Source organism: Mustelus asterias, chromosome 6 (assembly GCF_964213995.1).
Source record: "Mustelus asterias chromosome 6, sMusAst1.hap1.1, whole genome shotgun sequence".
NCBI classification, from domain to species: domain Eukaryota; kingdom Metazoa; phylum Chordata; class Chondrichthyes; order Carcharhiniformes; family Triakidae; genus Mustelus; species Mustelus asterias.
In genome coordinates this window covers 25,976,595-26,120,773 of record NC_135806.1, presented here as the reverse complement: position 1 = coordinate 26,120,773, position 144,179 = coordinate 25,976,595, and the positions used below count along the sequence as shown (strand labels likewise).

Sequence of the window (144,179 nt, the reverse complement as noted above, 5' to 3'; positions counted from 1 at the left end):
CCTTGCCTCCCAAAGAATCCTAGGATACATTTCATCAGGCCCAGGGGACTTATCGACCTTCAGTTTATTCAAAACTGCCAGGACATCCTCCCTCCGAACATCTATTTCCTCCAGCCTATTAGCCTGTAACACCTTCTCTTCCTCAAAAACATGGCCCCTCTCCTTGGTGAACACTGAAGAAAAGTATTCATTCATCACCTCGCCTATCTCTACTGACTCCATACACAAGTTCCCACTACTGTCCTTGACCGGCCCTAACCTCACCCTTGTCATTCTTTTATTCCTCACATAAGAGTAAAAAGCCTTGGGGTTTTCCTTGATCCGACCCGCCAAGGACTTCTCGTGTCCCCTCCTAGCTCTCCTAAGCCCCTTTTTCAGCTCATTCCTTGCTAACTTGTAACCCTCAATCGAGCCATCTGAACCTTGTTTCCTCATCCCTACATAAGCTTCCCTCTTCCTTTTCACAAGACATTCCACCTCTTTCGTGAACCATGGTTCCCTCACTCGGCCATTTCCTCCCTGCCTGACAGGGACATACCTATCAAGGACATCCAGTATTTGTTCCTTGAAAAAGTTCCACTTTTCATTAGTTCCTTTCTCTGACAGTTTCTGTTCCCAACTTATGCCCCATAATTCTTGCCTAATCGCATCATAATTACCTCTCCTCCAATTGTAAACCTTGCCTTGCCGTACGGCCCTATCCCTCTCCATTGCAATAACAAAAGACACCGAATTGTGGTCGCTATCTCCAAAGTGCTCTCCCACAACCAAATCTAACACTTGGCCCGGTTCATTTCCCAGTACCAAATCCAATGTGGCCTCACCTCTTGTCAGCCTATCCACATATTGTGTCAGGAAACCCTCCTGCACACACTGCACAAAAACTGCCCCATCCGAACTATTTGACCTACAAAGGTTCCAATCAATATTTGGAAAGTTAAAGTCCCCCATGACAACTACCCTGTGACCCCCACACGTATCCATAATCTGCTTCGCAATTTCTTCCTCCACATCTCTATTACTATTTGGGGGCCTATAGTAAACTCCTAACAACGTGACCGCTCCTTTCCTATTTCTAACCTCAGCCCATATTACCTCAGTGTGCAGATCCCCCTCGAAGTGCCTTTCCGCAGCCGTTAAACTATCCTTGATTAACAATGCCACTCCTCCACCTCTTTTACCAGCTTCCCTACGCTTAGTGAATCATCTATACCCCGGAACGTCCAACAACCATTCCTGTCCTTGTTCTACCCACGTCTCCGTAATGGCCACAACATCGTAGTCCCAAGTACCAATCCACGCCCCAAGTTCATCTACCTTGTTCCGGATGCTCCTTGCATTGAAGTAGACACACTTCAACCCACCTTCCTGTCTACCGGTACTCACCCTTGACCCTGATACCTTCCCCAATACCTCACCACCCTCACTGACTTCTGGACTACAACTCCTTTTCCCACTCCCCTGACTTATTAGTTTAAACCCCCCTGAAGAGCCGTAACAAATTTCCCTCCTAGGATATTAGTGCCCCTCTGGTTCAGGTGCACCCCGTCCTGTTTGTACAGGTCCCACCTTCCCCAGAATGTGTTCCAATTATCCACGTATCTGAAACCCTCCCTCCTACACCATCCCTGCAACCACGTGTTTAATTGCACTCTCTCCCTGTTCCTCAACTTGCTATCACGTGGCACCGGCAACGTACCAGAGATGACCACATGAGCAAACATTAGCAAACCTTTAAAAGCTGCTGACCAAAGAAATCCCCTCCCCTGACTGTGGCCTATTGGCAGCATGTCATTTTCTGAGCATCATCAAAATAATGCATTTAGCTCACCTTGGGTAATGGTGTATCGGCTATATATCCACAATGATTGAAGTATTTACAATGTTAAAAAAGTTTTGACAGGGTAGATACAATGAAACTATTTCCTCTGGTGAAAGAAAGAACAAAGGGGCATAATCCTAAACATTAGAGTCAGGCCATTTCGGAGGTGAATCAGGAAGCACTTTTTAACACAAGCTAACATAATCTTAAAATGAGCTAAATGATGTTCACTGACTCAATAACAATCTAAATCGGCGACATTCCAGTGCCAAAATATGGCTTGTTCCATTTCCATTCTTCCAATGTTGCCTTTGTGTCTGCAATATTCTCATCATTTTGCTGTAATAAATGATTCATTGTGGTCATTAAAGTTTCACTAAATCTCATTGTTAATTTTTAAATTTCATAATCTGATGTGCAAAGTGCAGATTAAGCCCAACGTCAGAATTTTTTAAAAATCGTTTTGGGGATATGAGCATTATTGGTAGAGCTGGAATGAATTGCCCACTTCAATTTGCCCATGAGAAGATGATAATAGACTTTTATGAACAATGCAGAACAGGTGGTGAAGACTCTTTCATAATGCTGATGAACAGATTGTTGCTCTTAGTTCTTTGGCCGAAGGTCATCCATTTCTAGTTCAATTCTGGTCTCGGGTCACTGTCTTATGTGGAGTTTGCACATTCTCCCCATGTCTGCATGAGTTTCCTCTGGGTGCTCTGTCCAAAGATGTGTGGGTTAGGTTGATTGGCTATGCTAAATTGCCCCTTAGTGTCAGGGGAACTAGCACGGTAAATACATGGGGTTAAGGGGATAGGGCTTAGGTGGGATTGTTGTTGGTGCAGACTCGATGGGCCACATGGCCTCCTTCTGCACAGTAGGGATTCTATGATTCCTCAGCTTCTCCGTCCGTTCTGCTAAATTCTGAACTTATTTTAAAACTCCCCATTTGCTCCACTAGAGGTCATCAAACTATTCTGCACTGCGTCTTGATTCTAGGGCACTTATTTCCTGTTCAACTTGTGCACAATTTGTTGCTGCACATGTTGTACATTAACAGAATAAGAAAGCAAACAAATGACATCTCTCTCCCTCTAGGAAATCAAAAAGTTAAAATTCTATGCCGCAGTTACTTTCCAAAGTTGCCAAAAGCAGCTCTGGGTTTTGCTCCAGCTTTGTAACATAGGACTGCTGGTACTGGTATCCAAGACCTCCCTAATGAGCTGATTTTATTTTAAAATAAATAATTTCTACTTATATGCCACTGATAATTTTTCATAATGACCCAAAATTCATGGGGACGTAATCAGATGAAAAATGAAATTGAAATAAAAACAGAAAATGCTGTTAAAACTCAGTAGGTCTGGCAGCATCTGTGGAGAAAGAAAGAGAAACAGAGTTAATGTTTCAAGTCTGTAGACGCTTCTTCAGCACAGAAGTACTCGTATGGACATGAAACATTAACTGTTTCTCTTTTCACAGATGCTGCCAGACCTGCTGAGTTTTTCTAGCATTTCTTGCTTTTCATAGAATCCCTACAGTGCAGGAGGCGGCCATTCAGCCCATCGAGTCTGCACCGACCACAATCCCACTCAGGCCCTATTCCCGTAACCCCACATATTTACCCTGCTAATCCCCCTGACACTAGGATCAATTTAGCATGGCCAATCAACCTAACCCATACATCTTTGGACTGTGGGAGGAAACCAGAGCACCCAGAGGAAACCCATGCAGACACAGGGAGAACGTGCAAACTCCACACAGACAGTGACCAAGGCCAGAATTGAACCTGGGTCCCTGGCACTGTGCGGCAGCAGTGCTAACCACGGTGCCACCCCTTTTATTTCAGATTTACAGTATTTTGTTTTCATTTTAGTGAAAAATTAAACTGAGCTGATGAAAAAGACATTAGGACAGGGAAAGAAAGTCTGGTCAAAGACATAGGTTTTGCGAAGTGCCTTAAAAAGAGAAACAGGTGGAGAGGCAATGTTTTGAAAATAATTTCAAAGTTTAGAGCCAAAACAGCTGAAGGCATGGCTTTCAAAGGTGTGGTGATGCAAGTCAAAAACACACAAGAGACAGAATTGGAGGAACAAAGCTCTTGGAGGGTTGTATGGTTGGAAGAGGTTATAGAGATAAGATGGGGCGAGGCCAGGGAAGATTTGAACACGTGGGTGAAAATTTTAAATGTTTGCTGAATCAGAAGCCAATGTAAGCCAGTAAGCACATCAATGACAAGTGAACAAGACTTGATGCAAGATTCGTTACAGTTTAAAAAAATTTATTAATGGGACAGGGGCGTCACTGGCTGGCCAGCATGTATTGCCCATCCCTAGTTACCCTTGGGAAGGTGGTGGCGAGCTGCCTTCTTGAAACGCTGCAGTCCACATGCTGTGGGTTGATCCACAATGCTGTAGGGAGTGAATTCCAGGATGTTGACCTAGTGACTGTGAAGGAACAACATTATATTTCCAAGTCAGGGTGGGTGAGTGGCTTAGAGGGGAATCTCCAAGTGGTTGTGTTCCCATGTATCTGCTGCCCTTGTCCTTCTAGATGGTAGTGGTCGTGGGTTTGGAAGGGGCCATGGATCTTTGGTGAATTGCTGCAGTGCATTTTGTAGATAATACACACCGCTGCTGCTGAGCGTTGGTGGTGAAGAGAGCGGATGTGGTGTCAATCAAGCAGGCTGCTTTGTCCTGGATGGCGGCAAGCTTCTTGAGTGTTGTTGGAGCTGCATTCGTACAGGAAAATGGAGAGTATTCTATCATACTCCCGACTTGTGCCTTGTAGATGGTGGACAAGCTTTGGGGAGTCAAGAGGTGAGTTACTCGCTGCAGTATTTCTAGTCTCTGATCTGCTCTTGTAGTCAGATGAGTTTTGGTGAACTTAAGTTTATGGAGGTTGGAGGATCAAAAACCAACCAGGAGAACTTTGGGATAGTTGCATCTTCAGGTGTCCAAGGCATAAAATAAGGATTTCAGCAGCAGATGTGGTCAGGCATGAGCAGGGCCAGGCAATATGAGGCAGCTTCTGTATGTGGTAATCACATAGGCATTGTCACCGCGCTTTAAGAGTAGTTGTATTTTTTGGTTCTAGGTAAACGGTTTTCAAAACCACCTACAATCTCTGTTCCTCTTGGAAACCCAACGAATTGGCGATGAATGGGATTCAAAGTAGATGTATTGCAAATGGAACAAAATGCAGCCACGGGAGTTTCAAATCCAGTGCAAATTCACCTTCTTCGGCAAAAAAAAGGATAAAATAAAGAATGGGATTGTAACATTTAACTACTCGAGTTGATCTCATCACAAATGGCTTGAAGATGCTAAGTGCAAATAATATTGCAAACAACACACAGGAAATTACTATTCTGCCGAATTCAATTGAAGAGAATTACTAGGGAGTAGTGAGAGATTGGTTTTGCTAAACAACCCAGCAACAAATCATATGACCATTATCAGATGGTATCATGGAAACACCTGAAAGAAAACACCAATGACATTGGCAGAGAGACAGAAATGTATTCAAAATCAAGGATAGCCAGAGTCTACCAGTGATTATGTTGTGCAGTCAAAACACTTGTGCTCAATTGCAAGTACAGGGACAAATTGGAGGAAAACCCATAGGATCATTTAATTAATGGTCTATAGAGTGGAAAGAATGAGTGTGAATTTGAGGCTGACATTTTGAAAGACAGTGAGTGGACATGCACTCCCACATGAGATAACAGCCGTTGAGACCCAGGAAATGAGAACAGGAGTTGTGCTCACACAGGGAGGATCAGACACCAAGGTGAATACTATGTATGAAAAGCCACAAAGAAATTTGCAGAACAATTAAAGAGCAGCGGACAAGTAAAAATCATGCTCTCAAATGTGGAACCCTGCTGTTTGTTAAATCAGCTCTTGCAGACACTGGTCAAAAACTGGAAACATTAGGAGAAATTGTCAAAGCCCAACTAAAGATTCACAGGAAAAGCAGAATCACACAAGTAATCAGAGGCAAAGACAACATAAGCATAGACACAGTACAAATAAAGACAGTTACAAATTGAATGAAGGTACAAGTGGCAGTGAGAAAGATGGTACTGATGTATATCAATATACTATGTTGAGGTTATGCTACAATGCAAGTTTTGGCAAAGGAACAATTGTAGATCAGAGATAAAAGGCAACATGGAAACTTATGTCGACCAGGTGAGCATGTTGCTTCAAGATTTAAAAATGAAGTCGAACAAAATGCTTTGATATGCAAAATCCATGGAGGATTAACAACATCAATGATAAAAACAAGTAACAAGTGGTTGTTATCATGGAAGTTGATACTGGGGCCAGTGTAACAATGACCTTCTGTGAAGCCAATGTAGCTCATTAGATCAGAAGTCTTACATCAAGGAAGAAATACATAGACTTAGTGACTTTGTGCTGGATAAGCACTCAAAGTTGTTCAATGGGAAGTTAGGTTAGTTCGTGCATGTCAAGGCAAAGGTGGCTGTGGAACAGGGTGCTTTCCAGTCAGACAAAGCCAGATAAAGTTCCTTGTGCAATGAAAGGGCAAGTGGAACCCGGAGTCAATTATCTTTTAAAAGGTCATGTCTTGATGGTGGTTCCAAAGCTCAGGCATTGTTACAGTCCCCAAAATAGGATGGTACTATTTGAAGATATAGCAATTACAAAAATACCATTAATCCAATGTTGAGCCCACTGACAGCCTGATAATAAATGTTGAAGACATACTGTCAGGTTTGAGTGGATGAGTAGTAGTTTCCAAGTTAGACCTAGAGCATGTTAACAATCAATTAGAACTGCATGAGGAGTCAAAGAAGTGCTTGGTCCTTTCCACCCATAGAGTCTGGGATGAGAAGCTGGAATTGGGCCTGCACTCGGTAGAGTTTAGAAGAATAAGATGTAATCTCATTGAAACTCAAGAGATTCTGAAGGGAAATGACAGGGCAGACACTGAAAAGTTGCTTCCCCTGGTAGGGGAATCTTGCCCTATTGAAGTCGGTTATCCCTCGTTATTCTTATTCTGGATTGCCCATTGTCCTTTTCTATCATCCTAAATCTTACAATACAATCATCACTGTCTCGTAAAAGTCCCCCCATTGACACTTGATCTACTTGGCCCATCTCCTTTCAAGAACCAGGTCCAATAGTACACCTTTTCTTGTTGGACTTGACACAGTGCTGTAGAAATTCTTCCTGAACACAATCTGGGAACGTTTGCTCCTCTGCCCTTTACACTACCACTGTCCCAACATTTGGGTAATTAAATTGCCCATTATAACTACTCTACAATGTTTGCATCTCTCTGCAATTTCCCTACAGATTTGTTCCTCTACATTCTTCCCACTAGTTGGTGGTCCATAGACAATACCTAGCATTGTGATTTTACCCTTCTTTGTTCCTTAGCTCTAACCAAATTGATTCTGTCCTTGAACATCCCCTTTCTTCAGGACCACAATGCTCTCCTTATCCAATACCACCACCCCTCCTAATTTCCTATCTCTACTGAACACCTTGCACCCAGGAATATTTAACATCCAGTCCTACCCTTCCTAGAGTTAGGTATGTGTTATCGCCACAACATATTTCCACATGATAATCTGCACCTGAAAGGGCGGCATGGTAGCACAGTGGTTAGCACTGCTGCTTCACAGCGCTAGGGACCCGGGTCACTGTCTGTGTGGAGTTTGCACGTTCTCCCCATGTCTGCGTGGATTTCCTCCCACATTCTGAAAGACGTGCTGGTTAGGTGCATTGACCCGAACAGGTGCCGGACTGTGGTGACTACGGGAATTTCACTGTAACTTCATTGCAGTGTTAATGTAAGCTTTACTTGTGACTAATAAATAAACTTTTTTTAAAAACTTTGCTTCAGTGTAACTCTCAATCCCATTCACTATACTGCGTGCATTCACAAAAGTGCACAGTAACCCAGATTTATACTTCATTACTTTCTCCTTTACTCTGACTCCATCCATTAACTATTCTCTCTACTTGTGCTATCTATTTCTCCCAGTATTTTCTGCACCCTGGTATTCCTTCACTTGGTTCCCACACCCTTTCCAAGTTAGTTTAAAGCCCTCCCAACAGCACTAGTCCCACAGGGAACTCAGTCCCAGCTCTGTTCGGGTGCAACTTGTCCAGCTTGTACAAGTGCCATTTTCCCCAGAACCAGTATCCAGGAATATAAAGCACCGCACCATCATCTTTCCAACCATTCATTCATCTGCTTCATTCTCCGATTTCTGTACTCACTTGCACTGGGCACCAGGACTAATCCAGAAATTACTACATTTGATTTGACTTATTATTGTCACGTGTATTAGTACACAGTGACTTCCGCATTATATAGACAAAACATTTCGTTCATAGAGTACAAAGGGGAGAAGGAAAGGAGAGGGTGCAGAATATAGTGTTGCACCTGCAGATAGGGTGTAGAGAAAAATCAATCTGATATATAATCGGCCCATTCAAAAGTCTGACGGCAGCAAGGAAAAATTTGTTTTTGAGTCAGTTCGTACGTGTTTTCAGAATTTGTATTGTTTGCCCAACAGAAGAGAGTATGTCCGAAGTGCGTGGGCTCCTTGATTATGCTGGCTGCTTTCCTGAGTGAGCGGGAAGTGTAGACGGAGTCAATGGATGGGAGGTTGGTTTGTGTGATGGACTGGGCTATGTTCACAATCCTTTGTAGTTTCTTGTGATCTTGGTCAGAGCAAGAGCCATACCAAGCTGTGAAACATCTGGAAAGGATGCTATGTGGCATTTGTAAAGGTTGGTGAGAGTCATAGTGGCCTTCCGAGTTTCCTTAGCCTTCTGAGAAAGTAGAGGCATTGGTGGGCTTTCTTAACTATAGCATCAGTGTGGAAAGACCAGGACAGATTGTTGGTGATCTGGACACCTAAAAACTTGAAGTTTTTGACCATCTCCACTTCATCACCGTTGATGTAGACAGGGGCATGTTCTCCACTATGTTTCCTCAAGTTGATGACTATCTCCTTCGTTTTACTGACATTGAGGGAGAGATTATTGTCGTCGCACCAGTTCACCAGGTTCTCTATCTCTTTCCTGTCATTGTTGAGATCCGACCCACTACAGTGGTATCATCAGCAAACTTGAAATTGAGTTGGAGGGGGATTTGACCCCACAGTCATAAATGTAGTAAAGACACAGCCTTGCAGGGCACCAGTGTTGAGGATAATTGTAAAGGAGGTGTCGTCACCTATCCTAACTGATTGCAGTCTGTGGGTTAGGAAGTTGAGGATCCAGTCGCAGAGGGAGGAGGCGAGCCCTTTTCCATGGAGTTTGGAGATGAGTTTTGTTGGGACAGTGGTGTTGAAGGCCGAGCCTGTCTTCACCAGTGGGGACCAGGCACCATGGCCACATCGGCGGCACGGGTGGCACGGTAGCACAGTGGTTAGCACTGCTGCTTCACAGCTCCAGGGACCTGGGTTCGATTCCCGGCTTGGCTCACTGTCTGTGTGGAGTTTGCACATTCTCTTTGTGTCTGCGTGGGCTTCCTCTGGGTGCTCCGGTTTCCTCCCCCAGTCTAAAGATGTGCAGGTTAGGTTGATTGGCCATGCTACAATTGCCCATTAGTGTCCTGAGATGTGTAGATTAGAGGGATGAGTAGGTACAATATGTAGGGATAGGGCCGGGGCGGAATAGTAGTCGGTGCAGACTCCATGGGCCGTAGGGCCTCGTTCTGCACTGTAGGGTACCTGTCTGTCTGTCTGTCTGTCTATCTATCTGGGGGGCGGGGGGGGGGGGGGGGGGGGGTGTTGGGATTGGAGGCCTTTGAAGCCCCTGGGTGGTCAGGGGCCTGGCAGGCAGTGCCCACTGGGCACTAAGTGTGATAGGGGCAGTGCCAAGGGGTGGGACTATGACATGGGGGACATGCACAAAGACAGGGGGGCGAGGCTTATGCAGGGGGTGAACTCTGCAAGGGGGGTGCACCAGGGGATTCATTGGGAGGGTCCTGATGTCTCAATGCTGGTAACCTGTGTTGGGGTCAGGGGATGGGGGGAGGAGAGGGATTGGCAGGAGACTTCCCAGTTTGCTGTCAGATTTAGATGCTTTGCACAATGACATCTCGAGAAGTCTGCGGCCGGCTTCACTGTTTACTTAGACACACTCCTGCCACCCGCAGAGCGCAAATCTCCCAGCTGTCAGAAAACTGATAAGAGTGTGGGTAGATTGCAGTGATTGCCCAAAAGACACTTGTGAAACAATCCCATTTTCAGACTTTTATGGCGCTTAGAATTTTTTTGGGAAGATCATCCCCATAGTTTCAAAGACAGCCAGTGCTTTGACAAAATAGTAAAAGAAGGAGAATAAGGATAAGATAAAACTCACACATTCTTTTATTTTCACTCTGAACAAGGAGTTACGCCATCACATCATCTCATCCAGGTGTGTGATCCAATTACTGGAGCTCCCGATGGAGATAACTCAATTAGTCACAGTGATGACTGGTTTCACACCCTTTTACTGAAAAGTGTGGCTTGTTGTGCATCAGTGTTTTACTTATGATATTCAATTAATTTAACAACCATCACATGAAACGGTGTCTGAGTAATTCATAGAAACAAAGAACTTAGGAGCAGAAGTAACCCCTTGAACCTTCTCCACCATTCAATAAGATCATGGTTGATCTGGTTGTGATCTCAATTCCACTTTTGTCTGCCCCCATAACTCCAGGTTCTATCAAAAATCTGTCTAACCCTGCCTTGAATAAATTCAATGACCTCATCTTTAGGGAAGAGAATTCCACAAATGACCCTCAGAGAGAAAAATATTCTCATCTCCGCCTTAAAAGACATATCTTTGTTCCTAAGCTGTGTCCCCTTGTTCTAGTCTCCCATTTTATCGATGAATATCCATTTACCAAATTAAACAGAAGACATTCTTATGATTCACAACATGTTCAGTACAAAGCAGAGGGAACCCAACTTTTACGTACAAGCTTCAATGGACATCACCTGCTCTCAATTCACTCTGAAGCAAGGCCAGATTGAGTCTTAAAGGAACCTGTCCCTTCATCATCCCCAACAACTGTAAACATCCTCTCAGTATCTCTACACTATCAAATTTCCTCAGGAGCTTATGTATTTTAATAAGATCGCCTCTCATTCTTCTAAACTCTAATGAGTATAGGCTCAACCTGTTCAACCTTTCTTCACAAGATAAGCCTTTCCCTCCAGGAATGAGTTAAATGTCAACGTTATTATATTTTTTTCAAATAAGAAGACCAAACTTACACAGTACACCAGATGTAGTCTTAAAAAGGCCCTGTACAGCTGCAGTAAAACTTTCCGACTTTTATAGTCCATTCCCCTTGCAATACACATCAACATTCCAATTGCCTTCTCAATCACTTGTTGTACCTACATACTAACTTTGTGTGATTCATGTATCAGGCAACTCAGATCCCTTTGTACCACAGTGTTCTGCAATCTCTCTCCATTTAAATAGTATACTACTTTCCTGCTAAAGGGGACAAGTTCACATTTTTCCACATTGTACTCCAATTTTTGCCAACTCACTTAACCTGTCTATATCTCATTGCAGAATCTCTACCTCCTCTTGACTACTTACTTTCCTACCTATCTTGTTGTCACTGGTAAATTTACCCACCAAACGTCTGGCTCCCTCATCCAAGTCATTGATGTAGATTGTAAACAGTTGAGGTCCCAACACTGACCCTTGGGGCATTCCACTAATTATACAGCTTGCCAATCCAAAAAAGACCATTTATCCGTACTCTATGTTTCTTGTCAGCTAAAAGTCTTTCATCCATGCTAATATGTTATCCCTAACCGTGTTCTATCTTCTGTAGTAACCTTTGATGTGTCACTTTATCAAATACTTTTTGGAAATCCAAGTACTCCACTTTCTCAAAAAACACAAATAAATAAATTAAAACATAATTTTCTTTTCAAAAAGCCATGTAGAATCTACCTGATCACATTATAGGCAGGATTTTCCATCTGTTTGTCAGTGTGATGGTGAGCATTTCTGGTGACGCCCTTCCTGCTGGCTGGAATGATGGGAACTTGCACCCAATTCCGCGTTTGGAATCTCATTAATTATGCACAGGTGGGTATCAGGCCAGACACCTTGTGGGTGGGAAGCCGATTCATCTGCCCGCAAACAGCTGCTGGGTTCAAAGATCCAGGCGCCATATTTAAACACCAGTCCGACACATAGATTTCACTCTCTCTAGCCCAGCTGCCTTCAGGAGACCGTGCAGGGTGTCTAGCATGCAGAAGCAAAAGACTAGCAGCCTCAAGAGGAAAGGTGCACCCTGATTCAGCCACTAGACCGTCAAGGCTTTGATCCGAACAGTGCGGGTGCAGAGGCATGTACTCCACCCGAGGGATGGCACCAAGAAGCACCCGAATGTCATATTTCTGGCCTGGGAGGTCATTGCCCAGCTGACAACTGCGCCCGCAGCACCACGCAGTGCAGGAAGTGGATGAATGATCTAATCTGATCCATCGGGATAAGTACTCTTCTCAGCTCCCTCCAGTATCAAATGCTTATCATAGCATCATACATTCAAACGGTTACTCTTTTCTCAGATCTCATGTATCTATTGCGGCGGGACACGAAGCAAAACTCCTTCTCTCATGGACACTTTCACATCACCACTATCCCACCTATCATGTTGCACACACTCCATTCTCTGGCCCTTCTGGGGAAGGCTCACTACACAAAGGGGACATGCATCTCACCCAACTTCTGCTCCATCTCCTCTGACCACATGCTTTTCTTTCATCTTCATACAAACCAAGTTGATCAAAAGTTCACTACCCGCTGAGAGAAAAAGTTTCTCCTCATCTTGATCTTAAAACACCTTATTTTTAAACACAATTACACCAGACATCAAACTTTCTTATTCATAAAGCAAATAACCTCTGACTTTGTTACACATCAAAGTAACTAACATTTGATAAACCCTGTCATACACACAAGTATTCAGAAGGTATCAAAACTTCACAAAATATCCAAATCACAACTTAAACTTAGAAATACTACCCGTGGCAAGGCGAATTGATCAGATTCCCGACTGATGGGTTTTGTTCCGATGCCTCCGAGACTCAGACTCTGGGCCTTAGTTCTACAGTGGTACTGTTTTCTACTCTACACCAGCATCCCCCACGACGACGGCATTGCTGCAACTGCCTCAGTACTCAACGCCGACAACTGCCAATCTCCAGATGCAATTCTACAACTCATCCGCTTCATCCTGGACCACAACATCTTCACTTTCAACAACCAGTTTTTCATCCAGACACATGGACCAGCCATGGGGACCAAATTTGCACCTCAATATGCCAACATCTTCATGCACAGGTTCGAACAGGACCTCTTCACCTCACAAAACCTTCAACCAACGCTATACACTAGATACATCGATGACATTTTCTTCCTTTGGACTCACGGCGAACAATCACTGAAACAGCTATATGATGACATCAACAAGTTCCATCCCACCATCAGACTCACCATGGACTACTCTCCAGAATCAGTCGCATTCTTGGACACACGCATCTCCATTAAGGACGGTCACCTCAGCACCTCACTATACCGCAAGCCCACAAATAACCTCACGATGCTCCACTTCTCCAGCTTCCAACCTAAACACGTTAAAGAGGCCATCCCCTACGGACAAGCCCTCCGTGTACACAGGATCTGCTCGGATGAGAAGGATCACAACAGACACTTACAGATGCTGAAAGATGTCCTTGTAAGAACAGGATATGGCGCTCGACCCATCGATCGACAGTTCCGACATACCAGTGAAAAACCGCACCGACCTCCTCAGAAGACAAACACGGGACACGGCGGACAGAGTACTCTTCGTCGTCCAATACTTCCCCGGAGCAGAGAAGCTATGACATCTTCTCCAGAGCTTCAACATGTCATCGATGAAGACGAACATCTCGCCAAGGCCATCCCCACACCCCACTACTTGCCTTCAAACAACCGCGCAAGCTCAAACAGACCATTGTCAACAGCAAACTACCCAGCCTTCAGGAGAACAGTGACCATGACACCACACAACCCTTCCATAGCAACCTCTGCAAGACGTGCTGGATCATCGACATGGATGCCATCATCTCACGTGAGAACACCATCCACCAGGTACACGGTACATACTCTTGCGACTCGGCCAACGTTGTCTACCTGATACGCTGCAGGAAAGGATGTCCCAAGGCATGGTACATTGGCGAGACCATGCAGATGCTATGGCAACGGATGAATGGACATCGCTCGACAATCACCAGGCAGGAGTGTTCCCTTCAGGGAACATTTCAGCAGTCAAGGACATTCAGCCTCTGATCTTCAGGTAAGCGTTCTCCAAGGCAGCCTTCACAACACACGACAATGCAGAATCGCTGAGCAGAAACTGATAGCCAAGTTCTGCACACATGAGGACGGCCTCAACCAGGATCTTGGGTTCATGTCACACTACCTGTAACCCCTACGACTTGCCTGGGCTTGCAAAATCTCACTAACTGTCCTGGCTTGAGACAATTCACACCTCTTTCACCTGTACTTAGCCCTCTCTCCACTCGCATTGTCTGCACCTGTAAAGACTTGATTACCTGTTAAGACTTGCATTCCAACCATTGTCTTGTAATTGAGTTGTCTATGTATGCCCTGTTTGTGTACCAAATCCTCCACTCACCTGATGAAGGGGCAGCACTCCGAAAGCTCATGCTACCAAATAAGCTGTTGGACTTTAACCTGGTGTTGTGAGACTTCTTACTTCAGTAAAATTAGTTTTCCCAGCATCTTTTCCAGAGTGATAGTGATTATCTTCACTTCCTCTCTCATGTTCATCTCTTAATTTTCAAGTATTCAGCGGGGCATGAATGGCCAGAAAATTCCAACCAACATCTTTGCAGAAACCTGGCTTTTAATATTTAACCTGCTTACCAAGCTACGAGACTGAAGTTTAAAGCCTCCCTGAAACCTGTTTCCAAAAGATACTAAATTCACCTGGAAAAACAAACATGTTCCCTGGCCACAAGTACTATCAAAGCTTTCTCAACTTTCTGCACATCTCTTAATCCAAAGAAAACTCCATGAAATTCTGTCTTCAGCTACCTGGATTTTAATTCCTGAGTGAAAGAACCAACTCACTGGACTCTGATATTCTGTTCAGTTTTAATATTTGTACAAGTGAAACTTCTTTCTCTTATTGTATGTATGCGTGTAACAGCAAAAAAAACTTTCTGGGAAGGTGTGTTTGACTAAATAACACACCTGCTTTGAAAACCCAAAAAGGCTGTTGCTAGTGACTTTATAAAAATACACTGATTACGTCTAAACAAGGTTTGGGAAATACATCAGAGCCTTTTCAAAATGTAACCATTCTGATTATAGACAAAATGTTAGAAGAATTAGGGAGCTCTGTCTGTTTCTTCCCCCCTATTCAAAACAAAGGATTAAACTATGGACTCACAGCAGGCAGCCATTGTTGAACTTTTTCTCTCCTCGGATACCATGCCGTAAGAGAGAGTTGGCGACCATAGATCACCATGTTGATCTTGCTCTAGAGACAAGGATCATCTTCACTCGTGGTACATGTTTCCAATTTGTGAAATTTAAAAAAGATTATTCTTTGCTTGCCTCAGTTTCTTTTACCATTGTTCCCTATCAGCATCAGCCTTTCTAAATTTCTTGTTACATGCCCAAGAAATTGCAACTATCTCCTCCTGATCTTGGTCAGCAGGGTTCTCTTGGTCTCAGATTTTACTAGCACCTCTTCATTGGTAGTGTGACTTGTCCACAATATTAAAATTTTATTTATTAGTTACATTAACACTGCAATGAAGTTACTGTGAAATATCTTCATTATTTGCCTCAAAACCCACAACTCTACAGCCTCAGTTCTTCACTGGCTCCATACATTAAAATTGGTGTCATGTAGCATTCCACTATTCTCAATTTTGTTTTCATGGCTAATTGAGTTGAGCATAATCTCTTCCATTTTTAAAAAATGCATCTTTGGCCATTCCGATTTTTCATCTTATTTCTTGGTTGCACTCTGTTTGATGTTAACATATTTCCTAGGTAACTAAACGTATCTATTTGTGTGGCCTTTTCATTCTTCATTGTGCTCTTATATTCTGGTATGATTTTCTTTTTGGAAGCTATTAGACATTTTGTTTTCTTAGAGTTTATGTTCAGCTCTCTCACTCATGACTCTATCCAAAATCTTTTGCAGTTTTTCTTCAGAGCTACTTTGCTTATGAAAGTTACTGTCGTCCCAGAGGATCAAAGGCTGCTCTCCCCTTTGACAGAGAGAGAGAGAGCTGACTGGTGGTGATTTAACCTGAACGTCACCACATCTCAGACAAGGGGCAAGGTTGAGAACGCATGGATTACCTTAGCTGGTGTGGAAATTGAACCCATGCTGTTGGCATTGCTCCACATCATGAACCAGTTGTCCAGCCAACTGAACTAAACCAAACCCCCCAATTTACTTACACCTCCCCAACAAAGAGGAAAATATAACAAAATACTGAGACCTTGCAATATGCTGTAACCCTTCCGTACTTAAAAAAAAACCAAGTTATACATGGAAATGTAAAATGGTGCAAGTACACAATGTCTCAGCTACAAAATGACTAAACCAATATCAATGATAGCTGAAATTTAACAGGTTGGGTTGCATCCTTTTTACTATAATCTCAATCAAAGCAAATATGACCAATACTGCCAGAGGAACTTACATGTAAAAAGCAACTTAGTTTTTAGTCAATTTAGACTTCCCTTACATGATCAGGAAAAGAACATCCTTGCAGTTTGTAACTATTCCTTCCTGCCATTTCAATACAGCTGTGGCCTAATCACAGGCCTCCTTTCAAATCAGCTTATTGCTTTTGATCAATGCTTGGCCTGGATTTTATTGTTCTTCAGACCTCCTACAAACATGCCTCTAATGTTCTTTCTTATGTCCATGCCATGACGAAAGTTTCTTTAATTTTGAGAATGTAATCTATAAACGGTCTCACTTGGCAACTGCTTCCTGTCACAGATCACAACTCTCAGTACAATTTCAGTTGTGTCATAAGTAGTCCAGAATTTCATTAATTTCAGTATAGTCCTCAGTATTGGAGTCCACAGGCAACATTAGGGAGGCGCCACCTCAGAAACACCTGGCCCCATCATGGTGAGGAAAGCATTTACTTTATTCTCTTATCCTACTTTTATTTGCTTTCAAGTTAAATGTGTAACCATTGTTCATGACTACACCAATCCTCTTTCTTAGGATTGAACTCCTCTACTGTCTTTAAATATGCCATGATGTGGAGATGCCGGCGTTGGACTGGGGTAAGCACAGTAAGAAGTCTCACAACACCAGGTTAAAGTCCAACAGGTTTATTTGGTAGCAAGTACCATAAGCTTTCGGAGCACAGCTCCTTCGTCAGGCCTCTCCAAGGCCTTCTCCAAGGCGGCCTTCACGACACACGACAGCGCAGAGTCGCTGAGCAGAAACTGATAGCCAAGTTCCGCACACATGAGGACGGCCTAAACCGGGATGTTGGATTTATGTCACATTATCAGTAACCCCCACAGCTTGCCTCCTGGACTTGCAGAATTTCACTAGCTGTTCTGTTTGGAGACAATACACATCTCTTTAACCTGTGTTGAATGCTCCCTCCACCCACATTGTCTGTACATTTAAGACCTGGCTGGCTGTAGAGATTTGCATTCTAATCAGTATTCTGTAATTTGATTTCTGTGTCTGTTTGCACTGTTTGAGAACAGATATCCACTCCATCTGACGAAGGAGCTGTGCTCCGAAAGCTTATGGTATTTGCTACCAAATAAACCTGTTGGACTTTAACCTGGTGTTGTGAGACTTCTTACTTTAAATATGCCTTCAGGTGTCAAAAATTACATACTTTATTTACGTCTCTACAACATGTTCCGACCTTGCAATATACTACATGCAGAGAAAGGTGGAAGAGCAAGGTGATGGATAGAAATAGGCAGATGCAGACATTGAGGCATGGCTGCAGCAGAGACCTCTGAAAAGCTGCTTTTTACCATTTTTTCCTACATTTTGTTGCAAATTTGTGCTTGCCAAAAGCAATGAAAAGCAGGAAGTGGAATGTTCACTCAATGCCAGCATCCCTGATCAGGTATAGAGTTATTCCGTGCAAAGTGCCCTGGACTCTGTCAAAAGAATGTGTGTCAGCCCCAATTCCAGAATAACATATTTCATACCAACCAAGGGTCAAGAACCAGAGGAAACCAACATAAGGTGACTGGCAAAAGAACCAATGTGTTGGAAATCGTTTTTATGCAGCAAGTGGCTAGAATCTGGAATGCACTGCCTGAAAGTGTGGGGAAGCCAATCACGGCTTTCAAAAAATTTGCAGGGCTTCAGGAAAGGGCGGGGGAGTGGGATTAACTGAGTATGTCTTGCAGTGAGCTGGCACGACAGGTTAAAGCCTCCTGCCCTGGTACCATTCTGGTATTAATGATTTTATGATGTGAGCCCCTGTCACGTTGAATGGATTGAGGTTATCCAAACTCATTTCACATAGAATCCTTACAACAAATGCAGAGAGGAGATTCTTATCCAATCAACCTGGGTTAACCATGAAGCTGTCTTGCAAAGATGAACGGCAAGTGCCTAAACACGTTGCCTTACTCAGTGTGTAGTGATCTGATTTTAATTACCTATTGTACGAATCAAAAATTTAACTACCAGACTAGATATCTATAATGCAAAAGTAATTTCCTCAAATATATCCAATCTCTCTGCCACTGTGCTATACATTGTGCTGTAATTTTACATTATTCATGTTTGTTTGCATAAATATCTCCATTATAAACAGTGCAACATTTACTGTTCTCACTTCAGCTTAGTTTCAAGATTGGGTTAGGATTTGGTGTGCTTGGCCTGCTTTCAGTATCCATGCAAGCACTTTGAAAGTGGCATTTTGATCTGCTGCACATTGCGAAAGTCTGAACCCAATGCTTTGCCAATATTTGTTTGGAGCCAAAACAGCATATTTTGTACAGAATACTTGAGGGCTATTCCAGGAACTTGGATTAAACCACTACCCAGAACAATATGTGTTTGGTTTATTCAGACTAAATTTGTGATGTTTTAACTTACGAACGGGAGCTTTATTCGACTGGCAGGTGGGTTAGTAGACAGATGTTGCATATCTAAAATAAGTGCCAATAGAACAAGGGCGATGAGGATTTTTAAAAAAAAACAATGCAGTGAGTTAAGAATCCCCTGTCTGAAGGGATGGTGGAAGCAGATTTAGTAGTAATTTTCAAAAGGGAATTGGACAAATACTGGAAAGGATACATTTGGAAGATCCGGAGGAAAGAGCTGGGGAGTGTGGAACTACAGGGAAAGCTCTGTCAGAGAGTGGATATCATATGATAGGTTGAATGGCTTCCTCTACCATATGATTTTACGAATCGAACCAGCTGTTGTTTATCTTTTTTTCTCCTGATTGATATTGGGAGCAAGGTACAAGTCACTTCTTCATTTGCACAGAACTGAAGTTAACAACAGGTTCAGGTCTGTGATATATGTTTCCTTTATTTGGGGAAAGATGCAGTAAATTGTGTTAACTGCTAACGATATTGCAATGTTGAATGTTGTTTGTAGCTGCCAATGGAAAGGAAGGGGATTTTCTTCCATTCTGCCAATAAAAATATTGAGAACTTGATATAAATAAACCTCCAAAAGAGCTTTGTTTGTCCCAAACCTATCCATAGAGACTCTCCATCTAGGTAGAACCACAGTGGAATTTGAAGTGGATCAAAGGTATCACTGGCCTTTCCTTTCAGATCAATTCCTTTTCTCAAACAGGATAAAGGAAAAGAGCATAGAAAAGAAACCGCTTCTGCAACCTCCCATTGGATGCATATCCCAAATCATATGCCACGTGATAGCTTACAGCAGATGAACTTCATGGAGTCTGGTCTGAATGATTTATCTGAAACTGGTAGAAGATTGAGGAAATTTACTGAGCAAATACATTTTTTTCTGATGGTAACCAACCCCCAACACACCTCCGAAAATCTTATGTTATAACTTGGTGCATTAGTGCATTACTTCCACAACCGGATAGGATATTTTAAATTAAATTCAATGGATTGAAGTATTTTTGAAGCAATGCATTAATTGTAATACTTAGGGTCGATATGCTTGCAATGACACCATCTCTGTTCTCCCCTATCCCCATCCCCCCACTCCTGGTTTCCTGTTAATGTGCAGCCTAGGACTTGTATTGGTGTTTCTGAAATTCACCATGAATCTTCTATAGCATACAGCCTATGTAGCTGCAATACAGAAGATTGAAATAACATAGAATCCCTACAGTGCAGAAGGAGGCCATTTGGCCCATCAAGCCTGCACGGACAACAATCCCACCAAGGGCCTATCCCCACAACCACACGTATTTACCCTGCTAATCCTCCTGACACCAAGAGGCAATTTAGCATGGCCAATCCACCTAACCTGCACATCTTTGGACTGTGGGAGGAAACCAGAACACTGAGGTAATCCACGTAGACATGGGGAGAACGTGCAAACTCCACACAATGAGGTGAGGTGACAGTGACTGCCCTTGATGTAGAAGTAAGCTTTGGTACATACAGGGTTAATGTGGTACTGAGTACAGTCCTGCCCACACAATGATGGAAGAAGCTACATGACTCAGAAGGTCAGTCCAGAGATGGACAGAGATGTGCAAGTACCGAGGATGGAGTCAGCTCCCTACCTGTACATGATTAGTTGTTGTTAATAAAAACTTGCGGTTAATGTTCTCAAGACTATGAAGCTGACGTCCTGGTATCCAAAGCAGGATTCTTCACTTGACATCATGGAGCAGTGGTAAAACTGGAGTAATAGGAAAACTCTCCAATGGTTGGAGTCATACCTAGCATAAAGGAAGATAAGTGTGGTTATTGGAGATCAATCTTCTCGATTATGGGACATCGTTGCAGGAGTTCCTCAGGGTAGAATCTCGGTCCAACTATCTTCAGCTACTTCATTAATGGCCTTCTCCCCATCATAAAGTTCAGAAGTGCGGGTGTTCGCTGATGATTGCACAATGTTCAGCACCATTTGAGACTCTTCAGACACTGAAGCAGTCCTGGTCCATATGAAGCAAGACCCAGACAATATTCAGGCTTTGGCTGTCAAGTGGCAAGTAACATTTGCACTACACAGGTGGCAGGCAATGCCCATCTCAAACATAAGAGAATCTAACCATCTGTCCTTAACATTCAATGGCGTGACCATTGCTGAATCCTCCACTGTAAACATCCATGGAATACTCTCCACTAGCTTGGATGAGTGCAGCTCCTACACCACTCAAGAAGCTTCACACCATTTAGGTGTAAAAATCTATTTGTTTGGTACTTCATCCACCAGCTTAAACATTCACTCCCCCCATCACTGATGCACAGTAGCAGCAGTATGTACCATCATGTACATGATGCACTACAGCAGCCCACCAATCCTCCTTTGACAGCATCTTTCAAACCTGTGACCTCTACCACCTAGGACAAAGGCAGCAGATGGGAGCACCACAACCTGCAAGTTTCCTTCCAAGCAACACAGACTTGGAAACATGTCGCTCTTCCTTCACTGTCACAGGATCGAAATCCTGCAACTCCCTTCCTAGCTGTACATGGACTACAAAGGTTCAAGAAGGCAACTCACCATCTTCTCAAGAGCAATTAAGGATGGGCAATAAATGCTGGCCTAGCCTGCGATGCCCACATTTAGTGAAAGAATAAATTAAATCTCATGGGTGGTGGATTGACTCTGCTTTAAAATGTTTATCAGTTGTGATATGCTCACATTTTGATAGCATTAATGGAACTATACCAAGTCACCATTCTTAAATACATCAGAAAATGTTTCGTAGGCACAAAAAAATTAAAATGTTGCACGATTGTACTTGTTCATCATAGCTTGTACATTAAGTGATATGCAAATGAGCTTGAATCATAATTCAAGAAGAACAAATATTCAAAATGCGTACAATTTCTGCTGAAGCTGTCAATTGTACCCAAAGTGGAGACACTTGGTCATAACATACATACTTATTAACCTACTGTTATATAAAAATTACAAAGTTGCAGGTAACCCATGTTTCCTGTCCAGTAAAGCCCAATCAGTTAGCTCAGGGAGCAGGGACTGTCTGCCACTCATGCAAGTCCCATGCAAAGTTTCTTACTAAGCTATTGTCTTTCTTTCTTCCCTTAGTCTCTGCACTGAGTGAATTTTGATTTTCCGTGATTTCAACCTCTAGCTCAATTTATCATGTTTTCGCTCCTCCTAGTTTCCAGCTCTCCTCTCTTAATCTCTCCCTCTAATGTCTCTACCCAGATTCACAGCCACACCCTCAACCTTGTCATCTGATGTGGCCACACTACACCTGTTGTACCCATCACAAATCCTTGTAACCCGTTCCATCCACATCTACCTTCCCCCTTGCAACCTCGCTTCCTTGTGTGCGCGCGTGCCCTGAAAAACGTCTCCCCAAATCAATTGCAAAGGCATTTTCAAAATCTCAACTATCTAACCTTTAATCCTCCATTGACTGTGACATTGCTGTAACTACTGATCTGCTCAATATCACTCTCCTGGTCCCCATTACAATCATTACTCTCTCTCTCTCTGATCCTAGTCAATTCCCGTGATATGGACCTCATCTCATGCTCTTAAATTAACTTGAACATCTATGGCAGACATGGGGCTTAAACATTCATGGCCTAATCATCTGGATCACATAAAGCATTATCAGAACCTGCCCTTCACTGCCGAAACTGTTCCTGTGGTAGCGAACATTCTTCAAATATAACAAAAACTGAAAATACTGGAAAATCTCAACAAGTCTGACAGCATGTGGAGAGAGAATAGAGCTAACATTTCAAGTAATGTGTCAATACTTGAAAGTTAGCTCTGTTCTCTCTCCATAGATGTTATCAGACTTGCTGAGATTTTCCAGCATTTTCTGTTTTTGTTTCAGATTCTAATATCCTGGCTTCTTTTCTCTCTGACAACCCAGCTAATTAGATCCTTTCTGCTACCTTACCTTTATGCAGCTATTAACACCTTTTTTAGTCTTTAACATTACTATTAACAGTCCCTTTGTCTTGTGTCCATGACATTTTTGTCAAATCTCTCAGAGCTCCCTGCTCTCCCTGAATTTCTATTTTTCTCTACATTCTCCACCTCTCTTAAACAGTACAAAATCTATCACATTTCCCCCTCTCTTTAGCTCTGAAGAAGTCAAGACTCAAAATGTTAACTGTTTCTCTCTCCACAGATGCTGCCTGACATTGATTTATTTATTATTGTCACATGTATTAGTATACAGTGAAAAGTATTGTTTCTTGCGCGCTATACAGACAAAGCATACCATTCATAGAGAAGGAAACGAGAGTGCAGAATTTTGTGTCACAGTAAGAGCTAGGATGTACAGAAAGATCAACTTAATGCAAGGTAGTTCCATTCAAAAGTCTGATGGTAGCAGGGGAGATGCTGTGTTTTTCCAGCATTTTCTATTTTTTATTTCAGATTTCCAACATCTGCAGTACTTTACTTAGATCCCTCTCCCTGCTTCCTCTACACACACTTCCACAAAGTACAAAGCCTTGGGCGGCACAGTGGCACGGTAGCAGTGGTACGGTAGCAGTGGTTAGCACTGCTGCTTCACAGCGCCAGGGATCAACCCGGGTTCAATTCCCGGCTTGGTTCACTGTCTGTATGGTGTTCTCTCTGTGTCTGCGTGGGTTTCCTCCCACAATCTGAAAGAATTGCTGGTTAGGTGCATTGACCTGAACAGGCGCCAGAATGTGGCGACTAGGGGAATTTCACAGTAACTTCATTGCAGTGTTAATACAAGCCTTACTTGTGATTAATAAATAAACTTTACTTTTTGTCACAAAAACTGAGACCATCCATTCAGCCACCATTATCACTTCCCTCCCTTCCCCTAGTCCACCAGGCTAAACATCCCTAGTGGCTCTTCCATGCTTTAACCCAGGACTCACATAATTCTCTAATTTAACTCCAGTCTCTCATCTTGCTCTCTATGAGCTCAACTTGTCCATAAGAACCACTTCCTGTTCCTCCAATACTATTACCACCAAACTGCTCATCACCCAGCTTTGCCCTCTTTTTAGGTCAAACCAAATAGACAAACTCAAATTAAGTCAGGACAAAGTAAAAGGGGCAGCTCCCCAAAAAGGAGGGGGAACAGCCCGAACAGAAATCAAAGTACAAAGGAAACTTAAAAACATCAAATTAAAATGTGATTATTAGGGTCGATAACGCACCCCAACCCCTGCGGTGCCCAGCGGGCGCGGAAGGCGTCAACCGCGCCCGTGGACACCGCATGCTCCCTCTCCAGAGACACCTGGCCGCGAACGTAACCGCGGTAGAGGGGAAGACAGTCAGGATGGACGGCCCCCTCGATCGCCCGCTGCCTGGACCGGTAAAGGGCGCGTTTCGCCAGGCCCAGGAGCAGGTTCACGAGGAGGTCGCCATCCTGACCCTCCCCTCTCTGCACCGGGTGTCCATAGATCAGGAGCGTGGGACTGAAGTGCAAACAAAACATCAATAAAAGGTTCTTTAGGAAAACATAAAGGGAGTGCAGCCTAAGACACACAACATAGACATGGTCCACAGATTCCACAAGGCCACAGAAAGGGCAGTCTTTGGAGCCCGTGAATCCTACGGTTGTGCGGAACTGCTGCATGCATCACCCTCCACCCCAGGTCCCCGACGTAATTGGGGGAGATCCCTCCGTAGAGGGACCTCCAGCGGGGACCTCCGCCGCCCGGCGGCAACAAGGCCCGCCAAGGTGTAATCACCCAGCTTTGCTCCCTACTTCCAAGCTGCCTGATAGAACTGTTAACAGTGGCTCCTCAGCTAGAGTCCTGTTTTCTCACAATGGCAGAAACACGAGGCAGGCACAGCACACACTTACCTGTTTCCTTGGCTATTTTTTTCTAGAAGCTTTATGACAGGCACTGCTCCAACATCAGGCAGGTCAGGGAGACTGTCCCACAATTACCATCCGCCAGTGGGGTTTTGGGAAGACTTACAGGCTTTGTTGCTTTGCACCTTCTGTGGCCATCAGGTCCTTGGAGTGGGATTCACACTCAGAGTTTCTGCTCAGAGGCAGCAATGTTGCTCATCTCACCTCAAACCTCCTGTCACCTACAACCATCTTTACATCTGCTGTCTGATAAAACCTAATGAAGGAGCAGCGCTCCGAAAGTTAGTGGCTTTTGCTACCAAATAAACCTGTTGGACTTTAACCTGATGTTGAGAGACTTCTTGCTGTCTGATAAAACGGCATCTTCACATCATGATAAAAGGTCAGCCAGACTCGAAGCGTTGGCTCTATTCTCTCTCCACACATGCTGTCAGATTTGCTGAGATTTTCCAGCATTTTGATTCCACAGTATTTTACTTTTATTTGCTGCCGTCACCTGGGCTAACCTCTGACCTCAGAATGGGCGGGGTTTGTCGATGAATTTGACCTTTGACCCGACAGGGACGGAGTTTGCTGCGAGGGGGCGGAGTTGTCCTGGAGTGGCTGATCTGTGATGCGGCGAGAGGCGGGGCGCGCTGTGGGGAGGCGGAGCTGACCTGTGACCCGGCGGGTGCCGTGCCGTGCCGTGGGGGGCGGGGCTGACCTGTGACCCTCGCGGGGACAGTGCGTGCTATAGCGCGTGTCCTGAGCAGCAAGATGGCGGGCTGTAGAGGGTCGGCGCTGCGCTGGGAGGGAGCGGGCTTCCTGCGGATGAGGATGTCGCTGGCGGCGCTGAGCGGCCGGGCGGTGCGCATCAGCGGGATAAGGAGCCAGGAGCTGAACCCGGGCCTGCGGGGTGAGTGAGGGCGGGGAGGGTGCGGGGTGAGTGAGGGCGGGGAGGGTGCGGGGTGAGTGAGGGCGGGGAGGGTGCGGTGTGAGTGAGGGCGGGGAGGGTGCGGGGTGAGTGAGGGCGGGGAGGGTGCGGGGTGAGTGAGGGCGGGGAGGGTGCGGGGTGAGTGAGGGCGGGGAGGGTGCGGGGTGAGTGAGGGCGGGGAGGGTGCGGGGTGAGTGAGGGCGGGGAGGGTGCGGGGTGAGTGAGGGCGGGGAGGGTGCGGGGTGAGTGAGGGCGGGGAGGGTGCGGGGTGAGTGAGGGCGGGGAGGGTGCGGGGTGAGTGAGGGCGGGGAGGGTGCGGGCTGACTCCCGGCCCGCACTCAGGGTATTGGGAGTTTCCGCTGTTATTGAGGTGACAGCCCCGCTTAGCGAATGGACAGGGCTCATGGATCCCCCAGCTCCATACTGCGGCACGGTGTAAGCAAACATTGGTTTATAAAAATCCCTCATGGTTTGGGGATTGACCCCCTGAATTCCATGACCATTGCCTGCTACCTCGTGATCTTTAATTGGGGAGGGTGAGGGCACATTTGGGATTTTCTCCCCGCTGAACATTGGCAACGGGATCGTTTCGACTTCAATCCATGAGGGAAACGCACACTGACAGGCTGGTGTCGCTATGCTTCTGGGAGACCTCCCATTGATTTCACTCTTGGCCATCTTGTGAGCAGACTGGGGAGGTGCCTTGTTTTTCTTTTCTGAGCCTGTTTTCTTTTTTGGGTCTTCATTTTATTAACTCAGGATCTCGGTTGGACTCCTGGTGCATTGTAGCTGGAGGAGATTGCAGCATCTAATCTGAAATGTGACTCGGACAGCTTTCTAACACCAGCTACACAAACCACCGCAACATATGCTTGTTGTTTGAGGACATTGAAAGGAGGGAGCTTCCCGAGCGCAATTTCAACACTTGGGTTCCTAGAAATCCTCCCAACCCGGCGCACAGTTGAAGGCAAGAGGTGGCTCTAAACTGGGTTCGTGTTGGTAATGTTGAGACCGATTAGGTTTCCCTTTGGATAAGGGGCCAATGCTCGTCTCCTCAAACCCTTTATTTGTATGGTGGGGGTGAAAAGAAGTACTGAACACATTGGTATAAATTTTGATTCTGTTGCATCTCAGTGAGGCTCTTATTCACACCATTACAAATCCAAATAGTAAGAATGTTGAAAACGTGAAGTACAAAAAATGCTAGAAATACTCAGCATCCCAGCCGACACCTGCAGATTGGCAAAGTTAATGTTGCAGACCAATGCCCTTTCATCAGAATTTCAAATACAAGAGCAGGGAAAATTGGGCAGAACAAAAGGGTAATAGAATGGAAGGCAAGAGACATTAAATGACAAAAGGGATGCTATTCAGTGGCTGTGTAAAACGCTGTATAAATGTGAGTAACTCGCCTCCTGACTCCCCAAAGCCTGTCCTATCTGCAAGGCACAAGCCAGGGGTGTGACAGAATACTCCCACTCTCCTGGATGGGTGCAGCTCCAACAACACTCAAGAAGCTTGTCACCATCCAAAGCAGCCTGTTTGATTGGCACCACATTCGCAAACATCCACTCCCTCCACCACTGACGTAGCAGCAGTGTGCATTATCTACAAGATGCTCTGTAGCAAAGATCCTTGGACAGCACCTTCCAAACCCACAACCACTTCCTTCTCGAAGGACAGGGCAGCAGATACATGGAAACACTACCACCTGCAAGTTCCCCTCCAAGCCACTCACCATCCTGACTTGGAAGTATATCGCTGTTCCTTCGCAGTTGCTGGGTCAAAATCCCTCCCTAAAGGTATTGTGCGTCAACCCACAGCACATGGACTGCATTGTTTCAAGAAGGCAGCTCACCACCACCATCTCAAGGGCAACTAGGGATGGGCAATAAATGCTGGCCAGCCAATGACGCCCATGTCCCACGAATGAATTTAAAACATTTCCTAACGTTGCAAGGCAAAAGGATACATTAAGTCCTTGTTTTAAGGTGCCTGGTTTAAGTCCTTTCAATTTAACAAAGTTGTGTAGAATTGCATTAACGTTGTTTCATACTGGGTGTGACGGAAGGCAATGTGCCCAATCAATGCCAATTTGGAGCAGCCTTTTTTGCTGGCTACCCCTCCAGCTTGCAGCTTACCTTTGCAATTCAGCTCCAGGTTGTTTCTTACCTATCACAGCATGTCTCCTCAGCCCTCACTCACAGTGAGGGTTTGGGTGAGGGAAGCAGCTGGCAGGAAGGTTGGGGAACTCATTTGGCAGGGAGCAGGAGAGGCAAGGAATAGAGAAGGCGTTGAGTGGGAGAGGTGGCATGCCAGAGCTAAGTAGAAAAAGCCTATTTCTTTTATATTTTTTAATTTATTTTATTTTAGAAGTTATTTCATTTATAAATGTAGTAATTTAGCAATGTACATGCAGGTTTTAACTTGGAGCATAAAGTTTTTTTACTGGCGGGAGTGGTTCAAAGTTTTTACTTTCCAATGTGATTGGAAAATCTGATTGACTTCGCACTGTTTCACTTTTCAGGAACATAACTACAATGTTAAGTGAGGAAATACTGTATAGCAATGGGACAAATAAAGAATCAAAATGGCTATAGAGGTGTAAAAGGGAATAGCAGAATCATCAACAGCTGCCATCTGATAATTAGAGACTAATGGTTATGATCTGATGTCACTGAACTTAATGTTGAGTCTAAAAGCCCCTATACAATGGATGAGGTGCTGCTTTTTGAGTATGTCAAGTTTCATTCATTTCAGGAGCCTGAAGTCAGAGTGTCATTGGAGCAAAGAATTAAAATGGCAGACAGCTGGAACTGAACAGAGGTGCTCCGTAAAGCAGTCTCCCCAATGTTGAGGAGACAGCATTGTGAGCAGCGAATACAGTATACTAAATTGAAAGAAGTATAATTAAATTGGTGCTTAACCAGGAAATTGCATATGGATCCTGGACAATGGGAAGTGGGGAGGTAATAGGGTAGTGTTGCATCTCCTGTGTTTGTATGGGAAGATATAAGAGAAGAGGGGTGGGTGTTGGAGTAATTGAGGCATGGTCCAGGTGGCAGTGAGAACAGTCCCTTTAGAATGCTGAGAGGGGAAAGGAAGATGTCTATGGGGTGCTGGATGTGGTGAAGGTGGCAAAGGATGAATGTAGAAACTGGTGCGTCGAAAGGTAGAGGAATGTTAAGGGGTGTGAGATATGTTAAATCCTCTAGAACCATAATAGTGCTCCTCGTGTCCTCCAATGGCTTACCCTTACCATTTCTGATGTGGTTGTTCAACCCATTTGTGCCTGTGGTGGTTCTTTTGAAATAGCTGTCAAATCTATCCCACATTCTTGCTCTTTCCTCAAAGCCCATGATTTTATTTCCATTTCTAATTGTTTATCCAATTCCATCTTAAATATTAGTATTGACTTGGTTTCCATCAAGGAGTACGTTCCTGATCACAACATCTGTGTCAAATCTCTCTCTCTCCTGATTACTAAAGAATGGTGTCAGCATAAATATCAGCCATGGCTCAGTGGTAAAACTCTTATTTTGGCGTCAGACGTTCTGGTTTCCGTCTCACTTGAGCACATAATCAAGGCTGATCTTCCAGTGCTTTATTGAGGGGTGCTGCATTGCCAGAGGTACCAACTTTTCGATAATGCATTTAAAGCAAGGTCCCCTCTGCCCCGAAGGTGAAACTAAAAGATACCACTGTACTATTTTGAGGAAGATCAGGGGATGTCTTGGTGGGTCAATTCTAAACCAATATGACAAAAAGATTATCTGGTCATCTCATTGTTTTTTGTGGGACCTGCATGTGAATAAATAGTTGCTGTTTCCATTCTTTAAGAAAAAACTGTTATTGCGCTAAATTCTTCATTTAATATATATACAGCAATGGAAATAATGTAGCAGCAACCCAACAAATAAAGATATCTGATGACCTTGCCTGCTGCCTGAAACTGTTTACAAAGTGTCTGAAGACATTTTGAACTGTATATTGCCAGGCTGAAAAGCTGGTTATGATATTTGGGGAATTTCTTCTGGCATAGTATCACTCAAAGCATTGGTGTAACATTAAAACCTGTTTGCTTAAATGTGTTCTTACAGCATATTGGTGCCAAATAAACCACCTTCAGACAGGTTTTTTTTTTACATGCACTTGACTCGTTGCGCGTCTGTGCAGATCTGAGTGAAAACCTTCTGCACTCATCATTTCAGTAAGAAGTGTCTCAACACCAAGTTAAAGTCCAACAGGTTTATTTGGTAGCAAAAGCCACTAGCTTTCGGAGCACTGCTCCTTCATCAGGTGAGTGGGATTTCAGTTCACAAACAGGGCATATAAAGACGCAAACTCAATTTACAAAATAATGTTTGGAATGCGAGTCTTTACAGGTAATCAAGTCTTCACATCATGGCTCTCATCATTTCAACCAGAATCTAATGTTGGATTCACAATGCATTTTTGTGGCTGGGATGTTGGGAATTTTAACACTGGACCAGCCTGAAAATGTACAGTGTAAGATTTCTGACATTGGATGGTATTGGTATTAGAGAGCTTCCAAGAAATTGTGTTCTAGCTTTGCCAGGTGCCATTGAAAATAGTGGCATCAGGTCTGTTTCTTAAGAAATGACATGATCTGTATTTGAGTTTTTACTGATCAAAGCAGTTGGCTTGTGTAGTCTCCTACCTGGTCAAAATTTCACTGACAGCCAGAAGCTGGTAAATAACAACTTGTGCAAGAGTTTAAACATGCACGTCTTTGTACTGTGTGCATTGGGAGCAGGCCGAGCAAACACAGTTTCCTGCTTACACCGCTATGTACACTGTGTAAAGAGCACCAAAAGTGTGTTACAAACAACTTTTTGGCAAAGAAGGATTCAAATAAAAAACTTCTGGATTTTAAAATTAAATTGCCAACTTGTGTTTTACTGTCTAGATATCTTGGTATAACTTCCTTCCCTTATGTTTATAGATTTTGAAGCAAGCTTCATTCGACTCATGGACAAAGTAACAAATGGTTCTCGGATTGAAATAAATGAAACTGGTGAGTTATTTGTGATTAAACAAAAATGCCCTTTTCAGTTGTCCCCCTGAACTTGGGGCACATGCTAGCATGTGGGAAAATCTTTACACTGAAAATGGGTTGAGTACCTTTAGAAAAGAAAAAAAGAGTTATTTTCTTGCCTTTTTAACACATCATTTATGAAATGCTTAAGGTATTTCTAAATCTGCAGCAAACCTTGAGTGTAAAATAGCTATTTCCATTATTTTTAGCTGGTCGATCCATTTTAGATAAATGGCAGTGTATGGGTACGCACAGATTGTCCAAACCATTAATTTCAATGTCCTTGTGTGTTTAGCTAATTACAGTTTTGAATTTTATTGCTTGTGAAAATATTTTTTTCAATATGACCCATTAATAAGCTTTGACCTTTGCGCCATCTTTCATTCCTACTGTTAGCCTTGGTAGAATTCTTCCACCTTTGAGCCAGAACTCAAAAGTTTAAGCCCACTCTAGAGATTTGAGCACATGACATTGGGTGACACCTCCATTCAGTACTGAGGAAATCCCATTGCTCTGTTCGAAGATCGTGGATGCTCTGCTGGTGTGCTTGCTAATATTTATCTCAACAAACACCAACAAAGAGAGATTAACTAGTCATTGTCTCATTACTGTTTGTGGGATCATACTGCGTTAAACTTGGAAGCCTATGACACTCCAGTAACTGCACTTCAAAATGGAGAAAGTCAAAGGCTTTATATAAATAAAAGTTCTTTCTTGCTCTCTTTCCCTTGCTGTCTACAGTCCTGTGAAGCATTTCAGGAATATTTTTATATATAATGAGTGCTATAAAAAAATAAAATGATGTTGCCATTTCTGATGTCCAGGGAAGGAACAATGTGGTTATAATATTTATAATCCGAATGAGCTAGGTGGTCTTTTATGATATTTCTGTGTTCTGTGTAAAACTTCGGCTCTAGGTTAACTTCACAAATCACCTTGGAGTTTCTGGTCTGGATCCTGACAATACCATAATCTGTACAGAATTTTATTAAATCTTCTCCAACCTTACACACGGGGAGTGAAGACCAAGTCTTTGGGTGAAAAGGGATTTATAGGCAGAGATGTAAGTTACCAAGAGAGATATCAAACTATATAAACATGGCCATGATTTATAGTCACAAGGACAGATTTTGCTCTACTGGCATCTAACAATGTCTGCTGTTAATTAATTGTCCCTGTACTGTCCAGCTCAAAAACTCTTCTTGCATACAATTGTTGAAAGTGTGCTACGGTTACAGGAAGGGGAACAGGCCCTGAGCAAAGACAATGAAGAAAAGGGCAACTCCTTAGCCAGCCAGATTGATGGATTGAGAAATAAACAGAAGGAGAAACAAGGAGGAGGGTGAATAGAGTGTGGATTCGATGTCAAATCATGCACAGAGAGAGAGAGAGAGAGAAGAGGAAAGAAAGATTGGATTGATGTTATTTGCATTACATCTGTTACATTTGGGTTCATTTGTTCCTCACTGCATTAAAACATGATGCAACACAGTGCTGTATAGCTTGGGTGTTAAACTGCAGTCTGTTGTGACAACGGTATACATCAGTAATGCCGTGTAATTAATTATCTGAATAATGATAGTTCTTAAATTGTCCACTTTTGTGTGTGAGCCATTTATGCTGATACTCTTTAGTGTTCTGAGATTTGATACTCTGACAAAAGGTTTGTTAACACATTATTAGAGATAATTGTTATTTTCCCCTTAAACAAGATATGCATTTATATTATGCCTTTCCTAACCTCATGGACTTCCCAAAGCACCTTAGAGCCAATTAAATATCTTTGAAATTGTCATGGTTGTTGGAGACAAGGCAGCCAATTTGCACACAGCAAGGTCCCGCAAACAGTAGTGCAATGTGATAAAGATCAGATAATCCTTTTTTCTCTTGATTTTTGGCTGAGGGACACTGGGAAAACTCCTTGGCTTTTTTTGGAAATAATGCTGTGGGGTTCTTTACCATCTGAGGTTTACCACATGACGCTAAGGTTTAATGTCACATCCTAAAGCTGTGGTGCCGCATACCCTCAATATTGCATCAGCCTAGATTTTGTGCCAATTATTGATCCATAGTCTTCTCACTTAGCCAAGAGTGTTACCATTGAGCCCCCGAAGCCAGCACCTTATTCAGTCTAGATGATCCCTCCGACCTTATAAGTACTTTATTCAAATAATATAGCTTAACAACATCTACATATATTTCTAATAAAGGCATTAACTGTCTACATTTTCAAATTGTCCATTTTTATCATGGGAATTGTCTATGCAAATCTGTCACTGTAATTGCATCCATATGACACTGCAATTTGTGCTTTCCTGCTTATCAACCTGCACTACAATCAATACTATAAACACTCCTAACTTTTGTCAAAATCATACTGCAGTTAGAATATTTTGGGTCAGAATTTGTCAAAACCACAGCTATACTACTTGCTCTCGCCATTGTTTATCCTCCAGTGGCACAGCATTTGAAGTGAGGGCAGATGCACAGTTAAACGCAAATATCCAACAGTTGCTCTGAGTTATACCATTCTGCCAAAAGTCTAGCTGGCTCAATCACCATTGAAGCGTATTAAATGTTAGGAAGTTGTTGTATTTGTGCAGTTGATATGAATCCAATCTGATGCAGATATTTAAGACAAGTAACAAGCAGTATATATGTTTCCTTTTGTCATAAGTGATAATTACTGCCTGTCAACCTCTGGCACCAAAAATAAACTGTTTTAGGCGTGGAACCTCAATGAGTCTCATTCCTTCAGGTTTTGAATTTTTTGGGATGTTTTAAAAATATCAAATCTTAAATTCCTGTTTCTTTTTTCTTCACCCCTCCCATTTCAATCCAATCTTTCTTTTCTCTTTTCTCTCCTCTACCTGATTTGACATTGAATCCACACTCTCTTCACCGTCCTTCTTGTTTCTCCTTCTGTTTATTTCTCAATCCATCAATCTGGCTGGCTAAGGAGTTGCCCTTTTCTTCATTGTCTTTGCTCAGGGCCTGTTCCCCTTCCTGTAACCATAGCACACTTTCAGCAATTGTGTGCAAGAAGAGTTTTTGAGCTGGACAGTACAGGGACAATTAATTAACAGCAGACGTTGTTAGATGCCAGTAGAGCAAAATCTGTCCTTGTGACTATAAATCACGGCCATGTTTATATAGTTTGATATCTCTCTTGGTAACTTACATCTCTGCCTATAAATCCCTTTTCACCCAAAGACTTGGTCCCCGTGTGTAAGGCTGGAGAAGATTTAATAAAATTCTGTACAGATTATGGCATTGTCAAGACCTAGGCCAGAAACTCCAAGGTGATTTGTGAAGTTAACCTAGAGCCGAAGTTTTACATTTACTTTGGCATTGGTGAGCATAAGGTGTTTTACTGCAAGTATGATTCAAGTGACCCAGTAGGAAGCTTTTATCAAACAAAGTTTATTTAAGAACACAGAATATAACAAAAAGAATTAGCATGACTTTTACCAATTATAAGACTTAAGCATGACACCATATAACTCTTAACCAGCTGTCTCTGTTGTTCAAATGTAAAAGCTACCCCTAGGCATAGATCCTTTTACAGAATTAGTTAAAACAAATATGGTCACCTGACACTAGGTTTCCAGCTTTGTAACAGCTATGGACAGAAATCCAAACTGCAGTTTTCAGGGAAGAATATATCCTTAAGGCAGCAAAACATAGAAATAAACCTAGTCTCTAACAGCTTTCAGACTTCAGAGATAGGAAGGGATAAATCTCTCTCTCTCTGCAGCTTCCAAAATAGCAACACCCAGACAACAGAATCTCCAACTCTAGAGAGGTGAAAACAAGAGCGACCACTCTCTGAAAAAACAAGCTGAAATTCTCTGTGAAAATGTAGCTGACCCCAGTCATAAAAGAACATAAGAAATAGGAGCAGGAGTAGGCCATCTAGCCCCTCGAGCCTGCCCCGCCATTCAATAAGATCATGGCTGATCTGACGTGGATCAGTACCACTTACCCGCCTGATCCCCATAACCCTTAATTCCCTTACCGATCAGGAATCCATCCATCCGCGCTTTAAACATATTCAGCGAGGTAGCCTCCACCACCTCAGTGGGCAGAGAATTCCAGAGATTCACCACCCTCTGGGAGAAGAAGTTCCTCCTCAACTCTGTCTTAAACCGACCCCCCTTTATTTTGAGGCTGTGTCCTCTAGTTTTAACTTCCTTACTCAGTGGAAAGAATCTCTCCGCCTCCACCCTATCCAGCCCCCGCATTATCTTATAAGTCTCCATAAGATCCCCCCTCATCCTTCTAAACTCCAACGAGTACAAACCCAATCTCCTCAGCCTCTCCTCATAATCCAAACCCCTCATCTCAGGTATCAACCTGGTGAACCTTCTCTGCACTCCCTCCAATGCCAATATATCCTTCCTCATATAAGGGGACCAATACTGCACACAGTATTCCAGCTGCGGCCTCACCAATGCCCTGTACAGGTGCATCAAGACATCCCTGCTTTTATATTCTATCCCCTTCGCAATATAGGCCAATATCCCATTTGCCTTCTTGATCACCTGTTGTACCTGCAGACTGGGCTTTTGCGTCTCATGCACAAGGACCCCCAGGTCCCTTTGCACGGTAGCATGTTTTAATTTGTTTCCATTGAGATAGTAATCCCATTTGTTATTATTTCCTCCAAAGTGTATAACCTCGCATTTATCAACGTTATACTCCATTTGCCATATCCTCGCCCACTCACTCAGCCTGTCCAAATCTCTCTGCAGATCTTCTCCGTCCTCCACACGATTCACTTTTCCACTTATCTTTGTGTCGTCTGCAAACTTCGTTACCCTACACTCCGTCCCCTCCTCCAGATCATCTATATAAATGGTAAATAGTTGCGGCCCGAGTACCGATCCCTGCGGCACGCCACTAGTTACCTTCCTCCAACCGGAAAAACACCCATTTATTCCGACTCTTTGCTTCCTGTCGGATAGCCAGTCCCCAATCCACTTTAACACACTACCCCCAACTCCGTGTGCCCTAATCTTCTTCAGTAGCCTTTTATGGGGCACCTTATCAAACGCCTTTTGGAAATCCAAAAACACCGCATCCACCGGTTCTCCTCCATCAACCGCCCTAGTCATATGACCTGATCTGTCAATTACCCCAATCAAGCTTTGCTCTGCCATCCCAAGGGATCACTAAAACAACAGAACATTGCATTGCATTCAGATTAAAACAACCATAATGTCAATTATACTGCTTCAATAACAATAGAGGACACCGGCTGCAGACAACACGGCTCCAACAAAATGCCAGGAACTGCTCGAAACATCTGCAGAGAAACATGATTGAAATACATTTATTAAAGTATTGTCACAGTATAAATGTCATCATGTCAACAGCAGTATTCAATGGCAACTGTAAGACTTGGCAACTACAATAGGCATAGTGAAGACTTAGCACCAATCAACTTCAAAAATTACTCTAGTTGCTGACTTAAATTAGTTATTTAAATCATTGACTTTAGAAAGCTGAGGGGTTATGCCTACTTTCTGTGCCCTCTATTCTACAAGTCTTTCATGTTCAAATTATTAAAGACAAAAGAGCAAGTGCACTCTTTTTTTTCAGAGACCAAGTTTTGAATACAGCCCTGATAGAATACCTTCCCTAGGAGGTAGTGGGGATTTAAATTTATTCAAGATCATTTAGATTTTTGTTCAACAAAGTTATGGGATGCAGGCAAGAAACTGGAGTTGAGACCACAACCAGATCAGTCATGATCTTATTGAATGGTGGAGCAGGTTTGAAGAGCCAAACAGCCTACTCCTCCTAAGTCTTGTGTTTCTATGTTCCTTTATAAAAGAAGCAGTAAAAGGAATTCAGCCAAAACCTTTTCCAGCGATGATGCCTACCTTCCCATCTTCTCACCTTATCATCCAATCTTTTATTCTCAAGGAATGCCACAAATTGATTCTGTCCATTTCAGTGTCTTTCCCTGGTAACTAAATCCTGAACTCTGACTCTTTGATCCTTCTTACTTGGAACACCCTATTTGTCCACTTGGTTCACTTAGCAAGGTCCTCATCTGTGAAGTAGTAGATTGTGGGTTCAGGCCTACTCCATAACTGGAGCATATTATCTAAGGTGATTCTTCAGTGCAGAACTCGTGTGAAATTAAGGCCCCCTCCTGCCCATTCAGTAGTTTAGCTGGATGTTAAAAGATTGAAGAGGAGGAACTTTAGGTTGTGGCTAACATTTCAGTGCAGTTGTGGGATCTAGTTGTGGTTTTTACCGACATTATGACCACTGCACTTAAACTACTTTAATTAATTGGATGCTTCTGAGACATGGAGAAATGCAACATGATCTGTCTGAACGTATATCTTTTCCTGTATTTTATCCTGGCAAGTGAACAGAACAAGAATTGTGGCTTTTTTTTTTTGACAGTTCCTTCATTATCTTAAACTTCAGTTTGGTTATCTGAAATAGTCTCTTCCAAAAACAAAATCTCCTTTCGAGCACAATCATTTCATTCTATGATTCTTTTGTAACTGCCTACAATGTATGGGATCTGACCAACGAATTGGTTACATGTAATTGATGTCCCTAATTGTAAACATGCGGAATGAGGGACAGTCTGAATTTCGTTGATAATTAGTGAGAACATAAAGCAAAATATAGCACCTACCACTTAAAATGGGCAGTGACTTATATCGACCAAAAAGTGACAACTATTGTCTCTTTGCATTATTACCAATTTCAAAGTTGTTGGTAAAATCATCTTAACTGTTTTATTTATGTTGGACACCAACAGCTGTGCTTGCTTCACTGATTTGCACTTTGTCAAGTTGCATTGCATGCAATTTAATAATTTTAACAAATCCTTATTAAAGCAGACTTTACACCCCTCTGTCTATCATTTCTTCTAAAATGGTCCTTATGTAAGCCAATTCACTGTGTGAAGCCCTTTGAGACATTCTGTTAATGTGATGAGGGGCTATCTAAATGCAGGAGTCCTTTTTTCTACAGGTGTATTTAAGTAAAAGTAAGATTCGGTTCAAAAGAAGCCAAAGCATCGACTACAGAAATATCAGAGTTCGAACCTTAAAAGATACTAGTTAATTACTAGTCATCTGCACAATTAACATCAGGAAATACTTTACAAAATAGGAATAAAATTTAACTTGCGTTTAATTGAAAGGAAATGTATTGGGTATGCAATTTTAAAAAGTGAACTCAAGCATTGATGTTGCAAATGAACAGCATTTAAAATCAGAAAAATCATGCCAAAACTTGAGCCACTTTTTCAAGTTTCTCTTTCCATTTGTCCTGTGTAGCTATTCATGACTTTGTCTACATATGCTTTTATTTTGCTTAATATGTTTCTTACTAAGGCTTCAGCCACTTTTCCATATTCCATTCACTTCACAAGCCACTCTGACTTGTTTCCTCTATGTGCATTTTTTTCTTTGTCCAGTTCCTTTTCCAATGCTTGTCTTCTGTAATATCTTCTAATCCTGAGCAGTGTCTAAAATTGGATTTTCTGTTTTGCAGCCACTGCTGAGCATTTCCAGCTATTTACATTTTATGTTTTCTACTTGCTGAAAGTTCAGTGTACAAGTTGTCTGTACTTGACAATTTAGCAATCTCATTTGAAGGCTAAGGATAGTGTGGGCAGGTGGACGACCAAGTGGCTTGCTTTTTTGAGTTTGGGCTTAAAGCATATTTTTGGGGCAGAACAAGGGAAACAGAGTTTTGTGCTGCATCATCTTGTAAATTATGCCTGATTTGGGGATGCATGATCCTGAAAAATTGCAGCACAAACAGAGAAAGGAAAGCTCTTTTCCCAAATCTCGCCTCGATTACTGAAAAAATGAAATTGGGTTTTAAAAATTGAATATTTCTCCAATCTGACATCAGCTGGTTCATTAAGTAACTGGGTGATTTTTTAAAAATACATTCGTGAGACATGAGTGTTGCTGGCTGGCCAGCATTTGTTGCCCATCTCTAGTTGCCCTTGAGAAGGTGGTGTCTTCTTGAAACGCTGCAGTCCATAGGTTTCCCACCAATCCTAACTCCTTTATTGAAGGATGGGAAGGAAAGCTGAGGCTGTCTGTCTGTAGTTGGTATTTGAGCCCAGGTTTTATAGCCCATCGTGCTGTAAATAAATTGCATTAAGATGTTCACCAGCATGGCCAGTTGTTGTTGTGGTCTTTTCCTATTATTTTACCTATCAGCACTAACTAGGCCATTAAATCAACTATAGCTGATAAAGTGCATAGTTGCCAGCCTAAATTGGTGGTAAGGTGTGGGCAAGTCAATAACAGCACCCTGATTTCTTTGCTCTTCTTTCATCTTCCCCCGATTTCCATGGGTAAATGCTGACACTCTATGCTTTCTCTTCATAGTATACCTGAATTTGTGAACTTACTGGTATATAAGTGGAGGCATAAATATATGTACTCTGTTGTCATGTATAGGTTCTCGCAGGGAACTAACTTTGCTGATTTGTTTTCCATGTTTGAATGAGAAATTTTGATGGAGCACTTTATTTTTTCAGGTACTACGCTGTATTACCAACCAGGTCTTCTTCTTGGAGGGAAGATTGAACATGACTGCCATCCCCAACGGTCCATTGGCTATTACCTGGAAGCCTTGCTGTATCTAGCTCCTTTTATGAAGAGACCATTAAAAGCCATCCTGAGAGGCGTCACCAATGATCAAATAGATCCTTCTGTAAGATACAGTTAAACTGATAGGGAAATTTGAGGTGTTAAACCTGAGTACTTGACCAAACCTAACCTTGATTATAAAGCTTGGGCATTGTGGACTCTTTAAACTTTGTATTTGACTGATATTGATTAATTATGTATTTTCCCATCCATCTTCACTGACAAGGCTGGCAATTATTGTCCATCCTGAGTTGTCTTGTTGAAGTGGTTTGATACTACTGAACATATTGCTAGACCACTTCAGAGGGTGTTGAGCACTAATCTATTACAGGATGCTTGTAGTTACATTTGGCCAGACTAATTATGATTTTCTTCCATAAAAGACAAGTAAACCAGTTGGGTTGAGAAGACTATCTGACAACTTTAAGGTCATTTCTAATAATATCAGGGTCTTAGTTCCAAGTTTCTAAAACTCAAATAAATTCAGGTTCTTAAACTGCCATGGTAGGATTTGAAGTCATATTACTTGCCATACTGGTCCAGGTCTCGACATTATTTGTTCAGTGAGCTTGCCACTGCATTGCTGTACTCAGGTTTTGCTTTAAAGTGTTGGTACTTTATGATGTAGCCTGAGGTCCATTGTAATCTACTTGCTCCTCATCCACATTAAATTGATCTTCACCCTACCTGTAGCTGCAACATTATACTCTGCACCCTTTCCTTTTCCCCTTATGTACTTCGAGTATGTTTTGCCTGTGTAGCATACAAGAAACAATACTTTTCACTGTATCCCAGTACATGTGATAATAAATCAAATCAATCCTCTGGATGGATACTACACCATCCACAGTCAACTAGCTCAGGGGCTGCCCCTGGAACCCAGATGTATGGTTAAAGGGTTTGAGGCCCTTAGTAAAATCTCACTCCAAAATCCTACCTTGAAATGTAAATGTAGTCAGAAGACTTGCCTTTCCATTTTGATTTTGTTTGATTTGTTAAAAAAAAACTTCTAACATCAGTAGGCTACACTTTCCAAAAATCTTTCAGGAATATTTAAATAAACACTTTTTTTCCCCTTTATCCTTTCCTGGGATCTGGATGCCAGCATTTGTTGCCCATCCCCCCCTAATTGCCCTTGAACTGGCGTCCCATTTCAGAGGGCAGTTAAGAGTCGGCCACGTTGTGGGTCTGGAGTCACGCGTAGGCCGACCTAGGTAAGGATGGCAGATTTCCTCCCCTAAAGAACATTAGTGAACCAGATGGATTTTTGCCACCGTTGACGATAGTTTCTTTGTCACCATCTCTGAGACTAGTTTTATATTCCAGATTTTATTAATTGAACTTAAATCTTATTAGCTGCCAGAGCAGTAGCCAGGGTCTTTGGATCTCAGTTCAATAGCACACTATTTCATCATTCGGAAAATTTAGCAAAGGTACTTCATACAGTGATTGTGAGAATAATTATTTCCCGACCTTTCAAAATCGTATTTAGCCTTTTATTTTTGGGAGTAGTCATAGCTAAAACGGGTAAACTTCTTGGATATATTCAGATGGATTTTCTTTTGTTTTGTGGAAAACATTACAATCTGACCTTTCCATACACACTGATATGAATTCTAGCTTTTATATCAACTTCAATACTTTTATTCTGTGTGTTTTATTAAGGTGGATACTCTTAAGGTGACAGCCCTCCCCTTAATGAAAAGGTTTGGTATAGATGATGATGGGCTTGAACTGAAGGTAAGAAAATCATCATATTGATTTTTACGATATACCTTTCCCTTTCTATGATGATGGTATGGTTAAATGTAATTCTTTGTACAGTCAATGACAGCAGATTAAGTCAAAAGTAAAAATTTACTGAAGGAATTACTTGAATAGTTGTGAATGAACATTGTACTAATTTTGGTCAGTATTTAGCTGGAGGAAATATACAGAGCACCTTTCTGGGAATGTCTGCATGTAAATAATTAGTGTAACCTTAAAGCTGATTAACCCTCAATTTTAATTTGACATCCATGTGAAATGTCTTGGGACATATTACTCAGTTAAAGGTGTTATGTTGTGTCTCAGCCATCAGAAGATGGATGAGTTTGGAGAGAATTTTTCAATTAACCTTCAACTAATTTCAATTATTCTAACAATATTGGCAACAATCATCCCTGGCCTAGTGTTGAAGCAGAGTAGATAAACGTAACTCTGTACCTGGCGGTTTTGAACCTGGCGTAGGTTGCTGTTGCTGTGTTATGATTTCCATAGAGACCAATAACTTTTTTTAAAAAGATGAATTTCCTAGTGACTGACAAAGAAATCGCACAACAGGATTTCAAATTTTAAGACTTTTACTGCAGCAAAACATCAGCCAACATTACTTACTAGGCAACTAATACACTAAATGACAGTAACTTAACCAAGCCTGTGCCTATCATGATGCCCCCAATAAACTTTAAAAAAAACCTTCTGCCCATACTTGGTCCATACCCCTCTATTCCCTCCCTATTCATGTACTCATCCAGATACCCCTTAAATGTTGCTAATATGCCTGTTGCCAGCACCATCTCTGGCAGCGCTTTCCAGGCACCCACCACTGTGTAAAAATACAACCCCTGCACATCTCCCGTAAACTTTACCCCTCTCATCTCGAACCTGTGCCCCCTGGTAATTGACACTTCCACCCTAGGAAAAAGGCTCTGACTATCACCCTGTCTATGCCTCTCAGAATTTTGTAGACCTCTATCAGGTCTCCCCTCAGCCTACGCCTTTCCAGTGAAAACAATCCTGGTTGATTCAACCTCTCCTCATAGTCAACAGACAACATCCTGGTGAACATTCTTTGCACTCTCTCCAAACCTTCCACGTCCTTCTGGTAGTTGGTAGTGTGGTGACCAGAATTGCACGGAATACTCCAAATGCGGCCTAACCAAGGTTTTATTAGGCTGCAAAATAATTTCCCAACTCTTGTACTCAGTGCCCTGCCTGATGAAGGCAAGCATGCCATATGCCTTCATAATCACCTTGGCCACCTGTTGCCACTTTTAGGAACTATGGACCTGCATGCTCAGATCTCTCGGTTTGTTAATGTTCCTAAGGGTTCTGTCATTTACAGTATAATTCACACTTAAATTTGATCCTCCAAAACGCATCACCTCACATTTTTCCAGATTAAGCTCCATCTGCTATTTTTGTGCCCAAGTATCCAATCTATCTATATCCTTCTGTATCCTCTGACAATCCCTGGCACTATCAGCAACTGCATCAATCTTTGTGTCATCGGCAAACTTGCAAATCAGACCACCCACATTTTCCTCCAGATCACTTTGTATATGCTACAAACAACAGAGGTCCCAGCACTGATCCCTGTGAAACACCACTAGCTACAGATCTCCATCCTGAAAAACACCCTTCCACAGCTACTCTCTCTCTTCTATAACCAAGCCAGTTCTGTATACATCTAGTCAGCCCACCCTGAATCCCATGTGATTTTAGTTTTTGTATCAGTCTGCCATGTGGGGCCTTGTCAAATGTCTTACTAAAGTCCATATAAACTACATCCACAGCCCTTCCCTTATCAATTATCTTTGTCACCTCTTCAAAAAACTCAGTCAGGTTGGTGAGACCACCTTCCCTGTACAAAACCATGCTACTTGTCACTAACTAGTCCATTTTCTTCCAAATGTGCATATATCCTGTCCCTCAGTATTTTCTCCAAAAGCTTCCCCACCGCTGACGTCAGGTTCACCGGCCTATGATTTCCTGGATTATCCCTGCTTTCTTTCTTAAACAAGGGAACAGCATTGGCTGTGAGACCACCCCTCATTCTGTGAAATTCTAGAGGATATGGGCCCAGTTTGCCCTCTTAAGACAGTCCTGTCATCCTCGGAACAAGTCTGGCGAACCTTTTGTTGCACTCGCTCTATGGCAATAATATCCTTTCTGAGGATACTACACACCACTCCAGGTGCAGTCTAACCAAGCTTCTATACAATTGAAACAAGACCTGTACTCCAATCATCTTGTGATAAAGATTAACATTCCAATAGCCTTCCTAATAGCTTGCTGAGCCTTCGTGTTAGCCTCAGTGACTCATGGGCAAGGACACCCAGGTCCCTTTGTACATCTACACTTTCTAATTTCTTACTATTTTGGAAATACTCTGCATATTTGTTCCTTCAAGCAAAATGCAATACCTCACATTTTTCAACGTTATAGGGGCAATTCTCCCAGCCTGCTGCCTGCTTTGACAGTGCCAGCCTGGTCCTGGGCATTGCCCAAGAGGCAAAGTGCCAATGCCCAAGGTCCATCAAGGGGGCAGGCCTCTGGGCGGAGAGATCAGTGTGGGTGGGGGGATCCTGCTGCAACTCTGCACTCAGCGGTCATAGAGGAAGGGAGGTCAGCGATTGGGGCTGGCCATCAGGAGTGGGGGGGGGGGATCTGAAGATTGGGATTGCCGGGGGGTTAATGGGTTGGCGGGGGGAGGTGGGGTTTGCTGGAGTGGAAGCAATCTGGCTGTAGGGGTGTCAGACGGGCAGCGATAGGGGGTTGCTGTTCTGGCCAGCCATCAAGCTGCAAGTGTGGGGCTGACAGATTGGTGCATGTGCAGTGGCCCGCTCAGCCTGATGCTGCCGGCCTCTTCAGCGGGAATAGGCACCGCCTCCTGATTTTTAGCGTGATTCATGCTAGTGCACTCTGCAGTCCACAGTTTTGGAGTTTCATTTGAAAAACCTGCTTTAAAAAAATCAGCGGCTTTCACTCCAGTTTTTACATGAATTTGACACTTAGAGTTTTTTTTAGGACAATCGCCCCTATATTCCATCTGCCATGTTCCTGTCATCTCCCTCACAATACATTCCCACCAAGCTTTATATCATCCGCCAACTTTGAAATATTACATTTGGTCCCCAAATCATTGATATATATTGTGAACGACTGGGGCCCAAGTATTGATCCTTGCGGTACCCCACTGGTCACGGTCTGCCAACACAAGAATGACCCTTTTATTACTAATCTGTTTTCTGCTAGCCAATCCTCAATCCATGCCAGTATATTGCCCCCTATTCCATATGCTTTTATTTTGCTAATCAACCTCCTGTGGGGGACTTTATCCTATATATCTACTCTATGTAGCTATAGAAACTGCCTTCTAAAAATTCATGTTCATCATCAACTCTCCTTTGTCAATTATGTTAATAACATCGTCAAACCAGTTCATCAAACATGATTTCCCATTTGTAAATCCATGCTGACTATGTCCAATCAGATCAGATAATGATTGTCCATTTATCACATCTTTTATAATAGATTCTAGCATTTTCCTGCTACTGCTAAGCTAACAGATCTGTCATTCCTGTTTTCTCCTTCCCTCCCTTCTAAAATAATGGGATGACATTTGCTACCTTCTACTCTTCAGGAACCATTCCAAAATCTATAGAATTTTGGAAGATGATTACCAATTCATCCACTATTCCTTTCGCAATCTCTTTCAACACTCTGGAATGCATAATATCAGATCCAGGGGACTTATCAGCTTCCAATCCCATTAATTTTTCCAATACAACTTCCTTACTTATAATTTTTTTCAACACTGCATTCTCCCTAGTCCCTTGTATCTCTACATCTGGGAGATTACCTGTATCTTCCTTAGTGAAACAGACACAAAGTAATCATTTAGCTTTTCTGCCGTTTCTCATTATGAATTCCCTTGACCATCTGCAGTGGACTCACTTTTGTCTTGGCCAAATGCTTCCTTTTTACATACCTGTAGAAGCTTTTACAGTCCGTTCTTATGTTTTTTGCAAGATTGCATTCATATTCTGTTCTTCCTTTCGTGATCAGTTTCATGCCCTTCCTTTACTGTATTCTGAAATCCTCCCACTTTTTCTGGTAACTTTATAAGCCTTTTCTGTTGATCTTCCTCTGCAAAATATAACAGCCCCTTTTTAGAAATAGGTCCGAATATTAATGGGCATAGGGTGTAAATCATAAGATTCTTCGCCTTAAGATAGAAATGGCCCTAAATCAGTAGTGTGTTTACTCCTATCCCACCTCCTCAATCCATGATTCCTATAACTTGAGTTCAAATTTGATAGCTGCCTAAACAATGTACTCTGTTTAGGCAGTACTCCAGTACAGATAGTTCATTAATTACAAATTAAACATTGGTCTCCTTTAACGTGATGACAGCCTTATTTAATTTGTCAGAGACCCAGAATATGGAAATTAAGACTATATTACCATGGTGTTAGCTCGGTTTGTTGCAATTAAAATGCAGGTTTTGTGCTTGCTTTGATAGGTGGTGCGGAGAGGCATGGCCCCTGGGGGTGGCGGTGAGGTGGTCTTCTCATGCCCAGTGCGGAGGTTTTTAAAGCCTATCCAGTTAACCGACCCAGGCAAAATCAAGCGGATCAGAGGTGTAGCGTATCCTTCGGAATGCACATAGTTCTGTACATGCAGTTCATCCTGTTTGTTAAAACTTTATTCTTTCCTCTTTCTTTGTGAGTAGTGCTTTATAGAAGCAGACAATTTGGTAGGGAGGAGGAGAAGAGAAAATTAGTTATTCATAGGTCTTTTCCCGATTCGGGGATTAAATACTCCATTTTGTGACACCTTGGTGCATGAAGTTGTTTTGGACTGTATGAATTATGACATTTTATAAATGTGCAGTGGCAAGATGTTGGGGACCAGATTAGAAACTCCATGTGTTCTGAAGTTAGGCTCGACCCCCAACTATTCTTGATTTTGGCTTTAGTGCGAGGATAAGATGTTTCACTCAGGTGTCTTTCTATTGACCCAATAGAAAGTTTTTATTAAAACAAACTTTATTTAACAATACAGTTTGACTATAGCAAAAAGAATTAGCATAACTTTTACCAATTGAAATGCTTACACATGACAAGGTACAATTCTTAATTGCTAGCTATCTCTTTTCGTTCCAATTTAAGCAATATTCTCCATAGACATAAACTCTTCAGAATCAGTCAGCGAAAACACACGGGCTTACTTGGGTTGCTAGGCCTTTTAACACTCTGGACAGAGGTACAGAACGACACCTGTCTTCTGACACTAAGACAACAGCCTCCAGAAAAAGACCTGTCTTCAAACAGCAGAACTCCAGAGAGAGAAAATGAGCTGCTCCTTTCAAATTCAAACAACAACTTGTCTCTCTGTAGGCCTAGCTCCTCCCATTAGCACATGACACGACACGTCAATTAACCTACTTAAACTCGACTGAAACCCCGGGGACAATCCAAAAAAAAAGTAAAATTACATTAACTCGGATGAAAACAAACACCCCAATAACTAGGAGCAAATATTCTTCTGCATGCTCAGCAGGTTGGCTGCCAACTGCAGACAATCGGCACCGTGATCAGAGCTGCAGTATAAAATGAGAAACATGACACATTTTCTTAAAGGCACAGTATTGTCATACGTGAGAGTAACATTTGGACAGGTGGAGCAGGCACTTTGGGTTGGAAAGAGGAGGGAAGTACTTGCATTTATTCAATGCCTTTCCAAACTTCGCAGAACATAGTTACTGCAGTAATTTAGATAAATACGGCCAACAATTTGTGTATAACAAGCTCTCAGAGACAGCAGTGTAATAAATAAACAAATATTCTTTTAATTATGTTCGTTAAGTCTATAAGCATTGACCAGAACACTCGAGAGAATTCTGCAGTTTGTCATCTATGTTTGATCACCTTAGGGGGGCAGTCGGGGCATTTGTATAAATGTCTGATTTGAAAGATGACGTCTCCAAAAGCGCACAGATCCCACAGTACTGCAGTGGATTATCAGCCTAGATTGTATGCTCAAATCTCTGGAATGCAGCTTAAACTTACAACCTTTGACTCGGGGACGAGGGTTCTGCCATTGAGTAAAAGCTGACGCCATCCAGCACTGAATGGCAGAAGCTGAAATAATTATCAAGTTTCCATGAAATTCTCAAGCTTTTTCTTGGCGACTTGTGTGAAATTTGTGGCACTCTGCAAACAGTTATGTTGAAATTGCCAAAATCATGGTAGAAATTAAAATGTATTAATACCAGATTCTCCTTCCCATATTTTAAAAAAAAAACCTTGTGCATTCCTTGCCTTAGCTGTGTAATCCCTGGTGGAAAAGGAGACTAAAGTTGTGTGCTGTCTCCAGAGTGGGGTAAATTAGCCCCTGAAACCTCTCCATAGTGCGCTGTACAGCAGTATTGGTAGAGTTGTGGTTGCCTGTTTTGTGACAGTCCATGGAACCCAAAGCAGGAAGGAAAGATAAAAAGGGAGGGCTGGGATGAGGAAGCTTGCCATTGTACAACATATTTATATGTGAGATTGTTTACCTACAGCCTAGTGATAAAATTGTGCATTATGTTGCAAGCACTGTTGAAGCTTTATTTGTGCAAAATGGATGAAGACTTGTTTTTTAAAAAAATGTTTTTTTATGGGTTGCTGTTCTGTTATCTATCTGCTGTTCTATGACTTTCCTTCACTGCGAACTGCAGATATTCTGTCAGGGTGTCTCCACAGATAGCCAACAGGATTGTTGATTCAGCTAGAAGTATTTTAAACAAGTTCATACCAGATATCTACATCTATACCGATCACATGAAAGGAGCAAGTTCTGGAAAGTGAGTTTGATTTGGGCAACCGGCAATCCAGTCTTAAATTTAAGTTGGAAAAAGACGGTACAGAATGTTTCAAGATTTCTTGGAAATGTAGTGCATGGTAGAAAGCCAGATAAAATGCTCTGGTTAACAACCACCAGACGTACAGTTGAAACTTCAAGCAAACAATTTTCTAAATAACCTGTTTTGTTTTGATTCACTGTTTCTTCACGTTGCAGCCCTGTGATTGTAGTTTAATACTGTGGGTTGCCAACTGACTCTGCAAAGGGATGTAGATAGGTTAAGTGAGTGGATAAAAATGAAAGATGGAGTATAATATGGAAAAATGCGAACTTGTCCCCTTTGGCAGGAAGAACAGAAAAGCAGCATATTCTTTAAATAGACAGAGATTGCAGAAACGGAGAAATCCTAATGACCTGGCACATAAATCACAAAGTTAGTATGCAGGTACAGCAAGTGATTAGGAAGGTAAATGGATGTTTATTTCACGAGGAATATAAAACGAGGGAAGTTTTGCAACTGTTGGTCAGGGCGTTGGCAGGACTGCATCTAGAATGCAGTGCAGTTTTGGTCTCTTTATTTCAGAAAGGATATAATTGCATTAGAAGTGGCTCGGAAAAGTTTCACCTATCTGATGATTAGGATGAAGAAGCTTTCTTATGAGGAATCCTTGGGCAGGTTGGGCTAGTCTTCATTGCAGTTTAAAAGAAAGAAAGGTGAGCTTATTGAAATGTGAGATCCTGAACAGACTTGACAGGCTGAATGCTGAGGCAATGTTTCTCCTTATGGGATAGACTAGAACTAGGGATCTTCCATTTAAGGTGGAGATTAGGAGAATTTTTTTCTGAGCGTCATTAGTCTTGGAATTCTCTTTCCAGGAGAGCGGTGGAGGCAGGGTCATTGATTATTTTTAAGACTGAGTTAGATAGATTCTTGATTGACATGGGAGGCAAAGGTTCTAAGGGGTGGGCAAGAAAGTTCACTTGAAGCCACAATCACATCAGCATTGATCATCTCAAATGGTGGCGCAGGCTTGAGGGGCTGACCTTACTCCTACTTCATATGTTCATCTGTTCATATATATATTCTCCATTTAAAAGTGATACTTGGGGGCCATAAAGCCTTCTGTCAACTTACTTGGCCCAGAACTCCTGATTCTCTAAAGTGGATGTTTAAATGTTTATGTTGGGATTCAAGCCCTGGAACTGCAGAATGTAAATCACTTGTCAGCCTCCAGTATGATTGGTCTGCAAGGTTTTCATAATCTAATGTAGCTAAAGAGAGTCATAGAGGTCTGCAGTACAGAAAAAGGCATTTTGGCCCATCGAGTCAAAGACAAAAGCCACCTAACTAATCACATTTCCCAGCACTTGGTCCATGGTCTTGAATGCCTTAGTGTTTGATAGAATCTTTGGATTTGAATAAAGCAGAATATACCCCATCATAACTGTATTTATATATAGGAGGTGGTTCAGATTAGAATGGATGTTCCTGATCATTATGAAGTCTGATTAGTGTCTCGGACACTGTGATGCAGTGATGTGCTCACCATTATAGAAACATATAAGATTATGAAGAGAATAGATAAGATAGAAGCAAGGAAGTTGTTTCCAACGGTGGGTGAAATTAGAACAAGGGGGGCATGGCCTCAAAATAAGGGGGAGCAGCAGGTTTACGACTGAGTTGAAGAGGAGCTTCTTCACACAAAGGGTTGTGTATCTGTGGAATTCCCTGTCCAGTGAAGCAGTTGAGGCTACCTCATTGAATGTTTTTAAGGCAAGGATAGATAAATTTTTGAAGAGTAAAGGAATTAAGGGTTATGGTGAGCGCAAGTGGAGCTGAGTCCACAAAAAGATCAGCCATGATCTTATTGAATGGCGGAGCAGGCTCAAGGGGCTAGATGGCCTCCTCCTGCTCCTAGTTCTTATGTTCTTATTGTGCATGTCTCTGAGTTGAGCTGGAGACCGAGTAACAAAGAACAACACACTCTGCAATGCAAGATTAGATACTTCATTCAGTAAGTGACAGTATTAAATCATGTGAGAATAATATCGCCACACTTGTATATGTTTTTTGACTAAATATCAAAATGACAGTATATGAACCATTACCCAGTATAGTGAGAAGTCAAGGGCTCCTCAAAGCTCTCTTTCATTTTTGCGCTGTGACATATTCTGGGAGAAATTCCATAACACTGTAGTGCGGGAGTGAGATTTAAAACCTCTGACTCAGGTGCAAGTTTTTTTTAACTACCTGCGTTTATGTTTTAGGTCTCCAGGCTTTGGCCTGTCTTTAGTTGCAGAAACAACAAATGGAACATTTCTCAGTGCTGAGCTGGCTTCAAACCCTCAAGGTCAAGGGTCACCGGTCCTACCAGAAGACCTTGGCCGGAACTGTGCCAAGCTGCTTTTAGAAGAAGTTTACAGAGTGAGCATTTGCTGAACTATTTTGTGGTCTTGATGGTAGGAAATTCAGAGCTGTTGTTACTGGGCTGTTGGGCTCTGCACAGAAATTATTTGAATTCCCAGTAACCAATTTACATGACAAGATTTTAAGTTTTAAGATGTTTAGCATAAGAAATGAATTTAAAGCAATATTGACTAAATATTTCCCACATGGCAACTAATACTCTAAGCCAGTGGTTCCCCACATTTTCAGTAACATGACACACTTCATTACAACAAACAATTCCATGACTCATCGACTTTTACAGCTGAATCGATTGTTTATAAACGTCACATTTACTGTGGTTATGGTCTTACTAGTGAAGTTTGCAGTATGCAATTGAAATTTTTTCTGTCTCTGTGGTCTCAGGGTGTTTGGGGGGTGGTGGGGGGAGGAGGAGGAGGAGGAGGAGATCGGGGGATGATGTCCAGAAGATCCAGGGCTTCACCACTCCATATTTGATCACTCGCTCCTATTCACGTCAGATGGGTCAGTGGAGGGTAACTGGAGAGATTTTTAAACTGCTGAAGAAAAAGCTTTCCTCCCATTTCTCTTGACTGGTCAGAGCTTGCAGTTAAAAAGGGCTCTCTGTAATCTAGCTGTGATACCTCCGAGTCGCACACTGACTCTGGCACCGTCGCTGCCTCTCAGCCTCCAAAAGACAGGAGACACAGGTTTGTTCCTCAGACACTGTGACTGAGGGTGGGCAGTCGTCCGGTGTTGCATATTATCCTAGTTTGTGGAGCTCTCAAAACACAGCATCCATTATTTCTGCAAGTCTGTGTCTGATTTATTAACAGTTTAATTTAGTCTTGAAGAGCAATATCTTAACAGCTGCATGAATCTCCCATAGAAACTGCTTCACAAACGGTGTTTAAAAAGCCACAGATCATGTGTCAAGGGTAATTAATGAAAATACTTTGAGATCAGGCAAATTTTGGTCAGTGAAATCTTCGTTATCTTTCCTGTGGTCCATAATGTCTGGAACCCTGATCCTGCTTTTCAGTTCATTCCAATTCATGGGTTTATACTTTCTCAGATTAGCAGTGGTGGTGCTGGGTGTTAATCTGTCAGGGGAGGTAAACTCTATAAGGAAAGCTGTTTGGCCATTTCATAGATTCATAGAATCCCTACAGTGCAGAAGGAGACCATTCAGCTCATCGGGCCTGCACCGACAACAATCCCACCCAGGACCTATTGCTGTACCCCCCCCCCCCCCACTTCCTGGTATTTACCCAACAATCTGACACTAAGGGGCAATTTACCATGGGCAGTCAAACGGTTTTTCAAACTAACCTGCACTTCTTTGGACTGTGGGAGGAAACTGGAGAAACATGCTCTCTGCAGGATCACAATCTTTATAGGAAACAGTCTAGAAACTTCCATCTTCAAATAGCTTTGTGCCTTAAACAAAAACTGTCCAATGTCAGCCCAACTGCTCCAGCTTTTGGTTTCCAGTGTGAACATTTTGCACCTTGCTCCTAGTCTCAACCTGGGCCCTCCTGTCCTCATGGGCTTGTCAGTTACAATTCAAAGCAGATTGCATGATCCTCTTCTTTCCTCCATTTTACCTTTAATTAAAGAAGCAGTCCCTAAACATTTTAGAAAACTATGCATTCATAACGGAGCTATTTATATCAAAGAATTAATTAATTTCCTTTATGAAGAAAACAATATTTCCATTAGAGCAGCAAAATCTCTTGCTTTTGATCAAATATAATTATTTACTTTTGCTTTTCAAATAGAGCATGCTGCTTCCAGGTTGAGGTTGAATTTGTTTTGTTTGGTAGTATAGATTACTGGGTTTTATCTGCTTTTCAAAGAAAGGAATAGTGTGTTGCTTTATTTTTCCATTCGTTCTTGGGATGTGTGGATTGTTGGCAAAATTAGCATTTATTGCTCATCCTCAGTTGCCCTGAGAAGGTGATGGGTCTCTTCAAATCACTGCAGTTTGTGGTGGTTTGAGGGACTTGCTAGATCACTTCAAAGGGCTCATCACATTAGTCTGGGACTGGAGTCGCGCATAGACTAGACTGGGTAATAGCAGATTTCCTGCCTTAAAGGACAGCAGTTGGTTTTTTTATGACAATTCAGTAACTTTGTGATCATTTCTAAATTGAATTCAAATTGTTAAACTTCCATGGCAGGTTTTCAACTTGCATTTTACAGTCCCGGCCACTGAATTACTAGTTCAGTAACATAGCCACTACGTAACATTTCTTTCTACATGCTTGCCATTTTTAGCATGTGACTTTTATTTGTGGCTAAGTCTAAGAGTGATTCCCTCTTATTTGGAAAGAAATCAAGGGACAAATTCATACTTGAATAATGTTAATGTAGGATTACATAAACCAGTTGGTTTCCATACCAACAGCCAAACCTGCAAAAGTGGGGATTTGAGCTCTGTTCAAAATGCCACATTTTGTCTTACCAGAATCAGTTGCTGCAGAAAGGATCAGATGACACAGCATGTTCTGAGTGTCTTAGAGCTGCCTTTTGCTTGTACTCTAATGACCGAGAGATTGGTTGTTGTGTATTATTTTGGTTTTAGAAACATAGAAACCCTACAGTGCAGAAGGAGGCCATTCGGCCCATCGAGTCTGCACCGACCACAATCCCACCCAGGCCCTACCCCCACATATATTTACCCGCTAATCCCTCTAACCAACACATCCCAAGACTCTAAGGGGCAATTTTCTTTAACCTGGCCAATCAACCTAACCCGCACATCTTTGGACTGTGGGAGGAAACCGGAGCACCCGGAGGAAACCCACGCAGACACGAGGAGACTGTGCAAACTCCACACAGACAGTGCCCTGAGCCGGGAATCGAACCCTGGAGCTGTGAAGCAGCAGTGCTAACCACTGTGCTACCGTGCCGTTTTGGCTAGTTTATAGCTAAACTACATATGTGAAGTCCTTTTTTGATTAGTTGAGATATTTCTGGGCTATCTTCTGGTCCTCTTGTGTGATATTTGACCAGCTTCTGTACTAGGTTTCTATCATAAGACGGTGATGAGTCATTCTAGTGTGTCTGACTTATAAATATTTGTTTTATTTAAGAATAATGCAATTTTATGCATTAAATTGACTGGTAACCCTGAAACCTCAGTTAATGCTCTGGAGATGGGTTCAAATCCCACCATGGCCACTGATGGAATGTAAATTCAATAAATAGATCAGCAATATAAGGCTAGTCTCTAATAGTGAAATTGCCAACTATCGTCAATTGTCAAAAAACCCATCTAGTTCACCAATGTCCTTTAGGGAAGGAAATCTGCCATCCTTACGTGGTCTGGCCTATATGTAACACCATTTCCACAGCCATGTTGTCTCCTCTTCCCCCTGAAATGTTCAGGGGGAAGAGGAGACACTCAGTTCAGGAGAAATTCAGGGGTAGCAACAAGTGCTGGCCTTGCCACCGAGGCTCTCATCCCATGACAGAATAAAGAAAAAAATAGAACTGTTTTAAAATATTTACTATGGTATCACTCTCTTGCATTACCTGGTGATTATATACAATTGGAGAGGAGAGTGTTGAATTCACAAGACTAATGAATAGTAAAATAATGGCTACTCCATGGTATGAGGCATTGATTAGCCCTGTGCACTCACTGAATAGTTTTACACCAAGTGCAAGTGGTTTTGATCGAATTTATTTCTGTCAAGGCAAGCTGTTGAAGCACAGACTAAATGGCAATGATCCTCCTAAGTTTTTAACGGAATTTAACCTCAATCTGGATGCCAGATTCTGTTTAGTAAGCTAATTGAGGGATAAATATTGGGTAGGTATCAGGGTGAGCTCTCCCTGTTCTTTTTCGAATAGTCAGCTCTGACAGTGCGATACTCCCTAGCTACTGCACTAGTGTCAGCCTGGATTTTTGCATTAAATAGCTGCGACCACCTATGTAACTATACAGAACCAGGAGGAAAGGCAGTTTCATTGGAAACCACTTCATTTTTACCATGAGCTTGTTATTGTGCGACTCTTATCCTCAGTGCGATGGCTTCCCAAGTGCGTCAGAACTACCACAAGGACTGTGAGGATGCTGTTGGCAAGCAGATCAACCTGGAGCTCTATTCCTCCTATGTTTACCTCTCCATATCTGCTTACTTTGACCGGGATGATGTTGTCCTGCGTCACTTTGCTGAGTTCTTCAAGGAGCAGTCACATGAGGAACGGGAACACGCTGAGAAACTGATGGAATTCCAGAATAAACGTGGAGGCCTGTGTGGAGTTTGCACATTCTCCTCGTGTTTGCGTGGGTTTCCTCTGGGTGCTCCGGTTTCCTCCCACAGTCCAAAGATGTGCGGGTTAGGTTGATTGGCCATGCTAAAGAAAATTGCCCCTTAGTGTCCTGAGATGCGTAGGTTAGCGGGATTAGTGGGTAAATATGTAGGGATATGGGGGTAGGGCCTGGGTGGGATTGTGGTCGGTGCAGACTCGATGGGCCGAATGGCCTCTTTCTGTACTGTAGGGTTTCTATGATTCTATGAAGTGTATTCTCCTAACATTTTTGTGCATCACTTGATTTTGACTTTCTGCCTGAGGCAGTGTTTGTTGGCTTTTTGGAACTCGCTTTGTTTTCTGATTTTGTTTGTACAGGGTGGTTGTGTAGATTCAATAAACCAGAGCTTGGCTCTATTATACATGGCCCTTGGGCAGCAGGATGTTTCGAAAGTTCAGATTGGTCCACTGTCCCCATACACGTAAGTGAAAGTTTTTCATTGTGCAACTGTGATGTGAATTTGCCGCAAAAAGATCAGATGTCTGTTTTTTTTATTGTTGACATATTGGTTTAAAATTGCCGCATTTAATACTTTTCAAAATGTTCCCCTGACTGGAGATCTAAAGGTCCGAGATCTGAACTGTCCTTTTTCAGTTATCACGGTACCGGTGCTGTTTCTTCAAGAGGTACAGTACTGTGATAACTGAAGAGTGGCAGTGCCATCACAAGACTGATGAACTTGGAGTGTTCTTCACCTCGTTGATTTGTGGAGTTTGAAGATAACATTATTTGGCAAGCATCGATTTACCAGACTGCCATGCATTCTCCATTGGACTGGAGTAAAGCAGAGAAAGGGAAATAAAACACTAAATCGGATAAAATTGGAAGAAGGATGAGCCAGATTGATTGCTGTCCATCTAGATCAAGATTGTCATGTTATGGAGTCTCACTGCACACTGTTGTGTACTTGCTTTGTTTTCTGTTTCCCCTTTTGTTTGTTTCTCTCTCTCTCCCCCCCACCCCCATCAATCTGCATGCCTAGACCTGTCTACCAACTGCTACAAATTCTTACTAACTACCCGCCCCCCCCCCCCCCCCCCCACCCCTTCCTGACCACCTGACTAGCTCCTCCTGACCAGATTCACCATGGCTGTCCACCCACCTGGCCATCTGCCACTAATTCATTAAAAGACTGCACCTTAAAAAAACTTACCTGAATATGGCAGCTCGTATCATTAAAAAAAGAGGTGTGTCTTCTCCTTCCCCCAACCCTACTGGACTTAATCATGGGGCCATTGCACTGCCCATTTCTCCATAGCTGGAATTAGAAGATCCAAGAAGAAATGGGCTGTAGCATCAGATTGGTAAGAATGTTGTGGGCAGAACTGATTGGAAGATCTAGGTGAGAGTTTTAGGAGTCCAGCAAAGGCTCGTAAAATAAAAGTTTTGTTGGATATTTATTGCGTGATAAAGGAACTAAAGGGACATGGTTTTTTTTTGCAGCAAGTTGTTGTGATCTTGGATGCATTGCCTGAAAGGGTGGTGGAGGCAGACTTAATGGTAACTTTTAAAAGGGAATTAGGTAAATATTTGAAAAGACAAGATTAGGAAGGACTGCCTGGAAAGAGCAGGGGCAACAGTGACTAATTGGGCAGTTTTTAAGTCAGCAAAGGTCCCATCTGCTGACTAACCGCCTTCTATACTGGAGTACCCTTCGATCCCTCATACTCCAGTGAAATTATGGGAACGTTGTATTTGAGGTTTGATCTTGGGGCAATCTTTTTGTGTGGTAGCATGGAATAAATGATTGAATCTCCCAACAAAGTGAACTGGCTTAATCCCAGGACACATCCAAATTAAATAAAAGCAAAAGTCCATTTGCGTAGAAGCCCTTTTTGTACTTCTGCATTAATCATTGATAGAATTCATACTCATCATTGTGTGTAAATATTGATTTAGCATTCAGACACTGAATAGTTCAGCATTGATGTAATCCTGGATTAGAATAGTGAAGATACATGATATAATTATAAAATAATGAATATTTTAAATGCTATAATTGCTTTGTTTATACCTTTTTAATTTTTTTTTTGTGCATATAAAACTTTAAATCCCTTTCATTGTGAGCCCCATTGGTCATTATGGAGCTGGTGACAGGTTTTTTAATAACTTTTGGATCAGAAGACTGAAGATAGACAGTAATGAAAGGGTTCTTAACCTTTTTCTTTGAGCCTTTCCTCCCATGTTATTACAATCCCCAGGACTCCTATGGGACAACTCTTTTTTTTCTGTATAAAATTTAGTTATACATTTAAACACATTTTTGTGAGTGGGTAAATATGCATTCATCATGCTTTAGTTGGTGGTGAGTGAACCTTGTAAATGGCATTGGATTTAAACAGGACGGAGTTTATCAGGTATCTCCATCTTGAATTAATTCTTCCTCGCAGATATTCCAACACAGTTTGGGTTTACCCAGTCCTCCCTCCGTGAAACAAGTTCCTGTTTTATTTTAAATTCCAAAATCTGTTTCATGACTTGATAAATGGAGAAGAAGTTCTTCCACTGCATATTTCATTCCGATTGCTATGTCTTGACTGAACTGTTGCCATCTTAAGTGACAAATTACACATTAAACATCTACCCGGTGTAATCCCACTCTGAGGGCAGTTGCCACTTCTCAAGGAGAAACATTGAAATTTGGGGTGGCAACCATTGGAGGTATGACCTGGAGTCTGATCCAATGAGAACCAGCCAGTTCTCTGAACTGGTAATAGGCCCTGGTATTTTAACACATTTGAGTGCCGATAATTTTTTGGTTATGTCAACTAGTGTCTAAACTCTCTGTAGCCAGTAGAGTAGAATATATCTGTCAGGGATAGAATTTGGAATCCATACCTGTATCTGCTTCTTGACAGTGATTCACTGGGACTATTTTTTCAGTTGTTCTGCCAAAGCTGATGCAGCATTTCAGTGGGCAGCTTGAAATCAGTCTGTTGGTGTTCTTAAGTGTCACAGTTCCCAGAAGGATCAAATTCTTCCTTTCCCTCAACATGTTCCCTTTCTATGAACTAAAACCAAAAATGTTGAAAATCTCAGCAGGTCTCAGCTAACGTTTCGAGTGTGGATGGCCAGATAGCTCCATTCTCTCTCCTCAGATGCTGTCAGACCTGCTGAGATTTTCCAGCATTTTCTGTGTTTGTTTCAGATTTCTGCATCCGCAGTATTTTGCTTTATCCCTTTCTATGAAGCTGCACTAATTTATCACATTATATTTAACATTGATTCAAAGGGACTCTGGGAGTTGAAGGTTCTTGTCCCTCTTTTGGGAGATTGAACTATTATGTGCAAGACATGACTATAAATTCTGATGTTCCACTGTGGACATTTTTCAGTAGAGGTAGAAATGATATAAATGGTTGATGGTGAATGACAGTTAAATCTGATTATCCTTATTAACCAGACCTAATCATATAGGCTGCTAACTGAATCAATTCTGTATGCTTGTGTTGCTCAGGGCAACGGACACTGGGGGAGTCTTTAAAAAAAATAGAGACACTTTATAGCTGCAGTTCTCAGGAGAGTCACCTGGTGGCAGCAACATTCAAGGTCCAATCATTGATACGGAACATCAACTTTAATTTTTTGGGGACCCCTTGAAAATGCCTTGCAAACCCATAGGGAACTGGACTCTTAGTTGCGAGTTCCTGCAGTAATGGATAGTTCAGGATGCTTTTGTTTAATGGATTGGAGGAGAGAATGGGTTACAATATTTAGTGATTTTTTTTTTGTCCTTTATTTCTGAATTCATTCTGTTTCAATAATAGAGTCCATCCGCATTCCTCAGGAATATTAGATTTGGGCCACTGTCTCATTTTGAGGCCAATACAAAAAGGATCAAATTGACCTTTTTTATTTTTGCACGATATAGCTAATTTACTGCAAAATTTCCTTTGTTCTTACACTGATGATTTGGCTCCAGATTCATCAGTTCAAAGTGGGGAATCTATTCCTTCAGTGTTTTTACGTTTTACTGAAGTATGTGTTTCTGCCTTAACTGTTGCTCTGACGTGTTGTTACTATTGGAACATCGCTGTACTTGTAATTAATGCCTTTCACAAATTAGGCTGATCATTGTGACTTTGTTTTTCCAGGCCACAGAGGCCTAGTTCAGTTCTGTCAGTTGAGGATTGTTTATAGCCAATTGCTATATTTTTAAAAAAACATTAATTATACTTTTTGATAGATGCTTCTCCTGAATCGAAGGAACACAATTTTCAAAAGCAAAGTTAATCATTTACTTGGAAAGCTAATTTTTAAAAACAAGTGGAAAAGTTGAAGGGATTTAACGTGCATACTTTGTTTTGGTGCTGAACTTTGTTCCTCTGTGGATTCTCTTATTTGGTGTGGCAATTTTCGTGCTGTGAGCTTTACATTCCTCTATTGTAGAAAATAGTTGTCCTGTATGTGATTTCTGTTAAATGTTTTGTGAGTACCATAGTGAACGGTAATATGACTGCAGGTCCTGAAAATGTGTAATGTTTTTTTTAAAGGATTGAATTTCTGCGCCATTTGAAAAGCTTCTTCCAGATCATGTTCAAAATTGAAGCCCAGCCCATGGAAGAGCAGAAAGGAGGAGATAAAGTATTAATGACTTGTATAGGTGTTGGCTTTTCTAACATCAGTAAAACCGTCACATAGAAAAATAGGAATTAGGAGCAGAAGTAGGCAATGTTGACCTTCGAGCCGGCTCCATCATTCAACATACAGAACAACTACCATATTGTTGCATCTTGACATGTTTGGCACAGTTCTTTGTATGTTTTAAGCCTTTACCCAGGAAAATTGTGCTGCTGAAATTTGATACATGAAAAATGGTGTTTCACAAGTACATGATGTAATTCACCTGTAAATTACATTATATTGACATTTGCTTGTTAGAAAAGCTTTAATGCTGAATGCCAGTTGATCAGTGTTTCACTGGAATCCAGTGTCCTTTTTTTTTCAAAGCTGGTGTAAGATTTGTAGTTACTCAGCTGAAGCTTTTTTCCACTTAATACTATAGTCACCATGAAGGAATGACTCCACTCTGTTCAGGGTCTATTGGGTTAGTTATTTATATTTCATAATGGCTCAGGTTAAATATATAAAGGCTTCAAATATAGTTCAGTGGGATGACTGGTTTCCAGCACAAATGTGATGAGCGTGGATAATTCAAGTGAATACAGCCTGTTGGTAAGAATTGAAACTATATTCAAGGTAAAATGGGAGTCAACAAAATTGGTTCAGATATGGTAGCTCTACCAGTTCTTCACTCCTATTTCCCATCCTCCCTATATGAGACCACACTGTGGAGATCCCACTAACTGTCCAAAAAGCCATTGCACTTCGGGTACACAAACCTGCTGCTGTGTAAATGTTGGCTTTCACTCAGTGGTAGCATTCTTGCCTCCCAAGCGAGGAGGCTGTAGGTTCAAACCCCACTCCAGATACTTAAGTGCATAATTTAGGCTGACGAGTGCTGTACTGAGTGAGTGCTGCACTGTTGAAGATACCATCTATCGGATAAGATATTGAACTTGAGAACTGCTTCTTCCCCCAAAAGATCCCATGACATTCTTTTGAATAAAAGCCAGGAACCTCCCTATTATCTGGCCATTTTTATACTTTAAGCAAATCACGTGGTCATTATCTCATTGCTGTTTTGGGGACAATTTGCTGCCAGCAAATTGGCTGTTTTATTTCCAAATATTATAATGACGACTAAATTTCAAAAGTAATTCATTGCTATAAAACCCTTTGTGATGTCCTATGGGACATCGTTAGGAACCTGCATAGACCATGCAACAAAGCCTATTCTGCAGTTCAATTAGAGCAAGGCTGACCTTACTTTAACTCAGTTTACTCGCCTTAGTTCTGTATATTTTAATATCCTTACCTAACAAAAATCAATCTCAATTTTTATAATTACTCAACTGATCTAATTTCAACAGTTTTTTGGGTGAATGTTCCAGATTTCCACTTTTTTGTGAAGTGTTAACTGAGATTGCTTAGCGCTATTTTTAAGGTTATGCTCCATTTTGGATCCTCCCACAGAAAATAATTTCTCTATCCTATTGAATCCTTTAATCACTTCAGTTAGCTTACCCCTTAGTTTTCTGTGCTTAACTACGAGTCTATGCAACCCACCCTCATAATTTAACTCTTTTAGCTCCAGAATCATTCTGCTGAACCCTCTCCAAGGCCATCATACCCTTGGAGGTGCACTCACCAGATCTGAACCCTGTATTCCAAATGAGATCTGATCAGAACTTTGTACAAGTGTAGCATAATTTCTAGTCCTCTGGAGAGGGAGAGTGTGAAGGGCACAATATGAATTCAAGTTCTTTATTGTTTATATACTGCCTGATAACAGACCTATTAAAAATGTTTGCTCAAGATTAAGCTGCCACTTTTCAATAGTATCTCTTGGGAAAGGAGGCTGTTTTAGTTTATTCATTTGTATTAATGACCATGTTCTAATGGTTTGTATCTGTATATCATTTTAAAATGCAAATATTACATTGTCATACACTTTCACTCCAATTGAAATACATTGTTGCATTTATACTGTCCATTGTCAAAATGCCTTTTTTGTAATAAAATGCCTTAAATCTTTAGTTGTGAATAGCCTGAATACTTATGCAGCCAAAGTTCTTGAACGGGTGCAAAGTTGTCATTTCTGACATGGGTCACTTAACATAAGGTTGTTAGAAGTTATCTTTTTGAGAATTCCTGACCTGTTACAAAATGTTCATGAGTCAGTGTGAAGCAGGCCACCAACACTGAGTAAAGATGATTGGACAATGAAGCATTTACTTTAAATTGTGTATGCCTCATGGACATTAGCTGACCCAGGAAAAAGGTACGCGCACATCGAAAAGGAGGGTTTGGCAATGGTCTTCGCAGTGAAGAAATTCCATCAATATGTGTATGGCTGACATTTTACCATCATAACAGACCACAGAGCTTCTCTTTCTTTAAATGGAGGGGAGGGGGGTGAGCTCTTGCTAATGTGAAAGCTGTTCACTGAAAGATTTGATGGTCTAATCAAAACAGTATATAAATTGAAATGCGCTGCCTGAAAAGGTGATGAAACCGATTCATAAGAACATAAAGGCCAAAACACGCCATATGGCCCCTCAAGAATACCCTGCCATTCAGAAAAATTGTGGCTGATCTCATTCCATTTTCCTGCTTGATCCTTGTATTCTTGGATTCCAAGAATCTGTCCATCTTAGCTTTGATTAGCTTTGACTATTTAGTAACTCAGCATGCACAGCCCTCTGGATTTTAGAATGTCAAAAATTCACTCCCCTCGAGAAGAGATTTCTCCTCGACTGTGTCCTAAATGGCCATCCCTTACCATGAGACAATGCATCCCCCCACCCCCCAATTCTAGACTGTCCAGCAAGAAAATTCCTTTCAACATTTCAACAATTTATAGGTTTAAATTAGATCACTCCTCATTCTTATAAACGCGAGAGAATGTCGGCCCGTTTTACTCAATCTCTCGACACAGGACAATCCTTGTCACAGGAATTTATATCATGAGATCAAAACTATTCCAGGTGTGCTTTTGCAAGTCCTGTCCAACACGCCAAAACTTCATTGAAATGATCTTTTTCCGTAATGCAAATGTGAATTCTAGTGCCTGGGAAAGTTATTTTAATGTCAGCAGTAAAGTTTAAATGAAAATAAAATCTGGATTCTTAAGTAAACCATTTCAAATTCTTAAATGTTTTATTATTGTGTTGCTAATTCCTAGTCCCTATTTTACATACAGTTCAAGCACTCTTTCTAAATTAAAACTTCTATCCTTCAATGTAAAATTTTGGTTGCTTTGAGCCATCTAGGTAAATTTTACAGTCCATCTAAAAAGTTAACTTTGACTTGCTGTTAACTTCCTGCCTCTGATAAAGACAAAATACTGTGGATGCTGGAATATGGAAAATCTCAGCAGGTCTGACAGCATCTGTGGAGAGAGAATAGAGCCAATGTTTCGAGTCTGGATGTCCTTCATCCTGCCTCTGTCAGCTGATTTGGTATTAGGGAATGAACCTGGGCAGGTGTCAGATCTCTCAGTGGGAGAGCATTTTGGGGATAGTGATCATAACTCTATCTCCTTTACATTAGCATTGGAGAGAGATGGGATCAGTCAAGCTAGGAAAGTTTATTTGGAGTAAGGGCAATTATGAGGCTATTAGGCAGGAAATTAGAGGCATAAATTGGAAGGAGTCTTCTCACAGAAATGTACAGAAGAAATGTGGCAAATTTTCAAGGAAAATTTGTCTGGAGCTCTGCACAGCAACGTTCCAATGAGACGGGAGTTATGGTAGGTTACAGGAACCATGGTGCACGAAAGCTGTAACAAATTTAGTCAGGAAAAAAAGAAAAGCCTACAAAAGGTTCAGGGAACTAGCTAATGTTAGAAATCTAGAAGAGTATACGACTAATAGGGAAATTAGAAGAGCAAGGAGGAGTCATGAGAAGGCCTTGGCAGACAGGATAAAGGAAAACCCCAAGGCATTCTGCATGTTAAGAGCAAGAAGATAGGATGTGAAGGAGTAGGACCTATCAAATGTGATTGTGGGAAAGTCTGTATAGAACCTGTAGAAATAATAGAGGTACTCAATGAATACTTTACTTCAGTATTCACAGTGGAAAAGGATCTTGGTAGTTGCAGTGCAGACTTGCAGTGGACTGAGAAGATTGAGCATGTGGACATTAGGAAAGAGGATGTGTTGGAGCTTTTGAAAAGCATCAAGTTAGATAAATCGCCGGGACAGGATGGGTTGTACCCCAGGTTACTGTGGGAGGTGAGGGAAGAGATTGCTGAGCCTCTGGCGATGATCTTTGCATCCTCAATGGAGACGGGAGAGGTTCCGGAGGATTGCGGATGTGGTTCCGTTATTCAAGAAAGGGAGAAGAGATAGCCCGGGAAATTATAGACCAGTGAGTCTAACCTCAGTGGTTGGTAAGTTGATGGAGAAGGTCCTGAGGCAGGATTTATAAACATCTGGAGAGGAATAGTATGATCAGAAATAGCCAGCACGGCTTTGTCCAAGGCAGATTATGCCTTACGAGCCTAACTGAATTTTTTGAAGTTGTAACTAGACACATAGATGAGGGAAGAGCGGTAGATGTAGTTTATATGGATTTCAGCAAGGTGTTTGATAAGGTGCCCCATGCAAGGCTTATTGAGAAAGTGAAGGGGCATGGGATACAAGGGGACATTGCCTTGTGGATTCAGAACTGGCTTGCCCACAGAAGGCAAAGAGTGGTTGTAGATGGGTCTTTTTCAGCATGGAGGTTGGTCACCAGTGGAGTGCCCCAGGGATCTGTTCTGGGACCCTTGCTCTTTGTGATTTTTATAAATGACCTGGATGAGGAAGTGGAAGGATGGGTTGGCACGTTTGCTGATGACACAAAGGTTGGTGGTGTTGTGGATAGTGTAGAGCGATGTCAGCAGTTGCAACGAGTCATAGATGAGATGTAAGACTGGGCGGAGAAGTAGCAGATGGACTTCAACCCACAGAAATGTGTGGTGGTTCATTTTGGCAGGTCGAATAGGATGAAAGAATATAATAAGGGTAAGACGCTTGGCAGTGTGGAAGGTCAGAAGGATCTTGGGGTCCGGGTTCATAGGACGCTCAAAGCAGCGTCGCAGGTAGAGGCTGTGGTTAAGAAAGCGTATGGAATACTGGCCTTCATCAATAGAGGAATTGAGTTTAGAAATCGGGAGATAATGCTGCAGCTGTATAGGACCCTGGTCAGACCCCACCTGGAGTACTGTGCCCAGTTCTGGTCGCCTCATTACAGAAAGGATGTGGAAGTCATAGAAAGGGTGCAGAGGAGATTTACAAGGATGTTGCGTGGATTAGGTGGCATGCCTTATGAGGATAGGTTGAGAGAGCTAGGTCTTTTCTCCTTGGAGAAGCGAAGGATGAGAGGTGACCTGATAGAGGTGTATAAGATGTTGAGAGGTATTGATAGAGTGGATTCTCAGAGGCTTTTACCCAGGGCTGAAATGGTTGCCACAAGAGGTCACAGGTTTAGGGTGCTGGGGAGTAGGTACAGAGATATTAGGGGTAAGTTTTTCACTCCGAGGGTGGTGGGTGCGTGGAATCGGCTGCCGGTAGGGTGGTGGAGGCGGATTCGATAGGGTCTTTTAAGAGACTTTTGGATAAGTTCATGGAAGTTAGTAAGATAGAGGGTTATAGGTAAGCCTAGTAGGTAGGGACATGTTCGGCACAACTTGTGGGCCGAAGGGCCTGTTTGTGCTGTAGCTTTTCTATGTTCTATGTTCTATGTTCTATGAGCATGATTTCAAATCCCATTCCAGAGTCTTATGTGCAATTTAGATTAACACTTAAGCACAGAGGGAGTGCTGTACTGTCAGAGAAGTGATCATTCAGGTGAATCTTGTATGTAAAATGCAATTTGCAGAAGAGGAGCCAAGGGAGTTCTCCCTGGTATTCTGGCCAACATGTATTCCTCAACCAACACCCATTATCATTATAATGGTCATTATCACATAGCTGTTTTGTGGGTGCTTGTTATGTGAAAATGCGCTACCACATTTTCTACATTACAATATTTCCTTGGCACTAAAATGCAAGTTCATTATTTCAAATTCTAATCTTTAATTTGAGTCTTAATCTCTTTTACTAAATATTCAGCGCTCAGCATTCTACATTAACTTCAACTTTTTCTTCAATTCCTGATCTTTCAATTTGAGCTCAAAGCTGTCCTCAATTTGAACTTAACTATAATCCTTGTATTTAGTATTTTTCCCTCATTCAAATCGCTTTGACTTATCAATATAAATTAGTTTATTTTTCCAATTAAATTGAATTAAATTTCATAATTCAGTCTCTAAGATTTAAGTTCAAAACCATTTTCTAAATCATTCTCTAAATCGATTTCTCTGCTCGAGTTCTGTTTCTCAATGTAGGGTCTTTGTTTTTCTAATTGAATTAATAATATAATTAAATGCATTGCATTTGAATCAGTGTCTTGGATATTGTATGTCCCATCTCTGGTTCAATTTTACACCATTGTCCCTTTCCCCTATTTACTACATAGTCTCATTGGATTTTTAAAATTCAAGGTGTAATTTTGATCCAAATAGTGTATTTTTCACTTAAGTTCTAACAGGTCTAACTAAGAAGAGACACCTCAATTCCATTTTGGAATGGTAGATTTGGAGACGAGCAAGAGTAGATTTAGGAAATAGGTTTAGTTTGAGTTATTTAATAATGTGTCATTAAAGTCTGCTTTCTCTGGGGGTTGGAAAAGATCTGATGATGTTGAAGGGGAGGGGTGGGGGGGGAGGTGGGAAGAGTTCTATTTGTGTCTCATTACCCAACAGAATAACTGGTTATTAATTTGGTAGTTGTGGTACATAAAAGCTGAAAATTTATAGCACAGATGTAGATTGATTTGCCTATAATGTCTGTGCCACGCAAAAATGCTCGGACTCTGATCCCTCTTCCCAGCTCTTGGTCTGTGCTGCTGTAGGCAATCACACTTGAGTGCATTTTCAAGTTTTTTTTAAAACAATGAGGGTTTCTGACTCCACTACCCTTTCAGACAGACAATTCCAGACCCCACCACCCTGAAAACAAATTCTTCTCAAGTCCTACCGATTACCATAGATTTATGCCTCCTGGTTACTGACTTTGAGGTGAATTAAATATTTACACATAGAGCAATAGTAACCGCACTTCTGGGGTTTTTTCCCCCTACAAATGCTGCCAAGACCTGCCGAGTTTTTGATTTGATTTATTATTGTCACATTTGGGATACAGTGAAAAGTATTGTTTCTTGCGTGCTATACAGACAAAACATGCCATTCATAGAGTACATAGGGGAGAAGGGAAGGAGAGAATGCAGAATATAGTGCTGCAGTTACAGATAGGGTGTCAAGAAAGATCAGCTTAATATATGGTAGTCCATTCATAAGTCTTGATGGCAGCAGAGAAGCTGCACTTAAGTTGGTTGGTACATGTTCTCAGACTTCTGCATCTTTTGCCCAACTGAAGAAGGTGGAAGAGTATGTGTGGGGTGCATGAGGTCCTTGATTATGCTTATGAAAGCAAAATACTGTGGATGCTGGAATCTGAAACAAAAACAGAAAATGCTGGAAAATCTCAGCAGGTCTGACAGCATCTGTGGAGAGAGAATAAACATGATGTGGAGATGCCGGCCAATGTTTTGAGTCTGGATGACCCTTCGTCAGATTACGCTGGCTGCTTTTCTGAGCCAGTGGGAAATGTAGATGGAGTCAATGGATGGGAGGCTGGTTTGCGTGATGAACTGGGTTGCGTTCCCAAACCTTTGTAGTTTCTTGCAGTCTTTGTCAGAACAGGAGCCATACCAAGCTGCGTTACATCCGGAAAGGATGCTTTCTATGGTGCATCTGTAAAAATTGGTGAGAGTTGTAGCGGACATGCCAAATTTCCTTAGCCTCCTGAGGAAGTAGAGGTGTTTGTTTTCCAGCATCCTTTTGTTTAAAAAAGCAACGAAAATGGCTGTTGATTAACAAACCAGTCAGCCAGGGTGTAGCTGACTCCCACCGCTAGCTGGCATCGTTAAGGCGCTCTGAGCCCCAAGAGGTGGTTGCAGAGTTTGGCTCACTTTGTTGCCACTTGTGAGTCGGGATGACGCCCAGGTATCTGAATTGTTCGAGTTGCAAAATGACTTTTAAATCCCCGTCTCTGCTTGAAAAACACCGGGAAAAGTTTTGCATCGGGACCGAGATCGGAAGGGGATTAATGACCAAAACCCCAGAAGACATGGTAACGTTGTTTTTAAAAACTAATCGTTTTAATCGCACTGTACCTCCAGCAATAACATCATAAGCAAAGACGCGGTTACACTCCTGTTTGTGTCATGGCTGAGTTTTCACTTACGCTGGCTATCCATAAACCTCTATCACAAGAGCGGTGGAAAAACTTCACTTGTGTTTAAAAAAACAAAGATAAATTGTGGAAATAATTAAATGTGGTTAATGAGCATGTTCCTTCACGGGTTTTAGTTTTAATCGGACGTCCCTTTTATCTATAGTCTCGTTTTTTATTCAAAATATAATTTTCTATTTAAATAGTGTCTCTATCGCTTTAGCTTTTTAACTTAGATCTAGCTCGAGATAACAGAAGGCTCAAAATTAATTTGATTTTGTAAACTGCTCATTTGTCTCCCACGATCCTTTGTATTTTGTTGCATACACCGAAACAAAGTTTGATACATAGTATATTTTTGAAACCCGGAGTAAACTAATTGCAGGCGTTGATTTGGTTGTTGCTTTGGCCACTGCTATCGATTCAAATTGATTATTCCGGTTCTAAAAGCTCAGCAACAGGATCGTGTATAGACTGAAACTCACCGACTTGTGCAGTTTCCCTGTGTGTGTGCGCAGCGTTTGTAAGTAAATGCTTGTTGCTATGGGCTAGACGTACTGAGCCCCACAGAGAGCCGCAGGTTTACTAAGTCGCTGATAGACAAATCACATTGTTGGTGCTCGAGGGATCCTGGTATTTACACCACGCAGATTTTAACTGGAATAGAAATAAACCTGGATGAATGGGTCAGAGACTAGAATCATAGAATCCCTACCGTGCAGAAGGTGCCCATGCGGCCCATCGAGCCTGCAGCGGCAACAAACCCATCCAGGCCCTTTCCCCTTAACTCCACATATTTACCCTGTTAGTCCCCCTGACACTAAGGGGCAATTTAGCACGACCAATCCACCTAACCAGCACATCTTTGGAATGTGGGAGGAAACCGGAGCACCCGGAGGAAACCCGCGCAGACACGGGGAGAATGTGCAAACTCCACACAGATAGTGACCCGAGGCTGGAATTGAACCCAGGTCCTTGGCGCTGTGAGGCAGATTGTTTTGGTCTGGGTAAAATATTTGCATTCATATCAACAAACCACAATCACCAACGGGAAAAGACCCTCCTGTTTCCGTGACCCTTATTCTCCACCCCTTCCCCTCTGCATTAGCTCACCCCCATCGTGCATAACATTTCTTCCCCTTATTCACCAATCAATGACCAATCGCAGAAAGTAAAATTATAACGCCTACTGTTTGAAGCTGGTTGCAAATGTTGTCTGATATGCATGTAGCATTGATCATTAAGAGCAGCAATGATAAAATCCATACAGAACCATAGATTGCCTGCAGTGAAGAGGCCATCTGACCCAAGAAGTCTGCACCCACTCTCTGAAGAATCATCCCACCAAGGTCCTCGCCTCCACCCTATCCCCATAACCTCGCACATTTACCATGGCTAATCCACCTAACATGCACATCTTTGGACTGTGGAAGGAAACCTGAGCACCCAGAGAACAGGCAAACTCGATACAAACAGTCAGCCATGCCGGAATGGAACCTGGGTCCTTGGAGATGTGAGACAGCAGTGTTAATCATTGTTCTACCTATAATGCAGTGTTAGTTTGTGTGCTGCCTAAGGCGATCTCACCACAACACAATCGTCTGGGCGGCACGGTAGCACAGTGGTTAGCACTGCTGCTTCACAGCTCCAGGGTCCCGGGTTCGATTCCCGGCTCGGGTCACTGTCTGTGTGGAGTTTGCACATTCTCCTCGTGTCTGCGTGGGTTTCCTCCGGGTGCTCCGGTTTCCTCCCACAGTCCAAAGATGTGCGGGTTAGGTTGATTGGCCAGGTTAGAAATTGCCCCTTAGAGTCCTGGGATGGGTAGGTTAGAGGGATTAGCGGGTAAATATGTGGGGGTATGGCCTGGGTGGGATTGTGGTCGGTGCAGACTCGATGGGCCGAATGGCCTCCTTCTGCACTGTAGGGTTTCTATCTATGATTGTACAACTATTAAGCAAAAGCAAATCACTGGAAATGCTGGAATTTGAAACAACCAGAAAATGTTGAAAAATCTCAGTAGGCCTGACAGCATCTGTGGAGAGAGAACAGAGCTAAGATTTCGAAATGTCATCCTAACTTGAAATGCTGGCTCTGTTCTCTCTCCTCAGATGCTGCCAGACCTGCTGAGATTTTCTAGCATTTTTTGGTTTTGCAACTATTAAGCAAACTGGAGCTTACAAATTTTATTCGATCAGCATTCATTTGACAGGAAAATATCCATTAGTTATTTCCAACAATGTGCAGATAGTACTGATTTCAATGACTGCCTCAGCCTTCATCAACATGTTCTGCACATTGCACCATATGAACACAGTGACAGTACATTCATATTTGGAAGAAACATTCAAATCCTGCAATCCAGATAAGCTGCACAATATCTTGTCCATTCTATAGAAGTAGTAGTAGACTTTCTCCCGTCTGAGTGCATAATATCATTCAATATAATTTCATGGAAGGATATGTAATTGGATTCTATTTTATCAGTAATGTCACAGGGTAGAAAGAGCAAATAATACCTGAGCAACAAAGTGGAGTGATTGAACAAGTTAGGTTTTCTATGACAGTGAGAAGTTTTGGAATCCTCAGGTGTCTGTATGCGACACAACTTTTAAGAGGTCAGAGGTCAAAGACTGAACGGTTCACAATGTATCTGTGTTTTCTTGATCAGCAAGTCTGAAGAATTTGCTGATTGCTACTTCTCACTGCAATATATGTTTAGTATCTACAATGCAACACAATTGCATCATGATATTTCAATACCCCAAAAACTCATAGAAAGCACCAAAGAGTGGGATAATAGGAAAGTAGACAAAAGGACAAAAATAAAGTAAATGGTAAAGACTCTTGAGAATCACATGCAGTGCAACACAGGTTACTGATTCACTATGAGCCCATTAAGCACTCCCTTCCTGGCAATTTCACCTCATAAAGCCTGCTCACAGTAAACTTCCAAATGAATAGAACTCTAGCCATGATTCCACCCTCTGTTCATAAGATTGTGGATGACAAGGGCTGTTATAACTGAAGTGATACACACATTTAGCAAGGGCAAGTGAAGTGAGGTGCACGCTGACTGCACACAACATTGACTGTAAGGGCTGTGCGATCCCTCTCCATCTAAATTTTACATCTTTATTTTGTTCTTACCATTTGAAATTGATAGTTCTATTAATATATAAATGATTAAGCATTTTCTACAACTCATTCTGAAATATTTGCCAGGCATTAAATGCATTTAATCTTATTCATGGGGATATGGTTAGTAAACAATCCTGATTTCAATCTTGTGGCCCACTGAGATGAAGGAGGGCCAATCATGCAGCCACTCACTAGGCTAGGTTGCCCATCACTGCTCTAAGCGCAATTAATCACAGAGTAATCAACTGGTGTTAGGAAAGTCCTTTGTCCTAATGTTCTTTGGGGAAGGAATCTGCTGTCATTACCTGGTCTGGCCTACATGTGACTCTAGAGCTACAGCAATTTGGTTGACTCTTGGCTGCCCCTTCAAGGGCATCTAGGGATGGGCAATAAATGCTGGCCAGCCACCCTGTCCCACAAATGAAGAAAAAAAGTGGCTACACTGCATTTACAAAGCATTTCTGTAGCTAATACAATCTTAACATTTTGACTTCTCTAGTGCCAACGCACAGTATACCATAAATAGCACCTGCCCCTTTTACGCTACTGACAGTATCCCCAGGATTGTCAATTAGACATCTACTAGTAGCTCAGGAAAAATGTAGATTGAATTGTGCTGAATTAGGGCATTAGTGAACCAGATGAGATTTTAAAATGGTTTCATGGCCCTATTACCGAGACTAGCTTTTTAATTCCACCAGCTGTCATGGTGGGATTTGAACCCACATCACTGGAGCGTTCACCTGGGCCTCTGGATTACTAGTACAGTGAAATTGCCTTTTTTTTGCCTATTCTTTTTAAATGCTAAATAACCTTGAATATTCGGTTCCCAGCCTTGGTCACCCTGCATCCATTAGGTCATACTGTCTACTTTTATTTGTGCTGTCAACTCATCTAAATAATTGTGACTGGTGCATCCATTCAGATAGAGAGCCTTTCATTTTGCCTTTTAACATTATTCCATATTTTGACCATTTTTGATGTTGACCTTTTTCTGCTGCCTCTTCGTTTGCTATTTTTCGTTGTACCATTACCAGCATTGCTTCTCTGTTATCTGAATTCCCTCTAAGGTTCCCATTCCCATTCTAAGGAAGCTTAAACCCTCCCCAACAGCAATAACAAATCTCCTTGCCAGGATATTGTTCCCATTTGGGTCAGGTTGGAGGTGGTGAAGGGGTTTAGCCAGGGGAGGCAGTTGCGCAGCGGTATTGTTACAGGACTAGTAATCCAGAGCAAGATCTGGGGACCGATTTCAAATCCCGCCATGGCAGATGGTGAAATCCAGAATTCAGTAAAAATCTGGAATTAAAGTTGTAAAAACTCATCTGGTTCACTAATGTCCTTTAGTGAAGGAAATCTGCCACCCTTACCTGGTCTGGCCTACATGTGACTCCAGATCCACAGCAATACGGTTGACTCTCAAATGCCCTCTGAAATGAAGGGCAGTTAGGGATGGGCAATAAATGCTGGCCCAGCCCGTGACGCCCATGTTCCTTAAAATGAACATATTAATTTAAAAATGTACAGCAAAGAACACTATGTCTGTGATAGGATGGTGTTGGGATGTTAGTGTACCTTTACGAAGTGTTTTTTTTAAAATCATGCTCTCTGCAGTTGATAGATGTCTGATTGGCAAAGTCCTGGGGATAGTGTCAGGCCTCTATTGTGACCGGGTTGTCTGGTTAGAAGTCCTTTTATTGCTGCTTTAGTGGTTTAAATGTGGTTTTGTTTATTTTTTACTCTGGGCCTCAGGTACTTTCTAGGATCTTTTATGACCCTGAATTGTGAGGGGGAAGATTGAATGACAAGTCAAAGTCAGGTTGTTCTTCCCCAGAAGACTCACTGATCACTCACCTGATGAAGGAGCGGCGCTCCAAAAGCTTGTGATTCCAAATAAACCTGTTGGACTTTAACCTGGTGCTATGAGACTTCTTACTGTGCCCACCTCAGTCCAAAGCCGGCATCTCCACATCATGGCTCTCCAGAAGAATTCAAGGATTTGCATTCAGTTTTGGTTTTAGAGTGAAGCTACGCTAGTTGTCAAGTAGCAGGCAGTTTTTCTCCCTCTCTCTCCCTGGTATTATGGATTCTGCTAGCTGGATGGAAGAAGGTCTCGAGGCCTTCCTGGAGTGGAAAATCTGCTGTTGATGGTTGACTTGCCTAGAGTCACTCTCTCTCTCCCTGGTGTTTTGGGAAGCTGTTCTGACTTCAAGCGGGCCTGTGTGTATGTCAAGAGGGCTGTTAGAAATTACAAGGTTGGGAAGTCAGAGTTTCAATTCTCCACCCAAAGGACTAAGTTCCAGCATCACGCGAGCATTCGTATTTTCTGTGTTAAACCTGTGGCAAGGGTTTTGTTCGGGGAAATTTGTTTGATTGGAACATTTTATATATATTTACTAAGGGTTACACAATATCATGGTTGTTTTTTGTTTGTAATTGGTAAAGGTTGATGCTAATTTTCTTTCTAATACATGTTAACTGTATTCACAAATAAACTTTATTTGATTAAAGCTCCTTAGTGGGTCAGTTCAATCATACCTGAAGTGAAGCATCTCATGCTCACCCTAGCTAAATTCAAGATGCAAAACTTACGATCCAGGTGGACTTCATAAAATACTTTGGAGTTTCTGTCCTGAAATATAACAGTGTGCAGGAATGATTACAATCCTAATTGATATGTTTGTACAGAAGTCTTTGCTTCTGTACATGCAGTACCTTTGACAAGGTACCGCATGGTAGGTTGTTGCATAAGGTTAAATCTCACGGGATCCAGGGTGAGGTAACTAAATGGATACAACGCAAACTGGAGCAACAGCATAGCAATCTGGTCTCAACATCGAATTCAACAACTTCAGATGATTTGCTCTACCCCACCTTGACCCCTTTGTTTTCATTCTATTTTATTAATTTTTTTACTGTTCTCTACCTTTTATTTCTTTATTGTCTTTCTTCATTTTTCTTCCCACTCTTTCCCCCTACTTTACCCCCTTCCCTTATCTTTTCTCCCTCTTTCCTTCTTTTTTAAATCTTACCTCTGTCCCATTCATTTTCCCCACTCCCAACATCTTCATTTTAGCTTCTCTGCCTTTTGGCCATTCACACCCTTTATTCTCTCTGTGGACAGCTATTAACTGGTTTCCCTAGTTTCTGTGGCTATGACTCATCTTTCATTCCCTCACCCTGCAGTGTAAATATCTCCCGCTTTCTATGCCTTTTAGCTTTGACAAAGGGTCATCTGGACTCGAAACGTCAGCTCTTTTCTCTCCTTACAGATGCTGCCAGACCTGCAGCTGAGATTTTCCAGCATTTTCTCTTTTGGTTAAATGGATACAAAATTGGCTTGATGACAGAATCCACTCAGATGGCAGATATCCACTCCATCTGACGAAGGAGCAGCGCTCCGAAAGCTAATGGCATTTGCTACCAAATAAACCTGTTGGACTTTAACCTGGTGTTGTTAAAACTCTTACTGTGTTTACCCCAATCCAACGCCGGCATCTCCACATCTTGATGACAGAAGACAGAGGGTGGTTGTAGAGGGTTGTTTTTCAAATTGGAGGCCTGTAACCAGCAGTGTGTCTCAGGGATCGGTGCTGGGTCCACTGTTATTTGTCATTTATATTAATGATTTGGATGAGAATATAGGAGGCATGGTTAGTAAGTTTGCAGATGACACCAAGATTGGTGGCATAGTGGACAGTGAAGAAGGTTATCTCCAATTGCAACAGGATTTTGATCAATTGGGCCAGTGGGCTGACAAATGGCAGATGGAGTTTAATTTAGATAAATGCGAGGTGATGCATTTTGGTAGATCGAACCAGGGCATGAATTACTCAGTTAATGGTAGGGCATTGGGGAGAGGTACAGAATAAAGAGATCTAGGGGTACAGGTTCATAGCTCCTTGAAAGTGGAGTCACAGGTGGACAGAGTGGTGAAGAAGGCATTCAGCACGCTTGGTTTCATTGGTCAGAACATTGAATGCATTGTTGAAGTTGTACAAGACATTGGTAAGGCCACACTTGGAATACTGTGTACAGTTCTGGTCACCCTATTATAGAAAGGATATTATTAAACTAGAAAGAGTGCAGAAAAGATTTACTAGGCTGCTACCGGAACTTGATGGTTTGAGTTATAAGAAGAGGCTGGATGGATTGGGATTTTTTCGCTGGAGCGTAGGAGGCTGAGGGGCGATCTTATAGAGTCTATAAAATAATGAGGGGCATAGATAAGGTAGATAGTCAATATCGTTTCCCAAAGATAGGGGAGTCTAAAACTAGAAGACATAGGTTTAAGGTGAGAGGGGAGAGATACAAAAGGGTCCAGAGGGGCAATTTTTTCACACAGAGGGTGGTGAGTGTCTGGAACAAGCTGCCAGAGGTAGTAGTAGAGGCGGGTACAATATTGTCTTTTAAAAAGCGGTTAGACAGTTACATGGGTAAGATGGGTATCAAGAGATATGGGCCAAATGCGGGCAATTGTGACTAGCTTAGGGGTTTAAAAAAAAGAGTGGCATGGACAAGGTGGGCCGAAGGGCCTGTTTCCATGCTGCAAAGCTCTATGATTCTAAGCCATTGTGCAAGGTGATCATGGTGCAAGGATAGAAACACCATAAATGGATCCAGGGGAGATTTAAATAACAATTTAAATGCAGAATAGTGGGGGTGTGGTGGTGACAGAAAATGTAACAGAGGGCGAGGAATGTGGCAGAAAGAAGAGAAGGGGAGCAGACCATCCCACCAGCCGAGTCCCAATAGAGGATTCCTTCCAAAGCACCAGCCCTCATCTCCTCCACTCTCAGCAGCTCTGGAGAAACCATCTCCTGTTAGCAGCAGCTGGTGTCTGAGGGAAAATCCCTCATCAAAGCTGCTGTATGACCTGTTGACCACTTCCAGAATTTCATTTTCTTTTCATTTTTAAATTTAATCCTTTCATAATAGCTTGAGCAGCTGAAGGACTATAAGCGGCGCCGTGCAGACCAAAGGAAGCAGCGCGAAATGGAGGAACGTGGTATCCTTGAGGAAATGGATGAGAATGAGAGGAGGTTAACATCTGATAATTTGATATCTGATGAACAGGCAGCATTTGACCAGGTAAGTTGTCTGTTTTAAGAGAAGGATACCTGGTTTCTTAAAGGAAAGTAAATGTCTCACTCCTACTTTAGCCTAACAGAAAGTGTGCTTAATACAGGGAAGTAATATCATCTGTGAGGCTGCATTCATCACCCACAACATATCTTAGAAAGCCGAGACCCTTTCAGTTCATAATATACCATTTAAGATTGTGGAAGATACAGCTCCTGCATCTCTCATGGAGAAGAGGGGCAGTGGGGTGTGTTGGGCAACGAATTATAATGGTTAGAGGTTGGATAAAGGGTAGGAAGGGAGAAATGGGGAAGGTGGTAAAAGGAAGAGCAGTGGATCAGCCCTTCTAGCTCTAGGATCTACTCGAGCTACAAAAGCCTGCGCTCTGTGCCAAGATCCCTGCACTTGTGAGCCGATCGCCCAATGGGGAACATGACCCTCCCAATGTACGCCCTTTAAAGAGGCAAGCTACAACACTACCTTACACCAAATATCCCTCTTTTCCCATCTCCCATCTTGGATGCATCAAAACTCCCCTTAAACATGACGATGTTGTCCACTTCAATCAGTTCATGTAGCAGCTAATTCCACATTTTGATCACAACCTGTTAAAAGTAATTCCACCTGAGTTCTTTTTTATTGGCTATTGTAAATGTATAATTGCTTGTTCAAGACTCATTCAAAATGGAAACAGTTTCTCCTTATTGAACCTTAAAGAACTTTAAACCTTCAATTTTAAAGATTTCCTCTTTGCTTTTTGTGATTTCCTCTACTGCTTTTTGTGGTGACTTGCCTGTCCCGCTGCTGGGGAACCCATCACCTTTGGTGGGACTGGAAGATCCCACTGGTGGGAGTCACTAGAAGATTCGAATTTTAGGGCAAACCTTTCTCTTTTTTGCAGAGTGCTGACTGAGCTGGGAAACGAAGGAGCTCTGCTCCGAAAGCTTATGGTATTTGCTACCAAATAAACCTGTTGGACTTTAACCTGGTGTTGTGAGACTTCTTACTGTGCTTACCCCAGTCTAACGCCGGCATCTCCACATCATGAGCTGGGAAAACCAGGGTTGTACAGCTGGGAAAACCGGAGTTGCTCAGCTGGCTTTTCTCACCACAGTGTCAGCACTCTGCGAAAGAACAAAAATGCAGGCATGGACCACACCACCAGGCTGGTGAGTGGGGCTGGAAAAAGTTTGCAATTTGATCAGAGCATCATTTTTAAAGAGTGTCATGATCTCTGATGTATAATAAAGCAGGTTCCCCCCTCCCCCCACCCCCAGTACTCAGGCAATGCCCCCTAGCACAGACACCAGGAATCCTTCCTCTCCCACAGACATGGGGATAGGCCCCCATGGATAAGGGGGACCCCCCAATAGAGCACTCCAGAGGGGGCTCGTGACACTGTTCCCAGGTGGCAGTGCCAGGATGCCAGTGGGCAGTGCCAGGGGCAGTACCAGGGTTCTGGATCAATGCCAGGGGGCCAGTGGTCAGTGTCAGTACCAGAGTGCTGGGGCAGTGCTGGGGTGCCAAGGGGCAGTGCCAGGACAGTACCAGGCTACTGCCCAGGCATGTCCCTCACCCCTGGGGGCTATACTTGTGCATCCCCAGTGGGTTCCATCCACCTGTTTTCCCATTTCTAAAAAGCTATTATAAATGTCAAGTTAGCAAGTGGGGGAGGGGGGGGGGGGGGGATCCCAGAGTGGGGAACGTACAGCAAGGAATCCCTTTGATGTCATTATAATCGATTTAAATGAGGTTCCCGACTTTTCTGGGCAAAAACCTTGGTACATCACTGGCGGCGGGATGGGGGATGTGGAAAATCTACAAATGAGGCATGTCATGGGCGGCATGGTGGCACAGTGGCTAGCACTGCTGCCCCACTGCGCCAGAGACCTGGTGTATGCGTGGGTTTCCTCTGGGTGCTCTGGTTTCCTCCCACAGTCCAAAGATGTTGAGGTTGGGTTCATTGGCCATGCTAAATTGACCCTTAGTGACAGGGGGTTAGTAGGGTTAATACGTGGGGTTGTTACGGGGATAGGGCCTGAGTGGGATTGTTGTCAGTGCAGGCTCAATGGGCCAAATGACCTCCTTCTGCACTGCAGGGATTTATGAAACTCTATGAGATCATGCTGGCGAGATTCTTGTGTTTTGATATTCGTGGGAGTTTTGTGCCCATATCATCACTGCAGACGCCAAATCCTGGCTTATTCTTTTCCAGAGAAAAGCCTTCCAAATCTATCCTGATGGTTGCAGTTAACTCCTACTAGGGAAATCAACCAAAGCAGGATTTAAATCATAGGATGAATTCCTCTAAAAATCAACTTAATTGACAATCAACATTGGACTTCACCTTGAATATGGCCTAATCCCATCACTGAATAGGAACTGACTTGCAAACAATACATATGTCGCCATTCAATGTATGATGGTGTAGACATTTTAATTCATTTTTTTGATGCTTCATTAAATATTTAATTGATAATTAGAATTAAAATTTTATACTTGTGTATTTGTGCATTCAAATGTATCTTGGGTGTTTTAGCATAATGAAAACTGACAGAATATGCAATTGTTGTTAATCGGTGCACTTTATAAGAGGCACCTAAGGCTTTTCAATTATTTTAGATTATTTTGCTGTGGTTTCAGAGGTTAGCTTGAACCATCAGTTCCCAATGCATCTGGTGGTGACCTGAATGTAATCTTTCTGTTAGTGGCTGCTGAAAAGTGGTTCTTCCATCTTGTGACTGATCTTGATGAATCCAGCAAGGATTGTAGCTGTGTTAGTTTAGTAATCCTAATTCAGGATAGCCTGAGTTCAATCCCACCTTGCATTTTTGTGTTGCTTCATTGGAATACTGCAGAAGGCTAAGTCAGAAGCATCAAAGTGGGAGCAAAGTGGAGAATTAAAGTGATTGGAAACTCAGGGTCACACTTATGGACTGAAAGGAGGCATTCCATAAGATGGTCACCTGGTCTGCATTCGGTTTTCTTGATGTAGAGGACTCCACTTCATAAGCAGTGAATGGTGCTGGTGGTGTGTTACAGATCATTCATGGAGTCCGAGTTGCTGTGGCTAGCATGCATGGTGTAATTTGGAGCAATGGATTGTGATGCTAACAGCTCCAATGTTCTTCCCACCACACTGGCCCTTCGGCATGTGCTAGAAGGACTTTAAGGTTGATATTCAACCTGTTTGACTACATTATATGTCCAACTTCCTTGGCTATCAAGTCTTGGGGAGGGATTTGAACCAAGAGCTTCTGGCTCAGTGGCTGGGATGCTACCCCGTGCATTTCAAAACCTTCAAGCAATGAATACAAGATAGCAAATTGAAAGTAATAGAAGTAAATCATTGTTTCATCAAAGATTGGATCTTTGGACAATGAGAAGGGAGGATGCAAAAGAGTGGGAGTTACATCCCCTGCCTTGCATGGAAAGGCGCTGTAGGAAAGGGAGGGGTGTTGGGGTGACTGAGGAGTGCATGATGTGGAGGGAACTGTTGCTTTGGAATGCTAAAAGAAATAGGAAGGACAATATGGTGGTGGCATCAGGATGGAGGTGGCAGAAATGGCTGACGATGATCCATTGAATAAGAACGTTGGTGACTGGAGGTGAGAAGAGACTGGACAAGGGGGAGAAAATAGAGTCAAGATAGGAAGAAATCAGTTCCCCGGGGCAGGAAGAGACTGAAGCACTGGGTCTACCAGGGTGGCCCTTTTTGAAGATGTTGGAGGAGGATGATGTGATCAACTGTGTCAAAGGTTGCACATGCAGACAGGTCCAGAAGGACGTGGAACAATAGTTTAGCTTCTCTGGTTTAATGGTCACCCATTGTGTGGTTATCAGTTTAACTGTTTGCCATAAGCAATGAGAGCTATTTATAGAGATTGAGTCAATCATAAGCACCTCACTAAAAATCACCAACTTACCTGAATAATAGTTTCAAAATAGAAGCACAAAAGCTAAAAACTTCTGGATGCTGGAAATCTGAAATGAAACAGAAATGCTGGAACTACTCAGTGGTGCTGGCAGTGTCGAGTAACATTTTAGGGGGTCTGTGACCTTTTTTTGGAATTGGAAAAATTTAGAAATTTATCAGGTTTTGAGCAGGTGAAAGGGGAAAGGGCGGACAGAAGCAGAAATGATGGCGGCGTGGAGGGCAGGAAAGATTAAATGACAAAAGATTTAAAGTGCAAGGCCAAAGGGAGTGGTATTGGGACAAGTAAAGAAACAAAAGATATGTCCAGAGCAGGTGTAAATGGCAGGATCCTGAAGTTTAAGTAGTCCTCTGCTCAGATAGGTAGTTCATAGTTCTAAAAAAATTCAAGCAACTGTATCTTTAAATTTGCACAAGTCATTCCATTAGTACAATCAATGTTACAAACAGAGTTTAATGAATAACAAGATTGCTTGTATGTGAATTAATCATGGAACCCAACAGCAGTCTTACAACGCAAAAGTGATCATCGGTTTAATGAGTAACAAGATTATCTGTAAGTAAGTTAATCAAGGCAGCCCCACAGGGGAAAGTGTGGAAACTAACTTAAAAACTGATTTACATACAAAGTCCAGTCATTTTACCGCATCTCATGCTCCAGCCATTGATTGCAAAGATATATGTGTACAAATTGATTTCGGTTAAATGTGTCTAAGGAGACCGGAATGGATTGATGTCAGTGATAGTCTACATGAGAGCAAAATGTGGGTGTGGTTTTAGAGCAAGATACTTTTCTTATGATGTCTTGGTTAGCTTGTCCTTGATGGCAAATCTTAGTGGTCCTAGGAAGAGCGCCAGAACTAGGAAAAGAAAGAACTTGCATTTATGTAGCACCTTTCACAATCTCAGGATGTCCCAAAGTACTTTACAGCCAATGAAGTACTCAATGGGCAGGACTTTACAGCCTCTCTTGACCTGAGACTGGAAAATCCCGCCCATTGTTCCTTCCCATCGTTCCTCCTCACCCGCTCCGATTCCCATGGTGGGTGGGGCAGTAGAATTCCAGGGATTAAGTTAAATGAGGAAGTAATTAAGGGCACTCCTTATTACCTATTACCCAAAACCATGTATTTTTGACCTGACTGTAGTATTGAAATGGCCTACTGTTGTCAACAGTGAAAATTTGGTGTCTGAGGATCCAAAATCACAGTCAACCATTTCACAGCATGGCAATTTCTTTTCGACAAAAATATCAGAAAATCCATCGACTAACATTTTGTCCTGTGTTCACGCCTTATATTTAAATCACAGGATGGCCCAAGCCCCAGAGAGCAGTGGTTGCGGGAACACAAGAATCAGTTGCAAAACCTGGCACAAGATCATGGGAAGCATGTCACTGCTCTATTGTCTCGTAACAAGGAGCTGGAGGAACAGAGAGCAGGTAAATCCTGACATTTAGCCAAAATACTGAACTGGTCAATGGAAAATCACAAAGACACTTCACATTTGATATGAGGATCTTTCATAGATTGTAATTGATCCCCATAGAGATTGACAACTTTTAAAAAGAGAAATGAATTTCCCAGTGACAGATGGAAATAAGCGCACAACAATATTTCACGTTTTAACACTTTTGCTGTAAGAAACAAGCTAAAACTCACAATGACTAAACATTAGTTAGTAGGCAACCAATACACTAAACTACAGAAAAGATACTCCTCCATAAATGAGTAACAGAATCGAAAACCCCATGCTATGTTTATACATTACTCTACACTCTTAGCAGAGTGGATATGTAGCCTTGTAGTTTAAATCCAAATTCCTCCCAGAGATTCAACAGGCTCTCTTCTCTCTCTTCCACCAGCCCATATCTTCCAGTGTCCTTTTAAAGGTCCCTTCACCCAATCATATAAGTGTCATCAAATTGAATTTGAGCAGCAGGGCAACTCTTGGGTTTTCATATCTCCACAGCTCCCATATCACTTCAAATAGGGAATCTGTTCTATAGACCCCTTTTCCTCTGCTTGGAACAGCATCTAAAGTCAAAAGCGGACAGCTTAAACCACATCCATCTTACAAAGTCTCGCACTTGTAAGAAATTCTTATTAATAAATAAATATTACATTAGTTCTTTTGTCATTCCAATGGATTGCTGGTAATGACTTACCTGAGATAATCCTGAATGGGAAATACAACATTTTTATATTCCAAATGTCTAGTCTCAGTACAGAACAGTTGTAACAGTTTAAGTTGATTATTCAACCTGTTAATTACGTCAGAATTATTTGACATTGCATTCTGGATAGAATTATTCTCTGCTGTTTGTCGTAATCACAACTGGAGCCATGTGATCAGGTGACTTTGCTCCACGTCCCCCTTGATCATTCTAGAACTCTGTCTTGAGTCACCATTGCAATCAATAAGATTGAGTTTAGTAAATATTCTGCTAGTTTGTGTACAGTCACTGCCTAGTATATGTGTGGCATAGCCCCTCGTACACATCAGATGAGGCTTTGTTCCACACAACATATTGAGGGAATAAAACCACTCCACTATTTGAAAATGCTGAACCTTTTTGTGTTTTTGTGAACTAATTAAACATTTTCTACTTTTTTAATGATGTGACTTTGGTCCAAATGAAAGAAAACATCTAGAAAAATTATGCATTTATATTGCACCTATTTTGATCTCTTGGAGATTGCAAAGCAGCCAATGAAATACATTTGAAGTGTAGTTGCTGTTGTGTAATTGGAAACTGTGGCAGTTAATTTGTGCCCAATATGTACCTACAGATAGCACCGACCAACAACAATGAATTAAATGACCTGACTTTTTAAAAAATAATGTTGATTTAAAGGATAAATGTTGACCAGGGCACTGCAAGAATTTGCATGATCATCTTGAGCCACGGGGTCTTTACAGATACTTGTGAGGGCAGGTCAAGCCTTGGCTTAATGTCAGTTCCAAATGACAGCACCTTTGACAATGTAGCACTCTGTTAGCACTGCACTTTCTCAGTACTGCACTATCTCAGTACTGCACTGAGTACATCCTCCATGTTGGAGTGTGGCTTGAATCCAGAAATTTCTCTTGAGAAAACCGCCGCACCCCAGGCAAGACTCCCACTTGAGCAAAATGACTCCTGTTTTGGTTTAGTGCATTATTTTGGCTCTTGATAAAGTATGTTTTGTTATCGGTAGTTTTACAGAGATTGTAACAGTGATTTAGCATTTGTCATTTTACTACAGAGATTGTGAAAAAATTAAATGAATTGTCTGAGAAAAGCAAGATCTCTTCACAAGTGGAGAAAATGTTGGCAGATCTTAAGGCTCAAGAGTACAAGAATGAGCTACTTCTGGAGTCCATGAAGCAACAGCTGGAGATCCTACAACTTGAGACAGTGTAAGTACACTTAACTACCAGAAATCATCAAGGGAGCGCATTTCCCCCACACCAAACTTTGAGCCACACATTCAACTCTGTAATTTTATTTGCCCTATGCCAATTTGCTTGTGGCTCAGGTAGTAATCTAGAGATTATTTCCTTTGTGGTTTGCTTCTTAATTTAGTTTCTAGTTGCTTATATTTCCTGAGCAGAACCTCGACTGACCCTTCCCCTCCAAGTCCAAATTCCTCTCCCGACCTGAGGAGATGTCCTTAACCTCTGGGCCAGTCAGGTACAGTAAGAAGTTTAACAACACCAGGTTAAAGTCCGACAGGTTTATTTGGTAGCAAAAGCCACACAAGCTTTACCCCAGTCCAACGCTGGCATCTAGTCAGGTACCGCAGCCTTTGGGATTCAGCCTTTGGCAACAGAGAACAGAATCTCTCCCCCTAATTATTCTATCTCCTACTGGAACTGCATTCCTTTTTACTCCCCTCACTTGAATGTCAATTTGCTCATTCTCCCTACAGTCCCTGCTCTTGTCCAAACAAATTGCAAGATCCTCAAATCTTCGGCATTTGCGAGGCTAAATTCCTCCATTGCTATCTTCTGGATCTGCTTACCTGCCTCATTCATAGTCATACCCTCTTGTCCCTGACCACAGACCCAATTTGAAGCACCTATGCTCTGCTGTACAGTTGAGCTAGCTATGGTGCCATGGACCTGACTCTGGCTGCACTCGCCAGAGATGCCATCATTCTCGCTAGTAATCCGAACTGAATACTGATTTGGAAGTGGGATGCACTTTTGGGGGCTCCAGCACTACCTGCCTGGTACTTTTTGGCAGCCTGACAGCTACCCAGTCCCTCTCTGCCTGCATACGCTGAATCAGCACGTTGATGACCTCTAAAAACATGCTATCTATTTAACTCTCAGCTTCGGGGATGCTCCACAGTGAAAGCAACAGCTGGTGAAGTTCCAAAATTTGGAGCCTGAGCTGATGCTGCTGGTAATGCTTCCTGCATATGTGATTACCCAGGACACAAGAAGCATCCTGGAATCCCCATATGAAACAGCATGTGTACTCTGTGAATCTGAGCTAACCTATCATGCCTTCATTTATTAGACAATTAAACTTACATGAATGAATACTCACCAGCAAAAAATCGGCTGCTTCTCATTTGCTGTATTTATTAATTCGGGAGTTAATGTAAATGTCTTTCACAGAAACATAGAAAATAGAAACAGGAGTAGGCCATTTGGTCCTTCGGGCCTGCTCCGCCATTGATTATGATCATGGCTGATTATCAAAATCAATATCCTGATCCCCCCTTCCCCCTATTTCCCTTGATCCCTTTAGCCCCAAGAGCTATATCTAGTTTCTTCTCGAAATCACACAATGTTTTGGCCTCAACTACTTTCTGTGGTAGTGAATTCCATACATTCACCACTCTCTGGGTGAAGAAATTTCTCCTCACCTCAGTTCTAAAAGGTTTACCCCTTATCCTCAAACTATGATACCTAGTTCTGGACTCCCCCATCCTCACGAAAATTCTTCCTGAATCTACCCTGTCGAACCCTGTTAGAATTTCATAAGTTTCTATGAGATCCCCTTATTAACTGCTTAACTTATTATTAACATACCTCAGATTTTAATCAACTGAAAAATTCAGAACCTTTTTGTGTTACTGTTCCTTGTTATTCAACTTTATCTCCTAGGTTTGGTTGATTAATTTAACACTGAATGTAATTATATGATAAATTATTAATTTGGCTTTAGTTTTTATACTAATTAATCTAGTTTTACTTCATAGTTATTTAATTTAGATTAGGTTAAATTAAGTTAGATTAAGTTAAAAAGTTAACAATTACCCACATGACTCTTTGACCTGTTTGGTAATTCACAATTTTTTCCCTCGAGTTAGGTTCAGTCTCAGAGTCCCATGACAGATCAGATGCTTCACCTACACACGTGCGTTAAAAGCCCTCCTGTTCTCCCAGTGCTCTTTCCCTCTTTCCCCTTCTGCTTTATCCTGCTGTTCACAGTTTTCCCTATTCCTCTCTCAAACTGACAACTTCTCCACGATTAGTAAGAGATTAATATAAACTGAAAATGCTGGAAATAGTTAGGATTGTAATGGCAGGAAATGCTGGAAAATCTCAGTAGGTCTGGCAGCATGCGTGGAGAAGGAAACAGAGCTAACGATTTTTCCAGCATTTTTCTGTGTTTATTTCAGATTTCCGCAGTATTTCGCTTTTATTATTGGATTATAATTGCACTCGTTACACTGCCTGAGGCCAAATCAAAGACACCTCGGTATCACATCAGCAAGCTGCCCTCCCAACTCCATTCCTCCCTTGCTGAAGATTAATGCAAGACTCAGTGCTGAAAACAATGGCATCCAAGGTGGCCATCACTGCAAAGAAAGCCAAGTAACTTGTTAGCTACTCATGCAAGACCGACACTAACTATTGTTAATTTATACAAAGTGGGTGACTTTTTTCCTTTTCCCCCCTTGTGTTTTTCTCTTTCCCTCTCCCGCCGCTAGAGAGATTATTTTCTGGACTCTGTGCAAAGTCTCCATAGACCCGAGTGAGAAAATCCAAAAGGAGAAGGCATAATCTTCTATTTTAAGCTAGGCTATTTAGAAAGAATTCAGGACGCACTTTTTTCATGTAACAGGCAGTGGAAATTTAGAAACCATTCTCTAAAAGGCTGTGAATGCCCAGTCACTTGGTATTTTCAAGAGTGTGCAGATTGTTACTGTGTTAAGGTCTCACGATATGGAGCAAAGATGGGGAAATGGAGTTGAGGTACAAATCAGCCATGATTTAATGTTGAAATGGGCCCATGGACTAAATTACTAATATCTATTCCTATGTTGCAACCATCATCACCTCATCAGGGCAACTGTTGATGGGCACTAAAACTGACTTTATAATAATAAAAGAGCAATAAAATACCTGGCTCCTCCTATGCCAGGGTCCATTTTAGTTTCCCTGCTGACTGTGTTACACTACTTCTCCACATTCCATCCATCAGGAGTTTCAAAGGAGGAATCTTACCAAAAGAAAATGGCAAAGTGTCAGGGTGGCGGCACGGTGTCACAGTGGTTAGCACTGCTGCCTCGCAGCGCCAGAGACCCGATTTCAATTCTGGCTTCGCGTCACTGTCTGTGTGGAGTTTGCACGTTTTCCCCATGTCTGTGTTGGCTTCCTCCAGGTGCTCTGGTTTCCTCCCACAGTCCAAAGATGTGCAGGTTAGGGGGATTAGCCATACAAAATTGCCCCTTAGTGTCAAGGGGACTAACAGGGTAAATACTTGGGGTTACGGGGATAAGGCCTAGATTGGATTGTTGTCAGTGTAAGCATGATGAGCCAAAATGGCCTCCTTCTGCACTGTAGGGATTCTGTAATTCTGTGACTGAAAACGGCATGTTTCACTCCAGATCTTATGACACTTTGTCAAAAAAGATCAGGTGGGCGTGCCTCATGCTGTCCTGTTGAGGGGCGCGGTCTAAACATGCCGATAAAGCCCGGCTGCACTGAGATCAAAAGGGTGCCTGATCGGAGTAAAAAATAACCTCCACCCCACCCTACCGTGGAGATTTCAGAGGATCTCCCCCCACCCACCCTCAGTTGTGAACCTGAACCTGATTACATCGCTGGTGAGGGGTGGCAAAAATCTCTGGGTTTTGCTGGATCGTAAATCCCCGCTGCCATTCCCACGTACAGACAGCGCAGGCTCAAGATCACCTCCAAAGTGTTTCATAATAAGGAATCAGCTCAAGTATTGCTGATTTGTTGGCATAAGTACAAGGAAGTGAAACAAACTTCTTGGCAACTCTTCAGCCTGCCTGGATTCAAGCGTTTGTCAAGAGGAGTAAGAAAGAAATCAGAGAAGATTGGTTCAGTTCACAAAGGTCTCTACTACTGAAGTTTTCCTCGCTTTATTTATGGGCCTGCTGATGACTAACTGATAGCCTTGATTAGTCGACAACTCCATTATTGTTATTATATTATATAATATTGTATCATGTGACTACAGAATGCTAGGTGGTGAACTAGCTGGACCATGGGATTTTTTCATTTAGCTGTGCCAATGTTTACTCGGTATATTTTTGGCTTTGGAATACAAAGTGACATGAAGGGAAGTAGAATGTCCACCTACCCTCTTGTAGGGAGATAGTGCAGACTGAAGTAAAATATTAATGAACAAACTTAATTGACAAATTTAATTCAAAGTTTCTTCTCAAAAATGCTACTGAAGTGACATTGTTAATCAGTCTTTGACTCAAACTCCTGGGAGAAAGGCCTCATTATTGGGAAACCAGCCACATGTCTGAATATAACCACTAGCAAGGAGTTTTCAAAGAGTAATTCTTACTCTTCTATTAATGCAGACAAAATAAAGTTGCAAGCAGGCACAATACATCGCACTCGCATTTATCAAAGAGAAAGGAGAAGATTCAGCATCTACCAACATTTCTTCCTTTCTTTGGAGGAGGAAGCCTGTCGACTGAAATCAGGTAAATCTTTTCTGAACTAGATCCAGTTAATGATGGGGCTGTGACACTACATGGTGTTAAGTGGCCTCCTGGTAAACTACAATCACTGAAAAAAATAATGTTAACAACTTGTAGTTATATGAAGCCTTTAGTGATCCACTAACGTCCTTTAGGGAAGGAAATCTGCCATCCTTACCTGGCCTGGCCTACATGTGACTCCAGAGCCACAGCAACGTGGTTGACTCTCAACTACCCTCAAGGACAACTAGGGATGGGCAATAAATGCTGGCCAGCCAGCGATGCCCATGTCCCACAAATGAATAAAATAAATGTAGGGAAATATCCCAAGGCATCTCACAAATCTTGCCACCAAGTCAGTTGGAACAAAATACTGTGGATGCTGGAGATCTGAAGTAAAAACAGAAAGTGCTGGAAAAATTCAGCAAGTCTGGCAGCATCTGTGGAGAGAGAAACAGAGTTAATGTTTTGAGTCCAAAAAGACTTCTTCGGAACTGGTTCCTGCCGTTATTACTTAGCCAGTTAGAATTAACTTAGTTAAAGAAGTAGTTTTTAATGAAGGTCCCAGAGGAGGGAAGGGTGGAGGTGTTCAGGGAGAGAATTCCAAAGCCACGACTTTTCTGGTGAAGACACTTAAGGAAGTCATAGATAATTGCACTGCAGCATTATATCATGGTGATCTAGATCTGCCACCATTGCATGAATCAATATTCATTGAACATATGAATCCTGTAACATGCGCAGTCATTCAGTTTCAAGGACTCTATGTGTCGTAGTGTGGCACCTTAATGGGTGATCTTTCATGGGCCATGTGACCAGGCTGCAACCAATTGAGCACAGGCATGCAAATCTGGGCCACTCAGGAGCAAGGGAACGCATTCCCAGGGCTGGAAGTCTTCAGTTGGAGTCAGGGCATTATTGGGAGTAGACCTATTTCATCATGCAGTTAAACCCTTAGTTGTATATAGTTCTTCTCAGTCACTAAATCTTTTAATTTGTTACTTGCCACATTAAATCGCCTTGAGTTACTACACTATGTATGTCCAAAATGGTGTTGCCATGGGATCTCCTTTACACCCAGCTTTTTTTAATTCATTCATGAGACGTGGGCATCACTGGCTGGCCAGCATTTATTGCCCATCCCTAGTTGTCCTTGAGAGGTGGTGGTGAGCTGCCTTCTTGAATCGCTGCAGTCCATGTTCTGTGAGTTGACCCACAATGCTGTTAGGGAGGGAATTCCAGGATTTTGACCCAGCGACTGCAAAGGAATATATATTTCCAAATCAGGATGGTGAGTGGCTTGGAGGGAAACTTGCAGGTGGTGGTGTTCCCATTTATCTGCTGCCCTTGTCCTTCTAGATGGAAGTGGTCGTGGATTTGGAAGGTGCTGTCTAAGGATCTTTGGTGAATTGCTGCAGTGCATCTTGTAGATAGTACACACTGCTGCTACTGAGCGTCGGTGGTAGAGGGATTGAATGTTTGTAGATGTGGTGCCAATCAAGCAGGCTGCTTTGTCCTGGATGATGTCAAGCTTCTTGAGTGTTGTTGGAGCTGCACCCATCCAGGCAAGTGGGGAATATTCCATCACCTCAAAAGGGAAAATGCTGGAAAATCTCAGCAGGCCTCACCCTGCAGTATAAATATCTCCCACTTACTGTGCCTTTTAGCTTTGACAAAGGATCATCTGGACTCGAAACGTCAGCTCCTTTCTCTCCTTACAGATGCTGCCAAACCTGCTGAGATTTTCCAGCATTTTCCCTTTTGGTTTCAGATTCCAGCATCCGCAGTAATTTGCTTTTATCCAGTATTCCATCACACTCCTGACTTGTGCCTTGTGGATAGGCTCTGGGGAGACAGGACATGAGTTACTCGCCACAGTATTCCGAGCCTCTGACCTGCCCTTGTAGCCACTGTGTTTATGTGGTGAGTCCAGTTGAGTTTCTGGTCAATGGTAACTCCAAGGATGTTGACAGTGGGGGATTCAGTGATGGTTACACCATTGAATGTCAAGGGGCGGCGGTTAGAGTGTCTCTTAATGGTGATGGTCATTGCCTGGCATTTGTGTGGCACGAATGTTATTTGCCACTTGTCAGCCCAAGCCTGGATATTGTCCAGATCTTGTTGCATTTGAACATGGACTGCTTCAGTATCTGAGGAGTTGCGAATGGTGCTGAACATTGTGCAATCATCGGTGAACATCCCCACTTCTGACCTTATGATGGAGGGAAGGTCATTGATGAAGCAGCTGAAGATTGTTGGGCCTAGGACACTCCCCTGAGGGGCTCCTGCAGAGATGGCCTGGAGCTGAGATGACTGACCCTCCACAGCCACAACCATCTTCCTATGTACCAGGTATGACTCCAACCAGCGGAGAGTTTGCTCCCGATACCCATTGATTCCAGTTTCACTAGGGCTCCTTGATGCCACACTCGATCAAATGTGGCCTTGATGTCAAGGGCTGTCACTCTCACCTCAGCTCTAGAATTCAGCGCTTTTGTCCATGTTTGAACCAAGGCTGTAATGGGGTCAGGAGCTGAGTGACCCTGGCGAAACCCAAACTGGGCGTCACTGAGCAGCTTATTGCTGAGCAGGTACTGCTTGATAGCACTGTTGATAACCCTTTCCATTACTTTACTGATGATTGAGAGTAGATTGATTGGGCGGTAATTGGCTGGGTTGGATTTGTCCTGCTTTTTGTGTACAGGACATACCTGGGCAAATTTCCACATTGTTGGGTAGCTGCCAGTGTTGTAACTGTACTGGAACAGCTTGGCTAGGGGAGCGGCAAGTTCTGCAGCACAAGTCTTCAGTACTATTGCCGGAATGTTATCAGGACCCATTGCCTTTGCAGTATCTAGCGCCTCCAACCGTTTCTTAATATCATGTGGGGTGAATTGAATTGGCTGGAGACTGGCATCTGAGATGCTGGGGACCACTGCAGGAGGCTGAGATGGATCATCCACTCGGCACTTCTGGCTGAAGATTGCTGCGTATATTTCAGTCTTATCTTTTGCACTGATGTGCTGGGCTCCTCCATCATTGAGGGTGGGGATATTTGTGGAGCCTTCTCCTCCAATGAATTGTTTAATTGCCCGCCACCATTCTCGACTGGATGTGGAAGGACTGCAGAGCTTAGATCTGATCTGTTGGTTGTGGGATCGTTTAGCTCTGTCTATCACTTGCTGTTTTTGCCATTTGGCATGCAAGTAGTCCTGTTTTGATAGTCCTTCACCAGGTTGACACCTCATTTTTAGGTATACCTGGTGCTACCTTCCTGCACTCTCTATTGAACCAGGGTTGATCACCTGGCTTGATGGTAATGATTGAGTGGGGGATATGCCGGGTCATGAGGTTGCAGATTGTGCTGGAGGACAGTTCTGCTGCTGTGGATGGCCCATAGCACCTCATGGATGCCCAGTCTTGAGCTGCTAGATCGATTTGAAGTCTGTCCCATTTAGCACGGTGATAGTGCCACACAACACGATGGAGGTTATTCTCATTGTGAAGGTGGGATTTCGTCTCCACAAGGACTGTGCGGTGGTCACTCTGACCGATACTGTCATGGACAGATGCATCTATAGCCGGCAGATTGGTAAGGATGAGGTTAAGTATGTTATTTCCTCTTGCTCTCGCAAACATCTTTGTTGGGTTCCGTGAGAAATATGTCTTCGATGGAATGACACCTAATCTCCTACCCTCTGCACATTTACAACATGTGGATGATATGTTTGCTATATTTAAATCCGCAGCTGCATGTAATAATTTCCTTATATATCTTAATGAGCTCCATCCTGTGCTCTCATTTACCTTTGAAATGGATCAGCCAAATGATCTCCCCTTCCTTGATGTATTAGTTGAGGAATCTGCCAGGGGATTCTTTACCATGGTCTTCCGCAGGCCGAGCTGGACTGGTCAATATACACGTTGGGATTCTTACAGTTCCGCACACTATAATATTGATTTTATTGGCAACCTTGTAAATAGGGCCCAAGCCATTTTTTCACCATTCAAGCTTGATGCTGAGGTAGGGCACAGTGGGATAATGGCTATCCTGATCAGATTATTTTGTACTGTATATCACACAAACACATGAATGGGTGTAAGGCCATCACTTTTGGCCCTGAAAAGTTCCCAGTCTACCTCAGATTACCCTGGAAGGGCAAGGTATCTTTAAAAATTTGAGCAATAAGTGAAGTGAGCTGTTTCACGCTGCGACTATGCAGTAGCATCATGTGTGGTATTCAAGATGCTGCATCAAGCTCCAAAGCCTATCACACAAATGAGCAATCTGGTATACTGTTATTCTTGCATAGTGTTCTGATGAGTGTAAGGCATAAAGCTTACGCTCTAAGTTGGATTAGTTTAGTGCAAGTAATGAAAGTGTGGATGAGGGTTTCTGAGGCAAGGTTGAAGATGAATGATATTACAGAGGTGGAGAGGGGATGAATCTATAGACAGTAGCAAATTTGATTACATCTGTATTGTATATGAAATATATTTGTATTTTTACAACACAAGCATGCTAAGACACAATCTTAAGGATTGTTTGCAGTGCATATTCAGCAGAGTGGAACCAGATAAAGGTGATGTGCAGTACTCTACAAGTCTGAACCAGTGATGGCAGTCAGTGATTAGTAAAGCAGCTCCTGACCTAACCAGCCCCATTTTCTGTGCTTGACACATATGACAAGCCTGAATTAATTAGAATCTTTAAGCAAATGACTCAATATTGTCTTTAATAACAACATAAAATGCTGTCCCCAAGCACGTTTTCACATAAAATAGCCACCTTGGTTTTCTGCCTATCTGATCAGTTTTTGCAAGTTTAATGCTGTTTCATTCTGGTGTTAGCACTGAATCATAGAATCATAGAAACCCTACAGTGCAGAAGGAGGCCATTCGGCCCATCGAGTCTGCACCGACCACAATCCCACCCAGGTCCTACCCTCACAAATTTACCCGCTAATCCCTCTAACCTACGCATCTCAGGACTCTAAGGGGCAATTTTTAACCTGGCCAATCAACCTAACCCGCACATCTTTGGACTGTGGGAGGAAACCGGAGCACCCGGAGGAAACGCACGCATGTGCATTAACATTTTCTGATTTTTCTCTCTCTAATAGTGGTTTCCCCTAAGTTAAATTTGAACAAGTGAAATATAAGTTGTACCGCACCTTTGCCCTCCCCCTTTTCCTCCCTCCCAGAACCATGGTAGGTTCCCTCTTGTCTTCACTTTTCACCCCACCAGTCCCCGCATTCAAAGGATCATCCTCTGCCATTTCCGCCAACTCCAGCATGATACCATCACGAGACATATTTTTCCCTCACTTCCCACATCAGCATTCCGCAGGGACTGCTCCCTCCATGACAACCTGGTCCATTCCTCCATCACCCCAAACTGGTCCATTCCTTCATCAGCCCCAACTTCTCATCCCCTTCCCAGTGCACCTTCTCTTGTAATTGCAGGTCACCTGCCTCTTTACCTCCTCCCTCCTCACTGATCAAGGCCCCAAATACTCTTTTCAGGTGAAGCAATGTTTCAATTTTTTTTACTGCATTTACTGCTCCCAATGCTGTCTCTTCCGCACTGGGGAGGCTAAACACAGGCTGGGCAACCACTTTGCGGAACACCTTTGCTCGGTCCACAAGCATAACCCCAACCATCCTGTTGCTTCCCATTTTAACTCACCACCCAGCTCTCCTGCCCACATGCCCTTCCTTGGCCTGTTGCAGTGTTCCAGTGAAGCAAACTGAAGGAATAGCACCTCATCATTCGATTACACATATTACAGCCTTCTGTTCTTAACATTGAGCTCAACAACTTTAGACTGACTTTTCTCATCCATTTACTCCTCTTTCCAGTGATGCTGCCAGACCTGCTGAATTTTTCTTGCATGTTCCGTTTTCAGATTTTCAACACCTGTGGCATTTTGCTTTTTTTATGCAAATGTTACACTTTTGTTCAAAAAGGGTGTAGGGTTAAATTCAGCAACATTAATTAGGCCAGTCAGTTTATACTCGGTGGTGGGAAAGCTTAACAGGCACTTGGACAAGTCCAGATTAGAGAAAACCTTTGTTAAAGGCAATTCAAGCTTTACTAACTTGATTGAGTATTTTTTGATATGTGAACAGAGAGGGTTGTTGAGGGTAATGTGATAAATGGGGAGTATCTGGACTGCTTGAAAACCTTTGGTAAAGTGCTATATAACAGATCTGTCAGAAAAATAGAAGCTCATGAAGTAAAGAAACAGTGGCAACATGGATACAAAGTTGGTTGAGTGACAGGAAGCAGATAGCAGCGATGAAAGGGTGTTATTTGAGTTGGAAATGGATAAACAGTGGTGTTCCCGGGAGTTGATACTGGGACCACTGCTTTTCATGATATATATATATCTCTATTATATAATAATTACTTTGACTTGGTTGTAGATGGCATAATTTCAAAATTTTGTAGTATTGTGAACTTTGAGGAGGATGGCAGATTTCAAGTGGATGTAGATAGGCTAATGGAATGGGAGATCGGTGAAGAGAAGGATTTCTGGTAGGAAGAATGAGGAGAGGTAATATTAAATAAAAGGTAGAATCCTAAAGGGAATGCAAGAAGGTTGAAACCTGGGGATATATGTGCACAAGTCATTGAAGGTGGAGAACAGGTTGTGAAAAGTTAAAAAGGCATATAGGATTCTGGGCTTTATAAATAGAGGCTTGTTGAACTATGTTGTGGAATCTGCTATTTATTGTCACATAGTCAGTTTGATTTCTGGTCGTGTTGTCAGATTTTCTCCAGGTCTATTTCCTTCCTGAGTGCTCCTTGAACCAGGTATTTAGAATAACCTGATCATTTGCTGTACACCAATCATTTCAAACCATGCCATGTCAAACAGCTTGAAGACCAAGAAACCATTCAACACGGGAAGTGTGCAAATCATCAAAAAACACTGTTTCAATTAATAAAAAAGAAAGAAACAAAGATGGATTACAGATGATGTGTTGGACCTTTTTTATTTGTTCATGGGATGTGGGTGTCACTGGCTGGGCCAGCATTTAGAAATATAAAATCCCTATAGTGCAGAAGGAGGCCATTCAGCCCATCGAGTCTGTACTGACAACAATCCCACCCATGCCCTATCCCTGTAATCCCACGTATTTATCCTGCTAATCCATCTAACGTACACAGCCCGGGACACTAAGGGGCAATTTAGTATGGCCAATGCACCTAACGCGCACATCTTTGGACAGTGTAAGGAAACCGGAGCACCCGGAGGAAACCCATGCAGACACGGGGAGAACGTGCAAACTCCACACAGGCAGTGGCCCAAGCCGGGAATCGAACCCAGGTCCCTGGAATTGTAAGGCAGCAGTGCTAACCACTGTGCCGCCCATTTATTACCTATCCCTGTGGGCATTTTAAGAGTCAACCACATTGCTGTCGATCTGGTGTCACATGTAGGTAAGGGTAGCAGATTTCCTTCCTGAAGAAACATTAGTGAACCAGATGGGTTTTTATGACAATCAACAATGGTTTCATCAGTCATCATTAGACTTTTAATTCCAGATTTTTATTGAATGCAAATTGCACTATTTTCCATGATAGGATTCGTGAACCCAAAACCCCAGAACATTACCCTGGGTCTGTGGATTACTGGTCCAGCGACAATACCTCTGCCTCCCTGATGGAGTATAGAAGGAAGGTAAAGCAAATAAGTCAATGGAAATATCAGGAATTGGATAAAAGGATCAAACAAAAGTGTGTTGAAGGAAAGGAAACACGTTTGAACTAAAGACATAAAGGAATACAAAAATGTAAAAACACGGACTCAAGAACAATGCATGAAGATATTAGGAAAATCTGGTTGCAGAGATCCTTCAGTGTGATTTGGGCAAGTTGACTGAGGGAGCAAATGAATGGCAGATGCAGTATAATGTGGATAAATGTGAGGTTATCCACTTCAAAGAACAGTACAGCACAGGAAACAGGCCCTTCGGCCCTCCAAGCCTGTGCCGCTCATTGGTCCAACTAGACCATTCGTTTGTATCCCTCCATTCCCAGACTGCTCATGTGCCTATCTAGGTAAGTCTTAAACGATGCCAGCGTGTCTGCCTCCACCACCCTACTTGGCAGCGCATTCCAGGCCCCCACCACTCTCTGTGTAAAAAACGTCCCTCTGATATCTGAGTTATACCTTGCCCCTCTCACCTTGAGCCCGTGACCCCTCGTGATCGTCACCTCCGACCTGGGAAAAAGCTTCCCACTGTTCACCCTATCTATACCCTTCATAATTTTGTACACCTCTATTAAGTCTCCCCTCATTCTCCGTCTTTCCAGGGAGAACAAGCCCAGTTTACCCAATCTCTGCTCATAGCTAAGACCCTCCATACCAGGCAACATCCTGGTAAACCTTCTCTGCACTCTCTCTAAAGCCTCCACGTCCTTCTGGTAGTGCGGCGACCAGAACTGGACGCAGTATTCCAAATGTGGCCTAACCAGCGTTCTATACAGCTGCAGCATCAGACTCCAGCTTTTATACTCTGTACCCCATCCTATATGGGCATACCATATGTCTTCTTCACCACCTTCTCCACCTGTGCTGCCACTTCAAGGATTTGTGGACTTGCACACCTAGGTCCCTCTGTGTTTCTATACTCTTGATGGCTCTGCCATTTATTGTATAACTCCCCCCTACATTAGTTCTTCCAAAATGCATCACTTCGCATTTATCTGGATTAAATTCCATCTGCCATTTCTCCGCCCAATTTTCCAGCCTATCTATAGCCTGCTGTATTGCCCGACAATGTTCATCGCTATCAGCAAGTCCAGCCATCTTCGTGTCATCCGCAAACTTGCTGATAACACCAGTTACACCTTCTTCCAAATCATTTATATATATCACAAATGGCAGAGGTCCCAGTACAGAGCCCTGTAGAACACCACTGGTCACAGACCAGTAGCAAAACAGTAGCAAAAACAGGAAGGCAGATGACTATTTGGCCATTAAATTAGGAGAGGGAAATGTGCAATGAGACCTGGATGCCCTTGTACACCAGTCACTGAAGTTAAGTGTACAGGTGCAACAGGCAGTAAAAAAGGCAAATGATATGTTGGCCTTCAAAGTGAGAGGATTTGAGTACAGGAGGAGGGATATCTTGATGCAATTATACAGGGCCTTGGTGAGGCCACACCTGGAATATTGTGTGCAGTTTTGGTTTTCTTATCTGAGGAAGGGTGTTTTTGCTCTAGAGGGAGCAAGGTTTACCAGACTGATTCCTAGGATAGTAGGACTGATGTATGAGGAAAGATTGAGTCGGTTAGGATTGCATTCGTTGAGTTCAGAAGAATGAGGGGAGGATCTCATAGAAACATATAAAATTCTAACAGAACTAGATGGGGTAGATGAAGGATGTTCCCAATGGTGGGGATGTCTAGAAGAAGTCTCACAACACCAGGTTAAAGTCCAACAGGTTTATTTGGTAGCAAATACCATAAGCTTTCGGAGCACAGCTCCTTCGTCAGATGGAGTGGATATCTGTTCTCCAACAGTGCACAGACACAGAAATCATGTTACAGAATACTAATTAGAATGCAAATCTCTACAGCCAGCCAGGTCTTAAAGGTACAGATAATGTGGGTGGAGGGAGCATTCAACACAGGTTAAAGAGATGTGTATTGTCTCCAGACAGAACAGCTAGTGAGTACAATCACCAGGCAAAACAGCTCGACAATCACCAGGCAAAACTGTTCTCTTCCTGTGGGGGAGCACTTCAGCAGTCACGGGCATTCAGCCTTGGATCTTCAGGTAAGCGTTCTCCAAGGCGGCCTTCATGACACACGACAGCGCAGAGTCGCTGAGCAGAAACTGATAGCCAAGTTCCGCACACATGAGGACGGCCTAAACTGGGATGTTGGATTTATGTCACATTATCAGTAACCCCCACAGCTTGCCTCCTGGGCTTGTAGAATCTCACTAGCTGTTCTGTCTGGAGACAATACACATCTCTTTAACTTGTGTTGAATGCTCCCTCCACCCACATTATCTGTACCTTTAAGACCTGGCTGGCTGTAGAGATTTGCATTCTAATTAGTATTCTGTAACTTGATTTCTGTGTCTGTGCACTGTTGGAGAACAGATATCCACTCCATCTGACGAAGGAGCTGTGCTCCGAAAGCTTTTGGTATTTGCTACCAAATAAACCTGTTGGACTTTAACCTGGTGTTGTGAGACTTCTTACTGTGCTTACCCCAGTCCAACGCCGGCATCTCCACATCGGGGATGTCTAGAACCAGGGGTCATGGTCTGAGGATACAGGATGGACCATTTAGTATAGAGAGGAGTAAAAATTTCTTTACCCAGAGAGTGGTCAGCCTGTGGATTTCGCAACCACTGAAAGTAGTAGAGGCCAAAATATTGTATGTTTTCAAGAAGCAGTTAGATATAGCACTTGGGGCAAAGGGGATCAAATGATATGAGGGAAAGGCAGGATCAGGCTATTGAGTTGGATGATCAGCCATGATAATGAATGGTGGTGTAAGGCTGAATGGCCTCCTCCTGCTCCTATTTTTTATGTTTCTATGTTGTACATCTGGTGGCTGCATCAAAGGGAAACATGGGGAAATTTCCATGAAAAGGGACCAAGTCCTTGCAAGATGGACTGAATACATACAAGCTTTATTTGAGGTCAAAATAAAAGAAGAAAAGCCAACAGTTTAGAAAAACATAGATGGTCCAAAGATCATGAAAGACAAAGTAAGAATCACAATAAGTAAGATGAAAACAATAAAGCAAATAGCCCAGATCAAATATTTACCGAACAAATTAAAAGTTTAGAAGACTTTGGAATAGATAAACTGACTAATCTTTAATGAGGTTTATGAGATGGGAGAAAGCCCATAAGACTTAAGTAAAGCAATATTTGTTGTGGTCCCTAAAAAGCCCAGAGCAATTGAAAGTGAACCCCATTGTATATCAGTCTGATGAGTCACATTACTAAGTTCCTTCTTTGAGTACTGATGAATAGGGGCAGGAACAAGATGAAGCCAGAAATGTCAGCTCTTCGATGTGGTTTTATAGGAAGTAGAGGAACAAGAAATGCAGGGCCGAATCCTCTGACCTCGCCCGCAGCTGGAATTCTCCAGAGCCGCTGCAGGGAACGGAGATTTCGATGAACTCCCAAGTTCTCCATCCTTGCTGGCAGTGGCAGAGGGACGTGAACGGCTGGAGAATTCCAGCCACTATCTTTATGACACGCATACTTCAGAAAGAGCCATAGAGATGAAAAAAAAGTATTCATATGTTTTATTAATCATAGTAAGGCACTTGATGAGGTGAAACATGAAGAACATGAAGTGCATGTTAGAGTCTCGATAGAAAGGATCTTAGAGTGATGAGAAATCTTTATTTGCAACAAACTGCAGTCATAAAAAATGAGAATGATCTCTGCAAAATTGAAGATTAAAAGAGGGTTCAGACTTGGGTGTGTTTTCATGGGTTGCAAGTATTGAATCTTTCCCCTAAATATGAATTTACTGTCACCATGTTGATATAGTACAATGTGCAGAACATATTAATGAGGGCTGAGGCAGTCACTGAATCAGTGATATTGTCTACACAGTGTTGGAAATAACAAATGGGATATTTTCCTGTCAAATTAACAATATTGCACAATGCTGTTAAAGCAAATTTGTACTTTCTGGTTTGTTTAATAGTTAAGCAGGATCACTTATAGGGCACACAAACTAATATTGCATTATATCATTGCTGCTCTTAATACTAATGATTTATGCCGCATATATATCAGACAATATTGTAATCAGGACATTATAATTTTACTAAGATCTTTCTGTGATTGTTTGGTAAATTGAATCTTGAACGGAGAAAAAATATGCATTATTGAGGGGGAGGGTTAAGCCAGCGGGGGAGGGGGAGGAATAATGGTCATGGGAACAGGCGAAACATAAGGACCCTTGCCCTGCTGAGGGATGGGACCTGAGGAGAGAGAGAAATCCTCACATTATGACATCATGAATCGGAAGTGCTTTCCACAATGGACTGTTGAAACTATATTTTAACCCAATTTATATATTGTGAATGGAGGGAAAACACACAAAGGGAAAAATTTGTTTCGTTATTGTGTGTCACTGCCTAAACCAATCTCATGCTGTGGTCCAAACTCTGAAGTTTGTTCTACATACCATGTCATGCTACCTGATAAATATTTGTGCGTCTCGTTGAACATGTTTCTATTGTGTTCTTTCTCCATAGCCTATCTTTATATATGGCTCTCAGCTTTGAAAAGGGAATATTAGGATTGAAAAATTGCCTATATACTTTGTCTCCATCCTGTGTCTTCCATGAAATTAAGTTAGACTTTGATTTTAGAAAAAGCGTGGACTCTGCAAATTATTTGCATATCTTTCTGTCACAAATAATTGGCGATATTTTGCATTTGTATTCTGTTATTGTGTTTTCACAATAATATTCTACGGCACAACTTCTGATTTTCGCCACCCCTCTGAAACTCTGGAATAAAAAGCTCAGTAATGGTGACTATGAAACGATCATTGGTTGTTGTAGAAACCTATCAGGTTCACTAATGTCCTTTAGGGAAGAGAATGTGCCATCCTTAGCTGGTCTGGCCGAACTGATGGTAACTCATGGTGTTGGGGGCAGCTGACAAAAGCAATGCAGTCTATTTTTCAGCAGGATTGGATGATGCTACTCCCTGTGTTTTGACGATTCATGTATCTGAATTTCCTCTTCAGTGCCTTGAGGCTTTCCTACCTGCAGAATGGTGGCAATGATCAGCTGATCCTCATCCAACTACACGACCTCTTGGCTGAAGCTCTTCAACTCGAACAGAGAGTGAAGCACCCAAGAACTCACCGGAAAGAGAGGAACCACAGTATGGCTTGTGTAGAAGCTTGTTTGTTAATGGTGCTAGAATATGTGAAATACATTCATACCTGTGAGGAACATTGTCAGCCTGTTGTGCTAGCATCTACATCAATCAATGTATATCCCCTCCTAACCAGCTCAGCAGGCAGCTTGACCTTTGAACAAAGGAGCACACTGTTATTTTCATGATCAAGCCTTTATGTTGCTGTTGTGATTGGCCTTTCCGTATTGTTTCCCTCGCAAAAGGACAGAAGTGAGAACTTGCCAAGTTGAATGTGAAAACAACATGTTCTTAACCTAGGGGTGTACATCTGTAACAAAAAAAAATTATTAGTGTCACAAGTAGGCTTACTTTAACACTGCAATGAAGTTACTGTAACAATCCTTTAGTCGCTACACTCCAGCGCCTGTTCACATACACTTAAGGAGAATTTAGCACAACCAATGCACCTAACTAGCACATTTTTCAGACTGTGGGAGGAAACCAGAGCATCCAGAGGAAATACATGCAGACACAGGGAGAAAGTGCAAATTCCGCACAGACAGTGACCCAAGCGGGAATCGAACCCGGGTGCCTGGCACTGTGAGACAGCAGTGCTAACCGTTGTGCCACCCATATGGAGGAAGGTGCATAATTCAACAACAAATTATGCTTAAAAATGAAATGAGGCACCTGAGTGCTGTCAGATGCTGCAAGATTGAAACTATTTAATGGCTCAAAACAGCTGGCAAAGTAGGCCATTAAAGGAATGATCTGGGTGCTGTAAAGACTGTTTTCTTGGAGTAGTAATCCAGATCCATAATCTCGAGATTGTGAGTTCAAACCCCAATTTGGTGGGTTGACAAGTAAAAAGAAAACCTGGAAATTAATGTTTAGTGTCAGTGAAGTGACCATGTAGCTGTCAAATTGTTGTAAATCCAATGTCCTTCATGTTCACAAATGCCCTGTAGGGAGATAACCCACTATCCTTGCCTAAATGGAACTCCAGATCCCAAATAAATCAACCATATACACCCCACAGCACAGTTGGGAGCCTGATTTAAACTGAATGATGGCTGGCTAGCTGGGTTCCCCAAGGCTCGACAGCTAAATGAATGTGAGAGCACCTGCCTACAAGGGTTAAGTGATTTACAGAGCCGTGTTTGTGATCCAGGATGAGGTATGAGTGTTCCTCCCAGGCCCTCAACCACAACCCGTGATCCCTGCGATCTGCCAACCATCCCTTTCAACCTGTGATTTCTCCCTCCTGATTGCCATTCTGAGCTCCCCCCCCCCCTCCCCCCATTCAAATCCTTGATCTTTCCTGGCTGCTTGGAACCATCCTCAGCTGTGGTCTTCTATTGCTGAACAAAGAAATGAAAATGATTTGTCAGGACCTCTGTACCCCTGGGGTATCTGGCTTCCTCCCCACCAATGTATTGGGGGTCCACCTCTTATATTTAAATAACGCTTATTGAAATCTGCGTCAGGTGTCGCAGTCTGAACAGACTCCATCTTGATTGACAGGGGAACAACACAGCACATCCAAACGCAATTTGGATTCAGAACTGATCTCGCTGGAGGTGGAAAATCAGCGGCTTGAAGATGAAATTCTCAAACTGCAGCTAAAACGACAAAGGAGCCGCAGGAGTCAAAAGCTCCTGAAGACTTCCATTGGCCAAAGGCTAATGTTATCAAGTAAGCTTCAGGAAGTATTCATTCCTATTCACTTATTTCTTGAATCCTAAAAAGCAAGAGGACAGGTTAGATTAAAATCTTTCTAACCTTAAGCATTGAAATCTGTATAGATGTACAAATGAGAAAGAATGTAGGATATGCTTTTGACTGTTGGGTGACATGCCAGTTTGCACAATCAGATTTCTCTTTTAGGACAATTGTTAGCCTCAGTGATGGTGATGAAGAGTCTAAATCAGTTCTACATATTATCAGACCCACTCCCACAAGACTAATCGGGCAGTGAATCAGTCACCATATCAAAGGTTCTTCCCCATGAAAATCATGTCTTAAATCAGTTTCCTACCAGAGGCCAGATCCAGTTCCTGACTCCTTACTTAGTCCACTGTATCTGATGTAGAAAGTGCTCCATTCTCTATCAACAACATCCTGTTTAAAGAAAGGGCTTGTATTTATATAGTACGTTTTGCACCTTCAGGATATACCAAAATATTTTAGAGACAATGAATTACTTTTGAAATGTGGTCACCATTATAATATAGAGAGCATGGCAGCCAATTTGCACGCAGCAAGGTCCCACAAACAATAATGTGACAAAGACCTTGTTATCTGATTTTGTGATGTTGTTTAAGGGACATTGATGAGAAGTCCCTGGTTCTTGTTCAAATTAAGGCCATGGGAACCTTTCTGTACACCTGATAGGCCAGGTTGACATCTCGCCTGAAAGACAGCACTTCCAACTGTGCAGCACTCTCTCGGTACTGCATTGAAATGTAAGCTTGATTCTTGTGCTCAACTCCTGGAGTGGGAGTTGAACCCACAATCTTCTGTTTCAGGCAAAAGTGAGCCAACTGAACCACAGCTGATCAGTGAATGCACTTGCTTTTAAGCCAGGATAATTAAAAGGTCCCAGAGTGCCTGGTGGAGGCCTTGTGGCACTGTGGTAGTGTCCCATTTGACTCTCACTCTGGGGCTTGATGGGACTTGGGGAATGTACATTCATAACGTGGTTGATTGACAACCTATAAATCCTTGTAATACACCTATGGCGGGCAAATAGAGCAGGAGTTTTTCTCAACCAGAACCTACAGAAGGCCACACAAATCACTGTATACCTTGCTAAGCATAGCCATGGACCAACAAATGGAAGTCCATGGTTGTTAATATTCTCTTACAGCATGGTAGCTGAATAGAGAGAGGGTCTGGTGCTGAGAGTTAAATGTCACATTGGTGAAAGAGGGGAAGGTATATCACAATCCCAGTGAAGTTTGAGGTTAAGGCATATTATTGAGGCAAAAGGAGAAGGAGATTTAAACTGATCTCCAAATGCTTACAGCTGACACCTATGTTAAAATTCAGTTCCCAAATGTTGACACAATTTCCTTTGAGAAGGGCATAAGACATTGCAATTCAACATTAAAATGTCATTTTTAGTAGATGGAGATGAAAATGATCAACTACAGCTAACTCGGAAAGATAGCAATCAGAAGATGAGGGCTCTGAAGACTGAGATTGACCTCTTGAAACAAGAGATGGAGATTCAACGCCTTCAGCGTCGCATGAGGACCTCAAAGACACGAGACCTTCCCAATGCTACAGCTCGAACTCCTCCATTCCTGCCAATGGTAAGAGCAGGTTGTGATCAGAAGTCGCAGTTTGGGGCACCAAACAGATTTACTCTCCTTGTGTGGTTCCGAGCATTAAAGGCAAACACATTAAGGAAGATTGTTTCCACTAGTTGGAAAGTAGTTTGGGTCATTGACAGGCCATAGGTACAGAGTGAAATGTCAGGGATTTAAAACAGGAAGTATGAGGAATTCATTCGGCAAAAACAATGTTAATATTCAAAATTAGATTGGGATGGATGGATGAAGGAGAGGATGAAGAGGAACAGAGTGGATAATGTAATTTGGACTATTTATACAACCAGAGGGTAAATGCAGACGCCAGCTAATTAAGCCATTTGGCTTGTTTTCATGTTGCAACATCTATATATTTCTATTCAGCCTTCATTTTATACGTCGAAGTGTAGTCAAAAGGTCACTATGCCGTATGTTTGACTTTTTAAAGAAAGAGGGTAGTAAGTGTGTGTGGTTGAGGCCGGGAGGGAGAGTAGGTGCTTGAATGTGATGTTTCCATGTTCCGATTATGCTGCTGCTGTTCATTGTTCAAATATGAAGGACGGGAGCTTGGAAAAGTGCTAACAGGCTGCTGCTGATTATGAAACTTTACACCAGAATAAGTTGTTGCCTTCAGTGGGAGGTGGGGAACAAAGGTTGAATTGCTAATGCTAAAAAAATTAAATCACCTTGTCATATTGAAAACCATAAAGCAGCTCATGGCTTTACACCAAGATGTGCCAAGCAGAGTAAACCCAGACAGATATGACTTGGAGTGCAACATAAGGCTGTTTCCTCCTCTAGGACAGGACTGAAGGAACAGAATTCTGTTACTTCTCTCAGGATCCCATTAGAAGGATTGATTCTCAGTCCAGTTCCCATTGCGTGCAGATTTACAACATAAAGCGACATGATCACAATGGGACACAATTCTTATTCTTAACCAGGAAGATGACTAATGTAGAAATTTACGTTGCTGTAGCAAGACTGTTATTTCAAGATTAGGATTGGAACAGAATAGATTTTTTTTATTCATTCATGGGATGTGGGTGTCGCTGACTGGGAAAGCATTTATTGCCCATCCCTAACTGCCCTCCATTTCAGAAGGCCTTTGAGAGTCAACCACATTGCAGTGGATCTGCAGTCACATGTAGACCAGACTGGGTAAGGACGGCAGATTGTATTTACTTATTTATTTATTAGTGTCGCAAGTAGGCTTAAATTAATGCTGCAATGAAGTTGCTGTGAAAATCCCCTAGTCGCCACACTCTGGCGCCTGTTCGGGTACACTGAGGAAGAATTTAGCATGGCCAGTGTACCTAACCAGCATGTTTTTCGGACTGTGGGAGGAAACCGGAGCACCGGAGGAAACCCAAGCAGACACAAGGAGAATGTGCAAAATCTGCACAGACAGTGACTCAAGCTGGAAATCGAATCTGGGTCCCTGGCATTGTGAGGCAGCAGTGTTAACCACTGTGCTGCCCATATCCTTCCCTAAAGGGCGTTAATGTACCAGATGGGTTTTTATGACAATCAACAATGGTTTAATGGTCATCGTTACTTTACAGAATTCAGTATTACAATTTACTATACTGAAGTTGCATCCATTCTGACTATGTTAGGGAGGTCTTGCATTGCAAATACGTGTATGAATGTACATTATATGTGGTAAATCAAACTCTCTTTTAAACCCTCTGTTTTGTATTCCATTGATTTAGGAGGACCCCAGGCCTCAAACTCCAACTCTTGCCAAACAATTTCTAGATTCCAGTGAGGGCTTGGGACCTGCACCATATGATCCAGTGTGAGTCCATTCAGTAGATTCTTGAGGTGCTACAAAATAATATCTTCAGCATAAATTATTTGACTTGAGATGGAGGATAACTTTCTTCCTTTAATGTTTTTACCAAGCAAATTAGTTGTTAATTGGGATTTCCGATTTATTTTATTGGTATAATTATAAAATTCTTATTGGGTATGCTTTAAAAATCTTGTGTAAAATAAACCCTTCTTTTGAAAGTTTGATTTGATTTATTATTGTCACATGTATTAACATACAGTGAAAAGTATTGTTTCTTGCGCGCTATACAGACAAAGTATACCATTCATAGAGAAGGAAACGAGAGAGTGCAGAATGTAGTGTTACAGTCATAGCTAGGGTGTAGAGAAAGATCAACTTAATATGAAGTAAGTCCATTCAAAAGTCTGACAGCAGCCGGGAAGAAACTGTTCTTGAGTCAGTTGGTACGTGACCTCAGGCTTCTGTATCTTTTTCCTGACGGAAGAAGGTGGAAGAGAGAATGTCCGGGGTGCGTGAGGTCCTTAATTATGCTGGCTGCTTTGCCGAGGCAGCGGGAAGTGTAGACAGAGTCAATGGATGGGAGGCTGGTTTGTGTGATGGATTGGGCTACATTCACGATCTTTCGTAGTTCCTTGCGGTATTGGGCAGAGCAGGAGACATACCAAGCTGTGATACACCCAGAAATAATGCTTTCTATGGTGCATCTATAAAGGTTGGTGAGAGTCATAACTGACATGCCAAATTTCCTTAGTCTTCTGAGAAAGTAGAGGCGTTGGTGGGTTTTCTTAACTGTAGTGTCGGCATGGGGGGACCAGGACAGGATTCAATCAACAACTTCAATCAATAACAAGTTGATTGAAGGAACCCAACTGCCAATGCATGTTAATATATCCACTTTGAATAATAGTAATTAGCATTGTACTCGGTAGTTTTCTGGATGCATAGAGTCATTGCAGCACAGAATGAGACTATTTGGCCCATTGAATTCATGCCAGCTTCTTGTAGAGCAATCCAATCAGTCCCATTTTTGTGCTCTTTCCCAGTAACTCTGCAAGATCATTTCCTTCAAGTGGCCATCCATTTTCCTTTTGAAATCATTCCTCATCTTCCCTTCTGTAACCCTCATGGGCAGCAAGCTGCATAAAAATGTTCTTCCTCAAATCTCCACCACCACCCCCCCTTCCCCCCCCGCCCCCCCCTGCATCCCGCCCCCCCTGCATTAAGGACAGTATAGTGACGTGGTTAGCAGTGCTGCCTCACAGTGCCAGGGACTCGGGTTCCATTTCGGCCTTGGGTGACTGTGTGAGCATGCATGTTCTCCCAGTGTCTGTGTGGATGCTCCGGTTTCCTCCCACAGTCTAAAGATGTGCAGGTTAAGTTGATTAGGCATGCTAAATTGTCCCAAGATGTGTAGGCTAGGGGACTCATGGGTAAATACATGGGGTTAGGGGAATAGGGCCTGGGTGGGTTGTTGTCGGAGAGTTGATGCAGGCTCGATGGGCCGAACGGCCTTCTTCTGCACTGTAGTGATTATATAGTTCTATGATTCTATTTCATGCCCAGAACCTTAAATCTGTGTCTTCTAGTCCTTCTATCATCAGCTAATATTTATCTTATCTAAACCTGTCAGAATCGTGTACACTTACATCAAATCTCTGTTCAATCTCTTTTGCAGTAAGAAGTTTAACAACACCAGGTTAAAGTATTTACAGAGGTATCCACATCAATCTCTTTTGCCCCAGGGAGAACAATCCTAGCTTTTCCAACCTCACCTTGTCGTTAAAATCCATGGAATCCTTCTGGTAAATCTCCTCCGCACATTTTCAAGGACCTTCACATTCTTCCGAAAGTGTGTTTCCAGAACTGGATGCAGTACACTACTTATGACCTAACCAGAGCTTTATAAAGATTCAGTTGATTTCTTTTGTACTTAGTGTCCCTGTTTCTGAAGTTCAAAATCCCATTTGTCTTGCAAGTCTCTCAGTATATCCTGCCACCTTCAGAAATCTGTGTGCATGAGTCTCTGGACCCTGCTGTCCCTGCACACTCTTTGTAATTATTCTATTTATTCTTTGTTGCCTCTCCCTATTCCTTCTGCCACAATGCATCAACTCACACTTCTCTGTATTAAGCTGCAGTTGTTACTTGTCTCCCCATCCTGCTAGCCTATCTATGTCCTGTTGCCATTGATTATTGTCATCCTCACCTCCAAGTTTGGTGTCATTGGCAGATTTTGAAATCTTACTCTATTCCAATATTCAAACTAAATGTGTTACTTCGTCAAAGGCTTCTGAAAATCCCTATAGACAAGTCTGTTGCATTCCCTTCTCTGTTACTTCATTAAAAAATTCACTTAGATTGGTCACGCATGATCTACCTTTTGAAAATCCCTGCTGACTTCCTTTAATTAACTCAAACCTCTCCAAATGCCAGTGGATTTCTTCTCTGATTATTGTTTCTAAAATCTTACTCAGCACTGATGTTAACCTGACTGACTTACAAGGAATGTCCTTACACCCTATCTTGAATAAGATTGTCAGATTTGACAATTTCCAGTCCTTTGGCAGCTCCGCCATATCCTGGGAAGATTGGAAGATTATGGGAAGGCCTTCCACTCTCACCAACTCCACTTTCTTTAGCAGCGTAGGATGCTACAAGCCATCCGAACCGGATGACTTATTCACTCTAAGCACAGCCAGTACATCCTGCCTCTCAATTATCACCCCATCCATTACCTCTCCCATCTTCACTTCTCCTGAGTTTTGTCAGCTTCCCTTTTTTTTGTAAATACCCAAATAAGTAATCATTAAACATTATTGTCTTGCTTCCCCCCCTCCCCCTCGCCCCGCACTCCCCCAACTCGACACATCCCTCCCAAACCCTCCTGCTCATCACTTCTCCTAAGCACAATTGATTCTGTAAATCCTCATGTTCCTGGTGCATGCTGGATCCTTACCAGCCAATGTGACCAACCACATCTCTGCTGGGATAACTTGAGTCAAGCCTGAAATTGTTCCTCAGAAACATATATTTGCACCCACAGAAGCTAATCACTACATTGCAGTGAGTGCCTCTGCAGAAAAAAGGAACATACACAGGCATTGCGCCTCTTTTTGAATTGAACGTAAGATGCAATCTTGATTGATTGATGTAATCTTCATGGCAATGCCTCGAGCAATCAGAATCGACTTGCCAGCATCCTTTTCTGATGTAGTATAAATTTGTGCTCCCTCAGAAAATCAATGTTTTTGTGTCTGCCCTGATGAGTGTGAGATAAAAAAACTTTTGACAGTCTGTCTCTTTTTTCAGCCATATTCTTTAATTTATCCTTTGGCTAGAAAGTCACTTTCCTTTGACCATTTTTCTCCCCTATAAAAGCTGACTCCTCACTGGAATATGTTTTCAGAGCTGCCGGTTGCCTCCCATTACCTCCTCCATGTGTTATTTATGTCTGATCCCTGATATTGTGATGGTGGGAGTCATCACAGCTAAGACTGATCTTGTGCTCATTCAAGCAGGAGGTCATAAGTAATTAATCGGAAGTGGAAACCCTTGCAGAGTGTTTCTCTTTTCTAGTCTAAAGATGCTGAGGCCAAATGCTTCACCTTCAGAAATCAACTAATTGGTGCTGATGTGGGATCAAATTGTTTTTCAATTTTTCAATGCCTGTCTTTCCTGGAGTTCCATGTTTGAATCCCTTCAATCAGCTACATATCTGCTACATCAGGGAAACAAGCCAATCAATGTCACAAATAGCTGTGACAAAGCTAAACTAGGGAATTGTCACAATAATTTCATTGCAGTGTTAATGTAAGCCTAATTGTGACATTAATAAACCTTAAACTTTCCCTCCTCATCCTTCTTGACCTCTCTGCAGCCTTTGATGCAGTTGACCATACTTTCCTCCTCCAATGCATCTTCACCATCTTCCAGCTGCTCTCACCTGATTTCATTCTAATCTATCTCACCGTAGCCAGAGAATCATCTGCAAGGTGGTTTCTCCTCCTGCTCCCACATCAATACCACTCGTCAATATTCTCATTAACTTCTGTTTGCTGTGCACAGCCAGCTTGTTATAATGTCTGGTCCCTTTCAGATTGGGCACATGCATGTGCATTTGCTCATGTTAAAAAGGGAATGTTGCCTTTGTGTATTCCTGACTGGCATGTTCTCAATTGCTGCTTGGCTGCATACCCATGAAGCTTAGAGGGAACATTGCCCTTGAGGTCCCCCAGAGATCTGACCTTGACACCTCCTACTTCTCTTCTGCATGCTTCCCCTCAGTGACATCAATGGAAAATACAATGTCAGTTTCCACATGAATACTGATGACATTCAGCTCTACTACACCACTGTCTCCCTCAATCGCTCCACTGCCTCTGATTTCACATATTATTTATCCAATATCCAATATTAGATGAGAAGAAATTTCCCCAACTAAATATTGAGAAGATTGAAGCCATTGTCTTCAGTCCCAATCACAAACTTCATTGCTCCATCTCTCTCCCAGGTCACAAGACTTAAGGCTGAAGCAGAATTTTTGTGACCTTGGCATCATATTAGACCCCGAGATGAGCTTTCAACCCTACATCTGCTCTATCACCATGACTGCCTGCTTCAACCTCCGTCACATTGCCTGTTCTCACCCTTGCCTCAGCTCATCTGCTGCTGAAACGTTGGTCCAACCTATTTTTTATTTCTAGATTTGATCGTTCCATTGTTTTCCTGGCTGGCCTCCAATCTTCCGCCATCCACAATACTGCTGTCGATATCCTAACACACGTACCAAATTCCATTATGCCCGTACCCCTGTGCTTGCTGACCCACATTGCATTTTGGCACGGTAATGCCTTGATTATCCCAACCTTGTTTTCAAATTGCTCTGCAGCTTTCTCCCTTTTGCCGTAATCTCCCCCCGAGTTGTGCAACGCTCTGAGATAGCTGAGCTCCTCTAATTCTGACTTCTTGAATATCCACTATTGTAATTATTCCACCATTGGTGCTGTGCCTTCTGCCTATTAAGAAGTTTAACAACACCAGGTTAAAGTCCAACAGGTTTATTTGGTAGCAAAAGCCACACAAGCTTTCGAAGCTCTAAGCCCCTTCTTCAGGTGAGTGGGAATTCTGTTCACAAACAGAGTTTATAAAGACACAGACTCAATTTACATTCTGCCTATGCCCTGATAATCAAATTCCTAATTTAATGAATTAATTAATCAAATTTATTTCCCAAATCTGGGAACGTAGAACTTTAAACAGATCAGCCATGAGCTTATCAAATGGCGGAGCAGGCTCAAGGGGCCAAATGGCCTCCTTCTGCTCCTAATTTGTATATGTATGTTCGTATTCCCCCGTTAGACCTCACCCTCTCCTCCTTTGAAGTGCTCCTTAATGCTCACTTCTTCAACCAAGGCTTTAGTCACCTGTCCTAATATGTTCTTATGTAGCTTGTGTCAGAATTTGTTTGATAATTCTCCCTTTATTGCTAAGTTAAAGGTACTATCTGTATAAATACAAATGGTTTTTTGTTTCTCTCAGCTTTTCACTGGTTAAAATCACAGGGAATTGGAAAATAACGTAATTTCTCACAGAATATTTTGGTTGAAATTTGACAGAAATCTTCCCAAGAACGAGGAAGGATGATGCTGGGGGCCATAGCTAGGACTAATTTTGTTTCTTTTTTTGAAAAGTTCAGAAGGCATTGAGAAGTTGATCAAAAATGTGATTTCTCCTATTAGATGAGAGGCTACAAGATAATTTGTTTCTGCTAACTAAATGGCACCAATAATGTAAATTGGGCTTTTGTCTATGATTTGTTTTACCGATTCAAGAAAAATAAGAATTTTGACGAAAATATGGAATTGTATGGATCTTCTCAACCACTTTAAAGAGTTTTGATCGGGTAATTGCAAACTATTTCCTCTGGTGAAGGAATCCAGATCAAAGGGCCACAAGCTTAAAATTAGTTGCAAGCCATTCAGGCGTGACATTAGGAAGCACTTTTACTCTATTACTAATGGAAAAGTACAACTCTGTCCCTAGTGGAGATGTATGATGGGTCAATTGAACTTTGCAAGAATGCGATCTTTTATATTAAGGGCATCAAGGGATCTGGATGAAAAGCAAGTGAATGGGTTTAGGGTATAGATTAGTCCTGATCTAACAAACTTGAGGGAGCTGAATGGTCTATGTAATAGGCAAAAAATATCTGTGTAAAACTTTATGGTCGTGTGCTGCAGTTGTGACCCAAGACCTTTTTAAAAAGATCAATAAAATGTTTACCCTCTGCATATGCAACTCTTTCACAAATTTGAAACCTTGGTTTATTTAAGCTGGAGGTATATTACTTCAGTGATAAATTAATTGTATAGCAACCTCTTGATTCAATGATGGTGTAATGTTCAGAGGAGGCTAACAAAATTGAAATGGGGGGGGGGGGGGAGGAGCGGAACCCAATGTAAGTTAAATAAACAGTTTATCCAGATAGGATCTTGTCAAATATCAGAGAATTAAAGTTTTGTGGGTTTTTCTACTGGAGTGCAGCATCTTTCATTGTTGACGCACACTTTCCTGCTCCATAGTATCTAACAGTGAAGTTATCAGCTGGGAATAGAGCCTCCTAAAGTTTTCTGTGACAAGTGGGTGTGATATTCCGCTAACTCTTGATATTTTGGATAAGACATTAATGTTATAAATTTCTATTAACTCCTAAGCCCATTTTCTTTCAGAGCTGGTTTTGTGGTGTTCTATGATTTTCTCCTGGGATTGGACCCCATGTATCGGGTTTGCCGCCTGGTGGTGGGGCTGTACCATGGTGGACAGGAAATGGGAGATCCCTCTCTACTTCCGGCTGTCTATTGTGACATTGACAATTCGCCGGCCTATTTTCCAGAAGTCAACAGAGGCAACGGAGCAATCCTGGCAATCAAGCAAGTTGTGCCCAGGTGTTTATTGATACAACTTATTTTCCAACTTAACAACTCACCAATTTAATTTCTAATGCACGCTGGCACAGTGGTTAGCACTGCTGCCTCACAGCGCCAGGCACCCAGGTTCAATTCCAACTTTGGGTCACTGTCCGGCGCCTGTTTGGGGACACTGAGGGACCTAACCAGCACATCTTTGGACTGTGGGAGGAAACCGGAGTACCAGAAGGAAACCCACGCAGACATAGGGAGAATGTACCCCCCCTTTGAGCGTTTTCATCAACTTGGGTGAAAAATCAACCTTCGCACTCTTGTCCAGCTACCACTACCCATCATATTATGGCAGTGGAGGCAGATTGAGGGCCTTATATGGGTAATATTTGGCCACTTAAAGGCTTTAATAGGCCTAAGGATGGGCAGGCCAGTGAGTGAGAACCCTACCCACCCCTGTATGGGGACTAGATTAGGGGTGCGAGGAAAGGTAGTGGGTGAGTCACCAAATACATTTTACCTGCCCATTTGTCCCAAAAATACACCCACAGGTGGTGGTGGTTGGTGGGGGAGGGGGAGGGGGGGGTGGAATGCTTCAAATTCAAGCCCCATACCCCTGGAGTGTGTCTTGAAACTGTGACCTTTGAACTCAGAGGCATGAGTGCTACCACTGAGCCAAGGGCAGCACCTTAAATGCTGGGTCTGAAGTCTTGAGGCCTATGAGTAGGCTGTGTACCTGTCTGTTCAATCAGGCAATGGCATGGAAGACCTGAAAATAAAATGGAAAAGTGGACACTAATATTGAATGGTTTGAGTTTATTAAAACAGGCATTAACCATCTTATTCCTGGATTTTATTTATCCATTTTGTTATATGCCAGGGTCCGTCCATCCCCAGGTATTAGTCTTGTAATGGAGCTGCAAGCTTCAGGAGGCTGTGATCCCTATGGGCAGGACATCAACCGTCTCGTCTCAAGAGGCTGGATCAAGATTGATATTTTTGACTCTCAGAATCGTGTGATCAGCGGCCGATGGAAGGTTCCAGTGCGAGTCCTACCGGTTAAACCATCCATGACTACTGGTGAACTAAATGGAGTACCCCAGGTAAAAGAAGCTGGACAGTGTCTGAGATGGTGAATGTCATTGATGATTTAAGTGAGAGTTTAATTAAACTATCTTAAAATGTTCTAATAATGAGTTTGTAATTCACATTAAACAGGTGGTTGTAAGCTAATTCAGACATGCTAATGAAATCAAGCCCACGCGCTGTTTAAAATAATAAAAGGATTTGATGAAGAGTGTGTAGATACAGAGAAGCTGTGTGTGAAATTCAGACCAGTAGTGCTGCTGTTTCTGCAATCCTTCAAAAGGGAGCTGACACACTCTGGGCAGAAGTGGGACATTTCAATTATAGGGTTTCAGTAATTAATTAGCTCTGATTATGAGTACGTTTGGGCTCCTACAGTCTTCTGCATTGGTTGCTCTAGGGAGGCAGTAAGAGATCTGTCAGTGGAATTTATGAATTGACTGCACTCTTTCTTGCCACGTTGATGAGTGGTTTCCATGGATTCACTGTTGTCTGGAGGGATTGTTCTTAATGGTCTTTTCATTTTACGAATTCATGCTATTGTAGTCATGTAAAGGTAAAGTCGCCATAGTCCCAGATGACCATAGGTTGCTCTCCCCTTTGAGGAGGAGGGCTGGCTGGTGGTGATTTAACCTGAAGATCACAGCACCTCAAGCATGGGGCCAGGTTGAGAAAGCGATGTGGGAATTGAACCCGCACTATTGGCATCGTTCTGCATCACGTACCAGCCGTCTAGCCAACTGAGCTGAAGCAACATGCTCCTAATAATCAATCATACAACAGAAATCTGCATGCACTTGTCTTGGCTCTGGTTGATTGGTCACAGTTGCCATAGCAGTGTGCAAATTCAATTGTACACACAGTCTGTATCATCTACCCGCTTTGTTATTTTTTGCTGCAATTGTTAACATTGAGAACAGTTGATTAAAGCTTCCCAAGGTCTTCACCAGCTGCTTGTTAACAACTACTGGAGACCAGTTGGGAAGCAGAGTTTTCAGGCAGCTTCAGTCAACTGCTGCTCTTCCTCGTATCACATCTGTGAAGCACTTTGGGACATTTTTCAATGCCATGTTTTTGTTAAATCGTTCACCAATGTTAATTTGAAGTTGTTTATGCTAAAAAAGATCAGTAATTCAAGATAAATTATTAAAATAGTACAAGAGTTTCTGTGCTGTAAAAATAATAATTCAAATTTAATAATCTTGAATTCAGAAGACAGCCTGGTCTTGAGAAAAGAGCATGGAGATATATATTTTTTATTCATTTGTGGGACATGAGCGTCACTGGCTGGCCAGCATTTATTGCCCATCCCTAATTGCCTGAAGGCAGAAAATCAACCACATTGCTGTGGACATGTGGGCCAGACCAGATAAGGTGCTTCCTTAAAGAACATTAGTGAACCAGACTGGTTTTCCGGCAATCGACAATGATTTCATGGTTATCAGTAGATTCTTAATTCCAATCATTTTTTATTGAATTCGAATTCCACCAATTGCCATAGCGGGATTTGAACCCGGGTTCTCAGAACATTAGCTGAGTTTCTGGATTTATGTATATAGTCTATATATATATATATATATATTTATATAGTCTAGTGATAATACCACTAGGCCATCGCCTCCCCATATGATGAAATTCATAAACAGTAACTATGAGCACGAGGTTGTGGAAAAGATCATTTATCCTCTAGATCCAGAGATCATTTTTGGATTTGTAAATTAAGATTAAAATAGATTTTCTGCTCTCTTGCTTTTTCTTCTTATAGTTGGAAAATATGGAGTTATATCTACGTTTAGTCAATGCAAGAGATGCCAGTGTCCAGACAACTGCTGCTGTTGATCCCAATAATGCTAGACTATATAAATATCCACCACTGGTACGTAAGGTTTTCTTCACAATTCCAAGCATGAATTTGTTCATACTAAATGTGTATCTAAACATCAGCCTATGCAGGGTATAGAGACATAGGAATTGACAGACAAAGCAAAGATTCACCTTTACCATCTCAGTATGGGTAGCTCGGTGGCACAGTAGTTAGCACTGTTGCCTCACAGCACCAGGGGACCCAGGTTCAATTCCAGCCTTGGGATGACTGTCTGTGTGGAGTTTGCACATTCTCCCCATGTCTGCGTGGGTTTCTTCCAGGTGCTTTCCTCCCACACTCCAAAGATGTGCAGGTTAGGTGGGTTAGCCATGGTAAATGTGCAGGGTGAGAGAGATCGGAGGGTAGGCCTGGGTATGATGCTATTTTGGAGAGTCGGTGCAAACCCAATGGGCCGAATGGCCTCCTCCTGCTCTGTAGGGATTCTATAGTTTTCCTTTCTATGGTCGATGTTATATGTTATATGTACGTTACAAAGATGATGGAGTTGCTGACTAATCATAACAACCAGTCTGTATTAATTAGTCACCAACAAACTCTCAAATGATCCAAGGAAAACTCTAGTGATGGAGAGCTGTTGGAATTATGGGTTCAAAATCATTTGTTCTTTCCAAGCATGCTACACTTAACACAAGTTCTGTCCTAAATTCCTCGTATGCTGCATCCTAAATTGTTACTTTTGGCAGAAATCTATTTAATTTGTGGGTGAAGGCATCAATACTAACTCTTTGAATTTATGTGGAGTGTGTTGTATCTCGGGCATAGTTGTTTCCTTCATATAGTCAGATTCTATTCAGTTCAAACCGGAATGGAATCCATTAAATGGGTGAAAAATGAAATATTGCAGATGCTCACAATCTGAAATAAAAACTAAAATGCTGGAAATACCCAATACGCCTGCCAGCATCTGTGTAGAGAGAAACATAGGATTATCATTTCAGGTTGATGTCCTTTCATTAGGTGGAGGTAGCCGCTTTCAATGATTTATATGGGAAGTCCATTGCCTGTGTTGAAATGAGCCTTAGAGACCAGCAATGTCCCAGATTCAGTCCCTGATATGTGATGTGTTGACTGATTTCAGATTCACTTGGTCTCAATGTCCCTTCTCTAGAAAGCAGAAATCAGACAAGGCTTTTTAATCCTATTCACTGACCATAAAAACAGCATCTTGTAATGATATAGCACCTTTACTGTAATAAAATGATCCAAAGCACTTCTGCACACCAATATAAAGCAAAAAAAGAAAAATACTGCGAATGCTGGAATCTGAAACAAAAACAGAAAATGCTGGAAAACCTCAGCAGGCCTGACAGCATCTAGGGAGAGAGAACAGAGCCATTGCTTCAGTACATTGGGTCAAATGGCCTTGTTTTGTGCTGCAATTGGCTACCTTTCAAATGTCACAAAAAAGCGACATAAGTGGACTGAACCAAACTCAGTAAGATATCAGGAAGTTAATAATTACTTGGATAAATATCACCCTGTTTTGTTTCAGGCTGCAGCACGCACTACTATCCCCATCGATGCTCCACTTTCGTCTTTCCATTCATTTTACCGTCATCCGACCACGCAGCTGGCCTATCCGTCTCTCGGAGAGACTGTGGACCCTCCACCTCCTTCCGCTGATGTGATGCTGCTGCAGCATTCTACCTCAGCCAGAATTCAGTCGGGATGATTCAAAGCCACCGATACCAAGACAAAACCAAATTCAGAAAACCTGCAAGAATGTACCATTGTTTCAGTCGAATGATACTAAAATAATTTGTAAAAATCGAACAGAACTTCCAAGGTCTCCCAGGGTCATGGTCATTTGGAGATTTTGCTGAAGTGTGATGTCTAAACTGTTGTAGGAACTGTAACACTTTTAGAAAATATATGTAAAGGCTTTTAATATAATAAATATACCTGAGCTTGGTATAACATCATACAGATTAGGAAGAATTCTAGTGTCAACTAGTTGGCATTTTGCATCAAACTCCTGCTGCAGGAACAAAGATGAACCAATATGGCAGAGCCTCTTGCAACTGGTTCTCCTCCGATGTGACCCCTCTGCTGGAGTTTCATATATGTGGATTCTGGGTGACTGTACCAGGTTCAGTAACCACAATCTAGATAGTCGACCAGGACACAGGCACTCATACTGGAGGTGGCACGGTGGCACAGTGGTTAGCACTGCTGCTTCCCAGCACCAGGGACCCGTGTTCGATTCCTGGCTTGGGTCACTGTCTGTGTGGTTCTGTACGTTCTCGTGTCTGCATGGGTTTCCTCCGCGTGCTCCGGTTTCCTCCCACAATCCAAAGATGTGCGGGTTAGGTGGATTGGCCATGTTAAATTGCCCCTTAGTGTCGGGGGACTAACAAGGGTAAATGCATGGGGTTGTGGGGATAGAGCCTGGGTGGGATTGTGGTCAGTGCAGACTCAATGGGCCGAATGGCCTTCTTCTGCAGTGTAGGATTCTATAACCCAAGCTGGTGTGTGTTGAATGGTCACTTGGACCAGATGCTGCAAGGGTGGCCCCATTGGACACAAAATGAACCGTCACATTTAGGAGGACAGGGGGTTAGAAGAAAAAGTAAAGAAAGCAATGATATTTTTAAAATAATAATTCATTGAAAACACTGGTTCCGCCATAGTGAGGATATTGTGTACAATTTTAGGTATCCCATTATAGAAAGGTTATGAAAAATGCTGGGGATGATTTTAAGCCCTCAGTCTCGGTCCATGAGATTCACGGGCATGCCCAAAATCTGGAGAGACTTAGAAAATGTGATTAATGCCAACGAGTTTCCGAGTTCTGATGTTCCAGCCCCCTCGCTGGTGGAGTTGCGTGAAACGAGCCATGGGATCCCAGGAAGCTCATTTTAGTGAGCACTCTCACCAGGACTTATCTCCACACTGGATATGTCACGCCAGCACTCTACATCACCATGAACCTGGCACCCTCACTTGCGAAGGGGATATCGGAGCTGAGCGCTCGGGCTGCCAGCACCCTTCAGGGTGTTCACTGCTCAGGGGGCACCGGTAAGGATGCGGGGGGCACAAATAAGGGGATGGGCTCCCCTGGAGGGCTGGGACCTTGAGCTCCTGGCCTGCTTTTGGGTGGCACGAGTGTTTGACTGCCGCCCTCCTTGGTGAGTGGAGCTGGAGGTGTGTCACTCACGGGGAGGGGGGTTCAGCTGGGCTGAAGTCACCCACGTCCCCTGGGTGGAGGGCCACGGGCTGCATTCTTGCCAATCCTTTTCCTTTCAGGTTCCCGAGGGCCCCTGGGCACATCTGTGGGATGGCTGGGAGCTGGAGTGAGATCCAGAAGCCCCGCCATCCTTTGGCGCTGACATTCATGGATTCGCACCAGTGCCTACACCATGCAATCGAAGCTTGTCACCATGGTGCAGACATCTCCTGCCAAGGAGTGCACATCCTGCGCCAAGGTTTCCACTGTGGACGCCAACCTCGCAGTGTTGGCCTCAATGCGCTGAAGTGACGGCACCATATCCTCAGATAGAAGGTGCTGGGACTCTTCCAGTTGGTCTTGCAGTCTGAGGGGGGCTGTTGTCAACCCTTCCTGATACTCGCAACTCTGCCTTTGCAGCTAGTAGCTGTGGACGACCAGGCCCAGAGACACATCATTGACAAGGGACTCAGCAGAGTCCTGGGCTCTGGCATCCCTCTGAGTGCTGGTTCCCTGGGATGTCCCTGCCTCCGCTTGCTGTGGATCTTCAGCTGTGAGGTGCTCACCAGTGAGTGACCCAGAAACCTGTCTCCTTAGACACCTGTCACCGAAGTATGAGTATCTGCGCTGACGCCGGGTGTGGGTGACAGCTGTGAGGCACCTTCAATGGTGGAGTTGGAAAAATCTCTCGGAGATGCCCAAATCTGGTGGGCCCAGGGGGCATAAGGATAGTCTGAGCTGCTCTGCCGCTTTGCCTGCAAGGGAAGGGAGATGGAGTTAGTACATTACAGGGATTAAAGGAGGGAACATTCTCACGTTGCTGCCCTCACTTCACTATCAGTGCAGGCACACCCTTCCTCCTCCCGGGCCAAATCGAGGTCTCCTTGAAAGAGGTGAGGGTTCTGAGCTCCAGCATGACTCCGGCTGGCTATGCTCGCTCATGCTTGTTGTGGTTGAGTTTGTCCTACAATGACGCAGATAGGGAGTGTGTAGGCGGGATTCATGAGGTTGAAGATGATGATGAGGTGTGGCAGGTGTGGGGCTTGAGTGGGAGCTGGAGTGTGAGGAGTATAGCAGCTAATCGGGGGAAACATGATGATTGTGGGAGATGGGAGGAGGCCTCGTGCCTGGTGTTGGCAGCCTCTGAGGTGGCTGGCTGAGAGATGGAGTTGTGATGGGGGTCCAGAGAGAGAGTGGAGGTGGTTCACTTACCCTGGCTGAGCGAAGAAGATTGTTCATTTTCTTCCAACACCCATTTTCTTCTGAGTGTGCTTGCACTGACCAGGGCTGCCACTGCATCCCAGGCTGGGTGGTGACCCTGTTGGAAGTACTTCTTCTGGAGCGGGGGTAGAGTTCATTCTGCCCCTACTGCACAGCCGTCTGGTCAGGGCTCCCTCCAAAAAGCCAGGTGAGGACTTCTTGGCTGCCATCCCCTGGGATAGATTGAGAACAAGTGCAGGGGAGCCATTTATATGCAGTGGTTAAGCTGTTGCAGGATGGACAAATCAGAGGGAAAGTGCCGCGACTGCGGCATGATTCTTGTGGGCACAAGATTTGGTCTGAAATCACGTCGGTGAGTTCATGGCATTGGCGGGAATCATCCTGTTTTTTCACGCCAGAACCAACACTCTGCCATTTTTACATAAGATTCCGCCCAAAGAATTCACAACATAGATTCATGAAGATGATATTAGTATTAAGAAACTCAAGTTACAAGGTGAGACTTACTGGGACTATTTCAATCGTGGTCAGAAGGCTAAGAAGAGATAAGGATAAGAAGTGGGGAGGAGATGGCCTAGTGGTATTATCACTAGACTGTTAATCCAATAACACAGCTAATGTTCTGGGGAACTGGGTTTGAATCCCACCACGGCAGATGGTGGAATTTTAATTAAAAAAATAATATCTGGAATTAAGTATCTATGAAACCAAGGTCAATTGTCGGAAAAACCCATCTGGTTCACTAATGCTCTTCAGGGAAGGAAATCTGCCGTCCTTACCTGGTCTGACCTACTTGTGATTCCAGATCCACAGCAATGTGGTTGACTCTCAACTGCCCTCAGGCAACTTGGGATTGGCAATAAATGCTGACCAGCCAGCAACGCCCATGTCCCATGAGTGGATAAAGAGAAAAAAATAATAATAAAGGTTCATGGCATTATGTGCCATGATTAGGGGAGTCAGTGATGATGCATCTTTCAAATTGTCATTCAGCGAGTGAGGAGAGAGAGTTGGAGAAATGTCATTATGAGAACGATTGTTTAATACGTTCACAATGCTTAAGCGATCATTGCAATGGGGAGAGAGCAAGGCAATGGAATCATTACTGATATTTTGGCAAAGAACGGAAATAGTTACATAAGAACATAAGAAATAGGAGTAGGAGTAGGATGCAAAGCTGGGCTGATAGGATGCAAAGCTGGGCTGAAAAATGGCAAATGGAGTTTAACCCTGATAAATGTGAGGTGATCCATTTTGGTAGGACAAATTTAAATGTGGATTACAGGGTCAAAGGTAGGGTTCTGAAGACTGGAGGAACAGAGAGACCTTGGGGTCCATATCCACAGATCTCTGAAGGTTGCCACTCAACTGGATAGAGCTGTGAAGAAGGCCTATAGTGTGTTAGCTTTTATTAACAGGGGGTTGGAGTTTAAGAGCTGTGGGGTTATGCTGCAACTGTACAGGACCTTGCTGAGGCCACATTTGGAATATTGTGTGCAGTTCTGGTCACCTCACTATGAGAAGGATGTGGAAGCGTTGGAAAGAGTGCAAAGGAGATTTACCAGGATGCTGCCTGGTTTGGAGGGTAGGTTTTATAAGCAAAGGTTGAGGGAGCTAGGGCTGTTCTCTCTGGAGCGGTGGAGGTTGAGGGGAGACTTAATAGAGGTTTATAAAATGATGAAGGGGATAGATAGAGTGAACGTTCAAAGACTATTTCCTCGGGTGGATGGAGCTATTACAAGGGGGCATAACTATAGGGTTCATGGTGGGAGATATAGGAAGGATGTCCGAGGTAGGTTCTTTACTCAGAGAGTGGTTGGGGTGTGGAATGGACTGCCTGCAGTGATAGTGGAGTCAGACACTTTAGGAACATTTAAGTGGTTATTGGATAGGCACATGGAGCACACCAGGATGATAGGGAGTGGGATAGCTTGATCTTGGTTTCAGATAAAGCTCGGCACAACATCGTAGGCCAAAGGGCCTGTTCTGTGCTGTGCTGTTCTATGTTCTATGTTTATGAGTAGGCCATCTAGCCCCTCAAGCCTGCTCCGCCATTCAATAAGATCATGGCTGATCTGATAGTGGGTTCAGTTCCACTTACCCGCCCGCTCCCCATAACCCTTAATTCCCTTAATGGTTAAAAATCTATCTATCTGTGACTTAAACACACTTAATGAGGTAGCCTCTACTGCTTCATTGGGCAGAGAATTCCAAAGATTCACTACCCTCTGGGAGGAGAAGTTTCTCCTCAACTCTGTTCTAAATTGACTCCCCTGTATTTTGAGGTATGCCTCCTAGTTCTTGTTTCCATTGTAAGTGGAAATAACCTCGCTGCTTCTACCCTGTCGAGCCCCTTCATTATCTTATATGTCTCTATAAGATCTCCCCTCAACCTTCTAAACTCCAATGAGTACAGGCCCAGTCTACTCAATCTTTCCTCATAAGCTAACCCCCTCATCTCCGGAATCAACCTGGCGAACCTTCTCTGTACCCCCTCCAAAACTTATATATCCTTTCTTAAATAAGGGGACCAAAATTGTACACAGTACTCTAGGTGCGGCCTCACCAGTACCCTGTACAGTTGCAGCATGACTTCCCTGCTTTTATACTCCATCCCTCTCGCGATAAAGGCCAACAATTGGCTGCATCCATCTGTGTTGTGAATGTTTATGGTTCCCTCTTTGTACACCAACATTTTCTCTCAATTTCACAGAAAAAGGCAGTCTCCATAAATATCTCCAATGAACTGAAACTTAAAGCTTTGTCTGTGACATGATTGGGACTGTGTGCACCAGGATTAACAATTACATGGCAGATGCAGTGTAACTTGGATAAATGTGAAATTATCCACGTCGGACAGAGAAACTGAATGGCAAAATATTATTTAAATAGTGATAAATTGGGAAATGTCCAAAGGGATATGGGTGTCCTAGAACACTCGTCACTGAAAACAAAGCATGCAGGTGCAGCAAGCAGTTAGGAAGGCAAATAGTATGTAGGCCTTCATTGCAAGAGGATTTGAGTACAGGAATAAGGATGAGTTACTGCAGCTGTACAGAGCCTTGATGAGACCACACCTGGAGCATTGTGTGCAGTTTTGGTCTCCTTATCTAAGAAAGGATATACTTGTCCATAGAGGGAATGCATGAAGGTTCATCAGACTGATTCCTGGGATGGCAGGATTATTGTATGAGGAGAGATTGGGTCAACTATTCACTGGAATTTGGAAGAATGAGAGGGGATCTCATTGAAACATGTAAAATTCTGCCAGGGCTGGACAGACTGGATGCAGCAATGTTGTTTCCTCTGGCTGGGGGCTTGAGAACAAGGGGTCACAGTCTCACGATACAGGACAAGCCACCTTGCAATAAGATGAGGAGAAACTCAACCTAAAACAAAGTCAAGTTTATTTACAAATGAGATAACACTAAAGCAGCAACACACAATAAGAAACTAGAAATTGAATATTTGGCTTAATTAATTCATAAATTGTTCAGAGTAATAAAAAGATTTTCGCTGAAATCTTGCTGCCGACAATGCCTTCCGGATCTTGCGGTTCTGTCGGCAGTGCACCCTTCTCCCGTGGGTTTCCAGGTGGCGATGGGTTGAGGGTGATGGGGCGAGGACGGGGAGGGGATGAGAATGAGGGGGATGGGGTGAGGAGGAAGAAGAGGAGGAGAGGAAAAGATGAGGAGGGGGAATGGGGTGCATTCAATGGGAAATGCCATTGACAAAAATTTTATCTGTTGCTGTAAGCTCCATACTGGACAGGACAATGGGGTTAATGCTGCTGGGTCTTTTATGTCTGGCTGCGTTTTTGCCAACACAGTGTATGCTAGTGTTTTATTCCATTCTGTTATTGTATATGACAAAGTAATTGTGACAGGAACAAAGATGGCATTATCACAACTGTGCTTTAGGTGATGTCCTTTAATACCTAATTGAAGTGGATTGACTGGAACGCCTATCACTTGGAGAGGATGTCGGTTTTCTGGGTTGGGGGCCCTGTTGGATGAGGAGGAGAAGGGGTGTTGGGAAGGATGATTTGATTTGATTTATAATTATTGTCACATGTATTGGGATACGGTAAACAGTATTGGGGTGAGCAAGAAGATGGGAATGGGGCTGAGGAGGGGATGGGGTGAGGAAGAGGAGCTTGACAGGAGGAGGGGGATGTGGAAGAAGAGGATTAGGAAGAGGAGGGGATGGGGTGAGGAAGGGGATGGGGCGAGGAGGACGGGGATGGGTTGAGGGTGATGGGGCAAGGATGGGGAGGGGATGAGAATGAGGGGGATGGGGTGAGGAGGAAGAAGAGGAGGAGAGGAAAAGATGAGGAGGGGGAATGGGGTGAGCAGCAGAGGGTTGAGGGCAAGGAGGAGGGGGATGAAGAGGAGGATTTGGAGGAAGAATAGAAAGAGGAGGGGATGGGGTGAGGAGGAAGAGGAGGAATGGGGTGAGCAGCAGGGGGTTGTGGGTGAGGAGCAGTGGATGAGAAGGAGGGGGATGTGGAAGAAGAGTAGGAAGAGGAGGGGATGGGGTGAGGAGAGGGATGGGGTGAGGGTAATGGAGGTGAGGAGGTGGAGGGAGCGAGGAGGACGAGGAGAGGAAGCGGTGAAGAGGAGGAGGGAGAATGGTGTATGTGCACGATGGCATCACTGATGCTTGTGCAGTGGGATACTGGCAGACTGGATGCAGCAGGGGTAATGTCATTGGATTTCTGTGCTTGCACAGGCCGGTGCATTTGTGCAGACAGATATCGGTGGCCATCTTATGTTGGCAGGGGACTGTTTCTGTCCACCTGATAAAGCAGCTTAAGCATTGGTTTAGTGTCATTTGAATGATAGAACCGCAGCACTCAGTGCTGCACAGAAATGCCAGCCTGAACAATGTGCCTTTAACCCACAAACATTCAAAGGCACCATGGAGTTCAGGCTGACACAAAAAATAGGCCTCTTGATGTGTTATATAAATTTCAACTGCGCCTCAGGTAGCTGGTTTGTGTGGTGTGACCTGCTCAGGGCGTTTTATGGTATGTTTGTCGGGCTAGCAGTGGGTTGTCACCATTGAGTGCCTTTTGGCTGGGGAAGGAGATCTCTGTCTGTGTCCCCGTGTCTGATTATAATTGAGTGACCTTTGCTGAGGAAGACACTTGCATGGACATCGGGTGATTTCAACTTCCAGGGCTAAACAGCCTGCCATTGTTCACTGTCTTGATGCCCGCTGGAAGAATGGTCCTTGGATGAAGGGATTGGAGGGTTCCTGGCATCTGCATTGCTCTGCAACAGGAGTTGGCAGTGAATGTTGGACCGGCACCTGACTCCTGTAGGACAGCACTGACAGTAGTCCTGTCCAGCAGCCTAGGGAGCCTGGCCAGCAGACTGGCCAGGGCTTTGATAAAATCTCAAATAGAGCAGGTGAGCCGGACCTCAGGTAAAGTTCCAACTATTCCTCCAACTGGGAGGCCCAAATATTTTTCCCAGTTGATCCTAGCAGCAGATACTGCAGTGTAAACTTGCTGAGAGTCACACATCCTCCACAGGTCTGCAGGATCCGGGACCGTGTGAAGTGCGTCCGTGCAAAAGGTGAAAGGACTTGGCCCATGCCCAGCCCACACCCACCAGCCCCTGTGGTGCCCACCGATTACTGATGTAACCCCCTGCTGATCACTATATGGGGCTACTATTTAACTGTTCGATTTACAGGATCCTGAATTCCTAGCAGTTGATGGTGAGCTGGCTAAATTTCCTGTTTACCCATAAATGCCAGTACAGGCTTGCATGAAAAGGATTTGAGTATGTTTAGCGCGGTACCTCCAAAAATGGTATTGAGATAAACCTTATAATGAGAAAAGGTTTGGAACAACAAGGTAAACGGAATAACAAAAAAAATTTAATAACAAATATAATTAGCAGATATAAACAAGTAAAGAATCCCAAACTGAAGATTTTCCAATTAACAGTTTCAACCTGAGAAATGTTCAAAATATCACCAAGCACTTTGAATTTTAAACGTTGGGGCCCATCCGTTGGTGCACATCTGAAGAAAACCACATTCTCGGCAACCCACTTCTGTTACCGTTCCTGTCTGATAGTACTCACTTAACCCCGACACACACACAGTCCAGACGGGTCTACGAGAGGGAAGATGATGGAGCAAGCACACGAGGCAAAGGTGCTGCGAGCTATCTGTGTAGTAACGCAGGTCCAGTGCGCTGAAGGCTGTCCTCTTCGGCAGTCATGAAAAACCAAACAGTTCTACCTGAGAAATGTTCACTTTGAACTGAGTTTTTACTGCCTCCGAAAAGCTTCTCTCCAAAAACGTGGCTGTCCTTCTTCTGCACACTCCCTCCTCAGCTCTGCAGCTGCTTCATTTCCTGGCGCCTTTTTTCCTCCCGCCCCCAGAGCAATCCCATTGGCCCAGCCCACATCACTCAACAAACAGCATCCTGTTCACAGCACCCGCCTAGCAAACAGGACACTGAAACCCACAAGGGACAAAGAACACTGGTAAATGTCTTCTCCACAAATTTTCCTCGGTCCCTTACACTGAACACCTCAAGTATTTCATATTATTAAGAGAAATTGATAGGATAGATTAAAAACTTCTGCTGCTTGAGGAGTCAAGGACTAAGGAACAGGCCTTTCAGGAATAAAGTTAGGAAGCGCTTCCACATGTAAAGGGTGGGTAGAAGTTGGGAACTTCTGTCCACAAATGGCATTTGATACAAGGTCAATTGTTAATTTTAAACCTGAAATTTAAAGATTTTTGTGAGCCAAAGATATTAGTGGATTATGGGAAAAGGCAGGTATATTGAGTGAGGTTATATATCAGCCATGTGGAACACGTTTGATTCATGTTTCTCTGTTCCAAGGGGACTGGTGAGCTGTATTGATGCATGCTTGTGGACTTGTTACAAAGGATTCTGAGTATGGTGGAAATATTAAATAGTGACCAAAATGGTTGACGAAGGAAGGGCCGTGGATGTTGTCTATATGGACTTTAGTAAAGCGTTTGACAAAGTCCCTCATGGTAGGCTAGTGAAAAAGGTTGGATCCCATGGGATAAAGGGGGAGGTGGCTAGATGGGTGGAGAACTGGCTTGGTCATAGAAGACAGAGGGTGGTAGTGGAAGTGTCTTTTTCCGGCTGGAGGCCTGTGACTAGTGGTGTACCGCAGGGCTCTGTATTGGGACCTCTGCTGTTTGTGATTTATATAAATGATCTGGAAGAAGGAGTAACTGGGGTGATCAGTAAGTTTGCGGACGACACAAAACTGGCAGGACTTGCAGATAGTGAGGAACATTGTCAGAGGCTACAGAAGGATATAGATAGGCTGGAAATTTGGGCAAGGAAATGGCAGATGGAGTTCAATCCTGATAAATGCGAAGTGATGCATTTTGGTGGGAATAATGTAAGGAGGAGCTACACGATAAATGGAAGAACCATAAAGGGTGTAGAGACGCAGAGGGACCTGGGTGTGCAAGTCCACAGATCTTTGAAGGTGACGTCACAGGTGGAGAAGGTGGTGAAGAAGGCATATGGCATGCTTGCCTTTATAGGATGGGGCATAGAGTATAAAAGTTGGGGTCTGATGTTGCAGATGTATAGAACGTTGGTTCGGCCGCATTTGGAATACTGCGTCCAGTTCTGGTCGCCACACTACCAGAAGGACGTGGAGGCTTTGGAGAGAGTACAGAGGAGGTTTACCAGGATGTTGCCTGGTATGGAGGGGCTTGGTTATGAGGAGAGATTGGGAAAACTGGGGTTGTTCTCCTTGGAAAGACGGAGGATGAGGGGAGACTTAATAGAGGTGTATAAAATTATGAAAGGCATAGATAGGGTGAACGGTGGGAAGCTTTTCCCCGGGTCGGTGGTGACGTTCACGAGGGGTCATAGGTTCAAGGTGAAGGGGGGGAGGTTTAACACAGATATCAGAAGGACATATTTCACACAGAGGGTCGTGGGGGCCTGGAATGTGTTGCCGGGCAAGGTGGTGGAGGCGGACACACTGGGAACGTTTAAGACTTATCTAGACAGCTATATGAACGGAGTGGGAATGGAGGGATACAAAAGAGTGGTCTAGTTTGGACCAGGGAGCGGCGCGGGCTAATTGTTCCTTGTTTCTCGTGGAAGTGGAAATGACTAGGGTTGGGAAGCATTTTCCGATCAGGGCCATTGTGATCTCCTGGACTCGTTTCGATCGCCTCAGGGGGTCGGAGAGGAATTTCCCAGATTTTTTTTTCCCCATATTGGCCCTGGGGTTTTTCACTCTGGGTTTTCGCCTCTCCCTGGAGATCACATGGTCTGGAATGGGGGGGTGGGGGTGAGTTAATAGGTTGTAATGAACAAAGCATCGTAGCTGTGGGGGACAGCTCGGTGGATAGGATATTGGTATGTAGATAGGCTGGAAAATTGGGCGGGGATCCTGGATTCAGGATTCAATCCTGGACCGGGGAGCGGCGCGGGCTTGGAGGGCCGAAGGGCCTGTTCCTGTGCTGTATTGTTCTTTGTTTTATCTTTGTTTTAGTATTTGCACCAGTCTTACCTCTTGAGCAGCAGGATGGCACAGTGGTTAGCACTGCTGCCTCAAAGTGCCAGGGACCGGGGTTCGATTCCCGGCCTGGGTCACTGTCTGTGCAAAGTCTGCACATTCATAGAAAGAATCATAGAAACCCTACAGTGCAGAAGGAGGCCATTCGGCCCATCGAGTCTGCACCGACCACAATCCCACCCAGGCCCTACCCCCACATATTTACCCGCTAATCCCTCTAACCTACACATCTCAGGACTCTAAGGGGCAATTTTTAACCTGGCCAATCAACCTAACCCGCACATCTTTGCACATTCTCCCCGTGTCTGCATGGATTTCCTGCGGGTGCTCCGGTTTCCTCCCACAGTCCAAAGATGTGCTGGTTAGGTGCTTTGGCCATGCTAAATTCACCCTCAATGTACCCGAACAGGCGCTGGAGTGTGGCAACTAGGGGATTTTCACAGTAACTTCATTGCAATGTTAATGTAAGCCTACTTCTAACACTACCAGAAGGACGTGGAGGCATTGGAGAGAGTGCAGAGAAGGTTTACCAGGATGTTGCCTGGTATGGAGGGTCTTAGCTATGAGGAGAGATTGGGTAGACTGGGGTTGTTCTCCTTGGAAAGACGGAGAATGAGGGGAGATCTAATAGAGGTATACAAGATTATGAAGGGTATAGATAGGGTGAACAGTGGGAAGCTTTTTCCCAGGTCGGAGGTGACGATCACGAGGGGTCACGGGCTCAAGCTGAGAGGGGCGAAGTATAACTCAGACATCAGAGGGACGTTTTTTACACAGAGGGTGGTGGGGGCCTGGAATGCGCTGCCAAGTAGGGTGGTGGAGGCAGGCACGCTGACATCGTTTAAGACTTACCTGGATAGTCACATGAGCAGCCTGGGACTGGAGGGATACAAACGATTGGTCTAGATGGACCAAGGAGCGGCACAGGCTTGGAGGGCCGAAGGGCCTGTTTCCTGTGCTGTACTGTTCTTTGTTCTTTAATAAGTAAACTGAAAACTTAAACTTAATACTTAAACTTGAGACGAGATGCATGTTGTCCCTTACACATATATTTAATAGCTCACTGCACTCTGAAATGGTTCCCATGATTGGAAGGAGACTCATTTTATTTTCATCTTTTAAAAAACAGTCACGACACGGACCTGGTAACTATATGCTCATTCGTTTGACATCAGTAATCTGAACAATACTTGAATGAATGATTAGGCATGCAATATATGATTACTTGGATAATGACAAACTGGGGATACCCAATGTGGCTTTGGGAAAGGTCATATCTTACAAATTTGGTTATATTTTTTGAAAAACTCACCAAAGTTGGAGGGTGAGCAAAGGCCAATTGACATTGCCTGTTTAGACTTCCAAAAAGCTCCAGCCAAGTTTCTCAACATTTTTGCCTTTATTCACCTTCATTGAAACTGATGTCTCGACAAAACTGTTTCAATCTAAACATTATAATGCAGCAATTAAAGTAATGTTGACCTCTAGGTGGCAGCCTTTGCTCAAGGGGTGGAGTTTGAGCTGGAGGATTGTGTCCTAAATTCCACTCAAAAACTCCAGGTGAGGAATGTCAGAGGTGGCATCTCTTTCAGATCAAATGTTAAATCAAGTTCCTGTCTGCCCTGTCTGCTGAAGTGAAAGACCCTATGATACTATGCTGATCTCAAGGGCCAAACTTTATCTAGAATCACAGAATTCGTACAGCACAGAATGAGGCCATTTGACCAATGGTACCCTTGCTGGCTCTCCATTGGTCATGATGTGGAGATGCCGGCGTTGGACTGGGGTAAACACAGTAAGAAGTTTAACAACACCAGGTTAAAGTCCAACAGGTTTATTTGGTAGCAAAAGCCACACAAGCTTTCGAAGCTCTAAGCCCCTTCCCACCTGAAGAAGGGGCTTAGAGCTTCGAAAGCTTGTGTGGCTTTTGCTACCAAATAAACCTGTTGGACTTTAACCTGGTGTTGTTAAACTTCTCCATTGGTGCCAGTCCCCTGCCTTCTCACCACAGCCCTGCACATTCTTCCTTATAACAATCTGAATACTTGATTGTACTTGTCTCTAGCGCACTCTCAGGCAGTGCATTCCCTTTATGCCCAGTGTGCCATTTATTTTATAGGCCTGAATTTCACACTACCCACCACTGACCCCCCCCCCCCCCCCCCCCGCCCCCACCACCCTCCCCGCCCATCCCAAGTGCATTTTAATAGGGCGGTGGGGGGGAGGAGCTAAAATGCATTCATGGGATTCCCTCTGGAACCGTGCCTGCCTTGACCTGCAAGCAATTTTATAGTGAAGCGGGCAAGGCCTTGGGGGATTGGTGGGGGGTGGGGTGGGGGGGGGGGGGGGGGGTGGGGAGGGGTGATGTTGGACACCACTCAATGGCCATTGAGGTGTCTTCTCCCATTCAGCCTCAATTTTTAGGCTCGTGGGCAGATGACAGATCAGGTTGGGGAGGGATATGGGTAGAAAAGGCACCTCCCGGACACCCTTCTGTGAAACCTCAATGACCTCTGGACATCCCTGGCCCCCCAGCCTATCCCCTGGGACCTCAATTGCCCTCTTCATGAGCCCCATTACCCCACCCCAGCTGTCCCACACTCTCCCCTCACCGGGACCCCTAGCAGTTAGCTGGCTTCCATGTCCTGACACTTAGGGCAGAATTCTCCATTTTTGTTTCTAAGGGTGGTGGCGAGTGGTTCCAGTGGGCCAATCCGCTGGCCGGAATGGCTTAAAGTCATGTCAGATTCAGCGCTCGGAGCCTCATTAATTATGTACAAGTGAATATCTTTCCAAATCACTGGGCAGATCAGAAGCTGATTCGTTTGCCCGCCGTCAGCTGGAGGGTTTGACGGTCCGAATGCCATGTTTAAAGACCAATTCAACTCGCTCCAGCTCACTTGATTTCACAAGGCCGTGCAAGATGTCAGCAAACTAGAGGCAAAAGGCTGGCAGCCTCAAGAAGAGGTCCATACCCCATTTCAACCACCATGCCCTCAAGGCCTTGATTCGAGGAGTCTGGAGGCAGACACACTTCCTCCATCTCGAGTGGCTCGAGGAAGCACAGCAACCTCACCTCTGCGGAGAATCCCAGCCTTGGTGTCTCACTCTCTGGCAGTCAACCAGTGCCTTGTGCGTTTCTATTGAAAGCTCCCCACCTCACATTTAGAGATCAGAAATAATTATTGTCCTTGGTAAAATTTAAGTTCCTTGTAAAATACAATACTGTAATAAATCGGGATTTTTCAAGTTTAACCCACACGACAGAAGTCTTCATGAATTTCTCAGCTCATCATTTAATGTGTAAAAGAATTAGTTCCAACTTCAATCTAGTGAACAGAATCAAATTAGCAATTGGTTTTATTGCTGGGCAATGAGATCAGTCTGCCAACATTCCGATTTATATGATGTTCTCAGAGATGTTAAAACTGCCCTCGATTCAGCAATTTTGATTGCTCATTCCCAAATCAAGTGGGGCACAGCGATTGTGATTTCTCCTCGCCTATACCCAGAGCATTAAAAGTGCTGCGTCCCCAGTTCTTTCCAATTTCAAACTGCTGACCTGCAAGGTAATAAAAATAATATATATCAATTATTACAACTCTCACACCTGGGATTATTTGGTAACAAGTGAATGCTTCAGAGAAATTAGAAATGTGAACAGGAGTAGGCCAATCCATCCTCAAGCCTGATCCACCTTTCAATGAGATCATAGCTGGTCTGTACCTCAGCGACATTTATTCACCTTTACTTAATTTTCCTTGATATCCTTACCTAATAAAATGCTTGTCAAAGTCCCAGCATCCATAGATTTTTGGAGGAGAGGGTGACAGATTTCCACTACCCTCAGTGCAGTCAAACTGCTTCCTGAATAACCTTGAATTAGGTTATTCAGGAAGCAGTGTTAGGTGTTAGAATTTGCCCCCCTGCTGTTCTTCTGGATTCTTCACCAGAGCTATCCCCCAGATTAGTTGGTTTGGCCATGCTAAATTGTCCCTTAGTGTCCAGATATGTGCAGGTTAGATAGATTAGCCATGGTAAATGCACAAAGTCATGATGTGGAGATGCCGGCGTTGGACAGTAAGAGTTTTAACAACACCAGGTTAAAGTCCAACAGGTTTATTTGGTAGCAAATGCCATTAGCTTTCGGAGCGCTGCTCCTTCGTCAGATGGAGTGGATATCTGCTCTCAAACAGGGCACAGAGACACAGAATCAAGTTACAGTATTCTGTCAAGGGGGACCCGGCGCGGAGGCGAGCGCGGATGGTGCTACTCGTTTCACGCCCGACTTTACTAAGTTTTTGCGCTGAAAACAGGTGCAACTTGATGGTCAAATCGGGCCCACCGTGCGGGACTCAGATTGGTATTAACTGAAGCGTCTCTGGATTTCCTTGACTATTGAACCTACTGAGGTTGAGTTCATGGTTCCAGCACAAGTAATTATCCCATCCACATGCAGCATTCGGGGGGGGAGGAGATGGTGCCATAGTGGTAACGTCACTGGTCTAGTAATCCAGAGACCAGGCTAATGCAACTGATGGAATTTGAATTTAATTAATAAAGCTGAAATATAAAGCTAGTCTCAGTAACGGTGACCATGAAACCATCATCAATTGTCATAAAAACCTATCTGGTTCACTAATGACCTTTGTGGAGGGAAATCTGCCATCCTTGCCTGATCTGGCCTACATGTGACTCTCAACCTATAGCACTCCCCTTGAAATGGGTATAACAAGCCACCCCTTTCAAGGACAATTAGGGATGGGCAACAAATGTTGACTTTGCCACATCCCAGGAAATAATAAAAGATCCCACAGATGGCACCAGAATTAGAGGCAATGGCTCTGCTTAGTTAATTTTATTCCCTTATTTATATATTTATTGAAGTCTCTTGCTTTCACATTTGCTTTTCAGCTTAGCTTCTTTTCATATTCATGTTTAATGTTATGCCAAACCTCATCTTTCCCAAATCTGCTCATTGGCCCCTTGAGTGAGAAAAAGAATGGAATGTGCAAAGTACAGGCTGGTCAAGGACAACAAAAACAAACTAAAAGATCAATTAATATGAGAATGAGAGAAAGAGTTGAAGAAAGAATGGTCATACCTGGAACAAAACCATTATAAGTGGGATGGAGTGACGAATCATGTCTATAAATTATCCTGCTATTCTGCTCCATTAGATTTTGATCTGGTGTTTGGAACATATCCATCCTTCTTGGGTGACAAGGGTCAAAAGGTTCATATTTCACGGGGATGAAAAAACAACTATCCGGTGGTTTTATTTCACCCAGTGGCTAAGGAAATAGAAAAGAAAATTGCATTATGGTTTACTTCAGACATCATGGATCAATCTGTGCATCACAAAACCCTACAGTCTTACAATAGCAGATGGAGGCCTTGATGACATATTTGGGGCAATTAGATCACTCCTTTTGCACTCCGTCATTTCACGTCGTTTCAGTTCTTCGATAGTCTGAATGGCAGATGTTGCTTCAGGATTGTTGTCGTAGACACAATTCTTTAGAGCAAAGTGATATTTGCCATCTCTTGGATAGAAGTAGCCTACAATTCAAAGTGACACCATTATTGTCTTTCACACAGTAAAGAAAACGCGTTCTGGCTTTCTACATTCTGAGAACTTACAATGGGGAAAAGAAGGGTGGAAATAACTGTTTATTACTACAACGATAATTGGCTGTGAGCCCATTGCAAGTTTCTGAAGAATAAATAGAATAAAAGGCATACAATGTATAATGTAAAATTAAAGCAGAAAATGCTGTAAATATTCAAGGCTGGCAACGCCCATGAAGAGAGAAACAGGGTTAACGTTTTGAATCCATCAGACTCTTCCTCGGTTCTAACGAGAGGGAGAAATGTGATGGATTTTATTCTGCTTAAGAGGGGGTGGAGCAGAGTAGAAGGTCAGTGATAGGTGAGAGCTAGGAGAAATTTGACAAAGATATGTAGGGTACAAGACAAAGGAGGTGTAATGGCAGTATTAAGGGCTATAGAAAGTGCTGATAGTGGCATAAATGTAAGGGAGCAGAATATGTCAATAGGAGAATAAAGGTTAGTGCTCAGTGAAAGCAAATCTAGAGAACAAGTGACAGATGGCCCAATGGGGAATTCAATGGGGGGCTGTTGCAATGGGACAAAACATTTTTGGATTTAAAAAAAGGTGAAAGTGGAGGGAAAGGTTCACAGTCTAAAGTTGTTGAACTCAATTTTGAGTCCATAAGGCTGTAATGTGCCTAATTAATAAGAACATAAGAACATAAGAACTAGGAGCAGGAGTAGGCCATCTGGCCCTTCGAGCCTGCCCTGTCATTCAACAAGATCATGGCTGATCTGAAGCGAATCAGTTCCACTTACCCGCCTGCTCCCCATAACCCCTAATTCCCTTACTGATCAGGAATCCATCTATCCGTGATTTAAACATATTCAACGAGGAAGCCTCCACCACTTCAATGGGCAGAGAATTCCAGAGATTCACTACCCTCTGAGAGAAGAAGTTCCCCCTCAACTCTGTTCTGAACCGGCCCCCCCTTATTTTGAGGCTGTGCCCTCTAGTTCTGGTTTCCCTTCTAAGTGGAAAGAATCTCTCCACCTCTACCCTATCCAGCCCCTTCATTATCTTATATGTCTCTATAAGATCACCCCTCATCCTTCTAAACTCCAACGAGTAATTGGAAGATGTGGTCCTTCTGTTTGCATTAAGTTTCACTGGAGCAGGCCAAAGATGGATACGTGGGCTTGAGAACAGAATGGTGTGCTGAAATGGCAAGTGGCAGGGAGATTGGGGTCAGGTTTGTCGACTGAGCAAAAGTGTTCTGCAAAGCGGTCACCTCAGTCTGCATTTAGTCTCCCCAGTGTAGAGGAGGTCGCATTGTGAGGAGTGAATGCTGCAGACCAAATTAAAGGAGGTGCAAGTGAAATGCTGCTTCACCTGAAAGGAGTGTTTTGGGCCTTGACTGGTGAGGACGGAAGCGGTAAAGGGGCAGGTGTTGCACCTTCTAAGATTGCAAGGGAAGATGCCAAATAAAGGACAGTTGATTCTCATTTAACTGAGACCTGGTAAACCGTTGTTCATTGTCTCTAGATAATGATCTGGAGTTAATGAAGATAACAACAGTATAAGTGAAAAGATAGACTGATTCAGCTGTCGCTCACTGGTAGTGATCTCCTCTCTGAGTCAGGAGATCCTGGTGAGAATTCCACTTCAGAGACTGGAGTACAATATCTAGGCTGACACTTCGGTGCAGTACAGAGGAAGTTAGAGGTGCCAAATTTCAGATACAACATTAAATTATCTTTTTCTTCTCTAAGTTCTCTCTAAGCTTGCCCACAACACCATTCAAAGAAGAACAACAGAGTTCTCCCAATAGCCTGGCTAACATCTGTCCCGTAACCAAGGTCACAAAAACAGATAATGTGATGACAGTCACATTGCTGTTATGAGAACTGCTGTGCTCAAATTGGTTGCAGCATGACCTACATCAATGACACTTCAAAATTACTTAATTTGTCTGTAAAGGAACTCAGGACATCCGGGGTTGTGAAAAATGCTATATAAATGTAAAGTTTTGCCTTCTTTTTTCCCTTCTACCTATTCTAGTAATGTCCTCAAATGTTGTCCATCATCACAGACTGGGGATTCCATCGGTTTGGGTATGTGCCACACAACACAATGTATTTGCTCAATGAACCATCCACAGGATCTTGTAACCTATATACAAAATTCTACACAAATTACTCAAAAGGACAACTTGCTGTAATAAAGCACAATTAATATAGAAAGGTGATCAAAGGTGATGGAAAGCAACATGGTCAGTAAAAATAGACATGGTGTCAAAGCAGATTGTGGGATGGGTGGGCAAAAGCTTGACCAATGGAGTAGGTTTGGAGCAGGATTTTAAGAATGGAGAGGGAGGTGGTGAGTTGGAGAGGTAGAAAGGTGGAGAGGTGGTGAGGTTTAGAGGGTGATTCCAAAGGCATGATGGTGCTATAAAGGAAGAAAAGGGAGGAATAAGGACAAGTGGTCCAAGTCAGAGTAATGGAGAGTTCAAGACTGGGGTTGGAGGACAGGAGAAGTTTACAAAGGTAGGGAGACAGAAGGGATTTTAAACACAGGGTGAGAATTTTAAAATAAATAACCAAAAAAAGGTTTAATTGAATCAGACAGGCAGTCTAATGTTCCTGTATACCTAATATCAAAATTAACCAGCTGATGATTTTCGGTACTTACACACATGCAATCGTGAAATCAAGTAACATTTTATAACATATCAGTCAGTATTTTAGAATAAATCTTTATGACGGATTAGGCAATCAGGAATCAGCAATAAATTCTGGCATTGCCAGAAATGTCTGCATTCTAACAAATACCTTTTAAAGGAATTCAACTTTCCTTATGATTTTCAGTTATCTTGTTTGCAAGTACATTCAAGCAACAAGGAATACTTCTGAATAATAAGGGACTAATTTCAGAGGGATCTTCTTTCTAGAACTTGCAAAACAAAATCCTTTTCTGATATTTTGGAGTATTATTTCTTTTACAGCGTGAGATGACATTGAACTAAATATCTCTTGTGCTTCTTATGCATCAATGAATTATCACAAAACAAGCCTCAATGAATCACAAAGTTCAACGTCACCGTTTTTAATGTTTGTATTCTGCACCTGTCCTGCATACGTGGTAATTTCTGGATGCCCATAGGTCCTATTCAGCAGATGCCTTGGGACCTGGGGATTGTACAGTGGTTTGGTTTGGGTGAGAGTTAAACGTGGTGACTTGGGCTGTCCAGGCTCATATGACAGTAGTCCCAAAGTAGCATTGCCATAGGTCTCCCCAAAGCGGCTTTGTAACTTTGGAATGTATCCTCCATACCTGCATAATGAACAAAAAACGTTTTCAAGTCATTTTTCTTATATAGAGAAGGGCAGATATTTCAGTTCCAATCTGACTATATCACAATGCAAAGGAATTACTATATGAAACAGATTACAGCCTACCTAAATCGTCTTCCACCATCCTTTATGTAGAAACAATGGAACATTCAGTGCTTCCTAGCCTTTTCTGCCATTTTGGCTGATCTGTATCTTAACTCCACCTCCTGGTTCCCTAAACCCTTAATACCATCAGTTAACAAAAATCTATCAACCACAGTTACATGAATCAACAATGATAAAAGCAATCATTCTCTATCGATCAATCCACAGTGGATCCAGAAATGACGAGAGGAAAAGTCCAATGGTGGAAAGTTTCTGGAACCACAGGCAAAGGTTTTTCTTTAAGATTATTTATGAGTTCACAAGTAGACTTACATTAACACTGCAATGAAGTTACTGTGAAGATCTCCGAGTCGCCACACTCTGGCATCTTTTCGAGTACACTGAGGGAGAATTTAGCATGGCCAATGCACCTTAACTGCACGTCTTTTGGACAGTGGGAGGAAGCCGGAGCACCCAGAAGAAACCCGCACAAGTCACCCGTTCCTCTTGAACATGCAACACATACCAGATGTCACATTCCAAATTATCCATTTACAGTATCCTAAAATGTTATTTTCTGAAAAGAAGTTATTTAATGTTACACGCGGATACTCTTAGATTCATAGATGTATATTTTGTAGTACAAAATAAATGGGTACAATCTATACCTTAACCCCAAGCATTCCCCATTCCCACTTAATCAGCCAGGTATTTATTTTTCTCACTGCTGTGGTTACCCAGAGACATGAGGAGGTCATTCAATTAGATCATCCTTAATTTCTATCGCACTCCATTTACTTGTATTTATTCGATATCCTTTGACAACCTTACTTACTACAATTAGGTCAGCCTCAATGGCCTTTCTGGGAAAGGGAGCTACAGGTTTCCATTATCTTTCGTGTGACAAAATGCTTTCTAATTCACTCCTCCTTCGTCCAGTTTTTAGATTTAAGGTTGTGGCCCTTGCACTCTAGAGGAAACAACTTCTCTGTATCTATCAAATTAAATTCTGTTATCATTTGAAATACTTCAATTAGACCACCCTCAACCTTCTAAAGCTGTCTACCCATTTTTTTCTTTCTATCTCCAGATTTCCCTCCAATTTTCTCTTCTTCTGAAGACTCATTTTGGGGTTTGTTTCCAAAAGCCACAACTAGCACTTCCCTCAACACTGGGAAAACACACTAACCAGTAACATCATTTGCAATATCTGCAGAATATTATGATTGTAACAGATAGTTGGTCATATATTTAAGTTATAAATCTATATAATTATTTAAGTACACTGATCCGAATATGTAAATTGCAGAAATGTATACAAAATAAAACAAAAATGGTCACATGCTAATCTATACTAAGAATGCAATTATTAGAGCTGGATGTATCAATGCTAAGAAGGAAAAATTACATTTATTACAAATTTTTCACAACCTTAGGATGTCACAAAGCACTTTACAGCCAACTAAACACTTTTCAAGTGCAGTTATTAATGTAATGTAGCAAAACACAGCAGCCAATGTTTACACAGCAAGCTGAATACAAACAATAAATGGCCAGATAATTTGTTTCTTTTCAGCGATATCAGATTGCTGGACAACTGGAAAGGGCCCTACTGCTCTTCTTTGGATTGGTGCCAGGAGATCTTTTCAAGCCACTGGAGAGAGCTGATGGGAGTCTTGCTTTAAGATCTAATCTAAAAGATCTAAACGTATCTTTGACCTTGTAGCACTCCCTCAGTACTCCAATTAAGTTTAATTCTGTGATCAAGTCTCTGGAGTGGGATCTGAACTCAGCTTACTAATGCAGCAGTAAGTGCACTTAGCACTGAATCAAAGTTTATGAACATTTTAGTTGACCTAATTTTAAAATCTATTTTTCCCTGCCATCTTATAGCAGCCATATAACCAATGGCTAATGCCCTAATTCAGAGCTCAATGGGAAAAATGGTCAAACTCTAATGCTAGCTTCAAGACATGCCTGAATATGCTTCACAAGAATACAGAAGTAAGCAGTTCTGACCACAGAGTTGGGAAGTCAAGCTCATAATAGAATAAACAACTAACAAAAGAGATCATCGCAAGAACTACAAGCAAGAGAAGTTTAAAGTATTTATTAGTGTCGTAAGTAGGCTTATATTAACACTGCAATGAAGTTACTGTGAAAATCCCCTAGTCACCACACTCTGGTGCCTGTTTGGATACACTGAAGGAGAATTTAACATGGCCAATGCACCTAACCTGCACGTCTTTCGGACTGTAGGAAGAAACTGGAGCACCGGGAGGAGACCCACACAGACATAGGAAGAACGTGCAGACTCCGCACAAACAGTGATCCAAGCCAGGAATCGAACCTCAGTCCCTGATGCTGTGAGGCAGCAGTGCTAACCACTGTGCCACTGAACAACCCTTACTTCAAAGTGGCCTGGCCAGCTACCTCAGAATGGGAACCACCAGTTTCTCTTGGGTGATTTAGTTATATACTAGTGTGATTGCATAGATCTTCATATGTACCTTTAATATTCTACAGCGTATGATTATATTGTCAGTGTTTTTGAGATTCTGCTTAGGCTGTATCCAGGAATTTAGTAATGAAGTTGAAATTGTGACAGAATTTCACTTGTGTCTCTGGCTTTTTCCAGCTATGCTTATTGGCCAACAGACAGGGTTTCTACAGTCAACAATCTCGTTTTTTTGCCTCATTCTCCGAGCAAAAGGATAAGGTGGGTTTGAGTGTTCCCGAGTCCCACATGGCACTCCTGAGTCAGTCACTGGAACTCCCTGTGGTGCTGGTTTGAGATGCCCTGGTCCCTGCTCTGGGGGACTGGCAGTCAAGACTCAATACATGTGTGTGCACAACAAAAGCAGAAAATGCTGGAAAATCTTAGCAGCTCTGAGAGAGAGTAGAGCCAATATTTCGAGTCTAGATGATGACCCATGATTTTGTTTCAGAATCCAGCATCCGAATGTATTTTGCGTTTATGCATTTTGTGTGTGTGCATTAGCAAGATCTGTGCCACTGCCATTTGGTAGAACATTGGATCAGTGCACAAGCACAAAGAGCAGCCTCAAAATTCAGTATCTCCACAACTTAAAATATTCTCAGGTCTTACCCAGGCATGAAGTTCGGATCAAACGTACTAAAGACATTTTCTGCTTTGAGAGGTAATGGAAACGGCATCTTAAATCAATCTAGAAGTAATAAGTAATGGATCTAAAAGCAATATCCTTGAAGAAATATCCTGATCAATTAAGCAAACGATTGTCGTATCCCAAATTGCTCCTGGCTGTTAATTTGTAGTTGGGCTAAACTGCAGCAGTAACCAGGCAGCAGCATGAATGTTACTCTTAACAACAGCGTCACGGGACTGGTCACAAACATCCCGGGAGCTTATAACAGAGGCGCTGTCAGCAATATTACATTGAAACAGCAATCGTAGGCCGTCACTGAAATCTTCAGTGTGCTCCCAAAAGTGTAACATAAACTTCCAACTTTTCTAATAAACGGAAGCTGCACAGAACGTGCTACTTCGAAGCTGTCCTTCCAGTTTACTATATTTCCAGCTATATTTGGGCTATTATTGCTACCTTACACGAAGCGTCTCTGGCGCTGAATTTATGTCTAAAACCAAACGCACTTTAGAGAACTACGTCGTCCCATTAAAATCCAACTCGCAATCTTTGCACTCAAATGAATAGAGTAAGCGGTTTATTTACATCATCTGTGCTTTTACCTAAACAGATTGGTTGCAATGTTCCATTTTAATTTTGCAGCTTTGTAAGGTGAGTATCTCTCACTCCTTTCCCTGTGAACAGTTCTAGCAGATGTGATAGTGTAGGTTGTAAGATGCTGTGAGGCTGAGGAGAAATATAAGTAACGAGAGCAAAACACAAACCTATTTGATCATTAGTTCCTTTCCTCCAATGAATTTTAGTCCAATAAAAAAAGTAAATTACCAGCAATTTTATTATTTGAATGTACATTTTGATTGCCAGGTTCCCCATATTTCTTTTTGCTGCCCTCTCTCCCTGATAGCTAACATTTATACTTCTAACCTCCCTGCTTCTTGCACCATGCCTCTTTTAGGAACAAAAGGTCATTCAGCCTCAATAACCTGTTCCAGGATTCAGTTAGATCACATCCAAGTTTCCCACCTATGCTCATATCACCCTTGATTTAACCCTTACATAACAAACATTTGCTGATCTGGAGTTGCTACTTGCAGCCAGATACCACAGCCTCTTTCTCTCCAGTTCAATCTCAGTGTCTTAGCTCCAACCTGGGCATTTTGCACTGTGCTTGTTCTCTGTATGCTTGCCTTCTCCAACCTGCTTCTTTTGCATGGCCCCTCCAATTCTCTTGGTTAATCTCAGGCCCTCTATTATCTTCATTTTGTCCTTCATGCACTAGATTAAAAATGTAAGAACATGAGTCCCTCTCAAGTCCATTCTGCTACTCAGTCAGATGATGGCTGATCTGCCCTTCAATTCCATTTGCTGACTTTGTGCCACGTGTCCTTATACTCTTACATGATAAAAATTAGTCACTCCCAGTCTTGATCATTTCAATCGAGTAATTTACCTTAGTCTTTTTGGGAAGAGCATGCCACATTGCCATTGGATTTAATGCAAACAACTGCTTCAGGTTTCAATCTTGAATGGCCCAGTTCTAAATTTAAGACTACCCCTTGTTTGATATTTCCTACAAGTGGAAATAGTCTCTCAGTATTTACTCCATTGAATTCCTTGATCACGATATGCACATTGGATGGACCCTAGTGCCCTCGTTGTGATTTTGGTGATGTGGGTCATTCAATCAGGAGGCAGGATGGCAAGTTGGGCTTCTGCCACTTTCCCGCCTGCACACTGATTAAAACCACAATGTGAAGAACCACAGATGATTTTCCCACCCAAGGCTAAGTGGAAAATTGATGCCCAATGAAGGACCTCATCCCGTCACTGCTGGATTATTGGTAATGTGGGTGATTATGGCACACATAATGGAGTTACCGCATCTACCGGTCAATTGACCAGAGTGCATACTCAGATAATATATATCCCAGAGGGGTCTATTGAATAGAGAGATACACAAATTGTGGGATGTACTGGAAAAGCTACTAGCAAGTTTAAATGTTGGTTGAATGGTCAGGGATGATGGCCAAAAAGAGAGGTCCATGGACTGACAGAATGAGGTGAAAGAGTGGAAAGTAAGCAAGTACTGACATTAGATTTTAACCTGACTCTTGCATCAGAAAACTATCACATACTGGAGAAGGATGGTGCAAGAGGGAGATTCCTGCAGTCGTAGCCCTGGAACACATAACAATAAACCTAGAGGCTGTAACTTGAATAAATTATACAATGAAATGTCTATTGAGCAGCCTTGGGACAGAACCAGAAGCATCAGTTCTCATAGAGTATTATAGCAAAGAAAGAGGTCTTTTGATGGCACAGTGGCACAATGGTTAGCATGGTGGCACGGTGGCACAGTGGTTAGCACTGCTGCCTCAAAGCACCAGGGACCCGGGTTCAATTCCGGCCTTGGGTGACTGCCAGTGTGGAGTTTGCACATTCTCCCAGTGTCTGCGTGAGTTTCCTCTGGGCACTCCAGTTCCTCCCACAGTCCAAGGATGTGCTGGTTAGGTGGCTTTGTCATGCTAAATTGTCCCTTGGTATCAGGGGCCTATCAGGGGAAATACTTGGGTAAAGGGGATAGGGCATGGGTGGGATTGTTGTTGGTGCTGGCTTGATGGGCTGAATGGCCTCCTTCTGCACTATAGGGATTCTGTGATTCTGTCATGTCTCTGCTGCCATGAAACACGTATCTATTCTCATCCCATTTTCTAGCACTTGGTCTGTAGCCTTGAATGCTATGGTGTTTGAAGTGCTCATCTAAATGCTTGTATTTGATAAGTCAAGCTTGTTAACAGACAGAGTGGGTGGGATTTTCTGGCTGCGCACACCCCAATGTCGGAAAATCCTGCCCGAGATCAACAGACCTTTGCATGGTCGGTGTCCGCCCGCTACAATTCCTATAGCGGGCAGGATGGGAAATTTCCGTCTAGTGAGTCCATGGAGATAGTGATTTATCAAACACCAGACCCTCAAACAGTTTCACACCTTTTCAACCCATAATGGCTGAGACATTATCAGTCCTGGATGAATGCCAAATTCAAGATGCTTTGTTGAAGTTATTGTGTGGGAATTAATGTCACAAGACTTAAGACTCTGGCTTGCTGAAAAAGTTAATATTACTCTTCTGAGGTGTATACCCTAGTTGGCTGTTTAACATCCAGCTGGCATCATATTCATAATTTTCATATCTCACTTGCTGGTGACTTTATAGTCATGGAGGGATGGATGTCAAGGAGAACATGACCCATTGGTGAGTCTACCATTCAGAATGGCATATGGCTGTTGTTGTAGGGAAATATCCCTTACCAGTGCAGAATAGAAGTTGAGTCACAAATCAAGGTTCAAAGCGTGTCTTTATTGTACAATTACTGGGATCCCAGGGAGACCCCCGTAGCCAGCTCAGAAACAGTGGCTTGGCCACGTTGATCTCAATTAAATCACATCAGCTCTGGATCTTTATAGGGATCCAAAATTCGCGCGGGAACATTTGATTA

The 144,179-nt window shown here is 42.8% G+C and overlaps 3 protein-coding genes across 5 annotated transcripts; 2 read left to right on the top strand and 1 right to left on the bottom strand.

The window, feature by feature from the left end:
* The first annotated feature begins 25,555 nt into the window (after window positions 1-25,555).
* Window positions 25,556-63,511, top strand: rcl1 (RNA terminal phosphate cyclase-like 1). Of its 3 annotated transcripts, none has more exons than XM_078214135.1 (9): window positions 25,556-25,737; window positions 30,722-30,793; window positions 39,351-39,526; window positions 41,128-41,202; window positions 45,752-45,876; window positions 47,951-48,076; window positions 50,344-50,500; window positions 55,124-55,227; window positions 59,300-63,511. In XM_078214135.1, exons 1-9 carry the CDS (start codon window positions 25,599-25,601, stop codon window positions 59,445-59,447), a joined length of 1,122 nt encoding a protein of 373 aa, XP_078070261.1. In that variant the 5' UTR covers window positions 25,556-25,598; the 3' UTR covers window positions 59,448-63,511. The 3 variants fall into 3 exon arrangements, with proteins under 3 accessions (XP_078070261.1, XP_078070262.1, XP_078070263.1); XM_078214136.1 differs by lacking the exon at window positions 25,556-25,737 and adding an exon at window positions 26,515-26,744; XM_078214137.1 differs by lacking the exon at window positions 25,556-25,737 and adding an exon at window positions 27,636-27,746.
* A 3,939-nt stretch (window positions 63,512-67,450) lies between these two features.
* Window positions 67,451-117,548, top strand: ccdc17 (coiled-coil domain containing 17). The gene is made up of 13 exons (XM_078215310.1): window positions 67,451-67,588; window positions 75,767-75,919; window positions 81,156-81,285; window positions 83,093-83,246; window positions 87,632-87,757; window positions 100,512-100,651; window positions 102,152-102,322; window positions 103,754-103,944; window positions 105,657-105,742; window positions 112,468-112,683; window positions 113,537-113,759; window positions 115,508-115,618; window positions 117,120-117,548. The coding sequence occupies exons 1-13, from the start codon at window positions 67,451-67,453 to the stop codon at window positions 117,297-117,299; spliced, it is 2,019 nt and encodes a 672-aa protein (XP_078071436.1). The 3' UTR covers window positions 117,300-117,548.
* A 14,482-nt stretch (window positions 117,549-132,030) lies between these two features.
* Window positions 132,031-140,731, bottom strand: LOC144495276 (ciliary microtubule inner protein 2B-like). Its single transcript, XM_078215348.1, has 5 exons — window positions 140,664-140,731; window positions 137,218-137,450; window positions 133,944-134,125; window positions 133,668-133,857; window positions 132,031-132,125 (listed from the first exon to the last, which is right to left on the bottom strand). The coding sequence occupies exons 1-5, from the start codon at window positions 140,729-140,731 to the stop codon at window positions 132,031-132,033; spliced, it is 768 nt and encodes a 255-aa protein (XP_078071474.1).
* Between the last annotated feature and the right edge of the window lie 3,448 nt (window positions 140,732-144,179).

Coding starts and splice junctions, on each gene's coding strand:
- ccdc17 (XM_078215310.1), top strand. CDS start 67,451: ATGACGCCCAGGTATCTGAATTGTTCGAGTTGCAAAATGACTTTTAAA. Junction 81,286..83,092: donor GCTGGAGGAACAGAGAGCAG/GTAAATCCTGAC, acceptor ATTTTACTACAG/AGATTGTGAAAAAATTAAAT. Junction 113,760..115,507: donor AACTAAATGGAGTACCCCAG/GTAAAAGAAGCT, acceptor TTCTTCTTATAG/TTGGAAAATATGGAGTTATA.
- rcl1 (XM_078214135.1), top strand. CDS start 25,599: ATGGCGGGCTGTAGAGGGTCGGCGCTGCGCTGGGAGGGAGCGGGCTTC. Junction 30,794..39,350: donor GATTGAAATAAATGAAACTG/GTGAGTTATTTG, acceptor TTATTTTTTCAG/GTACTACGCTGTATTACCAA. Junction 39,527..41,127: donor ATGATCAAATAGATCCTTCT/GTAAGATACAGT, acceptor TGTTTTATTAAG/GTGGATACTCTTAAGGTGAC.
- LOC144495276 (XM_078215348.1), bottom strand. CDS start 140,731: ATGCCGTTTCCATTACCTCTCAAAGCAGAAAATGTCTTTAGTACGTTT. Junction 134,126..137,217: donor GAATACAAACATTAAAAACG/GTGACGTTGAAC, acceptor TTTGAATTGTAG/GCTACTTCTATCCAAGAGAT. Junction 133,858..133,943: donor CAAGGCCTCCATCTGCTATT/GTAAGACTGTAG, acceptor CTATTTCCTTAG/CCACTGGGTGAAATAAAACC.